This window comes from Bubalus bubalis, chromosome 5 (assembly GCF_019923935.1).
Source record: "Bubalus bubalis isolate 160015118507 breed Murrah chromosome 5, NDDB_SH_1, whole genome shotgun sequence".
In the NCBI taxonomy this organism is placed as follows: Eukaryota; Metazoa; Chordata; class Mammalia; order Artiodactyla; family Bovidae; genus Bubalus; species Bubalus bubalis.
Window position 1 is genome coordinate 113,654,166 of NC_059161.1, and position 143,529 is coordinate 113,797,694.

Below are 143,529 nucleotides of genomic sequence, written 5' to 3' on the forward strand. Positions count from 1 at the left end.
TTCACTAATCACAGTAGCCAACACACAGAACCACAAAATCTCCACTGATAGCTCAAAACTTAAACAAGTCGTGATACCTATACTCCATGGACTGTCATTCAACCACAAAAAATAGTGCCACTGAAATTGTGCAACTATGCCACTACTGGACACAAGGGTGGACCTTGGAGGATCATACCCTAAGTGAAAGCAGCCGGACAAAGGAGGAATATTGCAGACGATAAACCTCCTCAGCAAATAAAAAAAGGATGAAAAACTAATTTACAATGCAAAAGGAGCCTCTGAGAATTCAAATACTAACAAAGAATTCAAAAAAGAAATAAGACAACAGAGGGCCAGGATAAACTAGGAGGTTGGAACTAAATACATAGAAAGCCCTTACTCCAAGATATGCACCAAAATCTGTACCTGTAATAAATTATCCACAAGGATTATCTCCTTCCTTCCTTTCACGTTCACAGACACAAAAATATCTGTATTTCTGATAGATACTCACAAGAATCTGATGCCCAGCACAGGAAACTTTTCTCTAAGTTCGACAATATTCTCGAAGGGAGAAGAACCCACAAAGGAACAGATATGCTGTATGCATATGTCAAAACGGAATCAAGTGGCTGTATACTGATGGCAAGCACAAAACCACAACCAACTCTATTCAAAAAGAGCAATGGCTTGAGAGGAAAGGGAAGGAAAGCACTATCCATTCCTGATTTGGGCTGCTACCTCATCACTGAGGAGGCTTGGTTCCCATGGCTGAACTGGGCTGGGGTCATGACACCAGGGAGGGTGCCCTTAACGTGGATCCCGAGTACCCCTGCACTGCCTGGTTTGCTCTGTCTGGGACCACAGTCCCTAGTGCACTCAAAGGATGCTGGCATACCCTCTGACCTCGAGGACCTTGGAAAACTCACCAATCGCCAGGGGTCCTGGTGCTGGGGTCCCCAATTCAATCCTCCTTCCTGAGAGTGCAGCCTCCTAGGTCCCTCATTGGGGTTACGGCCCAGGCTGGAAGGGGAGAAGCTTTAAGAACAACAACTAGTGAGACACAAGCCCTTGAGTGTTTGCTGGGGCGCATTCCTCTCTAATTCCTAGCCCAGGACACTAACTTTCCATAGGCTCTGGTTGCAGGAGGACCACAGTTGGCCATGAGGTAGTACTGCCGCCTTGTGGAAATTTCCTGTAACTACACCTTGAACACACCTGTGCTTACTGACCCCCTTCAATTCACAGTGCCTGTGGGCTTAATTGACAGCTGTCCTCAGGAAATGTGCTGGGGCCTCTGTGGCAGAAATAAATTACAAACACAACCTACTTCAAGAAGCCAACTGCCGCAGGTAAATTTCCTCAAGTCCTTTATGGACAGAAAAAAGGGAGGAAAAAACACCAGCCACAGGACCGGATGTTCAGCATCTCTAATTTTTAAAGGAGGAATGACAATCAGAATGACAACAGGAAATCAAATCCCACCATTTAGAATGGACATCCTCACAGGTCCACCAACTGTCAATATGGGAGAGAGTCAAGAGATGCTTGAATCCCACGACACATTGGTTGGAAATGGACATTGCCAACAACCCCTAGAAAAGACAGCCTCCCCCATGCCAGAAGAAAAAGAACCTTTCAAGAGAGCTAAGCCTGGGATCAACATACCCACACCTGGGCCTACAGCCTGAGAAAACCATCCTTCAAAAAGACACTCACCCCCCACATTCCCTGCAGCCCTATTTACAGTACCCGAGGCAGGGTCCTAAGAAAATGTTTACCAAAAGGTTCAAGCGTCAAGAAAATGTGGTACCTATACACAATGCCTTTTACTCAGCCATGAAAAGTCACCACGGAAATTATGAAATGATGTCCATGGTTGTTACAGGATGGTCCTTGGAGGATCACAAACTAACTAAAGTCAACCAGAGACAGGAAGGCAAAAGAATACTATATCCTTTACAGGCAAAAATTTTACAAGTATACAAAAGAACTAATTTAAAACACACACACACACACAAATCTTAGAATTCAAGCACAAGCAATCCCCCCAAGCCTCAGGGATAAATTCGGTGGTGAAGACAAACAAATACAGAGGAATCTGTATCTGTAATAGATAATCCACAAGGATTATTTTTTTCCTTTCTTTCTTCCTTCCAAATATACAGAGAAATCTGTATCTCTAACACAGACACAAAAATCTCTGTCATAGAAAATTCACAAGGATTATCTCCTTCATCCCACAAATACAAAAAGAACCTGTATCTCTAATAGATAAACCAGAAGGACTTGATTTTAGGCAGAGGGATATTTGTTCAACCTTCTACAATAACCTCTATTGCAAAGAATCCCCCAAACAAGAGAGATGTTGTATGTACATGTCATAATTGAATCAGGCCACACTGTATACACTGAAAAGAAACACACAGCTGGGGATTGCTGCTGCTCCTGCTGCTAAGTCGCTTCAGTCTGTCCGACTCTGCGCGACCCCATAGACGGCAGCCCACCAGGCTCCCCCGTCCCTGGGATTCTCCAGGCAAGAACACTGGAGTGGGTTGCCATTTCCTTCTCCAATGCATGAAAGTGAAAAGTGAAAGTGAAGTCGCTCAGTCGTGTCCGACTCTTAGCCACCAGCGACCCCATGGACTGCAGCCCACCAGGCTCCTCCATCCATGGGATTTTCTAGGCAAAAGTACTGGAGTGGGGTGCCATTGCCTTCTCCGAACTGGGGATTAAAGAAAAGTAAAAGAAAGAAAAGTGTCAGTCACTCAGTTATGTCCAGCTGTTTGTGACCCCATGGGCTATATATAGCCTACCAGGATCCTCTGTCCGTGGGATTTACAGGGCATGAATACTGGAGTGGGTTGCCTTCCGTTTTCCAGGGGATCTTCCCGACTCAGGGGTTGAGCCCAGGGCTTCTGCACTGGCAGGCAGATTCTTTACCACGTGAGCCATATGCCTAATTCCCAGTCCAGGAAGCTGACATTCCTATGGCTCTGGTTACAGGAGGACCAGAGTTGGGCATGAGGAAGTGCTGCCGCCTTGTGGACATTTCCCGTAACTACAACTTGAATGCACGTGAGCTTACTGACACCTTCGATTCACAGTGCCTATGAGAAGGAAACGGCAACCCACTCCAGTATTCTTGCCTGGAGAATCCCATGGACAGAGGAGCTTGGCAGGCTACAGTCCATGGGATCGCACGAGTCGGACACGACTTAGCAACTAAACCACCACATGAGGCTGTTAATTGACAGCTGCCCTGGAGAAATGTCCTGGTGCCAATATGGCCGCAATAAATTCCAAACACAACCTACTTTCTAAAACTGAAAAAGACACATGTACTCCAGTGTTCACTGCAGCACTGTACAATAGCTAGGGCATGGAAGCAACCTAGATGTCCATCCGCAGATGAATGGATAAGGCAGTTGTGGTACCTATACACAATGCAGTATTACTCAACTATAAAATAGAAGGCGTTTGAGTCAGTTCTAATGAGGTGGATGAAACTGGAGCCTATTATATAGACTGAAATAAATCAGAAAGAGAAACACCAGTACACTATATTATTAATGCATATACAGAATTTTTAAAAATATAAACAGGACACTACTGCTACTGCTAAGTCGCTTCAGGCGTGTCCGACTCTGTGCGACCCCACAGATGGCAGCCCACCAGGCTCCCCCGTCCCTGGGATTCTCCAGGCAAGAACACTGGAGCGGGTTGCCATTTCCTTCTCCAATGCATGAAAGTGAAAAGTGAAAGTGAAGTCGCTCAGTCATGTCTGACCCTCAGCAACCCCATGGACTGCAGCCTTCCAGGCTCCTCCGTCCATAGGATTTTCCAGGCAAGAGTACTGGAGTGGGGTGCCATTGCCTTGACATAAAATGCAGCAAGTTCTTCATGTATCCACCTCTTAGAATAATGAAAAATAAACCACAAATCAGAAGATGGGACCTCATTAACCACAAAACCATTTGAGTTCCAAAGGAAACCCTAAATGAGAGACAAGCACAGCACTCAGAATAGGAAGAAAGATTTGCAAAGGAAATTGCCCACAAGGGATTCATCTCCAAAACATACAAATAGCTCGTGACTCAATATCAAAAATAAATACATCCCCAAAACAAAATGGGCCAAAGATTGAAATGGATACTTCTCTAAGGAAGGTCTACAGCACTTAGGCACGTGAAAAGATGCTCAGCATCACTAATTATTAGAAAGACAAATTAGACAAAGACAAAATCAAATGAGTCCAATAGGCTGAGCACTCGCATTGGTCAGATGGCCATCTCAAAACATCTTGAAGAATAAATTCAAGGACTTCCCTGGTGCAGTGATTAAGAATCTGCTTGCAAATGCAAGAGTCACAGGTTCAATCCCTGGTCTGGGAAGATTCCACATCCATGGGACAACCAAGCCCATGTGCCACAACTATGGAGCCCTTGAACCACAGCTACGAGCCCTCACGCCAGAACCACTGAAGCCTGGCACTCTAGAGCCTGCGTTCTGCAACCAGAAGCCACCGCAATGAGAAGCCTTCACAGTGAAACTAGAGAGCAGCCTCTGCTCACCGCAGATAAAGCCTGCACTCAGCAAGCAAGACCCAGTGCAACCGAAGATAAATTAATAAATAAAATTATTTAAAAAGAATAAATGTGGAGACGAGGAGAACCCTCCTGCACTGTTGGTCACAATCCACATATGAACATCCAGCAGGGAGAACAGTATGGAGGTTCATTTTAGAATTACCATAGAAATACTTTAGGAGTCAGCAATCCCATACCTGGGTGTAAACCTGAAGAAAATCAAATATTTAAAAGACACAGGAACCCCTGCAATCTGAGCCCCACAAGGTACAAAGCCAAGTCTGAGAAGCAAGCTAACTGTAGAAATCACAGTTGGTACACAGTGGGGCACATGTACACAATGCATTATTTCTCAACCATAAAGAAGCAGGAAATACTGCCAAGTCCAGCTGCAGGAAAGACACTTGTGATGATCATTCCAAGGGAAGTAAGGGGGACAGGGACAGACATGTGTCATATGATATCACTTCTAGGTGTAATCGAAAAACGGATTCAAATGAACTTCATTACAAAGGAGAAACAGATTCACAGACTTAGAAAAGAAACTTGCAGTTACCAAAAACGAAATGTGGAGGGTGTGCAGGGAGTAAATAGCTGGTTCAGAACAATAATACACCTTATGAACACCTTATACACCTTAGAACAGGAGCTGCTGCTGCTGTTTAGTCACTCAGTCCTGTCTGACTCTCTGCAACCCCATGGACTATAGCCGGTCAGGCTCCTCTGCCATGGGATTTCCCAGGCAAGACTATTAGAGTGGGGTGCCATTTCCTACTCCAGGGGATCCTCCCAACCAAGGGCTTGAACTCGTATCTCCTGCTAGTCTCCTGCATTGCAGGCGGATTTTTACCACTGAGCTAGCAGGGAAGCCATAAAACAGATGCTGAAGGGCTCCTAGTAGTCACATGTCCAACAGGGCTTTAAATGACACCTGCCCTCAAGAAATGTCCAAGGGGAAATCATCGCAAAAGAATTCCAAACATGGCCAAGTTTCAAGAAGCCAGTTTCAAGAGGTAAATTGTATTCACAAGGTGTAAAATAATAAAAGCACATGGAAGGATACTCCATCAATAATTATTAAATCAGTGCCAATCAAAGCTCCAATAAGGTATCACTTCACACTGGTCACAATGGCCATCATCAAAAAGACCTACAAAGACTAAGTACCGCAGAGGATGTACAGAAGAGGGGATCCTCCTACGATCTTGGTGGGAACGCAAATGGTGAAGCCACTGTGGAAAACAGTACGGAGGTTCCTTGAAACACTGAACACAGAGGTAACATATGATCCTGTGATCCCACTCCTCAGCTCAGGTCCAGAGAAAGTCATCATTCAAAATGGCACACACACCTTGATTTTCAGGGCATCACTATTTACAATAGTCAAGACACAGAATCCACCGAAACGTCCACGGACAGAAAAATGAAGACTGCGGGGTACATCTGCACCCTGGAATACTACTCAGCCATAGAACAGAAAATAATCATGTTGGCAGCATCATGGATGAACCAAAAATTACCATTCTATATGAGGTAAGTTAAATACCCTAAGATATCACATATAGATGGAATCTATAAATTAATACCAATAAACTAATGTACAAAAAAGAAAGAGACTCACAGCCTGAGAAAACCAGATTATGATTATATTATCAAAAGAAAGTCTGAAGGGAGGGATGAATTAAGAGTTTGGGATGAAAATATACACACTAATACATATCAAGTTGACAATGAAAAAGGACCTGAATAGAACAGGGACTAGAACTGAATCGAATAGAACAGGGAACTCTCCTGAACAAACAGAACAAAAAGCAGAAGACTGGATCTATATCTATGCATAACTGAATCAAATTCATGTACGCCTAAAACTAAACATCAGAAATCAAACTTTACTCCAATATAAAATAATCTAATTACAAATTAAATTACCTGGGCTCGGTCTAGGGGAAACCAAACAGTGGTGACCCCTGTGAACTGGATCTGTGATGTGCTGTGATATCAGCATGGCCCACGCGAAGCTGCCTGACCTCATGTGAATGTGACAAGACGAAGAGAAGAAAAGGGACCACAGGTCAATCGGGGCAACACCCTCAGTTCAGAGGATGGGAATCTCAGAGGGGACGAGACACACTGCAGGTAAAGAGCAGATGGGGGTCTCCAGGTACAGGATCCTGACCGTGCGGGTGGGGTGAACCCACACAATCCCCAGGACTGAACTGGGGCCCCACGTCCTCAGTTTCCAAGTCGACACCTCCTCCCCAGTCCCTGCACCTGGGGCCCCCGACCCTCAGTTAGGACACCAGGTCTCTGCTGGTTGGACCCCTAAGGCAGAAACGAGGGGGTTCCCGTAAACTCCTGGGACTGTAGAAAGAAGGGTAGGGTCGGTCTCCTCTCCCCACACTTTTTGAGAGAAGTCCTCCCCCTTCCCCTTTGTTCTGTGTGATAATAACTGTTTTTACAGCTGTCATGATCATGTTGAGCACACTACCTTGGTTTTGGAAGGCTCGGTCCTTTCTCGTGCCACCTAAATGCTGAGAAAACACACCAGATGCAGGGCAGGAAGACGAGAGGCAGGTCTGGCGTCTTCTGAGCAGGGCTGGTCAGCCGGAAGGAGATAGCAGCAGCAACCTCACCTGATCCCATTGGCTTTTTCCTGATCCATGTGCCCTGCAATCAACTCACCAAGTAAACCTGCCCCCTGTCCCACCACGCGCATGCTGGTAAATGGAGTAATTACCAGGTAGCCCACCTGAGGCATCTCCAGGAGGCCCAGGGAGGGGGAGCCTCACAGGGGTGAAGAGGCACACAGGCACATATAAAGTAAATACCATGAAGTATTCATTCCTAAACAACGGGAGCTCTCACGTGTTCTTCCCTCTCAGCTTTGTGTGTGGGGTCTCCCCGCACACGATCCTGACCATGCAGAGGGGGTGAGACTCACACAGTCCCCAGACCCCCCACCTGAGGTCATACGTCCCCTCGGTCAGGACACCATGGCTGTGGTCAGCAGGCCCCCAGTGTGTAAACCAGCCAGGTCCCTGGGGCCTCCTGGGACCCTAGAAAGAAGTGAAGGGTCCTCTCCTCTCCCCACAGTGGTCCCTGAGAAGTCAGGCCCCTCCTGTCTTCACTTTGGTTCTGTGTGATTTTTTGCTGGTTTGAAAGCCCGTGCTAGAGTTGAACATACTACCTTGGTTCTGGCAGGCTCTGTCTTTCCTGTCCTGCTGAGATAATGAGGAAACAGGAGAGCTGGGCTGAAGGACGGGGAGCAGCCCTGTTCTCTTCTGAGGAGAATCGACCAGAAGGAGATCACAGAGGCAACCTCACCTGCCGCCCGTTGACTTCTTGCCCGATCCTGGAATCAGTTCAGCAGGTGAACCTGCCTCCCTACTCAACCTGAATGTACTGGAAAATTGGAATGATTACCAGGTAGCCCACCTGAGGCGCCTCCATGCCCCAGGGAGGGGGAAGCAAGCAGGGGGAGAGACTCAAAGCCCACCGCAGCCCCAACCCCAGGAGGGCCATGGAGCCCCCCAGAGAAGAGCACGCTACCCAGAGAAGCCACCTCAGCTCCAGACCCCAGACATCTGAGCGCTGACATTCAGACGCAGGCGCAGAGTTTTCCAGGACAGAGGCAGGCCAGGTCCTACCCATGTCTCCAGTACTAGCGCACAGAACAGGGTCAGGTCTAAATGTTCTCATTGTAGAAAGCACATGGTCACATCTAAACATAATCAGCAGTAGACAGGACTTTTTTTGTCCAGTCACTCTATTTTCATATATGAAGTAAAGGAAATGCTATCATTTTCATATATGAAATATGCACCACTATTTTCATACATGAAACATAGAAAATTCTCCCATTTCCATATATGAAATGTGCTACTCTTTCATATATTAAATATAGAAAATTCTACCACTTTAATATATGCAATATGGACCTCAGTTTTCATATATGAAATATAAAAGGTTCAACCACTTTCATATATGAAATATGCTACTCTCATTTCATATATAAAATACAGAAAATTTTACCACTTCACAGCAAACTGTGGGAAATTCTTAAAGAGATGGGAATATCAGACCACTTTACCTGCCTCCTGAGAAATCTGTATGCAGGTCGGGAAGCAAAAGTTAGAACTGGACATGTAACAACAGACGAGTTCCAAGTCGAGCAAGGAGTCGTCAAGGCTGTATATTGTCACCCTGCTTATTTAACTTATATGCAGAGTACATCATGCGAAATGCTGGGCTGGATGAAGCACAAGCTGAAATCAAGATTGCCGGGAGAAATATCAATAACCTCAAATATGCTGATGACACCACCCTTATGGCAGAAAGTGAAGAGGAACTCAAAAGCCTCTTGATGAAAATGAAAGAGGAGGGTGAAAAAGTTGGTTTAAAACTCAACATTCAGAAAACTAAGATCATGGCATCAGGTCCCATCACTTCATGGCAAATAGATGGGGAGACAATGGAAACAGTGAGAGACTTTATTTTTCTGGGCTCCAAAATCACTGCAGTTGGTGACTGCAGCCATGAAATTAAAATATGCTTGCTCCTTGGTAGAAAGCTATGACCAACCTAGATGGCATATTAAAAAGCAGAGACATTACTTTGCCAACAAAGGTCCATCTAGTTAAAGCTATGGTTTTTCCAGTAGTCATGTGTGGATGTGAGAGTTGAATTAAAAAGAAAGCTGAGTGCCAAAGAATTGATGCTTTTGAACTGTGGTGTTGGAGAAGGCTGTTGAGAGTCCCTTGGACTGCAAGGACATCCAACCAGTCCATCCTAAAGGAAATCAGTCCTGAATATTCATTGGAAGGACTGATGCTGAAACTGAAACTCCAAAACCTTCGTCACCTGATGTGAAGAACTGGCTCATTTGAAAAGACCGTGATGCTGGGAAAGATTGAAGGCAGAGGAGAAGGGGGCCACAGAGGATGAGATGGTCGGATGTCACCTACTCGATGGACATAAGTTTGAACGAGCTCCCAGAGTTGCTGATGGACAGGGAAGCCTGGCGTACTGCAGTCCATGGGGTCACAAAGAGTCAGACGTGACTGATCGACTGCACTGAACTGATATATGAAATAAGGACCTCAGTTTTCATGTATGAAATGTAGAAAATTTCCTTTTCAGAGATGAAATATGCATATATAGAAAGTATTAATATAAAGCCATTTTCAGCAACATGCACTTAGAGATGATCCCACTAAGAGAAGTCAGAAAGACAATGACAAATATTATATGATTTGATATATATGTGGAATCTAATATATGATGCAAATGAATTTATCTATGAAACAGAAACGGACTCACTGGTATAGAGAACTAATGGTTGCCAGTGTGGAGAGGGAGGTGGAACGAGCAAGACGGGGGTAGGAAAAGAAGAGATACATACCATTATCTGTAAAATAAATAAGCTGCAAGGATATAGTGTATGGCAGAGAGAAATATAGCCATTATTTTGTGGTACCTTTAAATAGAGTTTATTTCATAAAAATATTGAATCACTGTGTTGTACACCCAAAACAAATATAGGAATGTAAATCAACTGTGCTGCTACTGCTGCTAAGTCGCTTCAGTCGTGTCCGACTCTGTGCGACCCCATAGACGGCAGCCCACCAGGCTCCGCCGTCCCTGGGATTCTCCAGGCAAGAACACTGGAGTGGGTTGCCATTTCCTTCTCCAATGCATGAAAGTGAAAAGTGAAAGTGAAGTCTCTCAGTCGTGTCCTACTCTTCGCGACCCCATGGACTGACTTCAGTTTAAAAATATAGTTGATGTCCAAGAGATCTTCTCAACCCAGGGATCAAACCCAGGTCTCCTGCATTGCAGGCAGATTCTTTACCAGTTGAGCCATAAGGGAAGTCCTGATGGTTAGCTACAGACACAAAAAATAATCAATAAAAAAGTAAAATAAAACAGAAAATTTCAAAAATAGAAGATTTCATCAAGAAATTACTTTCAATGAGATTTTAAATAATCATATAAAGTAGTTTTACTCTGAAATTGTTTCACAAAGAAGTAGTCAAGTCAAGCCAGTTAACTACAGAATAAATACTTTTTTGAAAGTTCAGTTGCTTTTGTCAATGTTCTGTGACAAAACACTTTAACATTATTTTTGATGGCTACATATTGATTTCAGTTCACAGTGCCCTGAAATAAAAGTCACTTAGTAGTCTTCTAGTTTCAAATTAAGGCTTTTGTATGAATTAAGATGTAAGACAGTATACTTGAGTTCGAAGAGTTAAGTCTTTAAAAGCGTTACTCAAAAGGCACAGTGATTTTCATTATGGTCCATGGACTGGTATTTGCAAATCTACTAAACGAGACACTCGGGAACTGCAATCTGACAATTTGAGTTAATAGTCCTCCAGGTGCTTCTGAAGTACTGAAGCACACTGCAGTTTGAGAACTATGGCCTCAGAAGTCCTGGTGAAACACATTTTACCAAGCCCATGTAGTAAAAACTTATTGTTATAAGTTACAGTAAAATTTTGATTATTTTGTATAAAGAACAATAGCAAAGGAGTTCACTCTACAAATGTATATACCTTTTCATATATGAAATGTCTATTTTCACATATGAAATATAGAAATGTCTATTTTCATATATGAAATATGCACCAATATTTTAATATGTGAAATATAGAAACTTCTATTTCCATTAATGAGACATGCATGTACATATTCATAAGCGAAGTAAGGAAAATTCTATGTTCATATGTGAAATATGCACTGATATTTTAATATGTGAAGAGAGTCCTACTTTTATATATGAAATATGCATGATTCAAATGTGATTTCTAGAAATTTCCATTTTCATATATGAAATATGCACCAATATTTTCATATATGAAATATAGAAAAGATTAAAATGCCATTTTCAGCAACATGAACCTAGAGATTATCATATTAAGTGAAGTCACAAAGATAAATACCATGTGATATCACTTATATGTTGAATCTAAAATATGACACAAAAGAACTTATCTATGAGACAGAAACAGACTATAGAGAACCAATGATTACCAGTGGGGAGAGGGAGGTGGGGGACAAGATAGAAGTAAGGGTTGAGAGATACAAACCACGATGTGTAAAGTGAGTAAGCTACAAGGATACAGTATACAGCACAGGGAAATATAGCCTTGATTTTGTAGTACCTTGCTGGAGAGGGTGTGGAGAAAAGGGACCCTCTTACACTGTTGGTGGGAATGCAAACTAGTACAGCCACTATGGAGAACAGTGTGGAGATCCCTTAAAAAACTGGAAATAGAACTGCCATACGACCCAGCAATCCCACTGCTGGGCATACACACTGAGGAAACCAGAATTGAAAGAGACACGTGTACCCCAGTGTTCATCGCAGCACTGTTTATAATAGCCAGGACATGGAAGCAACCTAGATGTCCATCAGCAGATGAATGGATAATGGAGTATTACTCAGCCATTAAAAAGAATACATTTGAATCAGTTCTAATGAGGTGGATGAAACTGGAGCCTATTATACAGAGTGAAGTAAGCCAGAAAGAAAAACACCAATATAGTATACTAACGCATATATATGGAATTTAGAAAGATGGTAACGATAACCCTGTATGCGAGACAGCAAAAGAGACACAGATGTATAGAACAGTCTTTTGGACTCTGTGGGAGAGGGCGAGGGTGGGATGATTTGAGAGAATGGCATTGAAACATGTATAATATCATATATGAAACGAATCACTGGTCCAGGTTCGATGCATGATACAGGATGCTCGGGGCTGGTGCACTGGGATGACCCAGAGGGATGGTATGGGGAGGGAGGAGGGAGAGGGGTTCAGGATGGGGAACACGTATATACCCATGGCGGATTCGTGTTGATGTATGGCAAAACCAATAAAATATTATAAAGTAATTAACCTCCAATTAAAATAAATTTATATTTTAAAAAAGTACTGCTGAGGAAAAAAATAAAATAAAAATATAATTTTCCATAAAAATATTGAATCACAGTCTTGTGCACCCAAAACAAATACAGTAATGTAAGTCAGCTGTACTTCAATTTTAAAAAATAGATGATGGCTAGCTGCAAACACAAAAAATAATCAAAAAGAGCTAAAAAATAAAAAATGGGAAAATTTTTTAATTAGAAGATAATAAGGATTCCATTAAGAAACGAATTTTGATGAGATTTTAAAAAATCACATATAGCAGTCTTACTCTTAATTTTTGCTTCACAAAGAACTAGCCAAGTCAACCCAATTAACTACAGAAAGAACATGGTTTTTTGAAAGTGGCTTCTGTCCGCATTCTCTGACAAAACACCTTATATAACATCATTTTTGATGCCTATATAGTGATTTCAGGTCGCAGTGCTTTAAAATAGAAATCACTTAGCAATCTTTGAGTTTCAAATTAAGATTTTTGTATGCATTAAGATGTGAGACAGTATACTTGAGTTAGAAGAGTTACTTTAAGTCTTTAAAAGCATTACTCAAAAGGCGTAATTATTTTTATTATGGTCCCCAGACTAATATTTGCTAATCTATCAGATCACAAGCTCTGGAACTACATCTGACAATTGGAGTTAACAAGCCCTCCAGGTGAATCTGAAGCACTGTAGCACACTGATATTTGAGAGCTATTGCCCTAGAAGTCCAGGTAAAACTCACATTTTACCTAGCTCAAGCTGTAAGACTTAGTATCATTTTAAGTTACAGTAAAGTTTTTATTCTTTTGGTTAAAGAACGATAGCAAACGAGTTCACTCTACAAATGTTCAGTTCAGTCAGTTCAGTCTCTCAGTCGTGTCTGACTCTTTTTGACCCCATGAACTGCAGCGTGCCAGGCCTCCCTGTCCATCACCAACTTCCAGAGTCCACCCAAACCCATGTCCATCGAGTCAGTGATGCCATCCAACCAGCTCATCCTCTGTCGTCACCTTCTCCTGCCCTCAATATTTCCTAGCATCAGGGTCTTTTCAAATGAGTCAGCTCTTCGCATCAGGTGACCAAAGTATTGGAGTTTCAGCTTCAACATTAGTCCTTCCAATGAACACCCAGGACTGATCTCCTTTAGGATGGACTGGTTGGATCTCCTTGCAGTCCAAGGGACTCTCAAGAGTCTTCTCCAACATCACAGTTCAAAAGCATCAATTCTTCGGTGCTCAGCTTTCTATAGTCCAACTCTTACATCCATATGTGACCACTGGAAAAACCATAGCCTTGACTAGATGGACCTTTGTTGACAAAGTAATGTCTCTGCTTTTTAATATGGTGTCTAGATTGGTCATAACTTTCCTTTCAAGGAGTAAGCATCTTTTAATTTCATGGCTGCAATCACCATCTGCAGTGATTTTGGAGCTACAAATGTATATACCTATATTTTCATACATAAAGTATAGAAAATTCTATTTTAATATATGAAATATGCAATGATATTTTCATATGTGAAATATGGAAACTTCTATTTTCATTAGTGAAATATGCACTTATATATTCATAAGTGAAGTACAGAAAATTCTATTTTCATATAAGAAATAGGTACCTATGTTTTCATACATGAAATATTAAAAATTCTACTTTCATACATGAAATATGCACCTATAAGTTCATATGTGAAATATAGACTTGGTTTTGATCTCTTGGTCAGGAAGATTCCTTGGAGAAGGGAATGGCTACCCACTCCAGTATTCATGCCTAGAGAATTCCATGGACAGAGAAGCCTGGTGGACTACACTTGATCCTTGTAAGGAAAGCTATGACCACCCTGGACAGCATTTAGAAAGCAGAGACATCACTTTGCCAGCAAAGGTCCATTTAGACAAAGCTATGGTATTTCTAGTGTTCATGTACAGATCCGAGAGTTGGAGCATAAAGAAGGCTGAGCGTCAAAGAACTGATGCTTTCAAGTTGTGGTGCTGAAGACTCTTGCAAGTCCCTTGGACTCCAAGGAGATCAAACCAGTCAATCCTAAAGGAAGTCAACCCTGAACATTCCTCTGAAGGTCTGATGCTGAAGCTCCAATATTTTGGCCACCTGATGTAAAGAGCTGACACTGAAAAAGACCCTGATGGTGGGAAAATTGAGGGCAAGAGGAAAAGTGGGAGGCAGAGGAAGAGATGGTTAGATAGCATCACCGACACAATGGACATGAATTTGAGCAAACTCCAGGAGATAGTAAAAGATAGGGAAACCTGATATGCTGTGGTCCATGTGATAACAGAGTCGGACACAGCTTAGCAACTGAAGAACAGCAATACACATATAGAAATCTATATCTGTAATATTAATATAAATCACAAAACTTATCTGCTTCCTTTTCTTCCTTCCACATATACAAAAAATCTGTATCTCTAATAGATACTCCACAAGGACCTGATGTTCAGCACAGAGTACTTTGTTCAACTTTCTGCAATAACGTCTTTAGCAAAAGAATCCAAAAAAGAACAGATATGCTGCATGTATATATCATAACTGAATCAAAGTAGCTGTACCTTGACCACCAGCCCAAAACTGGAAATCGACTATACTCCAACATAGCATGGGCATGAGGTTAAAGAAAAGGAATAAAAAAGCAATGCCTAGTTTATTCACTCCAGCCTCCCTGACTTTTGACTTCTATCACATCCCTGGAGCCTGAGCAGCTTGGGTCTCTAGTCTGGACTGGGTAGAGTTCAGGCCGCTGGGTCAAGACAACCAAAATTTTAATAGAGAAGTATACCCATGTGATTTTGGCCCCACAAGGTACCAAGAAGCAAGAAAGGCAAGCAAGCTAATTATAAAAGCACAGATGGATGGATACAGAAGGTGGGGTATATTTACACAATGCAACATACCTCAACCATAAAAAGTAGGATATAATGCAAAGTCCAATCACAGAAAAAGTAGACATGATCATTCTAAGTGAAGTGAGGGAGACAGGGAGATAAAGTAGCACATGATACCCCTTCATAGGTGTAATCTAAAAATGGATACAAATGAACTTCTTTCAAAAGGAGACATAGACTCAAAGACTTAGAAAAGAAACTTCGGTCACCAAGAATGTAAGATGTGGGGCAAGGAGAAATGAGCTGCTTCAGACTAACATATGCACATAACTATTTATAAAATAAGACAACAGGACCCATTGCATAACACAAGGAATCTTACATAACACTCTGTAATCTCTTGTATGGAAAAAGAACCTAAAAAAAAAACAAAACACATGTATACATCTATGTGGAAGTGAACCAGTTACAGTAAATTGAAAAGGAAAAAAAAAAAAACAAGATTGCAATTCACCTATATATATTAGTTCAAATAATAGATTAAAAACAGAAAAAGAAGAAAATGCTGACTCTGTTCCCCTCAGGCCATAGTGAGCTGGGCGGGCATCACATCCCTGGAGCCTGATTGGCTTGGGTCCCGTGGTTGGAGTGTCTTGGGACTGAGTGAGCCTGGAGCATGCAACAAGTGTCTCCACAATGGACCTGGAGTGCCTGTTACCCTCAGCAGAGCCCTGAACCTCTGACATAGGCGGGATAAATTAAGAGTCTGGAATTAACGTATACACATTTGTTCCTTCATTGGTTCATTCAATTGTTCAGATGTGTCCAATTTTTGTGACCCCCATGAACTGCAGCACACCAGGCTTCCCTGTACTTCACTGTCTCCCACAGTTTGTTCAAACTCACGCCCATGGAATTGGTGATGCCATCCAACCTTCTCATCCTCTGTCATCTCCTTCTCCTGCCTTCAATTTTTACCAGCATCAGGGTTTTTTCCCAATGAGTTGGCTCTTTGCATCAGGTGGCCAAAGTATTGGAGCTTCAGCTTCAGCATCAGCCCTTCCAGTGAATATTCAGAGTTGATTTCTTTTAAGATTGACTCATTTGATCTCATTGCTGTCCAAGGGACTTTCAAGAGTCTTCTCCAGTACCACAATTCACAAGCATCAATTCTTCAGCACTCAGCCCTCTTTATGGTCCAGCTCTCCCATCTGTATATATATCACCACATATATCATGTGAAGTGAAGTCACTCAATTGTGTCCGACTCTTTGTGACCCCATGGACTGTAGCCTACCAGGCTCCTCTGTCCATGGGATTTTCCAGGCAAGAGTGCTGGAGTGGGTTGCCATTTCCTTCTCCAGGGGAACTTCCTGACTCAGGGATCGAACCCGGGTCTCCCGCATTGCAGGCAGACGCTTTACCCTCTGAGCCACCAGGGAACTGAACATATATCATATAGGTGATCAAAAGTACGTACTGAATAGCACAGGGAAGTTTATTGAACACTGTAATCATCTAATGAGAAAAAGGACTGGAGAGAGTTTAGATAAACATCTATATATAAATTAATCGAGTTTCTCTACACCTGAAACAAACATCAGAGATCCACTACATTCAATACGAAATAACAAGGAAATTACAGATTCTTTACTCTTGGAGCAACCATGGAAGCCCATGGAAATTACAGAGGAAAAAAAAAAGAAGATTGTGGCATGGAGAAGTGCTGCCACCTTGTGGCCATTTCCTGTAACAACACCAAGAAAAGCTGTGCTGCTGAGCATTTTAATTATTCACAAGGATCCAGGGCAGTAAGTAAAAACTGCCCTCCAGAAATGTCCTAAAAGGGTGGACATCAAAAAAGAATTTAAAATGAGGCAGGTGTTTAAAGAAGCCAATTTTAAGAGGTAGCTTTAACTCACACACTTTTAAAACATTACATGGGAGAAGGAAATGGCAACCCACTCCAGTATTCTTGCCTGGAGAATCCCATGGACACAGAAGCCTGGCAGGTTACAGTCTATGGGGTCGTAAGGGTCAGACACGACTGAGCGACTAAACACATGTATGTATGGTTGAGTCCCTTCACTGTTCACCTGAAACTATCACATTAGTAGGCTATACTGCAATACGCAATAAAGAGTTTAAAAAAGTTTTTTTAAATCATGTGAAAGATGTCAACATCACTAAATATTAGAGAGCTGCAAATCCAAACTACAATGAGGTATCACATCACATCAGTCAGAATGGCCATTGCCAAACACTCTACAGCCAGTACTGGAGAGGGGTTGGAGACAGAGAACCCTCCTCCAGCAATACCTGGGGTGTAAATTGGTAACAGCCACTATGGACGACACTGTGAAGATTATTTCAACCATTAAAACAACAATGATGTTAGCATACTCCCTAACCTCATGTAGAAATAAATTCCAAATAGTATAAATAAAGAAATGAAAGGATGGGTACAATGAAATTCTTGAGAAAATATGAAGAGGACACAATTTGAAAAAATATGCACCACGTTCTTTGTGGATCCACATTTTAGAATGAAGTGTGTGCTCAGTCACTCAGTTGTGTCCAACACTTCATAGCCCCATGGACTGTAGCCAGCCAGGCTCTTCTGTCCATAGAATTTTCCAGGCAAGAATACTGGAGTAGGTATCCATGCCCTTCTTCTTTTTTTTTTTTTTTTTCTCTTGGAAATTTTTGCTATTTTATTTTATTTTTTTTTTAATTTTATTTTAAACTTTACATAACTGTATTAGTTTTGCCAAATATCAAAATGAATCCACCACAGGTATACATGCCCTTCTCAAAGGATCTTCCAGACCCTGGGATTGAACCACGTCTGTTGAGTCTCCTGCAAAGGCAGGTGGATCCTTTACCACTTGTAACACCTGCGAAGCCCTTTTAGAATAGTGAATAATGAACCGCTATTCAGAAACCTGACCAAATTAACCTTCAAAGTATTTGCATACCAAAGGAAATTCTAAACAAAAGATAAGGACAACCCTCAGAATCCAAAAAAAAAAAAAAAAAAAAATTCCAACTGGACCTACCCACAAGGAATACATCTCCAAAACATATAAACAGCCCTTGCAACTCAATATCAAAAGTACATACAACCCATGAAAAAAATGGGCTAAAGATCAAAATGGATATTTCTCCAAGGATGGCCTGTGGATTGCAGCTGGCCCATGAAAAGATGCTCAGAATCATGAATTACTGTTGTTGATCAGTCGCTAAGTCATGTTCGACTCTTTGTTACCCCAGGTACTGCAAAATGCCAGGCTCCTCTTTCCTCCACTATCTCCCGGAATTTACTTATATTCATGCCCATTGAGTCAGTTATGCTACATAACCATCTTATCCTCTGCTGCCCACTTCTCCTTTTGCTTTCAACCTTTCCCAGCATCAGCATCTTTCCACTGAGTCAGCTCTTTGCATCAGGTGGCCAAAGTATTAGAGCTTCAGCATCAATCCTTCCAATGAATATCCGGGATTGATTTCCTTTAGGATTGACTGATTTGATCTCCTTGCTGTCCAAGGGACTCTCTAGAGTCTTCTCCAACACCCAAATTGGAAAGCATCAATTCTTTGGTGCTCAGACTTCTTTATGATTTACTCTCACATCCATTCATGACAGCTGAATGGATTGGTCCAAATCATAGCTTGGAGTGCAGACCTTTATCAGCAAAAATGATGTCTCTGCTTTTTAATATGCAGTCTAGGTTTGTCATAGCTTTCCTTCCAAGGAGCAAGTGACTTTGAATTTCATGGCTATACTCACTATGCAGTGATTTTTTAACCACCCCCCCAAATCATGAATTATCAGAAAAAGGCAAATCAAAAGTCCAATGAGGTAAGCCCTCACATTTTCCAGAATGGCCATCTCAAAACATCTTAAAGAATAAATGCTAGAGAGGGCGTGGAGAGAAGGGAAGCCTCCTGCTCTGCTGTTTGCAATGTACATAGGTACATCCATAGGCAGAACAGCATGGGAGTTCATTAAAAAAGAACATAGAAGTTATTTACTTTAGGACTCAGCAATCCCAAGGCTGGGCAGAAATCCAGAGAAAATAAAAAATTGAAAAGACAAGCACAGCCCTGCAATCTCAGCTCCACTAGGTGCAATAGCCAAGAGAAGGAAGAAAGCTAAATGGACCAGGACATGTGAATGGATTCAGAAGGTGGGGTACTATACACAGTGAAATAGTTCTCAGTCATAAAGAAATAGGCTATAATGCCAAATCCATCCACAGAAGTAAACATGATCATTTCAGCTGAAGTAAGGGACACAGAGAGACATGTATCATATAATATCACATCGAGGTGTCATCTAAAGATGGATACAAATGAGCTTCTTTCAAAAACAGACACAGCCTCACAGACTTAGAAAAGGGACTTCCGGTTGCCAAGAAAGTAACATGTGGGGCAGGGAGAAATGAGCTGCTTCAGCCCATATGCACACTATTGTTTATAAAATAAGTCACCAGGACCCACTGTGTAACACAAGGAAACATACCGAACACTCTGTCATCACCTATATGGAAAAGAACCCCCCCAAAACATGTGTACATGTCTGTGGAAATGAACCAGTTGCAGTATTTGAAAAGGGGAGGGGGTGGGAAACAAGATTGGAATTCACCTATATACTCCAGTTCAAATGGAAGGATAAAAACAGAAAAAATGAAAAAAAAAATGCTGACTCTCTTGCCCTCAGGCCATAGTGACCTGAGCTGGTGTCACATACCTGGAGCCAGACTGGCTTCATCTCAAGGCTGGAGTGTCCTGGGGCTGAGGGAGCTGGGAGCATGGGGCAGGTAGTGTTTCTCCACAAAGAACATGGAGTGCCTCTTGCCCACTGCAGAGCCCCCAACATAGAGATACAGGAGGGAGAAATTAAGAGTTTTGTATTAACATATACCATTTATATATATATATGAAATTTATAATCAAAATACATACTTAATAGCTCAGGGATGTTTATGAACATACTGTAATTATCTATATGTGAAAAAGGACCCAAAAGAGAATAAACACCTATGTATAACTGAATCGAGTCCCCATACACCTGAAACAAACACAACATCCGAAATCAACTATATTACAATATAAAATTACAAGGAAATTATGGGGGCGGGAAGGGGGGGGGGCCAAGGAGACGTGCTGCCCCCTTGTGGCCATTTTCTGTAACAACACCAAGAAAAGCTTTGGGTTGAAAGTGAAAAACGCTTGCCCTAGAGAAATTTCCTGAAGGTAGTAATTGAAAAGGAATTCAGAACAAGACATTAGTTCAAGAAGCCAATTTCAAGTGGTAAGTTTAACTCACACCCTTTAAAAAAAAATCACATGAAAGATGTCAACATTACTAACTGCTAGAGAAATGAAAATTCTAAACTACAGTGAGGTATCACATCACGCCAGTCAGAATGGCCATTGTCAAATGCTCTATACACAATAAGTGCTGGAGAGGATGTGGAGACAAAGGGAACCCTCCTTCACTGATGCTTGGAATATAAATTGGTAAAAGACACTATGCAAGACACTGTGAAGATTCCTTCAGCCATAAAAATGACAATGAGATTAGATTACTCCCCAACATTATGCTGCTAAGCTGCTTCAGTCATGTCCAACTCTGTGCAACCCCATAGACGGCAGCCCACCAGGCTCCTCCATCCCTGGGATTCTCCAGGCAAGAATACTGGAGTGGGTTGCCATTTCCCTCTCCAATGCATGCATGCATGCTAAATTGCTTCAGTCGTGTCCGACTCTGTGCGACCCCGTGGACAGCAGCCCACCAGGCTCCCCTGACCACGGGATTCCCCAGGCAAGAACACTGGAGTGTGTTGTCATTTCCTTCTCCTCCTTAACACTATACACAAAAATAAACTCCAGATTGTATAAATATCTAAATGTAAGGATAGGTACTATGAAATTCTTGAGAAAAATATAACCAGGGCATGATTTAACATAAATTGCAGGAATTTTTTGTGGAGCCACTTTTTAAAATAATGAAAAATAAACCACAAATCAGAAACCGGAATGAATTAACCTTCAAAGCATTTGCATAGCAATGAAATCCATAAACAAAAGACATGGAAAAGGATCAGGATAGGAAAAATATAACCCATTACACATACCCACAAGGAATACAGCTCCAAGACATATAAACAGCTCTTGCAACTCAGTATCAAAAATACATACAACCCAAGAAATAATGGGCCAAAGATTGAAATGGATATTTCTCTGAGGAAGGCCTACAGAGTGCAACTGGCACATGAAAAGATGCTCAGCATCACAAATTATTAGAAAAAGGCAAATCAGAAGTCCAGTGAGGTGAGTTCTTACACAGATCAGAATGGCCTCTCAAAACATCTTAAACAATACATGCTGGAGAGGGTGTGGAGACAGGGACCCTCCCTGCACTGCTGTTTGCAATGTACACAGGTACATCCAGTAGGGAGAAGAGTATGTAGGTTCATTAAAAAATAAAATAGAAGCACCTCAGGAACCAGCAATCCCACGCCAGGCCATAAATTCAGACAGAATGAAAAGTTGAAAACATGTGGGTATCCCTGTTATCTTGGGCCCACGAGATACCACAGCCAATACAGGAAGCAAGCTGATTGTAGTGTGACAGATGATGGGTACAGATGATGCCATACACGATGCAATAACTCTCAACCACAAAGAAGGAGGAAATAATGCCAAGTCCAGCCACAGAAATTAAAGTAGACATGAGCTTTCCAAGTGAAGTAAGGGAGACAGGGAGATACAAGTATCATATGATATCACTTCTAGGTAAAAACAGATACAAATGAACTTCTTTTCCAAAGAAACACAGCCTCACAGACTAATAATAGAAAAGGAACTTCAGGTCACCCGAAAAGTCAAACGTGGGGCAGGGAGACGTGAGCTGCTTCAGACTAACATATGCACATTACTATTAAAAAAGTCACCAGACCCAGTATGTAACACAGAGAAACATACACAACATTCTGTAATAATCTATAGGAAAAAGAACCCCTCCAAAAAACATGTGTACATCTATGTGGAAGTGAACTAGTTGCAATAGCTAGAAAAGGAAGAAAACAAAAATACCAACAAGGTTGTAATTCACCTGTATATTCCAGTTCAAATGATAGGATAAAAGCAGAAAAAAAAGAAAAAAGAATTCTGACTCTCAAAAAAATAATTCCAGTTCAAATGATAGGATAAAAGCAGAAAAAAAGAAAAAATAATTCTGACTCTCAGGCCATAGTGACCTGGGCTAGTGTCACATCCCTGGAGCCAGATTGGCTTGTGTCCTAAGGCTGGAGTGTCCTGGGACTGAGGGAGCTCGGAGCACGGGGCACGCAGTGTGCCTCCAAAATGGACTGGGAATGTCTCTTCCCCTCTGCAGAGACCCCAGCCTAGAAATACAGGTGGGGAAATTAAGAGTTTGGAATTAACATACGCCATTTATATGTATCAAGATCCAAAAGGACCTTGAAAAGCAGAGGGAAATTTATTGAACACTCTGTAATCACCTTATGTGAAAAAGGATCCAAATGAATAAACATCTCAGTATGTATAACTGGATCAAGTTCCTGTACACCTGAAACAAACAACATCAGAAATCAACTATATTCCAATATAAAATTACCAGGAAAGTACAGAATTTAAAAACCAGAAAAGTGTGGCATGGAGAGGGTCGCCACCTTGTGGCCATCTTCTGTGACAGGACCAGGGAGCGCTGTGCTGCTGGGCACGTACTACTCACAGGATCCAGGGGCCTAACGTGAAAAACACCTGCCTCAGAAAAGTTCTACGAGTTGTCATCAAAAAACAATTCAAAACAAGGCAGCCATTCAACAAGCCAACTTCAAGAGGTAAGTTTAATTCACACCCTTTTTAAAAAAAGTCACATGAAAGATGTCAACATCACTAAATATTAGAAAAATGCAAATTTTAAACTACAATGAGGTATCGCATCACACTGGTCTGCGTGGTCATCGTCAAACACTCTGCAAACAAACGGCGCTGGAGAGGGTGTGGAGACAAAGGGAAGCCTCCTCTGCTGCTGCTCATGATGTAAATTGGCAGCAGTCACTATGAGGATACCATGAGGGTTCCTTCAACCATGAGAATGAGGTGAGAATACTCCCGAACACCATACACAAAGATAAACTCCCAATAGTATAAATATCCAAATGTAAGGACGGGTAAACTCCAAATGGTATAAATATCTAAATGTAAGAACGAGTGCTATGAAAATTTTGAAAAAATATAAACAGGACACGATTTGACATAATCTGCAGCAAGTTCTTTGTGGAGCTACCATTTAGAATAATTAAAAGTAAACCATAAATCAGAAACTGGACTGAACTAACCTTAAAAGCATTTGCATAGCAAGGAAAACTCCACAGAAAATAAAAGGATATCATTCAGAGTAGGAAAAAATGTTTCCAATCGGAAACACCCACAAGGAACTTATCTCCAAAACGTAAATAAAGAGCTTGTGCAACTCGATATCAAAAATACATACAATCCAAGAAAATAATGGGCCAAAGATCATAATGGATATTTTTCCAAAGAAGACCTACAGATTGCAGTTGGCACATGAAAAGATGCTCAGCATCACAAATTATTAGAAAAAGGCAAATTAAATGTTCAATGATGTAAGCACTCATATTTGTTGGAATGGCCATCTGAAAACATCTTAAAGAATACATACTAAAGAGGCTATGGAGAGAAGGGAACTCTCCTGCACTGTTGTTTGCAACGTGCATAGGAATATCTAGTAGGGAGAACAGCATGTAGGTTCATTAAAAAATAACTTAGAAGTAATTTGCTGCTGCTGCTGCTGCTAAGTCGCTTCAGTCTTAGGACTGAGCAATCCCATGCCTGGGAATAAATCCAGAGAAAAGAAAAAACTGAAAATACATTCCTACCTCTGCTATCTCGGCTCCACGAGATACAAAAGCCAAGACAAGGAAGCAAGCTGTACCAGGACAGATGAATGGATACATAAGGTGGAGTACATATACACAATGAGTATTTCTCAACCATAAAGAAGTAGGAAATAATGCCAAGTCCAGCCACAGAAAGTAGACATGATCATTTCCAGTGGTGTAAGGGAGACAGAGAGAGACAAGTATCATATGATATCACTTCTGCTGCTGCTGCTGCTAAGTCGCTTCAGTCATGTCCAACTCTGTGCGACCCCATAGATGGCAGCCCACCAGGCTCCCCCATCCTTGGGATTCTCCAGGCAAGAACACTGGAGTGGGTTGCCATTTCCTTCTCCAGTGCATGAAAGTGAAAAGTGAAAGTGAAGTCGCTCAGTCGTGTCCGACTCTTAGCCACCCCATGGACTGCAGCCTCCCAGGCTCCTCCGTCCATGGGATTTTCCAGGCAAGAGTACTGGAGTAGGGTGCCATCGTCTTCTCCTAGGTGTAGCCTAAAGATGGATAGAAGTGAACTTCTCTCCCAGAGAGACACGGTCTCACAGACTTAGAAAAGAACTTCCAGTCACTAATAAAGTAAGATGTGGGCAGAGAGAAGTGAGGTTAGTCTGAAGACTAACATACGCACTCTATAATTTATGAAATAAGTCACCAGGACCCACTGTGTAACACAAAGAAACTTACACAATACAGGCTAATAACCTATACAGAATAAGACCCCCCTCTAAAAACAAAAACAAAAACATGTATACATGTATGTGGAAATGAACCAGCTGCACTAGACTGAAAAGGAAAACAAAAGATGCCAACAAGATAGTAATTCACCTATATACTCCAGTTCTATGATAGGATAAAAAAAGGAAAAACAAAACAAAACAAAACAGGCTGATTCTCTTCCCCTCAGGCCACAGTGACCAGGGCTGGCGTCACGTCCCTGAAGCCAGATTGGCTTGGGTCCCAAGGGTGGAGTGTCCCGGGGCTGAGGGAGCTGGGTGTAAAGAACCTGAAGTGCCTGTTGCCCCCTGCAGAGCCCCCAACCTAAAGATAGAGGTGGGAGAAATTAAGAGCTTGGAATTAACGTATACACATGATTCCTGGGTCGGGAAGATCCGCTGGAGAAGGGATAGGCTGCCCACTCCAGTATTCTTGGGCTTCCTTTGTGGCTCAGCTGGTAAAGAATCTGCCTGCAATGTGGGAGACCTGGGTTCTGATCCCTGGGTTGGAAAGATCCCCTGAAGAAGGGAAAGGCTACCCACTCCAGTATCCTGGCCTGGAGAATTGCATGGACTGTATAGTCCATGGGGTCACAAAGAGTCGGACACGACTGAGCAACTTTCACTTTCACATTAATATATATCAAATAGATGATCCAACTACTGAAAAGCAGAGGGAAGTTTATCAAACACACTGTAATCTCCTATATATGAAAAACAACCAGAAAGAGAATAGATTAATGCCTATGTACAGCTGACTCAAGTTCCTGTACACTGAAACAAACATCAGAAACTGACTCTATTCCAATGCAAAATAACGAGGAATTTACAGAAAAACAAAAAACTAAGTGTGGCATGAAGAAGTGCTGCCACCATGTGGCCATTTTCTGTAACAACAACATTTAGCTCTGTGCTCAGTTCAGTTCAGTTCAGTCGCTCAGTTGTGTCCGACTCTTTGCGATCCCATGAATCGCAGCACGCCAGGCCTCCCTGTCCATCACCAACTCCCGAAGTTCACTCAGACTCACGTCCATCGAGTCAGTGATGCCATCCAGCCATCTCATCCTCTGTCGTCCCCTTCTCCTCCTGCCTCCAATCCCTCCCAGCATCAGAGTCTTTTCCAATGAGTCAACTCTTCACATGAGGTGGCCAAAGTACTGGAGTTTCAGCTTTAGCATCAGTCCTTCCAAAGAAATCCCAGGGCTGATCTCCTTCAGAATGGAGCGGTTGGATCTCCTTGCAGTCCAAGGGACTCACAAGAGTCTTCTCCAACACCACAGTTCAAAAGCATCAATTCTTCGGCGATCAGCTTTCTTCCGAGTCCAGCTCTCACATCCATACATGACCATTGGAAAAACCATAGCCTTGACTAGACGGACCTTTGTTGGAAAAGTAATGTCTCTGCTTTTGAATATGCTATCTAGGTTGGTCATAACTTTCCTTCCAAGGAATAAGCGTCTTTTAATTTCATGGCTGCAATTACTATCTGCAGTGATTTTGGAGCCCCAAAAAATAAAGTCTGACACTGTTTCCACTGTTTCCCCATCTATTTCCCATGAAGTTATGGGACCAGATGCCATGATCTTCGTTTTCTGAATTTCGAGCTTTAAGCCAACTTTTTCACTCTCCTCTTCCACTCTCATCAAGAGGCTTTTTTGTTCCTCTTCACTTTCTGCCATAAGGGTGGTGTCATCTGCATATCTGAGGTTATTGATATTTTTCCCAGCAATCTTGATTCCAGCTTGTGCTTCTTCCAGCCCAGTGTTTCTCATGATGTACTCTGCATAAAAGTTAAATAAGCAGGGTGACAATGTACAGCCTTGACGTACTCCTTTTCCTATTTGGAACCAGTCTGTTGTTCCATGTCCAGTTCTAACTGTTGCTTCCTGACCTGCATACAGGTTTCTCAAGAGGCAGGTCAGGTGGTCTGGTATTCCCATCTCTTTCAGAATTTTCCACAGTTTATTGTGATCCACACAGTCAAAGGCTTTGGCATAGTCAATAAAGCAGAAATAGATGTTTCTCTGGAACTCTCTTGCTTTTTCCATGATCCAGCGGATGTTGGCAATTTGATCTCTGGTTCTTCTGCCTTTTCTAAAACCAGCTTGAACATCAGGAAGTTCACGGTTCACGTATTGCTGAAGCCTGGCTTGGAAAATTTTGAGCATTACTTTACTAGCGTGTGAGATGAGTGCAATTGTGCGGTAGTTTGAGCATTCTTTGGCATTACCTTTCTTTGGGATTGGACATCACATGGACATCACCAGATGGTCAACACTGAAATCAGATTGATTATATCCTTTGCAGCCAAAGATGGAGAAGCTCTATACAGTCAACAAAAACAAGACTGGGAGCTGACTGTGGCTCAGATCATGAACTCCTTATTGCCAAATTCAGACTTAAATTGAAGAAAGTAGGGAAAACCACTAGACCATTCAGGTATGACCTAAATCAAATCCCTTATGATTATACAGTGGAAGTGAGAAATAGATTTAAGGGATTAGATTTGATAGATAGAGTGCCTGATGATCTATGGACGGAGGTTTGTGACATTATACAGGAGACAGGGATCAAGACCATCCCCATGGAAAAGAAATGCAAAAAAGAAAAATGGCTGTCTGAGGAGGCCTTACAAATAGCTGTGAAAAGAAGAGAAGCAAAAAGCATAGGAGAAAAGGAAAGATATAAGCATCTGAATGCAGAGTTCCAAAGAATAGCAAGGAGAGATAAGAAAGCCTTCCTCAGCGACCATGCAAAGAAATAGAAGGAAAAAACAGAATGGGAAAGACTAGAGATCTCTTCAAGAAAATTAGAGATACCAAGGGAACATTTCATGCAAAGATGGGCTTGATAAAGGACAGAAATGGTATGGACCTAACAGAAGCAGAAGATATTAAGAACAGGTGGCAGGAATACACAGAAGAACTGTACAAAAAAGAGCTTCATGACCCAGATAATCACAATGGTGTGATCATTGATCTAGAGCCAGACATCCTGGAATGTGAAGTCAAGTGGGCCTTAGAAAGCATCACTGCGAACAAAGCTCGTGGAGGTGATGGAATTCCAGTTGAGCTATTTCAAATCCTGAAAGATGATGCTGTGAAAGTGCTGCACTCAATATGCCAGCAAATTTGGAAAACTCAGCAGTGGCCACAGGACTGGAAAAGGTCAGTTTTCATCCCAATCCCAAAGAAAGGCAATGCCAAAGAATGCTCAAACCACTGCACAAGCTCTGTGTTGCAGGGCATTTAATATTCACAAGGATTCAAGATCTGTAAGAAAAAACAAATACCCTCAAGGAATGTCTTAGGGGTTGTCATTGAAAAAGGATTAGGAACAAGGCATGTGTTAATGAAGCCAATTTCAAGATATAAGTTTAACTCACACCTTTTAAAAAAAATCACAAGAAAAGATGTCAACATCGCTAAATAATAGCGAAAGGCAAAGCTAAACTACAGTGAAGTATCACTTCACACTGGTCAGGATGGCCATTGTCAAACACTCGAACAATAAGTGCTGGAGGCAAGGGAACCCTCCTACTGGTGCTTGGGTTGTAAATTGGTAGCATTCACTGTGGAGGATATTGTGAAGATTCCTTTGACCATGAGAATGAAATTAGAAAACTCCTTAACACCATACACAAAAATAAAGTCCAAATTGATTAAATATCTAAATGTCAGGATGGCTACTGTGAATTTCTTGAGAAAAATATAAACAGGACCCAATTTGACATAAATGCAGCAAGTTCTTTGTGGATTCTCCTTGATGGATGAAAGCTTAGAGTGTTCCGCCAGATTCGTGGTCTCTGAAGGATAAGGTTTAACTCAGGGACCAAAGACAGTCTCAGTCACTCAGAGCTTTGTGTAGTAGAATTTGTATTAAAGTGATAATGGCAGAAAAAATCTTCTGACATAGACATCAGAAGGGGGTAGATTACCGCTTTGTTAGTTTTAAGCAGGGCATTATATACTTTTCTGTTAGCTGTTGAGAATAGAAGAAAAAAAAAAAACCTCATGGCTGTGAAAATTTTTCCCACACCCTTTCCTGTAACATACATCCTGGTATGACATCAGCACGAGATTCAGTTCAGTCGCTTAGTCTTATCCAACTCTTTGCGACCCCATGAATCGCAGCACGCCAGGCCTCCCTGTCCATCACCAACTCCTGGGGTTCACTCAGAGTCAGTGATGCCATCCAGCCATCTCATCCTCTGTCGTCCCCTTCTCCTCCTGCCCCCAATCCCGCCCAGCATCAGAGTCTTTTCCAACGAGTCAACTCTTCTCATGAGGTGGCCAAAGTACTGGAGTTTCAGCTTTAGCATCATTCCTTCCAAAGAAATCCCAGGGCTGATCTGAGAAGTACCAAAGGACCCAGCAATCCCATTTTTGGGCATAGATCCAGAGAAAACCATAATTTGAAAAGACAGGTGCATCCCAATGTTCATGGCAGCGCTATGAACAATAGCCAAGGCATGGAAGCAACCTAAGTGGATAAGGACATGTGAATCGGCAAACAAGACTGGGTACTCACACACAGAGCAGTATCACTGAGCCACTAAAAGGGTGACATCATGCCATGTCCAGCAACAAGGAAGGAAGTAGAGAGGATCATAATAAGTGAAGTGAGACAAAGAAAGACAAGTATCATATGATATGACTTAGAGGTGAATTCTGAAAATGGATATATAGGAACTTCTTTCCAAACAGAAATGGCCTCACAACATAGCAAAGCAATCTCATGGTTACTGAAGGGGAAAGGTGATGGGCAGTGAGAAATGAGCAGGTGGAGATGAACATACAAACATAATCAACAAGGACCCCTAATCAACACTGCGTAATAAACTATATGGGAAGGGAACCCAAAAAAGGACATGTCCACATCTATGCAAAGGGAATCATGTTGCTGTACAAAACACACCCTATGACATTATAAGTCACCTAATTCACAAATACAAATTACGAAAAGAGAATGTTGACTCTGTTCCCCTCAGGCCTTGGTGCCCTGGGCTGCTGGCACATCCCTGAAGCCTGGGCAGGCTTGGTTCCCAAGGATAGACTGTCATGGGGCTGACAGAGCTGGGGAGGATGTACCAGCCAATAAGCCCTGCCCCATGGACCTGGCGTGCCTGCTCCCCTCTGCAGGGGCCCACAACCTCCAGATCCAGGGGGTCCTCCTGCAGTGAAATCATGCCTACTGCACCCGAAGGATGTGGAGCCTCTGGGCTGGAAGAGATTTGAAAAGCCCCGAGGGCTCCATGTCTCATGGTGTTGGGGTTCCCACCTCCAGCCTCCTTCCTTGGGGTTCTCCCACCTATGGATGAAACCACCCTCCACAGAGTGGGTGTTAAAGGAATTGGGGTTTGTCCAGGGGATGGGGGAAGGAAGAATGAATGGGACACAGGCCTTGGGTGTTTCTCCTGGCACTTTCCACTCTTACAATCTAGGAACTGGACTTTCCCTAAGGCTACGGTTCCCCCAGTAATCAAAGTTGGGCATAAAGACATGCTGCCCTGTGCCCATTTCCACAGCAACTTTGAAACCAATGCTGATGGGCACTTAATATTCACAAGGCCTGCGGGGCTGTAAGTAAAACACACCTGCCCTCAAGAACTGTCCTAGGGGAGGTCTTCAGAAAAATATTCAAAACAGGGCAGGTGTTCAAAAAGCCAATTTGAATAAGTATGTTAATTCACATTGTTTATAAAAACATCACCATGTAAAGATATCAACGTCACTAAATGTGAGAGAATGTGAGAGAAACATAAATCAAAACTTGAGTGAGGTATCACCTCACACCGTCAGAATGGCCATAGGCAGAAACTCTACAAACAACAAATGCTGGAGAGGGTGTAGAGAAAATGAACCTTCCTGCACTGATGCTGTAAATGGAAACTGAGAATAGCCACTGTGGAGGACATCGGGCAGCTTTCTTAGCAATGAAAATGAGTGGAGTTAGAATACTTCCTAACACCATACTCAAAAAGAAACTCCAAATAGATTAAAGATCTAAATGAAAGGACAGCTACTATGAAACTCTTGAGGAAAAAAGCAGAACATGCTTTGACATAAAATCCGGCATTTGTGATCCACCTCTTAGATTCATGAAAAGTAAAACAAATGTAAACAAATGGGACCTAATAAACATTAAAAGCATTTGCACAGCAAAGGAAACCATCATTGAAAGAAAAAGACAACCCTCAGAATGGAAAGTATTTTTGCAACCAAAGACACTCATAGGGAATTTATCTCTAACACATACAAAACACTCCTACAGCTCCACAGCAAAACAAAACAAAACAAAAAAACACCTAATAAAAAATTGTCCAGATATCTAAATGCACATTTTCCCAAAGAAGTCATAGAGATGGCCATAAAGCACATGAAAAGATGCTCAGCATCACTACTTCTGAGAGAAAGGCAAATCAGATATCCAATGAGGTATCACCTCACATTGATCAGAATGACCATCTCAGAAAACCTACAGGTATAAATTCTAAAGAGGGTGTGGAGAGAAGTGAACCCTCCTACACTGTTGGTGGGAATGTAAACTGGTACACCTACTAGGGAGAACATTATGGAAGTTAAAGAAAAATAATAGAGGTACCACCTGACGCAGCAATTTCATACCTGGGGTAGATCCAGAGAAAACCAAAATTTATAAACAACACCTGCACCCAAAGATCATGGCACCATTGGGTACAATAGCCAAGACGTGGGAGCAACTTAGGTATTCATGGATGGATGAATGGATACATAAGATGGGGTCTATACACACAGTCAATATTACTCAGACATTAAGAAGGATGAAATAATGCCATTTCTAGTTACAGGGAAGAAACTAGAGGTGATCATACTAAGTGAAGTGAGACAGGGAATGACAGGTGTCATATGATACCACTTCTGGTGGAATCTAAAAATAGATAAGAATGAACTTCATTATAAAGAGAAACAGATTCACAGACTTAGGAAAGAAACTTAGGGTTACCCAAAAATAAATACAGTAGCGGGCAGAGAGTAATTAGCTGGTTCCCATCAACATATACACCTTAAAACAGGTGCTGCTGCTGTTAGTCACTCAGTTGTGTCTGACTCTTGGCCTCCCATGCGCTGTGGCCCCACCAGGCTCCTCTGTCCATGGAATTTCCCAGGCAAGAATACTGGAGTGAGTTGCCATTTCCGTCTCCGGGTGATCTTCCCAACCCAAGGATCAAACCCGCATCTCCTGCAAGTCTCTTGCAATGAAAGCAGTTTCTTTACCACTGAGCCAGCAGGGAAGCCACAAAACAGATGCTGAAGGGCTCCTAATAGTCACTAGTCCAACAGGGCTTTAAATGACACCTGCCCTCAAGAAATGTCCCTAAGTAAATCTCAAAAAAGAATTCCAACAGGGCCAAGTTTCAAGAGGTAAATTGCACTCACAAGGTGAAAAAGAATAAAAGCACATGGAAACATGGAAAGACACTCCACATCAATAATTATTAAATCAACATCAATCAAAACTACAATAAGGTATCACCTCACACTGGTCACAATGACCATCATCAAAAAAATCTACAAAGAATAAATACTGCAGAGGATGTACAGAAAAGGGAATCCCCCTACAATCTTGGTGGGAATGCAAAAGGTGAAGCCACAATGGAAAACAGCACAGAGGTTCCTTGAAACGCTAAACATAGAGATAGCATATGATCCTGCAATCCTGTTCCTGGGCTTAGATACAGAGAAAATCACCATTCAGAACGACATGTGCACCTCGATTTTTAGGGCAGCACTATTTACAATAGCCAAGACATAGAATCCACCAATATGTCCACTGATAGAAAAATGAAGACTAAGTGGTACATCTGTACACTGGAATACTGCGCGTGTGTGCTCAGTGACTTCAGTCGTGTCCGACTCTTTGCAGCCCTATGGGTTGCTGCCCACCAGGCTCCTCGGTCCATGGGATTCTCCAGGCAAGAATACTGAAGTGGGTTGCCATGCCCTCCTCCAGGATCTTCCTGACCCAGGGATAGAACCCACGTCTCCTTCATTGTAGGCGGATTCTTACTGATAAGCCACAAGAGAAGCCCCACACTGAAATACTACTCAGCCATAAAACAAAACAAAATAATGATACTGGCAGCACCATTGATGGACTGAGACATTTTCATGCTAAGTGAATTAAGTCAGAGAGAAAAAGACAAATATCCCAAGATATCACATGCTGGTGGAATCTATAAAGTCATACCAATGAATTAATTTACAAAAGAGACTCACAGCCTGAGAAAACCAAATTATGATAATCAAAAGAAAGTTAGAAGGGAGGAATAAATTAAGAGTTCAGGATGAAAAATGCACACTAATATATATCAAATTGATAATGAAAAAGGACCTACTGAATAGAACAGGGAGCTCCATGGGAAAAAAAACTGTAGCATCCTATATAAGGAAAAAAACAGAAGAATAGACATACTTCTATGTATACCTGAATCAAGCTCACATACACCTAAAACAAACAAAACATTGGAATTGGAAATCAACTCTACTCCAATATAAAATAACAATAAATTATAAATTAAATTACATGAACTCAGTCTAGCAGAAACCAGACCATGGCAACCCTATGAATTAGGTATGTGATACGCTATGATATGACTGTCACATCACCAAAGGTTTTCACTCAGCAGAACACAGAGCAGCAACTCACTCAAAAGTGCCTGACCTCAAATGAATGTGACAAGATGACAAGAAGGAAAAGGACCATGGGTTAATCAGGGCAACATCCTCAATTCAGACACTGGGAATCTCAGAGGAGACAAGACACACTGCAGGTAGAGAGCAGACGTGGGGTCTCCAGGTATAGGATCCTGACCCATGCAGCTGGGATGAGACCCGCACAAACCCCAGACCTGGCACCTGGGGCACAAGTCCACAGTCTCCAAGGTGACACCTCCTCCCCAGGCCCTGCACCTGGGGTGGCATGACCCTTGGACAGGACACCAGTTTCCGCTGGTTGGGTCCTTAAGGTAGAAATGAGTGAGTTGCGGTAACCTCCTGGGATGGTAGAAAGAAGTGCAGGGTCGGTGCCCTCTCCCCACACTTTTCCAGAGAAGTCCTCCTCTTTTCCCTCTGGTTCTGTGTGATATTAACTGCTTTTATAGCTGTCATGATAATGTTGAACACACTATTTAGTTCTGGCAAGCTTGGTCCTTTCTTGTCCCACTGAAATGCTGAGAAAATACAACATATGCAAGGCAGGAAGACTAGGGGCAGGTCTGGTTTCTCTTGAGTAGAAATAGTCAATCTGATGAAGAACACAGCAGCAACCTCACCTGCTGCCCGTTGACTTCTTCCCCGATCCATGTGCCCTGCAATCAGTTCATCAGGTGAACCTGCCTCCCTACTCAATGTGAAGGTGCTAGAAAATTGGAATAATTACCAGGTAGCCCACCCGAGGAGTCTCCATGAGCCCCAGGGAGGGTGAACCTAGCAGGGGGAGAGACCTCAGAGCCCACTGCAGCCCTGACCCCGGGAGGGCCACGGAACCCCCTCAGAGAAGAGCACGTTGCCCAGAGAAGCCACCTCAGCTCCAGACCCCAGACATCTGAGCACTGACATTCAGATGCAGGCGAGGAGTTTTCCAGGACAGAGGCCAGGCCAGGTCCTACCCAGGTCTCCAGTCCTAGCGCACAGAACAGGGTCAGGTGTAAATGTTCTCATTGTAGAAAGCACATGGTCTCATCTACACATCATCAGTGTATACAGGACATAGGGGTGTAAATCCACCATGTAGACTGAACTTGGTCAGGTTTTAACTAGCTTAAAGCTGCTTTCCCAGGAGGCACAGGTCACACACTAGCAGAATCACTCATTGTTGGCGGGGGTTCACCCTCATGTGGGAAATAGGATGTACATTTCTTGAAGAAGAAATCGTCACTGGGCTCCACACTTCACCTACACCAGGGAACTGAAAGAATCCGTGTCATTGCAACAGGTAAAAGAAAAATGTCACCAATTTCTCTGACCATGTGATGGTCAGGATCCAGGGGACAGCCAGGAACATCTTACAGTGCAACCCAGTGTCCTGTAAAGACAGGATGTGGCCTGATTCCAGAATTCCAGGCTTCCAGCAGGAGGCAACCACACTGGAAGCCTTCTGGAAAAGGATATTCTTTATCAGAATAAAAATATATTGTTGAAATTACAAGTATACTAGCTGTCATTTGCAAACCTAAAATGTTCTTAAAAGCTTGCCACCCTGATCTTTGTGGTTCCCATTGGTTCCTTGGTATTCAGATTTTCCAGGTAGAAGCAAGCCATCATTTCAAATTAAGTTTCTTCTATTTATATTATTTCTTATCAATGAAAAGTCACACTTAAAAAAAAAGAAAGAAAATTCCTAGAAACAATTAGTGATTCAAAGAGTCCATAAGCTGTGTATACTTTATCTTCTAACAGTTTCATTTTTCTCCCTGAAGAAACCTGAAAAAATAGGCCCTCTGATTTTTTGCTTCTCTATTCAAACTGAGATAAAATGAAACATAGTCATATCAACAGGTAAGAGTTTCTGAGGTTTGAGATGTCATACCAGGGTAACAGTGCCTGGAGAAAAGGGAATGCTCCTACGCTGTTGGTAGACAAGCCACATCCTAAAATAAAGCTTAAAATAAAGCTTTTGGGTGCAACGTGATTCCTTTAGGATCTGTTATGGGCTGAACTATGTCCCGCTGCAACCCAAATTCTTATCTTGAAGCCCTCACCCTCAGCACTTCAAAATGTGACAATACGTGGAGATAGGGTCTGTAAAGAGGTAAGTTAAAATGAGGCCAATCTGACTAGTGTTCTTAAGAAAACAGGAGGTTAGAACACAAGGGATGATGTGTGTGTAGAGGAAATATCATGCAAAGACACAGTAAGAAGGTGGTCATATACAAGCCAAGGAGAAGCCTCAGAAGAAAACAACTCTGCCAACATCTTGGTCTTGAACAGCTACCCTCCACAACTGTGAGAAAAAAAAATTTCTGTTGTTGAAGCCACTTAGCCTGATGCTGTTATGGCATCCTAACGAATGGACACAGGTTCTGTTTACACTTTGCCATTGTTTTTCCTTTCTGCTCCCAGACTTGATCATGTCAAGTTTCCTATCTTCCAGCTCACTGACTCTCTTGCCTGCTCAAACATGCTGTTTATCCACTCCAGTGAATTTTTCATTTCAGTTACTTACTTTTCAGGTCCAGAATTTCTTTTTGATTTCTTTTTATAATTTCTCTTTGTTTATACTTTGTTGCTCATATAAATTCTCCTGATTTCCTTTCCATGTCTTCCCTTAGCTCTGAGCATATGTAAGACAAATGATATTAGTCTTTGTCTAGTAAGTCCAATATCTGGGCCTTCTCTGGGATAGTTTCTATTCACTCATTTTGCTCCATTGAATGAGCCACATTCTCCTGTTTCTTTTGTATGCTGTGACTTTTTTGTTGAAAACTAAACATCTGTTATGAAACAGTTCCTATGGAAATCAAATTCTCCCTACCCTGGGTTTGCTGTGTGTACTCAAAATTATTGTTGTGGGCTGGAGGGGTCCATTTGTCTTGAGTTCCAAACATTTTTCTCAAACATTATTTCCTTTTGAGGATGATCACTGAGGTTTCTTTACCTCATCTTCAAATTAAGAACCCCTTGACTGCCAAGAGCTGAAATAAAAATGAGGGGAGAGGAAGAGAGGAAGGAGCTCCCTCTCCCAAGTCTTTGCAAACTGGCTCTGCAAAGAAGGACGTTTCTCCTCCTTCCCCCTTCAGCTAGGCTTGCTCTGAGCACAGGCATCAGAGTGAGATCCAGCGTGGTTGCTTTCACCCTAGTATCCCTGTCTCACCACAGCTCCTCTCCTCAGCCTCAGGTGTTCTGTTGTAGATAGACCTCCACCAGTATCTTTTTCAGGCAATTGAGGCTTTGTCATCCCCCTGTCAGAGAAGGCACTGGCAACCCACTCCAGTACTCTTGCCTGGAAACTCCCATGGACGGAGGAGCCTGGTAGGCTGCAGTCCGTGGGGTCGCTAAGAGTCGGACATGACTGAGCGACTTCTCTTTCACTTTTCACTTTCCTGCATTGGAGAAGGAAATGGCAACCCACTCCAGTGTTCTTGCCTGGAGAATCCCAGGGATGGAGGAGCCTGATGGGCTGCCGTCTATGGGGTCGCACAGAGTCGGACACGACTGAAGCGACTTAGCAGCAGTAGCAGCAGCAGCATCCCCCTGCAGCACTCACAGCAGTGCCTGCTGCCTTTCCCACCCACATCCCAAGTCATGGAGACTAAGACAAGCACCTGATGTCCATCCTTCACTATCCCCAAGCAGCTAAGAACAATGGACATGATCATCTACAAACAGAATTTGCTCTGCTCCCTCCACTTTGGTGGGAGGAGGAGAAGGGGGTGGAGTGTCAAGGGTTGAGTACACGTGTTATGAAGCTTTCCTACCATTTTGAATATCTTTTTTCTTGATTGGGCATTTACTTGGTTACTATGAACTTTTGACTATTTCCAGGACTACAAAGCCAGTTTAGCTCCTGTTTGCTTCTCCAATGTTTCTGTCAGGGAACAAGGGCCTGGAGTTTCCTATTCTACCTCTTTCTGATGTCATTCCAAATGAGCACTGCTGCTCTTTTTTTTTTATTATTTCATCCATTCTTATGTATCTTTGCAGCTCCAATTCCCTACCATCATACCTGAGATGCAAGGCTTTTTGAAATGTTACTGACTGCCAGTGAAGAAGAGACATGATTTCAACACAATGTGATAAATATCATGAAAGAAGCCTGCAGAGCATGACAAAGCTGGCTAGAGCGCCAGGATCCAAGCTGAGAACTGTCCCACTCACTGTCTTTGCTCTTTTGGTGTCATTTCTGGGAAATGTACATTGGGAAACTGGCAGGTTTGGGTTCCATGATTTCCCAGGATTCATTGCTTTAAGTGGGACTGACAATGTGTTTTCAACCCAGAAGAACCATGTGATCTGTCCAGGACAGAGGACTGATGAGTCTTGGGCTTAAAAGTTTCATTTTCAAATCTCTTCCATATGCTAAAGCTATGAGCTAACAAGAAATCTGGACACTATTTTTAATATTCCTACTAAGTCTCAGTGTGATTTTGTAGCCCTCACTTTTTCCTACTGTAAAATATTATCAGAATATTTCACCAATTGTTATTACTGTTTAGTCACTAAATCATGTCTGACTCTTTTGCAACCCCATGGACTATGCCCACCAGGCTCCTCTGTCCATGGGATTTCCTGGACAAGAATACTGGAGTGGGGTGCCATTTCCTTCTCCAAGGGATCTTCTTGACCCAGGGATTGAATCTGACTCTCCTGCTGGCAGGCAGATTTTTACTTCTGAGCCACCTGGAAAGCCCATTTCACCAATAATTGATGATAAACACTTAGAAGAGGAGTCATTTATTATCATTGTTATCATTTTATTTTCTTTATAGGGACCAACATCCTTCTAGTGGCCCAAGAACATTAAGTTTCCAATTTAATGGCTCTAACCCTGAGATCAGAAATTATATTAACCCTGGATACCATGAATGGAATAGTATGAATGAGAATCCCAAGAAAATCCAATGTCTGAGCAAGGAGGATGTGAGGCAGGCTAAAAAAGAAAAGGGAAGGAAAGAAGGGGAGCAAGAGGAACTGAAAAGGAGAGGCCTGAGAGGCAGCAAAAAAAAGAAAACATCAAAGTGATGATTCCTGACTTTACACCAAATGCAGAAATTCTAAACTTTTGAGCATCAACATATGCTCGCACTCAGCTGGCAAAGGCTGTTGGTCTTCTGGCTCAGTGGTGTTTAAACCCAACTGGAGGTCAGATCAGTTCTGAAGATGCACACACGGAGTCCACTCCTGGGTGGCCTGTCTCTGAAAGTGAGCAGAGATGACAAAGGATTTATGAAACCCTACAGAATGGCATTTCCAACTACGTTAAGGAGAAAACCTGACCTCAAAGTGGTCTGTTCTCCAGCTGATAATAATTACAAAAATATATCAGCTTGGTGCTGAGCCAAGGCTAAAACCCAGGAGGGAAATCTGTTTTTCCCCCTTTCTTCTTTCTTTTCCTGTAAATAACACCCAAAAGGCTCTGATTTTATTTTTACAAGCAAAAACCACCACCACTTGGCTCACTGTGAGAGTCAATATGTGCTTTCTGCCTGGAGGTAGCTCGTACTAACCTACCAGCCACGCCGCCCACACAGCAAGGCGGGAGGGCCAGGGTAGGAGCTGAGGGCACAGGCCAGCATCACGGGCCTGTCTTCCTGTTCTTGTCCTCTGTGACCCTCTTCATATTATTCTAGGAACAGCAGTGGTCATTCCATTCTCCACAGGGCCTAATTGCTCGAAAAATATTTAATTCATATCTCCAGAGGCATCATGCTTTGAAGTGGCTTATTACAATGGCATTCTTTCTTATTTTGAAACCAAGTGCATCAGAGGTGGCACAGGCCAGGGCTGGGGACAGAGGTGAGGGTGACTCTGACCCCTTCCTCAGTTCACCCTTCAAGACGGTGATGGTGAGTGGTGTCTCCAGGCTATGGAGCAGCAGCAAGGCACTGGCCTTCGCAGAGGATGAAGCTTGTCCTGAGACTCCAAGTCCAGCACTCTTTCCACCTCACTGTATTTCTACAGTTTCTTCTTGTCCCCACGACTCTGTCAAAGAATTTTTAAAATGTGGCTGGTTTTATATGTGGTGCACATGTGACAGGAAATGTGGCAGATGATGGAAAAGTCTCAGAATTCTTCCTCTACAATCTAACCACTTATTTCCCTGATGCTAAAGCACACTAAAATGGTCCCCTAAAGGCAAGGCTATTCCATGATGTGTCAGGGCCAGGCTCCATGGTGCCGACCACAGCCTGTTACTAGAGCACCACAGGCACCCACCCCTTCTCTGTAAGGCTGACAAGGTATAAGCAGCAGGACTTGGGAGGAAGAGACAAAGCCAAGACTCAGGTGACACTTGGTCACGCCCGGCCATGAGCAGTGGTGTCTGGCACAGGTCTTCCCGTAGGGAGAACTGACCAAGGCTGACTGCACTGAGCCATCTCCACCACATGTCTCAGACCACGTGGCAGTGCCCTTGCTGAATCTGGGTGCTGAGTCAGGGAGTCAAGGTGCTACTGTGAGGGAGGGGGACAACTGGGATCCCACCTGGAGAATTCAGACAGGCCCCCAGCCAGGAGGTCTGCACTCAGACACAGACGACAGAGTCCTACACACAGGGATCTGCGGGGCCCGAGAGCCCGGCCTTAGCCGGAAGCCGACAGACAGATGGTGGTGGGGCGGGCACAGAGGCATTTCACTGCACGAGTCACCGCTTGGACACCCTCCTTTGCCCCTTGGGTGGGGCACCAGCTCAGCAGATGCACAGTAGGAGCCAGAGGGCCAGGTCAGTGTCTAGTCCCAGTGTCATCTGGTTAGGAGACTGAGCTCCGGAAGGACAAGGACCCCACCCCTGCAGACAGTGGTCTGCAAGGGAAAACGGGTGCTCTTCCTAAGAGACTGTGGTGGGCGGCAGTGAGGCTGCCAGATGGAGAATGCATGTCAGGGTCAGCAGGGGGAGGAGTGAGGCCTGGACACGCACCAGCAGCAAGCGTGGGGTCAGGGCTGCTTGTGGCTCGATCATTCTGCTGAGAAGGAGAACTGAACCACTGGGGTTTTTCTCAGAACGGGACTAACACCTAGCCTGATGAGGAAAGAGCCAAGCAGGAGGGGTGGGAAGGCCAGGGTGCTGCCGGGGTTTCACCCTGTGTGTTGGCTCCAGCACCTTCTGAACACACTGCCCCGTCCCAGATCCCATCAGGGGCACCATGCACCTCACCATGCACCCAGCTGGTTCACATCTACATCTGTGTTTATGTCCAAGAGGTACGGCCCCTGGACTTGACAGGCTTCCTGGTTCCGGGAGAGGGTGCCAGCCACATGGGGGCCAGTGGGCAAGGGGAGTCGGGGCCACACAGGCCCAAGTCCCTGCCAGGCTACCCCTCAGGGCAAATCCCAATGCCCACACTTGAACCAGCATCACTCCCCACACAGGACTCAGAGCATTCTGAGGTTAATCTCATCAGTAGAAAGAAACAGCTGTACCTGGAATCCAAAACAAATACCTTAAAGGCAGTTTTGCTGACTTAGAAAGGCCTCACAGGATGTTTAAGTGGATTTAGCACAGCTCAGGACTCAGAGATCTAGGACTAAGAGATGGAGTCTCATGGGATGCAGAGCCCCCTGCTGACCCCCGGGGAGACAGCAAATCAACAGAAAACTAGAACACATGCAGAATGTTCAACCAGAGGCAGTAATCCAGTGCTGCAGGCAAAGGGGCCTTCAGGAAGAGCCGGCCTCAGAAGTAAAGCAACCAAGGAAGGAGAGGTCCCCAGTCTGAACCAGGACAGTGTCCGCCTGAGCCTAGGGGCCTGGAACGCGTGAGAAAGAGGCAGAGACACAGCCCTGAAGGGTGATGAGCCTCACCTGACCACTGGCCAGCCCTGCAGTGAGGCCTCCCCAGCACCCCAAAGCAGCCTCTCACTAAGCTGGATGGTAGGCCTTCCTGGAGACTCTCGGCTTTATCCTCTGCCGCACTCTCTGTTCCCTGGCCTCCCTCCCTTACCTATGCAACCCCCACTAAGCTCAGGCCCTCAAGTCCCCACCTCCACCCACTCCCCCCACCATGGACGCATGGCCTCAGGGGAGGTGTAGGAGGTGGAGGTATCCAGCAACCCTTGGCCTCCTCTGCTTCCTCACAAGGCTTGAGTCTCCTGCTCCAGCATCTGGAGGCACACAGGACTCACCCCTGGCACAATCTGACATGAAACTGCTCTAGAGAAGGACATGGGGACCTACATTTTTTATAATCCCCCCTGTCCCTGGGTGCCCATTGTCAATGAAGGGCAGTGGTGCCCCCAGCCCCTGCAGCTGCTGGTGACCACTCTCCCACAGCTGCACTCCCACCCGCGTCCTCTCTGGGGCAGGCCTTGGCACTGGGGGCGCCTCCTGCCCCTTCTGGTGCCAGCCCTTCTGGCCACACGCCCCTTCCAGGACCACTTTGACAAGGCTGGCAACCTACCAGGTCTTTGAATCTTCAGTGGTTCCCCTCGGCTTCTGAAGAGCTTACCTGTCCTTGCGGTGGTCTTTTCCAAAAGCTGAGCTCTGCAGTCACACTTGGGACCGGTGTCTCAGTCCACCACTGAGCGTCTAAGTATCGTGGGCCAGTTGGTTAACCTTGTAAAACCTCGGTTGCTTAGATCAAATGGGGGTTCTAAACTCTCCTTCCCTGGCATTTGTGAAGATTAATTTAGTACCTGCACCAGCTGTCACCAAACCAAACTAGGGTCTGCTGGGGTAGGAGTGGGGGAATCAATCAGGCCACACTGGGAGCTCAACTCGGTACTCTGTGACAACCTAGAGGGGTGGGGGAGGGGTTCAAGAGGGATGGGACATAGGTATACTTGTGGTTGATTCATGTTGCTGTATTGCAGAAACCAACACAACACTGTAAAGCAATTATTCTCCAATTAAAAAAAAAAGCCAACCTATTGATGCCAGGGTGTTGGAAAGAAAAGTTCAGCATTTATTATAGGACCTGGCCAGAAGTTCAGGCAGCTTGTGCTTAAAGGACTCAGAGGCCCCAAAGGCTTTTTTTTTTTTTTTTCTGATTTTTTTTTAATTGAAGGATAATTTCTTTACAGAATTTAGTTGTTTTCTGCCAAATGTTCCCCAAAGGCTTTTAGTTCAGTCGCTCAGTCATTTCTGGCTCTTTGTGACCCCATGGACTGCAGCACGCCAGGCTTCCCTGTCCATTGCCAACTCCCAGAGGTTACTCAAACTCATGTCTGTGGAGTTGGCGATGGCATCCAACCTTCTCGTCCTCTATCGTCCCCTTCTCCTCCTGCCTTCAATCTTTCCCAGCATCAGGGTCTTTTTAAATGAGTCAGTTCTTCACATCAGGTGGCCAAAGTATTGGAGTTTCAGCTTTAGCATCAGTCCTTCCAATGAATATTCTGGACTGATTTCCTTTAGGATGGACTGGTTGGATCTCCTTGCTGTCCAAGGGACTCGCAAGTCTTCTCCAACACCACAATCCAAAAGCATCAATTCTTCGGCGCCCAGCTTTCTTTATAGTCCAACTCTTACATTCATACATGACTACTGGAAAAGCCATAGCTTTGACTAGATGCCCCTGTGCTGGCAAAGTAATCTCTCTGCTTTTTAATATGCTGTCTAGATTGGTCATAACTTTTCTTCCAGGGAACAAGCGTCTTTTAATTTCATGGCTGCAGTCACCATCTGCAGTGATTTTGGAACCCCCCAAAATAAAGTTATATGTAGAGTACATCATGAGAAACGCTGGGCTGGAGGAAGCACAAGCGGGAATCAAGATTGCCAGGAGAAATATCAATAACCTCAGATATGCAGATGACACCACCCTTATGGCAGAAAGTGAAGAGGAACTTTCATCACTCTTGATGAAAGTGAAAGAGAAGAGTGAAAAAGATGGCTTAAAGCTCAACTTTCAGAAAACTAAGATCATAGCATCTGGTCCCATCACTTCATGGGAAATAGATGAGGAAACAGTGGAAACAGTGTCAGACTTTATTTTTTTGGGCTCCAAAATCACAGCAGGTGGTGATTGCAGCCATGAAGTTAAAAGATGCTTACTCCTTGGAAGGAAAGTTATGACCAACCTAGATAGCATATTCAAAAGCAGAGACATTACTTTGACAACAAAGGTCAGTCTAGTCAAGGCTATGGTTTTTCCAGTGGTCATGTATGGATGTGAGAGTTGGACTGTGAAGAAAGCTGAGCACCAAAGAATTGATGCTTTTGAACTGTGGTGTTGGAGAAGACTCTTGAGAGTCCCTTGGACTGCAAGGAGATCCAACCAGTCCATCCTAAAGGAAATGAGTCCTGAATATTCATTGGAAGGACTGATGCTGAAGCTGAAACTCCAATACTTTGGCCACCTCATGTGAAGAGTTGACTCATTGGAAAAGACCCTAATGCTGGGAAGCATTGGGGGCAGGAGGAAAAGGGGATGACAGAGGATGAGATGGCTGGATGGCATCATTGACTTGACGGACGGGAGTTGGTGATGGACAGAGAGGCCTGGCATGCTGCAATTAACGGGGTCGCAAACAGTCAGACACGACTGAGAGACTGAACAGAACTGAACTGAAAATAAATTCTGTCACTGTTTCCATTGTTTCCCCATCAATTTGCCATGAAATGATGGGACCAGATGCCATGATCTTAGTTTTCTGAATGTTGGGTTATAAGCCAACTTTTTCACTTTTTTCACTGCTCTCCACCAAATATTCCCCAAAGGCTTTTAGGGACATTTTAAAGACCAGGTGATGGAAGGGGGTCAAGAGGTGTGTGGAACCAGGTTGCAGACATTCTTCTGACTGTTGAAGTAATCAGGAACCAATATCCTCAACCTGGTTCCAACCCATCCAGGTGCTTGTGAGCCGTATACAGTTAACTTCTTCCACTTGGTGGGGGTTTCAGTCTCTGCAAAACAGCTCAAAGGACATGGCTCAGAATATTATCTGTAGCACCTGAGGAGGAGCTCAAGTCCTTGACTTTGTTTAATGGCTAAACTGTGATTTTGTTTTGGTTGACTTTCTGCATTTTTCCACCTCATTGCATTTATCCTTTGACTAAAGTTTTCTACGGAGGAAAGGCAGGCAGAGGGTATGGGGCAGGGGTGCGTTCTGGGGAGGCCCTGTAGGGTCCTGCTGTTACACTAACTGCTAAATAAATGCTAACGGCTCACCCTTCACTGGCGAGCTCAGTGCTGTTACTGTTGTGTTGGTTTCTAAGCAGACAATGCTTTGTTTTCTCCCTAGACCCCTTCAGTCACAGTGCAGGGGGCGCATGGAGCCTGGCTGTCCGGCGGGCATGGTGACAGAGGTAGTGGGGACGAGGTGAGGGCATCCTGGGGCACTGGCATCCACTCTCAGGTGGAGCCAGGTGGAGGGGCGAGCCCTCTGAGCACAAGTGGATTTGGACACAGATGCCTTTGGTGATGAGGGGGCCCCACCAGCACATAGCAGTCATGGCTCTGTGTCCTCAGCACTCACCTTGTGCTGACTGAGCACCAAGTGAGGACTTAACCCAAATGATCTCATTTAAACCCTGAAACTCCCCTGAGGGAGGTGCCTGTCTCCCTCCCAGAGACAAAGATTCTCAGAGTAGCTTACACAGCTACTGGGATGAAAAGCCCAAGTCGGACCACGGTGGGAGGGTGAGTGGCAGTGAATGGAGCGGGCAGCGGGCAGGGCAGCATCTTCAGGGGACAGGGGAGGGATGGCAGAGAGAGGGTGGGATTCGGAGGCTCTGAGTTGTGGGGGGTGGGGGGGTGGGGCTCAGGCACAACAGGTGGCTGGGGAGGAGCGGAGGCTATGAACCCGCTGGTGCTTGGAAGGCGGTCAGGGCAGCCATCGGGTCCTACAGGGGAGCTCGAGGAGGGAGGCCAGGCTCTGGCACCGCCATGGGCCTGGTGGACACGCAGCTGGACATGCACCCAACGTTGCTCAGCTTCTCTACTTGAAGGCCTTTGCTAACCTGCAAACCATTCTCCTGACCCAGGGACCAGCAGTAATACATCCGGAGAGGACAGGAAGTCAGAAGCCAGTCCCTCCAGACTAGGACACATGCCCCAGGGAAGCAGGATGGCATCGAAAGCCCCAGACCAGGGGAACAAAGTAGTCCCTGGTGGTTCCCAGAGCTGTTCCCTCCTGGGGGGTCCCGCCCGAGGTCCCATTCCTCATATTTCCAGGCCCTCAAAGGCTTTCCAACCCACACAGGTACTTCCCTGCAAGGGAATGCAACATCTCCCACAAGAGGCAAGTGCCACAGGGCCCCTGTGATGTTCAGTGCCCAGAGCTGGAAAAGAAAACCAAACTGTCTGTTAAGTTCTCAGAGGGTGTGTGGCCACCCGCCCACACTTTAAATGCTCACCCATGGCAAGGGGCTATTATGAATAAAACTGCTGTATCCATTTGTGTGCAGACTTTTGTATGAATATCAGTTTCCTTTGCTCTGGGACAAATGGCCAAGAGCACAAAATCTTGTTGTATGTTGTGGCATGGGGAGAAACTAGCTGTTTTCCAGAGTTGGGCTGGACCAAAAATTCATTGTAGGAAAGTTTTCTTTCTAAAGTTTTGTTTTTAGACTTAGTGGGGGTACCGCGGACCACTCTGTATTACCTGTGAAACTTCCTGTGAATCTATCATTATTCCAACAATAAACTGGAGAACATGTCTCTATTTCTAAAATGATGATCCTCAAATCAGTATGGCATTTGGAATCTGGGTATGCAAGAAAGTGATGTAACAGTTTCAAAAGTGTTGATATTTACACCAGCATAGCAGACAGATTCTTTACCGTTTGAGCCACCAGGGAAGCCCATACACCAGAAATCACATACCTAATAACTAAACTTACTTAACGATTTTTACTTAAGGCCTCCTGAATTCTTTCAGTGAACATGTCAGGTAAAACATCAGCTGCTGTAACTGCATTTGTGACCACAGGGTATAAAGGGGATGCTTGTGTGGTCATGGATAATCTGCAGTGCATGTCACTCAGCAGTCCTGTCTGAGGTCTGGCTTTCAGACTCTCGAACCATAGCATCAGGGAGTCTGCTCTGCTACCCGGCTGAAAGTTAGTGAAGACAGAAAGTCAGTCAGCATGACATCAAGATTTCCTCTTTACCAAATGTAGCATTTTTTATCTTGGGAGATTCCTACAACTGAATATGACAGGAGGGCCCTGTCTTTGTATTCCCACTGTTTTTCATTTTTCCCACATCCTCACCATCATCACTATTTAAAAATATTGCTTATCCCGGTACAACATATACAACATAAAATTTACCATTTTAACCACCCTTACATGTATAACCCCAGTGGCAATACATTCACATGTGCAATCAATACCACCATCCATGTCCACAACTTGTTCATTGTCCCACTTTGTCCCCAGCAAGCAGCAGCTCCTACTTCTCCAGAACCTGGCCCCAGGCAACCTCCAGGCCACTGTCTCTGGATCTGCCTACTCGAGGGACCTCACTAAGTGGGACCCTACAATATTTGTTCTTCTGTGTCTGAATTATTTCTTGCGGGGGGGGCGGGTGCGGTTTCCAAGGTACATCCATGTAACAAGAAGCATCATTCCACTTTTAAGGCTGAAGGATATTCCACTGCACATGTACAATCATCTCTTGGTGATGAACCAATGTCTTGGTGAACCGGGGCATTGGTTCCAGGACACCCCTCAGGAGCAAAATCCATGGGTGCTTAAGTCCCTCATATACAGTGGCCTAGTGTTTGCATATAACCCACACCACCTCTCAAGTACTTTAAATCATCTCTAGGTTACTTATAATGCCTAACATAGTGTCTGTGCTATGTAAAAAGTTGCTGAGGCTGTGATCGCTGGTGCTCAGAAGATGGTCACGGGAGCCGGAGCAGGGAGGTCAGGCTCCGGCACTGCTGTGGGATCTGCAGCTGGACAAACACCCGCTTATGCTCCACCCGCCCCAGCTTCTCTAAGACATCTTCTCTAAGACATCTGCTGTGGGGGAGATAGAAGACCTGAAACAAAGCTTGGGTCCCTTTTCCCTAAGGGAAAAGATTTGGTTGTATTCTTCTCATTCTGTCTATTAAATGACTACTGATAAAAGCCCTGTGCTAAAAGCACTCGGAGGCTGTACTCCCTGTACTCCCAGCTTCTCTCCCTGAAGGCCTCTGCCAACCTTCTGCCAACCATTCCCCTCGCCAGGGACCATCACATTCAGCTCGGAAATCAGCTACATGGTCTCACCCGGGCCAATGCTTCCCCTCACAGGCCAGTCCCTTCCAACCCAGTCCAGAGGTCGTGCCACCAGGCCTGCTAGAAGCCCAACTGACTGCCTCTCCCTGGAAGCTGCCACTGTGAGCAGTTCCTTATAGTCAGCACATAGCTTCCTATGTCTGATGTCAAAATCCTGACTATATTTTGTTATTTGTAAATTTCAAACTTTTTAAAGATTCTTCAAATGCATAAAGGTTAAGCATGAGTACAGTCTCCGAGTACTTTTAGCACAGGGCTTTTATCAGTAGTCATTTAACAGACAGAATGTCTGAGAAGAATACAACCAAATCTTTTCCCTTAGGGAAAAGGGACCCAAGCTTTGTTTCAGGTCTTCTATCTCCCCCACAGCAGATGTCTTAGCATAGACTGCAGTCCCTGCTTAGAGAAAAATCTGTGCTTTTTACCAGAGCAACGGGAGCACTGCTTTACGTCTAATCCACTTAGGGCTATCCCTGCGGTGGAGGGGGCCTTAGGTTCCTCTGTACCACCAGTCTCCTTAAAACACTGGCAGGTGTGTGCTCTGTCCAAGAATGAGTAGAAAGAAACTGGGCTGGCTCAGATTTCATCCCAGTTCTGCAGGAACAAAAGCACAGGGTTTCTGTTTGTGTGTGCCACACGTGGAGTGGTGGTAGGATGAGACAGTGGATGCTGTCCTGACCCCCGGCTTCCCGTGTGTGAGTGGACATGTGTGCACATGTCTGCACGGCACACTCTGCATGTATGCACAGCGGGGTCAGAGGGTGGCCCCTGGGGGAACGCCCTCACCTCCGTCCAGCATTTTGAACCCAGGGTGTGCCTGACCCGAAGCAGGAAGGAGGGAAATGAAGAGGCTGAGCTGCTGCCTTTTTTTTTTAGAAGCTTTTATAAATGAGGTTTAACAAACACCAACGTGCAGGTGTGTTAGTAGCACAAGTCTGTGGCACCAGGCGCAGCCGCAGCCACACCAAGGCCACGGTGGCAGGTGCACCTCCAGGCTCCTGCCTTGTTTACACCTTAAAATCTCCCGAGACTCCTTTTCTGTCTGCATGTCTGCAGTGACGGGCAGCGACCTTCCAGACCCACACTCACTCCCCTCTCCTCTGTCAGAGCCAGGGCACGGGGCAGCGGGGTGGAGGTTTTAGGGTCCAAGAAAGCCACCCCGTCACCAGAGCTGCCCTCGGGACAGAGAGTGCCTCCCTCTCCACCGAGAGGAGTTGAGAAGGAAGGATCCTCTCAGGTCTGCGCTTTCAAGTCACAAACTCAGAGAAGACGCTACCCCAGCAAGATGAGAGGCTGCCTTCCGCTGCTGCCAGTTCTCATGGCAGAGTGTCCACACCACTTAGAAAAGAAAGGTCAACACAGTCTTGAGTGTTCAATTAAAAAACCCAAAGTATAAAAAATTATGGCCCTGAACGTTTAACCCCACGATGACTATGTTCTTCTACATGAAAACCATCCGGTGACAGATGAGCTGGAGCAACCTTCTGCGAAGCTCCTGCTCCAAAAGGCTTCATGTTGGGAGTGAATGCAGCGGTGTGTCTGAGGCTGGGAACGCCTGCTTGCAAGGAACAAAGGCCTCTGGATGGTGTTCCTGACGCCCCTCGAAGCAGGCGGCGGGTCGGGTGGACAAAGACTTCATCACCATCAGGAAACTGTCTTGGACCCAGGCTCATGCTTTGCCCACCATCAGTCGGGCCATCGCCTGGCTACCCTTCCTGCCATCATCAGAGGCTGGCCTCACGACCCCGAACAACAGCCTCCTGGGAGGTGAGTCGGAACCTGCGCTGTCTTCATGGCAGAGGGACAGCGGGGGTCGCTGTCTTGAAACAAATGTAAATGTGGTTGACAGGTTTGATTTCAAAACTGCCTTTGGCCCTGGACCATCCCATGAACTGCATAAGTAGTGTGTGTGTGTGAAAGTCACTCAGTCATGTCCAACTTTTTGCGACCCCATGGACCATACAGTCCATGGGATTTTCCAGGCCAGAATACTGGAGTGGGTAGCCTTTCCCTTCTCCAGGGGATCTTCCCAACCCAGGGATTGAACCCAGGTCTCCCACACTGCAGGCAGATTCTTCACCAGCTGAGGCACAAGAGAAGCCCGCATGAGTAAGTAGAAGGAATTTAAAGGCCTGACACAGGGCTGCTGTTTCCTGAGCCATGCACAGCCACAGAGCTTGGGCCCCAGGAAGCCAGGCTGGGGGGACCACACGGAGGACCCACCCTTGGACCCCAGCCTTCCAGCCCCCTTGGCGCTATCCTGGGTGGACCTACATGGCAGGTGAACGGCACTGTCAGAGCTGTTCTGCCCATGGCCCGTGTCGCGGCATCAGGTGGATGAGGGCAGGAGGGCTGGCCTGGAGACTCAGGAGCCAACGCCACTCCGAACAGGCGTGCGGCTGGCGCACCTGTGTCTCAGGGCCTGGGGTAGAGGTGGGGGTAGGCCCAGGGAAGGTCACCCAGGAGCCCTGCGTCTCTTGTGCACAGACACAAATAGACCGTGAGGTTACTCAGCTGGAGTTTTCTCAAAGGTTTCCTAAGCCACCAGTGGTGTTTCCAATTGAACAGGAGCAGTTTGGGCTCCTAGTTTAAGTTGAACTTTGAAAAAAAAAAAAGATACAGTATTTAACGGCGTACGACAACTTATTTACAATTTAAATAGAAATTTTCAATAATCAAAATACATTTTTAGCAAAAATTTAGACTGTAAAATTTTATAAAATAAACACCCATAGAAAAGCAGAACATCATGTCAGTACCATTTCAGATTCAGCACAAGATGAAGGCTCTCCAGTGCTGGGACCCTCTGTGGATGAGCAGGGTTCCCACAGCTAAGAAGATCCCCCCTTCTAACAAGCTGTTTACTGTCCTGATTTGGGCTGCTGTTATAAAATGCTGACCCAAAAAGAATCCCTCAGATGGACACCAGGACTATCTTGGCAAAGCCTGGGGATGAAGTGGCCCTGGGGCCCCCGTGAAGCCCCGTCACTGCAGCCAAGGCTCGGGTCATGACCCTGGCTGCCAGCCCTGGACGCTCATGCTGGTGTGGCCCCACCACGGGACAGGTCACCATGCCTCCTGAGCCCAGGCTGCCCACCTGGAGGCTGGCAGACCCCATGGGGTTGGCTCCGCGAACCCGGCCACTTCCTCGCCTTGTGGTGACTTGCCCATCTCCAGGAAAACTCTTTTATTCGTGTAGCTTGTTAAAAAGTAAGAAAGGAGTAGCGGTCAACTTTGGCCAAAACAAAAGCTTTTGTGCGCGTGTCTAGCCCCATCTGGTGCCCCTGCGGGGCTGCTCCTGGCAGGGTCCCCCGTGGAGGTGTCTGTGTGTGCACACAGCCGCGCCACCATCTAGATCACGAACGAGGACTTGTGCCTGAAGTCACCCTGAAAGGCCAACATAGCAGGTTAGAGGGTGGCCAGCAGGTGGGAAAGGAGCCTGACACCACTTCCCTCGATGTGCTCTTGGATGGGAATGGCTACAAGGCCTGCGGACCGAATGCCCCACGAGCACACCGCCGGGGGCACGCTGAGGGGCTCGTGTGCTGGACATAACTCAAATCTCTCTCCTAGGGACCCACCTGGTTTTCGGGGGGATGCCATCTTCCCTGTGGAGACACCGTCTCCAGGCTCCCTTACCTCCTCATCTGTCCTGATGTAGTTAACTCCATCTGGCTTCCCTGGGTTCTTGTAGCTGAAACAGAGCAGAGGAGCTGGGTGACACCTGACAGGCCATAGCAATGCTCAGGGCACGCTGTTCACACAGGACAGGCTCACCTTTCCCCGCTCCGGTCGTGGCTCATGAAGTAGCCACGTCTATAGGCACAGCAGATGCCCCCTGTGATGAGGGCCAGGACGGTCAGCACGACTAGGACCCCCCCGATGATGCCGCCAATGTTGAGGTCATCTGGAGAAGGCGAGGAGTGAGCAGATGCTGTCCCCCCCAATACCGCCCCCAGCCTGGAGCAGCTCTGCCCACAGGCTGTGACACCACCCGCGGCAGCACAGACGCCACAGCCACGGAGCATGGCCTGCACCATGGGGAGTAACAAGCCTCTGGGGCACATCCTAGAGCTTTCTTACTGAGACACAGTTCCCCTACAGATCAGAACTAGGAGCCAGAGTCCTAAGGAAGAAAATCCCCTAAATTTCGAGGGCTTTTCTTTGCTGATTATTTAGCTTCATGTAGTCGTTAAAAGGGCAAATAGGAGCTAAGAACGTGGCCTTGCAGCCACCAGCCGTCCCTCAAGGAGATCCTCAGCTGCACTCTCGAGCTTCAGTGTGGGGCCTGAGGCTGCACCCTTTGTGCAGATGAAAGCACAGTGGAAACCACGCAGGGGTGTATTGACCAACGCTGTCCAGGCTGGGAGCTGCTGCAGTTCTCCCTTGTCTGGTAGAGGGTTCTTGAACGTGAGCACATGGTTAAAGATGCATTTGAATTCTGATTTCATAACGTCAGTTTCCAAGCTCCGTCTCTCGGGTCAGGAACTCTGGGGCACAGCCCAGGAATCTTCTTCCTGCCCAAGAGCAGCTCCCCAAATCTGGCAGCAGCTGGGGAGTCCCCTGGAGACCAGTTCCACGGGGTCCCTGTGGGGACCTGGGGTGGGCCCTGGACCTGCCCACCTCCACTGAGCCCCGACAGCCCAGAGGAAGAATCACCCCAACAGCATAAATTACTGGGGTGAGCCCTAGTTTCTGCTTACTGCAAAAAGGTGAGACCAGGTAAATTCCTAGAGACCTTACACAACCTTACGTTTCCATGATTCTATCAGTTACCAAAGAAATGGAGTTCAGGATACTTCAGTGAAAGCTGTGGGTTGAGCAGAGAACCCGTGGGTCAGTCTTTCAGAGGGTCCTCCCACCAGACCCGGCAGACTCCAGGGAGCCCGTGCGCACTGCAGAGGGCAGCTGGTGCTGAGCTGAGGGCACCAGTGAGCGTGACCGGCCCGCCAGCCCCCGGGTCGAGGCTCAACAGACACTCACACACTTCCATGTCCTGCTCCTCGCAGCGCGCCGAGCCCGCGTCGTTGGATGCGATGCAGTAGTACTGGCCTGAGTCCTCCTTGTGGACGGCGCTGAACACCTGCCAGGCGTCAGGAGTGAAGGGAGACCCAGTGCCGTCCCACCTCCCCACCAGGGGCTGTCCCCAAACACGACAATGTGGCTCAGTCTTGCCCACGACACCATGAGCAGCCCAAACACACCAACGATGTTGCAATGTCATCGTGTGGCCAGTGAGCAAGGCCCACTGCCTCCCGACTCTGCTCCAGATGGCGCTGGGCAGGCTGCCCTGCACTCCCCTTGGCTACTGTCCCCTCAGCTCTGCCTGCCCTCCGGCACCCACTTACAGGCTTTCCTGTCTATAAAGGGCAGGGTTGGGGGGAAGTGGTGGTTCCTGATATTAGGGTCTGTAGCTCTGGTCTCCTGTCTGCTCACAGGTGCTCTGCCCACAGCACAGACGCCCATACCGCACCTCTTCCCAGAGCTCTTACCAGAGTGCCCGTCTCAGGGTTTAAGACGAAAGAGGAGTTTCGAAAGCGGGGGTTGGCCCTGGAGTCTGTGGGCAGTGGCACGTCGTTGCGGTACCAGCTGTAGTGCGGCCGCGGGAAGCCCTCACCCTCCTGGCAGGACAGGGTGGCCGCCTTGCCCACAGGCACGGCCCTTGGCACCCTGCACACCGGGGCCACCGGCTTCACTGTGGGAGGAGAGTGGGCGGGGGTGAGAACCAGCAGCAAGGCCTGTTTTTACCCGAGCCCACTGAGAAAGCTGCTCCACAGCAGGAATCCCAGCCCCCGTGAAGACCCCTAGCCTTTCCAGTGCCTCCGGCTTGTGAGGGGCGAGGCAGAAGCTCCACTTCCCTCCCCACCCCCGACCTGTAGCTCTCAAAAGCCCTCCCTGCCTAGCCCCTGTGGGTCCTGCCACACCCACAGGGACGTGGCTCTGGAAGAAAAGGAAGCTGGTCTTTTCCACCAGCAGAGGCCGAGCCTAGGGCAAGGGGCCTCTGCCCCGCATGCACCCCCACCTTGCACGGTCAACTCGATGACAATCTCGTCGATCTCCTTGCGGTCGTTCCGAGCAACCACCTCGCAGCGGTAAAGGGCCGAGTCTTTCCTCGTCACGTTCCAGATCTTCAGAGACGTCTTCCCCAGCAGCTCTGCACGGTCAGTCAGGTCTCCTGTGGAGAGGAGAGGCACTGAGGGACTCCCTACAGATGCCTGGCTCCCCCTAAGGCTTCCCCGTTAAAGGAGAAAACTAGTCACCCGGCACTAAAAGACAAGGAGCATTCCACAGACAGTGCTGCGACCACAGGGTACCCCCGTGCAAGAGCGACCTGGACCCCGACCTCGCAGCCCACACCATACACAACACACCTTACTGCACGAGCTACACTCAAACCCTTAGGAAGAAAGAGATGTGAACCACATGACCTTGGACTAGATAGTGATCTCTCAGATATGACGCCAAAAGCACAAGCCCTGCACAACCCCTAACACACACAGTTACATTGTTCCAAATTGGGAAAGGAGTATGTCAAGGCTGTATATCGTCACCCTGCTTATTTAACTTATATGCAGAGTACGTCATGAAGCTCCCTGTGCTTCCATGTCTTTGTGCCTCACGTGCTCCTGGCCCAGCACCCCCTGCAAAGAGTCAGACACAACTCTGCACCCCCGCCTTGCTCTCCTGCGAGGGGTTATCGGCATCCAGGTATATGCAGCGGTCACTGCTGTCCCGCTGCTGCTGAAGTCACTGAACTTGTAAGTCATGGCTCACGAGAGGGAGGTGGCCTCAGAGAATGTTCACTAGATACCTCAAAGAGATGGCTGCACGGAAACTAAAGTCCTCCTGAGGAGGTGATATTTACTGAAGCATAGAGGCAGCTACAGGGAGGCTCCACCCCTATCCTCACCACTTCTGCAGGCTCGAATTCGCCATAGGAAAACAGACAGAAAACCAATTCCGGCTCCAGATGTAGGTCCACGCAGAGCCAAGTCTTGGCCGCAAGTGCACGCCAGGGCCTTCTGTACAAAGAGGAGGACCACAGGATCATACCCTGAATCTTGTTGTCGAAAAACACATAGGTGGTTTGTTCATCTTGGATCTTCTTCCATTCAATCCTGGGGTCATTTGTCTGTGAATCCGTAATGATACAAGATAGTTCCACACCTAATGAGAAAGGGGTTAAAAAAAAGAGAGAGAGAACTCTCTGTGAATGTGGAACAATTTCAGGTTCACCTGTATACCCAGACCCTACAAGCTATGTCTATTTAGGTCTGTTGTGTAGATTAAAAATCCAGCTAGCGCCAGACTCTGAGAGAATTTAATTTTAGCCAGAAAAACAATGAAGCTGATTAGCAAAGAGAGTGCATGTCCCCCTCATCCTGTGCTTCTATGTTAGAATGCTCTTGGCCATGTAAATGCAGACGCGCCAGGGACCAGGTGGTGGCCAGCAGGGAGCCTGCTGAGTTGCCGAGAGCCGCCGAAGCCTTGCTGCGCTGACACGCATGCACACCGGGGGTGCCGACGGGCCTCTTGGGCACTCACGTCCGTGTGCCTGTCCTGTGTCAGCCGCCAGACCACCGAGTAATGCCCCTTTGCCTCAAGCCTCCCTTGTACTTACTTTCAAATTCCTGAACCACTGGGGTTCGGTTGCTGGATTTGAGATTCACAGCCCCGATCAAGCAGCCTGAGAGGAGAAAGAAAAGCCAAGTCAGAGACGCTGCGGCTCTGAAACGGCAGAGAGCCTGCATCTGAGGCCAGATTTTCCTTCATGGAGGCTGCAGTCACTAGCCACAGGGGACAGAAGACATCCTATTCCACAACCAAGTCTCTTAAGATATGGCAGGGTGATGGCTTTCTCTCAGTCTGACCTTCGCCAGAAGGAACCGGGAGAAAAGAGGAGAGTTTCCAGAGTGAGCTCTCTTTCTTCGCCCCAGAATAAAGACGCTAGAGCTCTCAGGACCTTCCCTCTAAGTATGTATTTGTGAGGGACTGTAAGAGAAGAGCTACACATCGATAAACTGGATGACCCAAAGGAAATGGACAAATTCTTAAAGCCATACAACTTTCTAAGACTGAATCATGAAGAAAGAAAATCCAAATAGACCCATCACTAGTAAGGAGATTGAAACTGTAACCAAAACCTCCCCTAACACAAAAGTCCAGGACCAGACAGCTTCCCTGGTAAATCCTAACAAACATTCAGTGATTTGATACCTGTCTTTCTCAAACTACGCCAAAATGGAAGAGGAGGGAAGACTTCCTAACTGATTTGTCAAGGCCAATATCACCCCGATACCAAAACCAGACAAAGGTGACACACAAAAAGAATATTACAGGCCGATATCTCTGAGGAACATAGATGCAAAAAACCTCAGCAAAATATGAGCAAACTGAATATAACAATACACTGAAGAGATCATACACCACAAACAAGTGGGATTTATCCAGGCATGCAAAAATGGTTCTATTCAATGTTAGATATGACTGAGCAATTCCTCCACTCCTGGATATTTATCAGAAGAAAACAAAACATTAACTATAAAAGATACATGCACACCAATGTTCACTGCAGCATTATCTACAGTAGTGAAGATATGGAAACAAACTAGGTGGCCATCAGTGGAAACACAGATAAACGGTGTGTGTGGCGGGGTGGGGGTGGGGGGTAATGTGAATGTATAAATCCGAGTGGGATGGAATATTACACCGCTATACAAAGGATGAAATCTTGCCATTTGCAACAACATGGATGAAACTTGAGTTGTTATTCCAAGTGAAATGTCAGATGGAGAAAGACAAGTACCGTGTGATTTCAGTCACCGGTGAAATAGGAAAGCAAGCAAAGGAAATGAGAAAATAAATGAACAAACCAAAGGATAAGAGATCAAGAAGAGAGAGTAACGGTTACAGAGCGGGTGGGGACGGGTATAGGGGTGAGCAGTACAGTGACAGATGGAAACTAAACTTTTGGTGGTGAGCAGCTGTAGTGGAAGTATAGTGCTGTATGAAGCTTGTATAATGTTATAAATCAATGTTATCGCAATAAAAAATTTTAAAAAAATTTTATCTTGCTTGGAGTCACTGTTAATCTTTCTATCATCTCCGAGATCCACATAGGCCTTCCTGCCATTCCTCCCTCTGGCCTGGCACCTTCCCAGTAGGATGGCATGGACATTCTGGGTACAGTTACCAGCCACACAAAGGTTCACTTCGCTGGATTTGCTGTTTATCTAACCTGTGGTTCCCAACATTAAAGGCTTTCTCCAGTCTTGAGTAAAATAAGAAAAATAACAACATGGTGATTTTCATGAAGTTTAGTTGAGTGAAGCTAATGGATGAAATCAAAATATGCTATTTGCATGGTGATCCAGAGATCAAATTGCCAACATCCACTGGATCATGGAAAAAGCAAGAGAGTTCAAGAAAAACATCTATTTCTGCTTTATTGACTATGCCAAAGCCTTTGACTGTATGGATCACAATAAACTGTGGAAAATTCTTAAAGAGATGGGAATACCAGACCACCTGATCTGCCTCTTGAGAAATCTGTATGCAGGTCAGGAAGCAACAGTTAGAACTGGACATGGAACAACAGACTGGTTCCAAATAGGAAAAGGAGTACGTCAAGGCTGTATATTGTCACCCTGTTTATTTAACTTATATGCAGAGTACATCATGAGAAACGCTGGGCTGGAAGAAGCACAAGCTGGCATCAAGATTGCTGGGAGAAATATCAATAACCTCAGATATGCAGATGACACCACCCTTATGGCAGAAAGTGAAGAGGAACTAAAAAGCCTCTTGATGAAAGTGAAAGTGGAGAGTGAAAAAGTTGGCTTAAAGCTCAACATTCAGAAAACGAAGATCATGGCATCTGGTCCCATAACTTCATGGGAAATAGATGGGGAAACAGTGGAAACAGTGTCAGACTTTATTTTTCTGGGCTCCAAAATCACTGCAGATGGTAACTGCAGCCAAGAAATTAAAAGACACTTATTCCTTGGAAGGAAAGTTATGACCAACCTAGATAGCATATTCAAAAGCAGAGACATTACTTTGACAACAAAGGTTCATCTAGTCAAGGCTATGGTTTTTCCTGTGGTCATGTATGGATGTGAGAGTTGGACTGTGAAGAAGGCTGAGCACCGAAGAATTGATGCTTTTGAACTGTGGTGTTGGAGAAGACACTTGAGAGTCCCTTGGACTGCAAGGAGATCCAACCAGTCCATTCTGAAGGAGATCAGCCCTGGGATTTCTTTGGAAGGAATGATGCTAAAGCTGAAACTCCAGTACTTTGGACTCCTCATGTGAAGAGTTGACTCATTGGAAAAGACTCTGATGCTGGGAGGGATTGGGGGCAAGAGGAGAAGGGGACGACAGAGGATGAGATGGCTGGATGGCATCACTGACTCGATGGACATGAGTCTGAGTGAACTTCGGGAGTTGGTGATGGACAGGGAGGCCTGGCGTGCTGCAATTCATGGGGTCACAAAGAGTCGGACACGACTGAGCGACTGATCTGATCTGATCTGATGGTGATCCCTTTCAAAACTAGCTCCTGACTCTCCATGAGTTTAAACAATGTTGTAATCGGTTATCATGGTCTCAGAATGTTTTAGCCGATTTTCTTGGGTGAAAAGATTAAGTAGGTACACTGACCACCTATGAAGAGTCCTTTGGCTGCTTGGCCTCTAGGAAAATCTGCCATCCCCAGAGAAGGCCTTCCTGGGCCTCAGCTGACAACACAGGTAAGAATACGTGAAGACTTGTGCTCTGAGCTCCAGGTCACAACCATCCATTCAATAAGCCAGAGAGATGGTGGGGCGGGCACGGAGGTGTTTCACTGCACGAGTCACCGCTTGGACACCCTCCTTTGCCCCTTGGGTGGGGCGCCAGCTCAGCAGATGCACAGTAGGAGCCAGAGGGCCAGGTCAGTGTCTAGTCCCAGTATCATCTGGTTAGGAGACTGAGCTCTGGAAGGATAAGACCCCACCCCTGCAGACAGTGGTCTGCAAGGGAAAACGAGTGCTCTTCCTAAGAGACTGTGGTGGGCGGCGGTGAGGCTGCCAGATGGAGAATGCATGTCAGGGTCAGCAGGAGGAGGAGTGAGGCCCGGACACGCACCAGCAGCCAGCGTGGGGTCGGGGCTGCTTGTGGCTCGACCATTCTCCTGCTGAGAAGGAAAACTGAACCACTGGGGTTTTTCTCAGAACAGAACTGACACCCAGCCTGCTGAGGAAAGAGCCAAGCAGGAGGGGTGGGAAGGCCAGAGTGCTGCAGGGGTTTCACCCTGTGGGTTGGCTCCAGCACCTTTTGAAAGTACTGCCCCCTCCCTGGTCCCGTCGGGGGCGGGGTGACCATGCGCCCAGCTGGTTCACATCTATGAGCACAGAACCAAAACCAGAAGCCAGGAGTTTCAATGCGCAGTCCCTACTTCACTGCTCAAACAGTCCCTTATTATAGAGAGAGCAGCAACAGCAGGTGAGAAGAGGATCTGGGGCTGAAGGAAGCCTGATTCAGACCCTGAAGTCCCGCTCACATTCCTCTGTTCTGCAGGACCTTCCTTAGCCGAGAGGCCAGGGAAACAGCCTTGAGGAAGCCTCTGGAAGGCATGGCAATGGTGTCTCATCTCCAGCAGCTCCCTCCTCCTTCCGGGAAGCCGGGACACTGAATCTGGGAAGCAGAGGAGCGGGCAGGTGGGGAGGAGGCTTCGCTGGGTCCTGCAGCCTCCTGCCCCTGTTCCCTACCACCCAGACGCCTGCGTCGCTCTCCTGGTCTGGAACAATGCCACAACTCTGAGTAGCAAGTACATATTTGTACTTTGTTTTGTGAGACCCCCAGGCTTGGGGGTCTGATGCCAGGCAGGCTGTGGGGGGATTACTTTGGGGCCCCATTTAAAAGCCCATGTCCCACTCCACCTCCTTGGCCCGAGAGGACATACCCTGAATTCTAACTCAGCAGGCTGGGAAGGGCCCGGGTCTGTGTCTCTCCAAGCCCCTCATGTCAAGTCAGGGCCACCCCAAGTGCAGAGCCCAGTCCCCAGAAGCACAGGCCTGCTGCTGGGTATAAGGACTCGGCTTGCTCCCCCTTTGCTTTCTCAAGAATCACTGGCTACCAAGTGCTTCTGGATCCCCAGGCCGAAGGACCTGATAACAATAAAAAACAGTCATAGGAAAGTAGACTGTGAGCTGGAACAGCTGCTGAGGTAAGGCCATCTCGGCCGCAGGCAGCCAACTCCGCAGAGGGTGCCCTGCTCTGGTCACTTGCCCCGGAGCCCACACCGGTGCCAGTGTCCTGAGGCAGTCTGAAACAGAGGGAAAATGAAACCCCAAAGGCACCACCCAACCCACAACCATACACATCAGGTGGCGAAGTGCAAACTGCCCGTCTTCTCCTCCCGTGGAAACAAAACCAATATGAACAGCAAGACAGGCCTGCTGGCTCCTGGGCCAGGCGGGGGCCTTTCTTTTGCCTTCTCAGTGCCTGCAACCATCTTAACTGCAGAGACAGCTCTCAATGAAAAATCACACTGATCTGGGTTTACATTCATTACTGTAAACTGAGAGGGGAAAGCGACTCTGTTAGAAAATGTTTCCACTAAAGCCGGATGCTTGGCTCACTCGGGACTCGCCTGCCTGCGTGTGTCTGTAAAGAGTTATATTTAGCTGCTGACATTCCGTCCAGTCCAGCGAGCGGGCCTGGGGCCGCGCGGGCGCACAGAGGCTCCACTGCGAGCCGCCTCGCAGGTTCCAAGACTCCGGGCTAAATATAAACAGCAGCGCAGGCCCTCCAGTGAGAAGGCTGCACATCCGCCCTTGGAGACCACGCCTGCGTGCTGGTGAGCAGGGCCTATCCCTGGAAGAAGGCCTCCCATCATAGCACGTTTTCAACATTGCTTTGGTTCCTTAAGCAAGTTTTACGGAATTTAAGAGCAGGGGGAGAAGGTCCATGTCAGTGATATTTTCCAGACACACTGTAGAGGGTTCTGATGAGAACATAGGCAGCTGAAGCTCTGGTTAAAGCTGGCCTGTTGTTACTCTGGCTCAACTAAATGGTTATCCAAAGAGACCCTTACAAATCAAGTATGAAGAGAACCAACCAAGCATCATGGAGTTCCAAATAAATCTGACTGTGATGGTCCAAGTGTCAACTTGAGAGTGTTTGTGTGTGTGTGTGCTAAGTTGCTTCAGTTGTGTCTGACTCTTTGCGACCCTATGAACTACAGCCCCCAAGGTTCCTCTGTCCATGGGATTCTCCAGCCAAGAATACTGGAGTGGGTTGCCATTCCCTTCTCCAGGGGATCTTCCCAACCCAGGGACAGAACCTGTATTCCTTAAGTCTCCTGCATTGGGAGGCGGGTTCTTTACCAATAGTGCCACCTGTGATTAGTGTTCAATTGTGGACTTTAACTGCACTGTCCTCTTTAATGTGTGTGGGGGGTGGGGGTGGGGTGTGGGCAGCGCTCATCCAGTCAGTCAGGAGGCACCAACAAATCAAAAATGCCCGTCTCCCAGGCAGGAGGGCACCCTCAACCCTCCTGGTCTCCAGCCTACAGACCTTCCCTGCAGAGTTTCAACTCACCAGCCTCCATAATTATACGAGACAGTTCTTAACAGTAAATCTCTGTATGTGTATAGAACATACATATGTAAAGGAAATGCATTCTGTTCTAGACACACACACACACACACACACACACACACACACACACACACAACCTGTTTGCTGCATTTCTCTGGGGGACCCTGACTTACACCCTGGACACAGAGCATCTTGTCTTGAATCTCAGATTTATTGGGAACAGCACATGTACCCCAGTGACTCTAGACAGAGCCTCAGCACTATCACATCCTGCTCCAGGGCTCCGCTAAGCAGCAAGACGTCAGTGAGGCGCTGCTGACGCCAATTCAGATTGCTATTTCCTTTAACTCATCTCCAGGCCAACGCCATAGAAGATTCCTGACCACAGCTCCCACTAACCAGGCCAGGTCACAGCAGATGAAGTCTATCAAGCGGTAACCTGGACAGTGTCTGAAAAGCTAATGCCCTGGAGGGAGCCCTCCCCTCACCCTCCCTTCTCAGGCAGAGGTGTTCACACAGTCCAGGGAGCCCTTCCAGGGTCACAGTGGAAGGAGTCCCATCACTAAAGGAAGCTGAGGGGGGCAACCTGGCAAGGGGGAGGAGGAATGGCTGGGTCCAATATGTCCTTCAGCATCAAACCACCCGGTAAACCGGAGCCTGGGGGGTCAGCCTAGAAGGGCAGAGGAAGGGGGGCACAGCCAGGGTCGGGGTGGAGGTGCTGGGGTAGGGAGGAGGGGTCTGTGCACACTGGTTTTAATGCCGCTGGACCTGAGGTGGAAGAACGCATTCTATTTCTTCTCTAACACCAGTGTATGAAAACCATTTCCTACTGATGGCATCTGAGACATACATATAATAAACAAATTATTATGAAGCAATTTGATTTTTCTTATATTAACAAAGAGTGAAACATTCAATCTACTTATACTTTAAGTTCAGACCAGATTATACATTCAATAAATACAGCCAATGCAAAAAAAATAAATATTTTTAATTTTACATTAAAGCTAGCTGTAAGGAGACAGAAACAGGGCAGTATGAGAGAAAAATCTAGAGTTTAGAGACAGGGGCACAGTCAGGACAAAATATATAAAGTTTACTATATAAAGGCACATAAAAATAGAAAAAGGGAGAAAGTGCAAAACTATAAAAAAAAAAAAGTAGATAGAAGAGGAAATGGAATACAGATCGGAATACAGATCAATAGTCGGCATGAGAGATTGCTGAAACATCTGCAGGGGTGGCCTCGGTCTGATTTTTTTAACTGGTCTTCACCTGCTCCACTAGGAACAGGAAAATCAGACATGCCTGTCTAGAGAGGAAATTCTTCCCTGGGAAGTCACATCAAAGACACTATCATTCTGGGACAAAAATCGAGTAAAGCCATGGTCATCTTCACTTGTTTTGCTAACAATTTCAATCTAACAAAACAAGGACTCCAGCCCTGGCTGACTTGCAGAGTATTTCATGTCAAAAGCTGCTCTGAAGGAACGACTTTAGCATTACGTGTTTTATTTTAGTTAAAAAAAAAAAAAATACACTATAAGGACCCATGAAATCATTTATTCTAATAAATAACTTCACTTTTAAAAAAGAGTGAGGGGCTGCCTGACAGACATAACAGGGTGTGGTGCTGTGATGGTGCGTCTGCGGCCAAGTGTTCACCAAACCCTTCAGAACCGTACACCACAAAGAGTGAACTTTGTAGTTCATAAACACTGAAAAGTACAGGGACTTCCCTGGTTGCTCCAGTGGTTAAGAATCCACCTTGCGATGCCTGGGGCACGGGTTTGATCATGAGATCCCATGTGCCACAGAACTAGGCCCATGCGCTCCAAATGGAGAGCCCACGCGCTGCAATCAAAGAGCGGCGTGACACGGTGAAGACCCGGCGTGCCGCAGCTCAGACCCAATGCAGGCAAACATATACACACATACATACACACATATCATACAAGATGTCCTGGGAAGCAGGATGGAATGCAGACTCTGACGAATGAAACTAACTGTATTACGAGTGAAATAACCTCACTTAAGCGGGAGGGGAAGAAAGGAATTGACAGAAATAACTTTGGGAAATATGTTCTGACTGGATATAACAAGGCTACTAAGAGAAGAACGTTGCACAAACACTGCACTCGAGTTGATAAAGTTACGTCTTACGGCAGTATAGGTGAGCGACTCTGAAATACTTTACACATATACCTGGGTTGAGCAAATAAAAACTGTAAGGGCCACCATCAATAATGAGAGCCAAATTCCTCACTGTCAGAAAAAAAAAAAAAGAAGTTATGAATATGCAAGGAGGAAGCCAGAAATAGCTCTGTAGCGCTAGATCAGTCAGAGGCACTAATACAAACTAATGTTTATTTCATATACGCAAGAACAGAAATAAATACAAATGTGTGTGCATACATGGTTCACTATAAACACACACACTTCCTAGCCCTGTCCTCCAAGAGCCTAGAAGTCCTGACACCTCCATAACAAAGAACACACTCAGTACTCAGATCCTGATTTCTAAATACCATTCCCCGGTGAAGGGAACTAGAACTCCTTGGAGAAATGGCTAATTCTGAGGCTGGGGTGGGAAAAATATTACAAGATAAGCCTGGAACATCTTGTAGTGCCAGAAAGTGAGGAAGTGTTAAAACAAACAAACAAAAACATCAAAGGACCAGAAGCCAAATTGAAAGAGCTTCCAAAGACTAAAGCTGGAAGATCTGAGCACAAAAAATAAATGACAGACTGTGTTACAACACAAAGAATAAAATAAATATCCATGAGTCCATATGATATGCATATGCTAATGAATACGCAAATGGATGGGACAGAGAGAACTTTCTTTATGGAAGAATCCCAATTAATAATGTAGAATGAATGAGGGAAACAGAAAACCATCTTTAGAATAACAGAGTAATAGCTGCTTCCGGCAAGATCCATTGATGGTTGCCAAAATTAGTGGGAAAACTTTAAGGAGAAACAGAACATTTGGACAGTTTCAGAATATCTGATCCCCCAAATATTTAATAGCTATTGTGGTGGTTTTACATATGAACACAGATTATCTAATATTCTGCCCTGCAGAAGGTGAAGTCTAACACCCCTCTCCTTGAGGTAGGCTGAATGAACCTCAAACAGTGTTAAGGAGAAATAGTAACTTCACAGGGTAGAAACCCAGAAGCCATCACCTAAACCCAGAGATCCAGGGAGCATTATCAATGACATGTCATGGTGATATTATAAGAAGGGTGCTATACCTCTGTGGTATTCGCTCAGCCACTCTCTTAAAATCTATAACACAAGTCTAATCATTAGAAGACATCAGAAAAACTCTGAGGAACATTCTACAAAATATCCAACTGCTACTCTTTTTTTTTTTTTAATTTTAAAAAGTGATTACAGGTTTTTCTATTACATCCTAGTTTAGGGCTTCCCTGATAGCTCAGCTGGTAAAGAATCTGCCAGCAGTGCAGGAGACTCCGGTTTGATTCCTGGGTCAGGAAGATCCTCTGGAGAAGGGATAGGCTACCCACTCCAGTATTCTCGGGCTCCCCTTGTGGCTCAGCTGGTAAAGATCGGCCTGCAATGTGGGAGACATGGGTTCGAGCCCTGGGTTGGGAAGATCCCCTGGAGAAGGGAAAGGCTACCCAGTCCAGTATTCTGGCCTGGAGAATTCCATGGACTGTATAATTCATGGGGTGCAAAGAGTTGGACATAACTGAGTGACTTTCACTTTTGTTGATACAGAGTTCTATTATTTTTCTGTTGACCAATCATGATACAGTGGTATTAAGTGAGTAATAGTTATATAATCACAATAAGTAAAAGATGTTTATCAGTTTTCACAATCAATGGCCAGACAAAAAATAAAAGATAATTACAACTGCAAGCCATAATGGGAATATGACTAACTTAACAATACAAAATAATTACATACAATTGAGGGAGGGGGCTCAAGCAGAGTGATGTGGTAAGTGGAAGTGTATAAATGCACATGTTTTCATCTACCCAGCCAGTCTATGTCTTTTGGTTGGTGCATTTAATCTATTTACATTTAATGTAATAAACGATATGTATGATCCCATTACCATTTTCTTATTTGTTTAGGGTTTATTTTCTGTAGGTCTTTTCCTTCTCTTGGGTTTCCTGCTTAGAGAAGTTACTTTAGCATTTGTTGTAAAGTTGGTTTGGTGGTGCTGGATTCTCTTAACTTTTGCTTGTCTGGAAAGCTTTTGAGTGCTCCATCAAATCTGAAGGAGAGTCTTGCTGGGTAGAGTATTCTTGGTTGAAGGTTCTTCCCTTTCATCACTTTAAATCTTGCCATTCCCTTCTGGCTTGTAGAGTTTCTGTTGAGAAATCAGCTAATAGCCTGATAGGAGTTACCTTGTATGTTATTTGTCATTTTTTCCTTGTTGCTTTTTAAATATTTTATCTTTTTAAATTTTTGTCAGTTTGATTACCATGTGTCTCAGTGTGTTCCTCCTTGGGTTTATCCTTCTTAGGACTCTTGGTGCTTCCTAGACTTAGTTGACTATTTCCTTTCCCATGTTTGAAAAATTTTCAGCGATTATCTCTTCAAATATTTTCTCAGGTCCATTCTCTCTTCTCCTTCTGGGACACTTAAAATGTGAATGTTGGTACATTTAATGTTGTCCCAGAGGTCTTTTAGGCTGTTTTTATTTCTTTTCATTCTTTTTTCTACATTCTGTTCTGTGACAGTGACTTACACCATTCTGTCCTCCAGGTCATTTATCCGTTCTTCTGCCTCAGTTATTCCGCTATTGATTCCTTCTAGTGTATTATTCATCTCAGTTTGTTCTTTAGTTCTTCTAGGTCTCTGGTAAACAATTCTTGCATCTTCTCAATCTTTGCCTCCATTCTTTTCCTGAGATCCTGAATTGTCTTCAGTATCATTATTCTGAATTCTTTTTCTGGAAGGTTGCCTATCTCCACTTAATTTAGTTGATTTTCTGGGGCTGTATCTTGTTCCTTCATCTGGGACATACCTTTCTGCTTTTTCATTGTGATTAACTTTCTGTAATATGGCTGTTGTTTTAGCTGCTGTGAGACTGTGCTTCTTCTGTCTGCCCTCTGATGGATGAGGCGAAGAGGCTTGTGTAAGCTTCTTGATGGGAGGAACTGGCATGGGAAAAACTGGGTCTTGCTCTGGTGGGCGGGGCCTTGCTCAATAAAGCTTTAATCCAATTATCTGCTGATGTGTGGGTTTGCACTCCATCCCTTGTAGTTGTTTGGCCTGAGGCGACACAGGTCTGGGGTCTGTGATCACTTTTTAAAATCCAGATGCATATCAGAATTACCTTAAAATATTTTGAAGAATAAAAATGCTCAGGTATTGCTTTTTTCCTCTGGAGCTCATCAGATTTCTAATGAGCAATCATGTTTAAAAACAACTAGACTATATGACGATCTTTTATCTAGTTTGTTTCACTTTTTCTATTTCATGTTCAGTGTTCCTATTTCATTTAGTTTATGTTCTCCAATTTCTCCATCTCTTCATTTTTTTTTGGTATTCTTTCTCAATTTTTATCAAGTATAGTATAAAAGCTTTTGTGTATATATATATATAAATACATATACATATTTTAGAAAATGTATGAATTTTTGCATAACTAAAAAAATTATATTTTGATTCTGCTTGTTTGACTTAGTATGAATAGAATGCTAGATTTCTAATTTAAAAATATATATTCAATAAGCAACAAAGGTTTACTGTATGGCACAGGGAACTATAGTCAATATCTTGTAATAACCTGTGATGGAAAATAATTTCAAAAATAATATATGTGTATTTTTTTATATATGTGTATTTTTTTATATATGTGTATGTGTATAACTCAATCACCCTGCTGTGCACCTGAAACACTGCAAGTCAATTATACTTCAATAAAATACACATATTTTTTTAAATCACAAATTAAAAGCAAACTGTATACAAAATAGACAACGACGACCTACTGCATAGCACATGGAATTACACTCAATATTTTATAATAAGCTGCAAGGGAAAAGAATCTGAAAACAAATAGATATATATGTATAACTGAATCACTGTGCTGCACACGTGAAACTAACATTATAAACCAACTATATTAACTTTTTTAAAATAAATTACATGGCATATATACACACTCTTTAAATACATTTGATTTTTGTCAAAAATAATTTGTAAAATGAAAAAAATAAAGCAAACTGGAGCTTGGGAAAAAAGCGTTGTTCTCATTCCAGATAAACAATAAAGCAGGAATCTCTGTGTTCTTTTGAAATAATTCATCTCAATGGAGAAGGTTGTCATTTTTCGCTTTTGTAGACCCACAAATTCAGAGAAGGAAATGGCAACCCACTCCAGTATTCTTGCCTGGAGAATCCCGTGGATGGAGGGGCCTGGTGAGCTGCTGTCTATGGGGTCGCACAGAGTCGGACACGACTGAATCGACTTAGCATGCATGCATGCATTGGAGAAGGAAATGGCAACCCACTCTAGTATTCTTGACTGGAGAATCCCATGGACAGAAGAGCCTGATGGGCTGCCATCTATGGGGTTGCACAGAGTCAGGCTTAGCAGCAGGAGCAGACCCACAAATTACCACGACACCCACACACCCGATTTCCCTCTGTTGTAACGCAGGTCCAGTGTGGTCCCTGAGCCAAGCCACAGGGCGACAGGGGCCCAGCCTCTCCTCCCTCAAACCTCCTTATCACATGGCTGTGATTTCAGAACCCAAGAGGACAATAGGTCTCTAGAAACAGAAACATTGTTTGTACGTGACAGGGCCCATCTCATGTGGCAAAATTTAACAGGGGAGAGCAATTTAAAACGAGCTGTACACTCTGGATTAGAAATGATGTGCAGGTTCCAAGTCAAACTACAGCCACAATCTAAACAAGAACGTGGTGTGTATACATGACACGAAGTACACCTCTTCACACAGATACACAGGCTGTGCACCATCTCACACACATGCACGCCGACGTCCCCAGGAGCACTCCTGCGTGCTGAGTGCTGGGCGCCCCGGAGGCAGGGCTGTGCTGACCCTCCCTCCCCTGACAGAGAGGCCACTGGGGAAGAGGGTCAGCCATGGCCCCAGACATGTGCTCTCGCCCAGGCTTGTGACTTGCTGAGTCCCAAGGGCTATTCTTCATTTTCTCCCTACTTTCCCGGGACCTGCCCCTAGCTAGCGCTCCCACGGTCACCCCGGCTCCCCATCTCAGGACGTGGGATTCCTGTGGACACAAAGGCCTGTATACTCACATGACATTCTCCTGAACTCATCCATTCTTCATATTTATTCATCTAAAAAGATGCTTATTTTTAATGTAAACACACAGATTTATATTGGCAGCTTCTTCACTTAAAGATATGCTGGAATTTCCACTGAAACTTCTTATTATTCAAAGTTTGCTAGCGCAGGCGTATGAATATCCCCAGGCAAAAGAGGTCTAATCTTCTCTACAAACATCGTGGAACCACTTTTTAAATACAAGAAAGTCAGATAATTTCTTCTTCTTTACTCTTGAAACTTAAAACTAGACTTCTGGGTTTTTTTTTTTTAAGAAAAAATCAGGACACCAAACTGTACTTTAGATGAAATGTCTTTCCTATATAGAGAAAATAAATGTAAAAACTTGCTGTCTCATCAAAATAAGCCATCAAGGAAGCTTCAATATGAGAAAGTTCCTCTAAATTAGGATTGTAGCCTAAAGAACCAGAAGATTAATGAAATTCTAGGACTCACAGGGAACAAAGCCGAGAACGGTACCGTTTACATCTGCACAGGATTTTATAACGTACAGGCCACTTGCACACACAGTCTCGGCTGAAATCTGGAAAATCCCTGAAAAGTGGATATTATCTCCTCTCCACAGATAGAGGGCTCAGATATACTGCTGATGTTGTTCAGTCACTAAGATATACCAGCAGACAGGTATAGCTTCAAAACTGAATATATCAGAGATCAAAGTGCAAACCAGGTCTTCTGACTCGCAATTATTTTAAAATAAGTTAAGAAACACAAGGATTTCCCTGATGGTCCAGTGGCTAGGACTCCGCACTCCCAATGCAGGGGTCCTAGGTTCCATCCCTGATCAGGGAACTAGATCCCATACGCTACAACTGAGAGCTCGCAGGCCACAGCTAAAAGATGTCATAACAAAGATCCTCCAAGCCAGAACGAAGACCCAGCACAGCCATATAAATACATAATATTAAAAGGGGAGGAAAGGAGGCCATGGTTTCTCATCTGTCCGGGCTGTTATATGTTTGAACAGAAATCTCTGTCAGCCCCTATCAAATGGCCAGTGAAGCCCCTGCCTCTTTCCCCCCAAAAAAAACTAAGGACAGACACTCATCTCCGTGCTGCGCCAGCGCAAGGCCACCCGACGTAAGGAGAACAGCAGAGGGGAAGAGGAGGACACTCTTACCTGATTGCTGCTAAGGCGGCTAAGCTCTGCAAATCTGAGGATACTGCTAGGATGAAACTCGGGGTTTGAAAGGGGCCTCTCTGTAATAGTGGAGTCCAAAAGCCTAAGCCTGATGAGGTTCACTTTCGATTTGCCTCTGAATAATTGAGGATCAAACACACTGCAGTAACATAGTTATGGCTTCCCTGGTGGCTCAGTGTTAAAGAACCTGTCTGCCAATGCAGAAGATGCGGGTTCATCTCTTGGTCAGGAAGACCCCCTGGAGAAAGGCATGGCTACTCCCTCCAGTATTCTTGCCTGGGAAATTCCATGGACAGAGGAACTTGGCGGGCTACAGTCCAAGGAGTCACAAAGAGTAGGACAGGTCTTAGCAACTAAACAACAACATGGTAATAGTATCAGCAGCAGCAGCAACAGTTAGCACTGACAGTAAATCTCTACAACCGAATGCTGAGAGCTTATCATTATGCCTAACCTCTGCTAAGCACTTATGCAATTACTCTAGTAATTGTAATTTTACTATATTAATTGGTATAATTTTTGTTACCACTCATGCAGACACTTTGATAGGAGCACGATACATAGTCACTGGGCTGCAAAACAAACCCACAAAGTTATATGTTTTTCTACTATTTTATGGATAAGGATGTTGACTTGGACAGGTCGTAGAGTAGAGCTGAGATTCAAGCTTCATTCTAGCTTATGTTCTTCCTGCTGAACATGAATTCAGAAAGCAAGAGATTGCTCTAGGCTAGAGAGCTAAGAAAGGCTTTATAGAGAAGTATGCTGAGCTGGATACTAGGGAATGAACAGGACTGAACAGGAAGAGGGTGACCTGCTTTGGGGTGGATGGGCCGTGATGATAAAGGGCAACACAGCACATACGGTGACTCAGAAGCCGGTGGTGAAATGCCTTACAGAGCCCAGGACCATGTTCCAGATGGCACAATTCCCTGATAAAACTGAATTAAGTAAGTACACTGTAAGGATCAATTCTTCTCTTGATGACATAACCGTAATCTTATAAAAGAAAAGGAAAACGCCACGTTTCTCTAGACTCCCAACTCCTCAATGGAGAGGGCGGGTGTGGACACCCAAGTGCCTCAACCTCATCACCCCAAGCCCAAACCCCGTGAGTCCCCACAAAGGTGGTGTTCCCCACTGGAGCCCAGGGCTACAGAGCCCAGCCCCCACAGAGGTGGGGCAGGCAGGAAGACCAGGACAGGGCGTCCCAAGTCGAAGCCTCCAAGTGCCGGTTAAAGCATCTTCCTCAAGGGTTCATGAGAGGCAGAGTCAAAACTGAGCCACTCATGAGGACAGAAGCACCAAATCCTAACAGGTTTTATTTACCCCGCGTTACTCTGCACGTACAAAGTGTACCTGATGAGAACAGCACAGAAAGCAAAATCTGTGAGCCGAAGGGAAAACAACACACATATAAACACAGTCCTGGGGAAAGCTGCCAGCCTGAGGGCGCTGCGGGCGCTGGGGGTAGGGGCTAGCCACACGGCCACCAGGAAGGTGTGTGTTCTGGCTTCTGAGAAGGCCGGATCCCTCAGCCGATGTCATGAGATGTCCTTTAGGCCTCTTCCCTCGTCCCCACTGCCTATGGTAGACAGACGGACAAGGACACTGAGGGAAATGGAAGGGCGGGCCCAGTGAGGGTTTCACTGTTTTTCCTATGGCCTCATCCTGCACACCTCCCGGAGCTCTGCTAACATGGTGAAGCGCTGCAGAAACCACAGACTGAAGTGTCCCTACAGCCATCTAAATCAAGTCTTCCCTCTGACCTAACCACCGAGTGAGGTAAACTGGCAACGCATGGAGATCATGACCACATGTTTCACAACAACAGTCACCATCTGTAACACGGCCTAACAGAAAATTTGGGCTGGAACAGAGTTAAGGGGAAGAAGAAACAATAAAATAACCCTCCTGGATGTATGCTGGTCCCAAAGCCCGCATACAGTCGTCATCGACTCAGAACACAGGCCCTGTGCCCTTAAGCAGGCCGCTCCACCTGAGGGGACCTTCTGGGGTTTGTAACCCACCCCCCAAGACAGCATATAAAATGTCCATATATATACATGAAAGTACCATGTGGAGGGAAGAGCCCTGAGTTCCACCACCTCTACAGTGTTCACGACTCTGCAACATAAACGACTCTAAAACAGCACCCGGTGAATTAAAGACATGAACACTTGTTCTTACTGAACTGCTGCTTCAGAGATTCATGGCGAAGGGGTTCCACCAGCAGTGGACTTGAAAGCGAGACTGAATGTGGTCAGAGTGAAAACTCCACAATCTGATGCGAGATATCAAACAGTAATCGCCAGCCCAACCAAACAGTGGTCCACTGTTTTCTTCCTGGTAAACAAACATAGGAACTCTCAAAATACTAGATCTAGTAGTAAGTAAGGTCACAGCAGATTAAAAAACAAAAAAACCCCAAAAAACCTGAGGTTCTGAAAGACGAATTGTCCTAATCTCTTAGAGTAGAAGAGGGCTTGAAACCAAGGTTGTGTGTGTGTACCAAGTCACTTCAGCCATGTCGACTCTTTGCGACCCCATGACTGTAGCCCGCCAGACTCCTCTGTCCATGGGATTCTCCAGGTAAGAATACCAGAGTGGGTTGCCATACCTTCCTCCAGGGAACCTTCCTGACCCAGGGATCGAACTGGTGTCTTTTGAATCCTGCACTGGTTTCCTGGCTCTAAAAGCTTCTAAACTTTCAGAAGATGAAGACATTACTATGAATTAGGCTTTCAAAACTTTCACTTACATTTGTAATTAACAAACTAATTCAACGAATCCGTGAACAGAAATGTGAATGTGTTGGTGGGAGGGGAAGAGGAATGCTGCTTAAATTACTTTCAAGTGACTTGGATTAAAACCAATATAATTAATATTTCCCCAAGGTCCCCAAATGAATCACATGCAAAGCTGGGAAGCGGGTCCAGAATGCCTGACACCCACACGGGCTCCCTCCTCCACCCAGAAAAGGATCTGGGAGGCAGTACACAGCATAGCCTGGGGTGGGCTATCCCTCTTGCCTCATCCAGCAAGAATCTGAAAATCTGGGAAGCTCCTTCCCTGTGGAGAGGGGAGAGCTCCTCCACCAAACACTTGTCTAGTGTGGAACAGCAGTAGTTCTCTAAGTTTCAAGTTGCTGGGTCTCGAATCGTTGATGCTCACTGCTCTTCAGATACACCCACCCGCGGACGGGACGACAGCTGTGCAGTAGAGCGCGTCTACAGGACATTTCAGCCCATCCTGCGCGGCACGAATGCTCAGCAAGGCTCCTTCAGCCCCTTCCCCTAACCCATCAGAACCTCCGTGGGGGCATATGTACTCCCTCCCCCCCAAAAGCCAGTATTTTAACTTCATCTTATACTTGAGAAATGGAAACAGAAGCATTACCTTCATAATATAAAAGTTTAGGATGGTGTGTGACTTACGTTTTTCAGGAGGAGGCCAGGCTTCCTGTTTACAGCAGTGGTTTAACTACACTCCAGTGAGACCTCGTGCAGACAAACTGTAGTTTTTACTGTACCTCTGGGCTCATGGGAAACAAGTAAACAAGTTCAGCTGTAGGCTGAACCCAAGAAGTAATAGGATGGGTGGGCCGCGACCCTGAGGGTCATCATGGAGACTGTGCAGCTGGGCCAACAGGAAGGCAGAGCTGAACCTGAAGTTTCCAGACAATGCCAGGGACCCTGAAAGCCATCCCAGACGACTGCCGCCCAGCACGAGCACATTCTCTCACAAAACGCATCCCAGAGCTGCAGAGATTGCGATCAACCAGACATCAGTTTACAAGGAAAGATAAACAAGCCACAACGAGTAACGGTCACGAGAAACAACAAGCATCAGGTTTAGACTCCAGAGAACTTCAGATATTTGAAGTCTCACATGTAGAATATAAAACAGCTTTGTGTGAAATGTTTAAAAATAAAAAAATGAAAAATGAGCAAGCAAAATAAACTAGATTATGAAAAGAACCAGGTAAATTTTTTGAAATGAATATAATGGGTTAAAAAAAAGCCACTTCATACACTGGTTAAACAGATTATAGACATGGTTGGCAAGAGAAACAGTTGTAAAACAAAATTTAATAAATAACCCAGAGCAGCAACAAGAAAGAAGAACATGAAATTATGACAGAAAGGTTAACAGTCTGGGAAGATGAAAGACTGAATATATCCAATCGGAGTTCTAAAAGGAAAGAATTAAGAAAATAGAAGCTAGGCAGTGTTTGAATTGACCCTCCCTGAGAATTCTCCAGAAAGATATAAACTCACAGATACACAACTTATAACAAATTAACAAGGAGAATAATTAAAAAGAAATGCCTCCTAGACACAGGTAGTAACATTGCAGCATGCCAAAGAAAAGATGAGATCCCTAAAGCAGGTGGAGGAAGACAGGCTGATGACCTGAGAGCAGTTTCACAACAGGAGTAAAGGAAGCCAGACAGCATCAGTATCAGGGAGCCCAGGCTCTGGGTCAAAGCAGCTGTCAACCTAAATTTATGCACCCAATAAATCCATATCTCAAGAACAAAGGAAAAATACATTTTCAGATATGAACAAAACTGAATTCAAGAGACTTCCGCTAAGGGGAATGGGCATGAACTACTCTGGAAGCTTCCTAACTGACTCTCCCTCTCCAGCCTTCTTGAGTGCAGTATCAGGCCAACACACCTAAAAATATTCGATCAGATCACTTCCTGCTCCAAACTGCCATAGGAATTTCTAGAACCTACATGACAAGGTCCACATTTTTCAGCCCAGCATTGAAAGCGTTTTTCAGTCTCACAGTCTAGTTACTCTGTGACATTCCCTTCCATTGGTGATCTGGCGCCTTGACTTACCAGCTATGACTGGGGCCAGGTGACCAACCTGCCCAAGTGTCAGGTTCAGCACCTGCAAAGTGAGGCCTATAGGGACTGACCCCTGAGATGGACTAAGACTCCCGTGAGGTGGCGCGGTCAGCGGTGCCTGGCGCAGCCTGCTAATAACTGGCAGCTGTCCTTAGTTATCATCATGATAACTCACTGGTCTCAGAATACAACACATACATTCCCAACGCCTCTGCTCGTGGCATTTCCTCCACTTTCCTGGCCCCAAACTCCTCCACTCCCGCAAATCTGCACTAAGTCAAGCAAATTACCCCAAAAGGTGCTGTTCTTGAAATGTCCCTCTACCAGGTCAGCCCAGAGTTAAGAGCTCTCACTTCTGTACATGTAAAACACTTACCCGAAGGGCTGGTCTGTTTGTTAACCACCTAAACCATGTACTGCTTCTGGTATGGGCAAACGCTTATGTTAGATGTCCCTGTTTTGCTGATGTGAAAATGCAAGATTGTGAAATAATTATGGATTGGCTGATTAAGCTCCAGCACCCTTGTAGAGATGCTCTAGACGAGAATCAAGGGACCAAATTTTAAAAAAGAAAGAAAGAAAGAAAAGGCAGTTGTCTTAGGTTGTGTGGCATTATTTGTAATCCTCCAGACAGCTGTACTTCATTCTAAAAGACGTCAAAAGTTTCCCTTAGAGAAAGACATCCAAGGAGGAAGTCGTGGCAGGCAGGAAGACGTGATAAGGGAGCTTCAGCTTTCGGCTGACTTCAGGAAACATCTTTCGGAGTCAGTTTCCCAAGGAAGTCAACTTGACCTGGTATTCCTATCACCCAAGACAAAGAAAACTGGCCCCCCAGGGGCTGCCCGACTGGCACAGAGGAAGGGATCCTCTAAACACGGGCTTGTGCCGAACAGGCAGACCAAAGCGGCTACTTGGATGATTTCACTTGTTTGTTCAAAAACGGAGACGCAGGTATTCTCATCAGCGCACTCTCAGTCTTCCCACCAAGCAATTGCTGAGGACACCACAGCTGGCGCCCCGACCCAGAAGCGGTGACAGCAAGTCTCTCAGATGAGTCACAAAGGATGCCTGATCAAACCGAGCTCCAAGGCTGCCCTCCTCCTCGCTCTGCAGCTGGCATGAACTCCGGAGCCAGAAGGAGCCACAATCACAGGCCAACACATTAAACTGTTTTCCCATTTTAAAAGAAAATCCTTACCAACTGTCAAACTTAAAAGCCCGCTATGTTATTGGAGGACCCCCCAAATGAAATTTTTTCCATTATATATAAAAAAATTCCTTATAAAATAACAGCCAGGTAAATAAGGGAAAAGTAGAAAACAATCAGCCATAAGACCTGCCAAAGAAAAACAGAACCCCCATCAACATTTTGATTATCTTTCAGTTTTGATTATCTTTTCAGTTCCTCTAAACATCCCCCCAAGATGTTTTGTGTTGTTGCAATCATAAGGTATATGACTGTGTCACTTAAATGACTTCACAAGCATTTCTGCGTGTTTTCCTTCTGAACATCATATAACCGCATAGAGTGGGTGACAGAAGATATTTAAAGTAAACCAAGTCGAGAAATACCATCCTCATTCTTCCACAAAAACTACTGAGGTAAAAACCAAGAATCTCCAAAAGTTTCTGGGGTCACGAGAGAGATACATAAAAAATGCTTGGATGCATTGGAAGTGTTTAAGAAATGTTAACTGACTTTTAAGTGACAAAGACAATAATTACTATAGCCATCCCTGGAAAGATACAAAAGAAATTCAATTCAACCTCTGTTCCCAATGAATTTTTAAGAACTTTGAGAAGATAAATTGCATTTATACCCAACACCAAAAGCACAACGTAATTTGGTGGGCAGTCATCCTGGCTTAAGGAGCCTTATTCCTGTCTGCGCCCCTAGCTCAAAGGACGTATTACAGACACACAGTCAATGTCTGTTGTACAGACTACAAGCTCTGCTGTTTAGAAACAGGAAGGATCACTGTGAGCTGAGTGAAGCTGGGCAAAGCAGACAACACACACATGGCAGGGCTTGATGTGGGCAATATTCTACAGAAAGAAAGCTGAATCACAGAAGCCTTGGGATACTCTGAAAATGAAAGATGGTATAAGAAAAAGAATGGACTTCCTCGTAGTTCAGTCTGTAAAGAATCTGCCTGCAATGCAGGAGACCCGGGTTCAATTCGGGGGTTGGGAAGATCCCCTAAAGAAGGAAATGGCAATCCACTCCAGTATTCTTACCTGGAGAATCCCATGGACAGGGAAGCCTGGCAGGCTACAGTCCATGGGGTCGCAAGAGTTGGACATGACTTAGCGACTAAAACCTCTACCAATCTATTAACAAGTTTTATGTTTCTACATAACTAGCTTTGAAATCTCAGCTGTTCATATTAACTACTCATAGGAATATAATACATAACACATAGTTGTTGTTTTGTCCCTAAATTGTGTCCAACCCTTTTGCGATCCCATGGATTGCAGCCTGCTGGAGTCCTCTGTCCATGGGATTTCCCAGGCAAGAATACTGGAGTGGGTTGTCATTTCCTTCTCCAGGGGATCTTCCAGACCCAGGGATTCTTTAACCCCTGAGCCACCAGGGAAACCCTGCAACACATAGTAAATACTCCTTAAAGACAAACACCAACACAAAGTACAACAGCATTCCTAGACATCAGAAACAAAGGTCAGTTCTCAGAAGGCTTTCTGTGTGTCAGGACATGTTGGAAAGATGCAGTAAATTAAGGCTTTAGAACTCCATATAGAGAACCACAGTGGATACTGTCCTTGCTAAACTGGGTGTAAAAGAATGTGCTTACCAAAACTTTCTTTCAGGAATGCTTTAGAATCCACTGAAGCTATCTGTATATATTATGAGGATCCAGAAAGTAGATACAAGAGATGTGAAATCTGCGCTCAGCCCTAACAGCATCACATTCACCACCTGATCACAAACACGTTTTGAGAAGGGTCCAACTTCACGACGAGGGTATCATTCAGCAGACTCCATACCTCCTGACTTCATCCACACACAAACTTCTCTTTGTTTTACCACACTTGTGCTTGTGAAAAAATGCAAAGAATTTGTGGGGAAGGAATTTGCTAATATTACATCTCTAACAGCTGCTGGCTCGATGGTACTAAATCCACAGCCTCTATAGTCACATTATATGGCCATCTCAAAAAGTGGGTGTTAAGATACATCAGGTTTCTTTCAAAAGAAATGATTTAAGCCTACCCTGTGAGGCTGCTTAAGAGAAAGTTTCCCAGAGCTTGGGGTGGCATGTGTGATCTGTCTGTCTAGATGTAACACTGCAATTACTTATGATTAAGTATCTCTAATAGCTTCCCACTCAGTTTCCCCAGACTGAAGCACTCAGAACAAATGCCTTCAACAGGCCCTCTGGGAATGAACAGCTGGTCTGAAGCAGTGCATGCTTCAGGGCAGGTGGTCCTTGTTTTTCTGAACACACATATGCACACACATGTCTGATAACAATTATACCAGATACAATTAATTCAAGAGACTGAAGACAACATGCAAGAAGAGGTCATTTTAAAATGTTTCAGAAGTCCAAACAAATGCAAATGGAAAATTTAGAACTTATTTCAAAAATTTCCTGAAATCATGATTTTCAGATTTTGCTAAACTTTAACAAATTGTCTTACCCCAGGAATACAAACTGTAACTCTCTTACCTCTAATGAAGCATCTCTCTAAGACATTAGAAGATTTGGAAATCCAATGGCAATTACCACATAATCATTCAAAAAAGACATGTGGCATAACATTTGCAAAGAGGAGTTGCACCTGTCACCAACTCAACAAAAGAATACTTTATCTGCAAACCGCACAGCATTGAACATTATAAAATTTGGTTAAAATGATCCATAACAAGAACTCCACTGTCAAATGGAACAATTTAAGTAACAACAACAACAACAAAAAAGGATTAACACAAATGGTTGATGATTTCCAAACTGACACGCGAGGGATGTCACCCTGAGCAAGTTACTAAATCTCTCTGTACTCAAAATGATACGAACAACCTCTTAAGAGTTGTTATCAATGTAAAATGAATACATATTAAATTTTTATAACAGAGGTTGGCAAAGGGTAACTAATAAAGAATGTATTATATCAGGAACCAGATTTTTTAAATGAGATCACTCAAAAATAATAGCAATTAAGAAGAGTAATCATAAAAATAAAAGAGATGCAGCTGTGATGCCCTGTGAACGAATAATTTTCAAGGTGTTACTGTATAGTTACAGCATAAACAAAATAACAGAAAAGAGCTCCCTATTAAAATGACAGCCACATCCCTTCAGAGCATATTAATACATCCTACCACTTCTACTCTTTGTCATTCATCCTACTATGCAAAATCTGATTAGTCCTCCTATGCTCCACAGGTCAATTCCAATCTTTAACATCAAGGAAATCACAAACGTGCGTTTCCAGGAAACCAAAATAAGAAGTTAGTAAAAATAAGTTTACTGGGATTTCCCTGGTGGTCCAGTGGTTAAGGGTCCTCACTCCCAATGCAGAGGGTACAGGTTCCATTCCTGGTCTGGGGACTAAGATTCCCCCATGAGGCATGGCTCGGCCAGAAAAAAATTTTTTTGTTTAATTAAAATAAAAAAAAAAAAAAACGAAGCTGATGTGAAGGCCTTAGCATCCACTAGTTTTACTAACAAACCAACTTGAAACTCATTCCTGAACTAAATTGCCAAATGTTTCTGCAGTAAAAACTGCAAACTTTCATGTGAACAGATCTTTTCAACAATGGCGAGTTGTTCCAGTCTGTGAATAGGACAGTGTCCGTGTGACCAACAAAGCGGGGAGGGGACATTCCTGACACCCTTGTCCCCTGGCTAGCCTTTGATCATTCATCTCTCCCAAACACACGTTTATGGAACCCGCTTTCAGGCGCAGTATAGGGACACGTATTCCCTGAACTCAGCCCTCACCACAGAGTCCTGCTCCCCGGCTTCTTCCGGGACCCTCACTGTTCTCCCCACCCCTGAGGACCACTCCCCTCACTGAGCCTTCAACACAGGAGGCTTTGTTTTCCTAGTGCGCCCACCTCACCCCCAACAGTCACTTGGGGCCTTGATGTGTACACTCTGAAAACACCATGGGATGACGATGGCAAGTAAGCAGACAAGAAAGTGACCCGGAGAACTGGGAAGTCCTGCGGATGTCCCAGGCAAGCCGGCGCGGCGCCCGGGACCGGGTCTGCGTGTCCCCTGCTCCTCAGTATGCTTTCCGGACACTGCGTTGAGGACTACGTGGGACCGCGGTCTCGAGAGCCCAGCGCACGCCCACAGCCCCCAGCGTGTGGTCCCGCCGTTCCGCTGCCCAGGGCCTCCAGCCGGGGCGGGGGTCGGGGGACAGACCAACGACCGGCCCGGGCGGCCCCCGCGCCACTCCTGGGCGGGAGGGAGGCAGGGCTCGGGGCCGGCGGGACAAAGGGGGCCGGGGACCAGTCGGCTTTGTTCGCAAAGGGACCGAGGTCGGGGCCACGGGACCCGGCCCGGACCCCGCACCCCGGGACGCCCTACACCCAAACCTCCAGATCAGATCTGGACTCCCGACTCCGGGGCCCCGGGCCCCCGGGACTCCCCTACACTCCCGACCTCCACACCTTCCGATCGCTTCCCCGATCCGTCGCGCCTATCCCAACCCCAGACCCGCACCCCCAGCCCAGGACCCGCATCCCTGGGACCCGGAATCTCCAGGACCGCTCCCCGCTCAGCCCAAACGCCGGGACCCCCGCATCCCTGACCCCGAACCTGAGCCGGACCCCCTCACCCCCGAGACCCTTCCCTGACGCTCTCGGCAGCCCTGAGCCCCGGGCCCCCGCGCCACCAGACCCGCTCCCCGCGCCTGGTTCCCTCGGGCCGCGTCTGGCGGAGGCCTGCGGACTCACCCCGCACGAGCAACAGCAGCAGGACCAGCGAGGGCCTTCGCCTCAGCGCCATGTCGAGCGCAGCTGAGGGGCCGCGGGCCCGCTCCCCGCGCACGCGCCCTGCCCGCGGTCCTGCGCCCGCCCCGGTCACCATAGCGACCACGGCGGCGAGCCGTCGCCATGGTGCATGGGACGCCCGAGTCTGGTTGCTATGGAGGCAGGGATGCTCTGGACCGGGCCCCTGGTGCGAAGAATTTGGTGCGAAGAGGTGAAGGAGCGCGTTCAAGAGTGGGCGGGTTAATTCCCACATTTATAAAACGAATCCGTCACTACAGATCTGGAAAGGAATGCTCCATTAAAATTTGAGAAATGAAGTTCTTCTTATTTCACAAATAAGACTGGAGCCCAGTTGTCCTAGAAGCATTTTTGCCTGTGCCTTTTTTGGAAAGAAAAGTTAAAGTCGTGTCCACTCTTTGTGACCTTTCCTCCTCTGTCCATGGACTTCTCCAGGCATTCCCCTCTCCAGGGGATCTTCCTGACACAGGGATCGAATCCAGGTCTCCTTCATGCAAGCAGATTCTTTGCCATATGAGCCCCTTGGGGCCTGATTCTAAATGTGATGAGAGGGGAAAGTGCTGAAATGTATATAAAACACAAGGAAGACATGCATTATATAGTATATAAAAGTGATATATTTCTAATATAAAAGTTTGTTAGATCAAAAGCATGGCGGTATATTTATTGATCTGTTAGTTCAATAAGCATGACAGTTTATTGCGCAGAAAAGCAAGATAATTCTTTGCTCTTATTTCTGAATATTGAGAAATGGTAAGGTTAGGGAGAAAAAACAGAGAAGAATTTTATAAGGACAAGCACACAAGATGAAGAGAAGGATTATATGTACTGGAAATTGACCCAAGGATGCAGGAGATGTTGGGTGTCATTTAATACTGTGGGAAATAATTGAAATAACTTATTTTACATTCAACATAGTACATCTCTAATGCTCCAGGAAACAACAAACTCAAAACAAAATTCTTAGTATGGTTATTAGTAAAATAATGCAGAGTTTCCAACAACTAATATGTTTTTAAATGTTTAACTTAGGAACGTCACTTTTCACACAGTCATCCTAGTTTTTAAAGTATTAATATTTTAGTATTTTAGTTTTTACAAAGTAGAACAATGTGTCTATAAGTATGCATATACATATATAATTTACATATGTACTAAATTATGGATGTCAAGAAACATGAAATAGATTGAAGTTGTTGTCAAGGATATGCTTCAGCTGCCATCACTATGTGATTTTCTTTATAAGTCTTTGTGCACACTTTTGTTAAGTGTGAATTAATTATATTCCTTCAAATCCCATAAAGACAAAATAAAAATTTAAAAATAACTCAATCACCCAACTCAATCACCTGTTATGATTCTATTGTCTTTCCTTTCCTAAATCTTCTTTCTGCTCCAGATCACCATGTTCTAAAATCACAAGTAAAAATTATTTTATAGTGGCAGCCTCTGTCCCATAAATAAACTCAACAGAGAAATTTAAAAGAGTAAAATTCTACTTAGGCCCACTAACTTTTTTCCTTCTGCTCTCTCTCTGTTCTGCCATTCCCTTTAGTCCTAATTATACACTCAGGCGTATTTGCCATTTTGGTGACCTAGGAACTATGAAAAAGTATCTGATTGTGAAAACAGCAGTTTTCAGAATCAATGCTTCTTCTCTACTGCTGAATTTCCTTTGTTTTCACTGTGAAATTGTTCTGTCTGTTAAACAGTCTTAGGGAATCTTTGGAAACTCACAACAAGATCAGAGAAAGGCTCAATGAATATTCTACATGGAGCAGAGATTCCTATGAGAGTGAATGCAGGTCCTCATTGTAAAACATTGATTTTCCTCTACAGATGGAGTCTGCATGTCGGGACCAGTGGCTGAGATAGAATCCTGAAATGGAGACTAACTAGTGACATGGTAGGATGCACCTGGCTGTCAAATGATCTCCTCCGATGATTTCACTGTTCTTGGGAGAGTTCTGACCCTGTGCAGAAGGGTGTCAGAGCTCTGGAAGCATTCACTGAATAGGACTGTGGAGTCTATGCTTCTATCACCACATTTTCCAACTGACTTGTTTCTAATGGTGGCTTACTAAGGAGAGACACAAGTCTTAAAAGAGCTAGGGAGGGGCTTCTCTGGTGGTCCAGTGGTTAAGAATCTACCTGACAATATACCTGGACACAGGTTTGATCACTGGTCCAGGAAGACCCCACATGCCATGAGGCAACTGGACCCATGTACCACAACTACTGAATCTGTGCACCCTAGAGCCTGTGCTCCGCAACAAGAGAAGTCACTGCAATGAGAAGCCTGTGCAATGCAACTAGAGAAAGCCTTCACATAGCAGCAAAGGCCTAACGAAGCCCAAAATAAAAACAAATAAATAACTTTTTTAAAAAAGAGCTCAGGGAATGAAATATATTTGTGCTAAATTTGAACAACAGCCTTTGCAATACTTTTCAAACCAACACAAAGTGCAAATCAAATAGTAAATGGGGAGTGGAATTTTCCTTCAAGACTTGAAACCAAGCAGGATGCAATGGGGTTTCCTCAGGTACAAAAGCCTTTCCATGTCCCCCGTTTCTTGTCAGTTGTGTTGACTGGGGGGGAAAAAAAAGCACAACTTTAAAGTTCAGAGTTAGGTTTCATTTGTGGACTTGCTCAGGGCTTAAGCCTGGGAGGCAGCCTCTGATGGCTCTGAGGGACCTTTCCAAAAAGGGCAGGGAGGAGCCAGGGCAGATATTTCTGGCAGGCCATTTCTGCAACAAAGACCAGATAGTCAGAACATCAGGAGATTACTATTAATTAAAGAAAAGCAAGATACCTCAAGTTAATGAATTTTGGGCTTTTCTATATATGGGAAGAGTCCCGACTTACTGAAATCATTTCTTTGATATGTCTCTTAACTATCTAGGGCCAGTATCCTGTTTTTCTCCCTCCTGAATCCCCTCAAAATGGGGGAGGCTGCATCGGCTAAAGGCTTGATGGCCGAAACATCCTTTGTTTACTGATATGGCAGGGAAATTCTTCATCCAGAGCAGGAAAAAGGCTTCAGCCTTCTAGACCTTCCCTGAATTCCAAAAGGCACGTTCAAACAGTTCCTAACTAGGAAAGAGAGAGGATGCAGAAACAAAGGAGGAGGAGTTAAGAAACAATAGTACCTCGATAAAGCAGGGCCCTGGTTCCTCCTTACGGGTAGTGCACAACATACCTTTGAGTCCTTCAGCAAGAACCAGGGCCCTTGCCCAGGTAGAGGATGGTAATTTCAGGCTGAGCACAAGGTTCCTGGGCATCACCCTGTTATCTCCCCACCAACCAAATAGAAGGAAGTCATACACACTGCAGGGCTCACTCTGAACTTTGCTTTTAAAAACTCTTCCTGCAAAATGATCGGGGAGCATAGGGTTTTTTAGAGCATAAACCCCTTGTCTCCTTGTGTGTCCCTGCAATAAACCTTTCTCTGTTCCAAACTTCAATGTTCTAGTTGGATTGGTCTCACTGTGAGTCAAGCATGTGAACTTACGTTAAAATACAGATTCACCTTCAAACAGACTGGAGATGCTGGAAGCAGCATGTCCAAGGGAGGAACATGGGCTCTGGCATCTGATGGACAATGATTCAAAACCTTGGATTTTGTAAACCTGGGAAAGTTGCTTCCCTAAGTCATGGATCCTTGTCTATAAAATAGGGATAACAATATCCACCTCAAATGGTCACTTTGAAGATCATGTGAGAAAAGATTTTGAGCATACTAGGTGCTCATGTATGGACAGATAAGAGAGTTGGACCATAAAGAAGGCTGAGCACCAAATAATTGATGCTTTCGAATTGTGGTGCTGGAGAAGACTCTTGAGAATCCCTTGGACTGCAGGGAAATCAAACCAGTCAATTCTAAAGAAAATCAACCCTGAATATTCATTGGAAGGACTGATGCTGAAGCTGAAGCTCCAATTCTTTGGCCACCTGATGCGAAGAAATGACTCATTAGAAAAGACCGGGAAGCCTGGAAAGATTGAAGGCAGGAGGAGAAGGGGATGACAGAGGATGAGATGGTTGGATGGTATCACCAACTTGATGGACATGAGTTTGAGCAAACTCCAGGAGTTGGTGATGGACAGGGAAGCCTGACATGCTACAGTCCGTGGGGTCGCAAAGAGTCGGACACGACTAAGCGACTGAACTGAACTGAATCAGATGTCAACATCATCCACCTTGATCCAACCCGTCAGGGATCTGAGTGCGTGTGGGCAGCACACAGTTAACTTCTCCCACCTGGCTGGGGTTCCAGTAGCTGTAAAACACCTTCCCCTTGAGAAGGAAATAGGACCTGACCTAAGGCTGCACTACTGTTCCGTGACTTCTCCTCCCTCCTCTCTGCATCTCCTCCCTTCTCTATTAGCAACTGTTTGAACCTGCCCATTAGAAATGAGGGAAGGTTCCTGGAAGCTGATTGAAGCTATTTTCTGCAAACAAGAGAGTGGAGGACACAGAAAGGCTTTTGTGCCCCAGAGCCCCACAGTGTCCAGCTCGGTTTCAGTGTGACTGAATTCTGAAAAAGTAACAGTAACTGGCTCCAGATCCCCTCTCTTCAAGCCCTACCCTCTTGCAATATTTCCAATTCTGTTTTCTCACATTTTATCTTAACTATCATCTTCTCTTTCTCGTCAATGTCTTTCCTTAGTTTTATTTGAGTAGGAGGACACCTCCCCATAATCTCAGGAAACAGTATGTAGACTGAAAAAAACAAAAAAAAGCATACAACCTAAAAGTTGCAAATTGTGGTGGTGGTTTGTTTTTTTTTTTTCAGGAGGGTGGGATTTACTGAGGATACAACCAGGGAAACAGCCTCTCATAGTCTGAGGGACTGCTTCAGAGAGCTAAGGGGAATCAGGATGTATAAAAGTTTTTACTGAAAATAATCACATGTAATCAAATGTCAAGAGATGAGTGCTTATCTCACACATACACATACACACACACAAGCTGGACATCTCAAATTAATGACTTTGGTGCTTTTCTATTTGTGGGACGATGCAAGAGTCTGGGCTCACCGAAATCATTCCTTTGATATGCACCTTAAAAATCTAGGGCCTGAGAACCGTTTTCCTCTCTCCTCTCAGGGCTCACTGCCGGTGGGCTGCACTGGCTGATGGCTTGCTGGTGGGCAACGTTCTCTGTTTATTGAAATGACAGACAACGTTTTTTTTGTCAGCAAGTAGCAGACATTTCCTCTAATAATGTAAACAGATAGGGTAGGTGGTCCCTGGAGAAAGAAATCCAGGCATTTTTGTTGTTATTGTTCAGTCACTGTCGTGTCCAACTCTGCAAGCCCATGAACGACAGCACGCCTGGCTCCCCCGTCCTTCACTATCTTCCAGAGTTTGCTCAAACTCATGTTCATTGAGACGGTGATGCCATCCGGCCATCTCTTCCTCCGGCCATCTCGCCCCCTTCTCTAGACATAAAAGAAGCCGTGTTTGGCTTGAGCCTTTCTGTAATCTAATCTTGGCCACAGCGCCTGCCCTTGAACAGGTCTCAGTAATCAATGCTCTTAAGGGAACAGATAGAATGCAGAAACAAAGGAGAAGGAGCCAAGAAATAACAGCAGAGAGGACTTTCCCAGCGGCCCAGTGGCTAAAACTTCACCCTCCAATACACGAGGAGTGGGTTGGATCCCTGGTCAGAGAACTAGGTCCCACATGCCTCGCAACCAAACACCAAAACATAAAATACAAACAATATTGTAACAAATTCAAGAAAAACTTTAAAAATGGTCCACATCAAAAAAAAAAATCTTAAAAAAAAAATTCTACGAAAAGTAAAACAAACAAAAACTCAACAGTTTAGCGACAAAACAGAGTTCCAGTCCCTCTTCAAGGGAAATACGTAACCATCTCACACAGCCTCTGAGTTCTGCATGAACTCAGGCGCCCACCAGGGAGAACAACAGAGTTATGACACGGACTCTCGTGGCTGCCATCAACTCAAGCTTGGACTCTGCTGACTCCTGCCCCAATTCTATGCTGAGTTCACCTCTGCTCAAGCCCCTTCATGAAGATGCATATAACCTTCAGTGCAAAACTTCCCTAATTTTGCTCTTCGGGGAGGAGCTGCTTAGGGAAAGATCCCCCGTGTTCTCCTTACTTCCTGAAAGTAATACATCCTTCCTCCTCCCACTCTCTGGCTTGGTTGTATCTTTTGGTTCCACACCCACCTAGAGGCAAACACAGTTTTGGAGGCTAACAATCAGACATGCTGCTTGTGTTGGATTAAGAAGCAAAGTTGTACACCTTGGTTTATTTGCACATTCGTGATGGCACCCCATTCCAAGTACTCTTGCCTGGAAAATCCCATGGGCGGAGGAGCCTGGTAGGCTGCAGTCCATGGGGTCGCTGAGGGTCGGACACGACTGAGCGACTTCACTTTCACTTTTCACTTTCATGCAGTGGAGAAGGAAATGGCAACCCACACCAGTGTTCTTGCCTGGAGAACCCCAGGGACGGAGGAGTCTGGGGGGCTGCCGTCTATGGGGTCGCAGAGTTGGACACGACTGAAGCAACTTAGCAGCAGCAGCTCCATTGTAGTGGTTCACTTGAAAAAGGTCATATGAATGTCCAAGTTTGGGCTTAAAGTAGCTTCCTAGAGAGAAACTTTGTAAGAAGCTATTTAGCAGGCCTTTCATGTTTCACCCAAAGGAGGCTGAGTGTCAGAAGCCAGAGTGTGTCAGCGTGGGGTGTGTGTTTAAGCAAAGGAATCACATGTGCCGTGGGTGAGAGAGGAAGCCTCTCCCCTCTGCCTGCGGTCAGCATCACCCAGGGCCTCTTTGTTCACTGGCGCACAGGGAGCCATGACACCACCACCACCACCAAGGACAAACTGTGACATGCCCACATGAAAGCCTGGCATGGGATTGGCTTCTCCCAGGATGAGGGCCTTAAGGATGACGGACGCCAGCTCCCGGTCAGGGCTCAGGGTGTCAGCCACAGCGCCTTCTCTGAGTAAGTGGAGAAGCAGGGCTTGGGCGAGAAGAGGGATGGGGCGCGGGAGGCTGATAAGCAACACTCCCCATCACCTCCCAGAAGGACACCTGCCGAGAAATAAAACAGATCAGCTCTTTCTTTCTCTTCCCTTGGCCTCAAAAATATTTCCACTCTCCAGGGGAAAGCAAGAAACTTTTCCTAGTCTATGTTTCGAGACTGGAGACATGTGTGATCTGAGTTAGGGCCACACCAGGGTGAGAAGACCAGGGCAGATGGGACCTGTTGCCTGGACGCTCCCTCCCAGAGACCTGTCCTGCTGCTGTGTTTACAGACTGGAGGTATTTTTATCTCAACCTTCTGAATGAGAGCTAGTTTTCTCTTCACTCGAGTTGTATTGCCAGTGTTCACTTCCTGGAGGCACTGGAGAGAGACCAGGGCCTCGTCATTGCTGCCGGGCACCTGTGTGCCTCGCACTCCCTCCCAGGCACACCCCTACCTACTCAGGGGTTTGGGAAAGGGGACTCAGCTCCCCCTGCCCTGTCATTCTCTAGAGTCTTTGTCCACAGGTGGGAGAAGGAAATGGCAACCCACTCCAGTATTCTTGCCTAGAGAATCCTATGGACAGAAGAGCCTGGTGGGCTGTTGTCCATAGGGTCGCACAGAGTTGGACATGACTGAAGCGACTTAGCAGCAGCAGCAGCTGTCCACAGGTTACAAATTCCAGGGGTCCATCTGTCTCCTGCCTTGGCTGCCTTGGCAGCCTCTTCCTCTCAAGTCCCTGTAGCCCGAGCTGCTCTCCCAGGTAGGCCTGGTGAACGTTCTCCACCAAACACACACAGTGCTCTCTGCGCGTGAAATCACGGCAAACCACCTCCACGCCACGGCCTCCAGCTGGAAGGCCACGGGTCAGTGCTGGCCTGGTGTCGCGTCTTCTGAGAGTCTGCGGCATGCTGCTTGCTTGATGGCCACATTAAGAGTGTTGAGGCACATCGATGTCACAATCATAACATATGCTACAGAATCACCTGTAAAGATTTTTCAGAATAAAATAATACCTGTGTGTTTGGAATGATTGAGGAACTCTTCCTGGAGATGTGAAAAGACCTGCATAACCTTTGATGATCACCTTCCATCATTTAACTATCCATCCAGTCCAGCAAACGTCACTCTCATACTGTGTTTGTCCCCGGAACTGAGCGAAGAACCAGAGATAATTTGGGCACAGTTTCCTTCTTCCAGGAGTCTGTAGTCCCGTAGGAGAAACAGAAGGAAAAATAATTGTGCCTTAGCCGTCTAGTAACTCACAGAATGAGTCAGTGTGGATCTCCACTGCTCCGCTGCATCACACAGGGAGATTTTGAATAAAATATAACATGAAAATTAACATGTACATTGAGCTTGAAATAAAGAAATCCTCAAGTGACAGAAAAAGGTAGGAATTTAAAGCCAAAATAGTAAGTCTGCAAACTGGAGCCAATGCACAGCGAACAGGAGGAGGGTATGCAAAGCCAGGGCAGTAGCTCATGACCCACGAGGACGCGGACAGGTCTAGGACCCGTCTGAAGCAGGACTCTGGACCTGAAATTCTGGCTCTAACATGGGGAGGACAGCTAGGAAAAATCTCCATCCATCATTTTCTGCCGTAGGCTCTGGGAAAGGGAAAAAAAAAAAATGTTTCCTGTGAAAAACTCAAATTTCCAGGTGTGGAGTGTGAACTTTCACTATTTCTCAGGGTGTGGGAATCCCCAAGCCCCCAAATTAATGTACAAACTGTTCTCACACTGGGGAAACCTGTGGGCAATCAGTTGAAGCAAACCCACAGCTGTTCCTAGTGTGTCCTGAGAGCACAAAGGCCCCCACGAAGGGAACAACCCCACAAAGATGCAAACCATAAGTTACAAGTCCTGGGAGGAGATGGCCCGCCTCACACAGAAGCAGCATGTGACCAGCAGAGGAATTAGCCTTGAACCCTGAGATAATGAAATCATCCAAAAGGGACAATAAAATAAGTTGCCTTACAAAATGCACAGAGGTAAGAGGGCTAGAAAACACAGAGACACACAAGGGCACTGGAAAGATGAGGCAGACAAGAAAGAGCTACATAAGTAGTTAGTAGGGGCTTCCGAGGTGGCTCAGTGGTAAAGATTCCCCCTGCAACTCAGGAGACCTAAGAAACCTGGGTTCGATCCCTGGGTTGGGAAGATCCCCTGGAGGAGGGAATGGCTACCCACTCCAGTAGTCTTGCCTAGACAGAGGAGCCTGGAGCTACTGTCCATGGGGTTGCAAAGAGTCAGACACGACTGAAGCGACTTAGCACGCATGCACTTGCATAGTTAGTAGGAACGAAACCTTTAGGAGGGAAAAAAAAAAAAAAAGAACTCCATGGAATTGACTGAGGACTTCCCTGGTGGTCCAGTGGCTAAGACCCTGCACTCCCAATGCAAGAGGCCTGGGTTCCACCCTTGATCTGGGAACTAGGTTCCACTTGCCACAGCTGAGAGTTCACACGCCATAGCTAAATATCCCACATGCCAAACCGAAGACCCAGGCAGCCAAATAAATAAAATATAATTTTAAAAAATTGACTGAAAGAAAATTAATGAAGTGAGAGATCTTAGGAGATTATGCAGGATCAGACACAGAGAGGTAAAGATATGAAATTTTGAAAAAGATGTTAAGACTTGTAACAGAGGATAAGAACTGTAGAGGAATAAAATAAGAACAAGTAAAAAAGCAGTGAGGAGACAATGACTCAGAAAGGCCCAGAATGGATGAAAGACACAGATCTTTAGTTTGAGGAGGTATCCTGTGTGAGTGCCCAGGAGAGAGAAATGTCTCCTTTCGTTTAGTCGCCCAGCCTGACAGGCCATCTCTAGACATAACATGGTGAAGTATCAGAACCCAAAACTAGAAGAAACATCCCACGGTTAGTTACACTGAAAAGACAGGACATCTACAAGGGAACAACAGCAGTAAGAGAGGCTGGAACAAAAGAAAATAACTGCTCCAAAGAGCTGAGGAAATGACAGAACAGTCCAGGACTCCATCTCCCGCTAAACGAGGGCTCAGGAGTAAGGGTAAAAACAGGTGACAGCTGATCAGCTGTTAATGTGTTGAAAGAAATACTCGAGGATCTAAAAGAAAAGGAGAGAACGATCCAGAAGGAAGCCATGGGGTGAAAGAGCAAAGAGGAGCAAAAACATTGGTGAGCAGGTAGGCGATCTGCAGGTAAGCACTGGCTCTAAAAACAGATGATGATAATGATAACCTAGTGCGTGAGTTTTTTAAAAATAAACCTAAAATACTAGGCACTAGTAACATTAAAACCTATGGTTAGAAGAAACTTAGAGCATAGGGAGAACAGCAAATGTTTAAATTAAATTTAGACTTTTGGAATTAAGAGCGTGGAGTTGGAATATTCAGGGTGCTCCTTAAAAGAAAAGAAGTGCATGGCTTCCAGATCAGTTGATCAGGTGAAGGAGTCCCTGCAAAGAACCTTGGGTGCCAGAGCTTCCTAATGCATCCGGAAGGAGATGAGGTTAGGAAGGCTTTCTAACAGGGGAGTGAGTCCTACCTTTACCCTCCCCACCACCCTGGGCAGAATTAACCACTTACTCCCGTGTTCCAAAGCATCTTGGCGGTATCTCTGGGCAGGGGATTCTCTAGGCAAGCATACTGGAGTGAGTTGCCATTTCCTCCTCTAGGGAATCTCTCTGACCCAGGGATCGAAACTGAGTCTTCTGTGTCTCTCGCATTGCAGGCAGATTCTTTACCCACTGAGCCATAGCTTATCATTATTTACATAGGTGTGAATGGTATGCAATTGTCTTTCTTCTGGACTGTAAACTCCGAAAGGGAAGAAACATTTCAGTCTGATGCCAGGTGCTTTCTGTGAGTAGTAGGGGGTGCCGGCTCCGTCCTCCCCCTCTTCGGTTCCTCCCTCCGGTGGTGGCTGCCTGGAGCCTCCAGGCCACTCTCCACCTGCTCAGGGAACCCAGTGCCTGGGAGTCAGCCCGTCCCCGGTGGGGAGGGGCTTCTGTTGCAGGAGAATGAAGCCTGCCCCTTCTGGCTTCCTGGCTTTTGCTCCAGGGTCCACTAAGGCTGGGGGTGGGGCTTTGCCTGAAAGGCACACTTTCCCTCCCTTCCCTGACTGCTCACCATCCTCTGACTATCCCAGGGAGCACACTCCTCCACACAAATCCTCATCACCCCAGGGTCTGATTCCTACTCACCTGGGAGGAGGCTGGGGTCCTCCGTTATCCTGGCTCTGCCCCAGCCAAGGTCAGAAGTTCAAATCTTTCCAGCTCTTTTCTTTTGTCCCCTCCCCACCCTCCTCTTCCCATCCCCCTCCTCTTTCCCTTCCTCTAGGAGCAGATGAGCCACCATCTTCCAGGGCTGGTCTGGGCTGGGCGCAAGGACCCCAGAGTCATCCACCGAGTCGTCAGTCCTGGGTTAAATCCTCTCAGTTCCCTGGGTTTGTTTTCCTAGTTCTTTCATGAGACTAACTGGGTCTTCGGTCTTCGGTTCTGTGATTATCTATATAAAACAACAGGCAGGAATGACTTTTGGAAGAAGGAAAAGCAAAGGGCACATGTACAGAGGATGGGTATTCTGTGCAGGGAGGTAGAAAGTTTTCCAGCCTCCTCCTCCTCCTCCTCCCCCCCCCCTTGGCTGGAAGCCCTGGTGTGTGAATGCCGGGGCCTGGCTGAGGAGGGCCGCCGGTCCCTCTGCAGGGCTGGGAGCACTAATAGCAAGCGGGAGGATTAGCCATATGCCACTTAATTCCTGTTAATCAGGATTGAGAAGAGCTTGTGCTTGTAAGTAACAGCTGAGCTGCCATAGCGGTGCTCAGGCTCCCCACCCCCACATTCTCAAAACCCTCCCCCCTTCCCACCCCTCTCCTTCCTGCCCCGCCCTGGGTTGGTCCTCCTCCGGCCCCTCTCAGCTTCCATCCCCTCCCTCCTCATCTGAGATTTCAACACGGTCTTTGTTTCCAAAGTCTCGACGACGGGCTTCTTGTCCCCAGCCGCTGCTCCCACCTCTGTGGTTTGGTCCTTGCCTCCTCTCGCGGGTCCTTCCCTCCTCTCGTGGGTCTTTCCCTTTTATGAACACCCACAGCTTCAGCTCCACGCTAGTGTAACTTTTGTTCTTGTATCAACAAACTCCCTGACCGTTGGCTGACCTGCGAAGGCAAAGTTCAAAGGCAACCATTCCTGGCTCCTGTGGGCACAGGCGCGTCTCCCTCTGTGGGCACAGGCGCGTCTCCCTCATCCCTGACCTCACAGAAGATTCCAAACTCCGACTCCCTCTCCTCAGAGCTGAGGACAGACCGTCCTGTTTCTGCTCCACGTCCAGGTCCAGCTCCCTGTGCTGAGCTCCGAGCCAGCCTGTGTGAGATGGAAACAAATCTCCCACCCAAGGTCAAAGGGTGTGCAGCTCACCTTGGGTGGGGGTCAGCATCACCCTGTGTCTGCTGTCTCAGGGTGTGTGCGTGTGTGAGTGTGCGTGTCCACGTGTGCGTTCACGTGCACACACACTGGCCACGCATCTACCTTCCCACGAAGAGCGATGCCTGTGAGATAATGTGCACGAACTCCGTGAGGAGCCCCGTGTGAGAAGCGTGTGGGGGTGATGTGTGTGTGTGGGGGGGACTCGGGGCTGGCAGGAGGACGGACCTGTGTGCACAGATGTGTGTCTGAGCTGTGTTTTGCAGAAAGCTGTTGAGAGGGGGGTCTGGAAAATGACATTTGTAGAAATGCATATTTAACCACAGAAACAAACTGAGGTGGGCGAAGCGTGGACTTTGGGAAGGCTTGGTTCTGGATGAAAAACAAGAGAGGAAGCTTATTAGACGCATCCAAACCCTCACAGGATAGCCCCTTCAAATGTCCGATCTGCGGCAGCAGCAGATATCCAGGGTTTGGCGTTTGTTTCCAAGAAGCTTATCAGGCTAAGAAAAAAGGCATCTTTGACCTTGCCCCACCCCCACTCTCAAACTCCAAGGACACACACACATCCCTCCTCCAGCACACCGCACACCCCGCCCCGCACGCTGTTCTCCCACTGAGCAAGATCCAATCGCGTGGTCCTAGATGGCTGACAAAGGAGAGGAGGGGGCTGAGAGCAGCCCAGGTCTGGTTCTCCCCGGCCAACCCGCCGTGGCGGCCTCGGGACAGCCGCCCCGCCGCCTCCCGGACAGCAGGTGTCAGCCGCTAGCGGACCAGCCGGGCGCCAGGCTCATGGCGCCACCTCGTGGCCGCTCTCACCATCACAGCCCTAACGCCACAGTGGGGGCTTCCAACCCAGGCCCACTGTTCACAGGGAGTTCTGGGGACCCACATGCACGCGGCACAGAACCAAACAGGGTTAACCCTGAAACCCACGGGTCCGCAATCTGGATGGGGTGAGGAAGAGGCTCTGGGCCAGCTGGGAGAATTCCAGGTATTTCAGGCTGGACTGCACTGGGCTAGTCCTTCATCCAGGCCTCGAGATGACGTTTGTCCCCTGTTTAAGAGCATTTCCATACCCATCTAAAAATGCAGGACTAAGAACAGGGCAGCCTGCATTGACAGCCTGGGGTCTACCAGCCAGGAGCGGGGAGTGCCCCTCTGGCAGGGGAGAGGTCAGTGGGCCATGGGGAGGGGCCCAAAGCCTGGGAGGGGGCACCTCCCAGCCTCGGGCCTGTGGAAGGAGTGCTGAAGTTGAACTCAGATTGCTTTTCTACTAATTCAGTGACACCGAGAGAATTCCTTAGCCCCTCTGGTCCTCGCCTTAAATTCTGAACCACCTGTTACAAGGCTTCCCTCGATTTGTGTTCAAGCCACACCCACCACCATCCGGTCGTCTTTCGTACTGCCAGTCACTGCTATTCTTGTCCCCCAGACATCACTGGCTCTTAAACTTTGCTGGTGTCAGGTTGGCTTGCAATGTGCCCCACCTCGTCTGTACCTCTAAATTCCATCCACCCCCACCGTGAACCCAAATTCCATTCCTTCCCTGGAGCTTTTTCTGGTCTTCCCACCTGCACATCCCTCCTTTTGTCCTCTCCTGGGCCCGCCCTGGGCCTCACTGACCTTTCCCTTGGGTGATGCCTCACACATGCCTCCTTTCATCTTATGTCCCCTGCCAGGTGACCAGCTCCAGTGGTGGACATGATCCTGACTCGTCTTCACGAAGCCTGCCTGGCCCTGCTCTGGCCACACTATGTGCCAAGCAGACCCTTAGTGAATGAAACAGGATGTCCCTCTTTTGCCCATGTCAGCTTAGATGTCATTTCTCCCAGTAAGTTTCCGTGAACCCACCCCCCATCCCACCCCGCATCTGCTGCTTCTGGAACCTGCCTTCTCCCCCCACGTCCCTACTTAGTGTTTGGCCGCAGCTGCCTCCTGGCCTGTCTCACCGATGTGGTGATGAGCTCCTTGAGCAAGGACTGGTCTTCAGGTCTCCGTTGCCTGGACTATTCATGGCACATGGCAGGAGCCTGGTAACGACTGGTGATGGAAAAGATGGATCCAGCTGGGGATGGGTGGTGGTTGTTGCTTGCTCATCTGTGGCCCCATGGGCTGCAGCATGGGTGGGTAACTCTCTGTAAACGAGGAGGGCAGGGAAGGGGAAGGGTGGTCTTGAAGACCCCTTTACAAGCTAATATGAACTTCTTGGAAGGAGAGTTGTCCCGGCTACTTGAGAAACCACACAGCCAACTTGGTGGGGTTCGGAGGTGGCCGTCCCTTGAATGGACGTTATTGGCTTCCGTGGGCATCTGGCCTCCTACTCCACGGGGAATTTCATGTTCCCTGGGCTCAGCCTGGCCCAGAACTTGGCAAGATCTCTGGGGCGTTCGTTTTGTCACCAGCCCCGGTGGGAGGGTGGACTGGTGGGTGGGAACCGTTTTGGGAAAGAGTGTTGGGGAGTGTTTGTGTGTGTGATGAGTCAGGGCCAGGGAGCTAGTGAGGAGCCCTAATCTCTGCCCCCTCTCTGTGGGGGGGAGTTCTCACCCCTTGGAGGGGGTGGAGGGCCACCAACTGTCTTTGGAAAGTTTTCTTAGTCATAGCTTCTACCAAGTCAGCTGGCGCTTATGTAACGGGGCCTCTGTTCTACAGACAACGGGGTCCGATGGGCCGGAATGGATGGTGCCCACCTTCCCCCTAGTGGCTCCAGTCCTTCCTACTTGCCGGCCAGGCAGCGGCGCCCTGAGGAAATAGCACTGGGACATCTGTTCCCACTGGAAAGGGCTCTAGGTCTCTTCACAGGCCCCATGGGGAGGCCTTCCTTTCCTTCCTGTTAGTCCAGCACCAGGCGGGGCTGGGGGAAGAAAGCCGCACCCCCGCCCCCCCCTCCCCCCGCCTGCCCCGCCCCACAGGGTGCCCTCTGACTCTGTGTCTGCCCAGGCCCCAGGTGAGGTCACAGCCAGCTCCCAGGCTGCTGTCTTATCGCCTCAGTCTCCAGGCTGAGGGATACAGATTTGAGTTTCCTGTCTCTGACACCAGAGCCCATTTGCTTATCACAACACAGTCCTGTCAGGGGCCCAGATAAGGCCTGAAGCGATTGTGTAAACAGAGTGGGGAGGGTTGGGTGCTGGTGGCTTGGCCCAGGGAGGGACGCGGGCCCTGGACCCTGGGAGAAAGCAGTGCTCGGGGACCCTGGGGGTGCTGGGGGAGTCAAGGGCCTTGCACTGGCCTCTGTGGGGGCAGCTGGGGGCCCCGGGAGGGCCCAGGGTTGCTGTCCATTACTCCCTACTGGAGGAAAGTGGTCTTTCTTGTGCCTCAGGTGCGGGGGTTGGATGCTCTGGAAAAGGTGGGCAAGTGAGGAGGGGTGTTTTTTGGAGGCGACTCCCCAGGAGAGGAAGGGACAGGGGACAGGGGATGGGGAGCTGAGGATGACTGTTCTAACTGTGAGATTGGCCACTCTCGCCCTGTGGCCTATGCGGGGGCCAGATATGCTGTGGACAAGAGACTTGGGGGGTGGGGAGAGCTGGGGAGGAAAGCTGGGGGTGGCAGGGAGCATGGTGGGGGAGAGCTGGTTGGGGGTTTGCAGGAGCCTCATTGCTACCTCCGGCCCCTTCCTCCATGCGAGGAAATTTCACAGGAGCCAGAGCCGGCTTTGAGCCCAGGCGGCAAAGCCAGAGGAAAGACCTCGAGGGGTCCTGAGATGAGCGGGACCCGCTGAGAAAAAGCCAGGTAGGGATCAGAGAAGGAGGCCGTGAGAAGGACAGGGGTTCCCACGCTGTTCTGAGCCAGGCCGACAGACCCAGGTGGAGACGGACACTCCCCAGAGGAGAAGACACCATCCTCTCTTCTGCCTGGGTGCCTAGTGGTGAGAGACACACAACAGAACTTTCTGGGTCCTGTTGAGCAAAAGCTGGGGAGATCCGGGAGGGGAGGCAGGGATAGGAGAGGTGGAGAAGGAGGAAGAAGGACAGAAGTGCCCACCAAACAGCAGGGCCAGGATCTGTTCCACCGTCACACAGAGTCCCCAGGCCCTCCTGCCTTCTCTGCAGCTCAGGGACATAATCCAACAGGCTAGATAGGGTTTGGGGGAAGCAGGCAGGAGCCGGGACCCTGGCCCTCAGTGCTCATGCAGGCATCCCTGGCTGGAAGCCATTGTGTGGTTCGTCTCCTCCAGCAAGTCTTCCTTCCTGGGATGCAGCTGTCCCTGCCCTCCTTCTGGACCTCAGAGAATCTCCACCGCCCTGCAAAGGGCGGGGGGCGGGGGGGGGGGGGGCGGTGAGCGGGGCAGGGTGCACAGAGCAGAGGTCCCGTCTGCACGTTAGAAGCTGAGCCTGGCTGAACCCCTGGCTCTCCCTGTCACCCCGGCCCTGATGTGTGTTTCCTTCTTCAGAGGCGGGGCTCACCTGGGGGTGTGGGCGAGGCCCCTGGGATAACGGTGCTGGAGCATCTGGTTCTGAGTCTTCCCACGGAGTCAGTTCTGGTTTTCAGGCACCACCACGACCTCACACGTCTGATTCTGTTTGTCCGAGACAGAGACAGCATGTTCCAGCGATGCTGGCCTCCTCCTTCCTGTACCATGAACAGCCTCTGCTCAGCCCCATTTTCTTGCCCATAAACGTCCTCCCACCTCCTGCACAACAAGCACGTGGCACCCGCACGGCCTCGTGGAGTGCCGCCTCCTCCCCAAAGCCTTCCCTGAGGTTCTAACCCACTCACATCTCTTCCTCCTCTGACTTCCGGTGCTTCCAGCCAGTGCCTGGAAATTTTAACTTCGAAATCATAGGCTGGTAGGATTTGTGAGCTGGAAGAACCCTGACAAATGACCCCTGTCTGTTGCTCTTCATCAGGATGGTAGAGAAGTAACAAGACATTGACAAGCAACCTCTGGCTCTCCCCACGGGCATCACGAATTAACCACAGCCTCAGAAAATCCTTCTCAATACAGTGTTCCAGGCAGAAGTGCTACCGCCGTCCTTAACCCGGACAGTCAGGGGTCATTTCATATGCAGCGTGGATGAGGAAACTGCTTCAGGCCCCAGGCGCATGGGCTGGAGCTCTGGTCTGGTCCTTACCCAGTGCTCCTTGGACCAACTGGGCCTCTGTTGGTCTCCTGCTTGTCCTCTGCCCTCCGGATGAAGTGACATCTTAAACTGCTCTGGCACTCTGGTCAGGACTCTACCCGCTCACCTGCTGATGGGGAGGCCACCTGGGGTTTCTTCTCATGTCCTGTAACTTGTCTTCAGAGCCTGTGCAAAGGGGCAGGGAAATGGGCTAAAGGAGGCTCAGTCTGCATGCTGATCAAGCCCACCTAGGCTCCGTGTCCGCCCTCTGTCTCTAGCAGGCATGGGCTCCGGTCCCTGGGAAACTGCAGAGGGCACTGGCCTCCAGGCCCAGAGCTCTCCTCCTCTTCTGTCTGCGGAGGGGCTCTGTCTCCATCCATTCAAGGGGCTCTAGGGAGAAGGGGAAGAAATCAGATGCCCACTTCTCTGGCCCCGGGGTATGGAGGGGAAAGGGTCTCTGTCCTGGGGGAGGAGTCAGGACACTGGTGTGGAAGGGATACTGCTGACGTCCAGGTTGCTGGAGGGACTTTCGTCCCAACTAGGACTCCTGGAGGCTAAATAGTCTTTCCCCGCCCAGTCCTACAAACTAGAAGCTTCAGCACCCCCTGGCCCCAGTGGGCCCTCCCTCCCAGTCCCGGCCAGTTCTCTAGGTCCCTCCCTGGCCTCCCCACCACCCCAGGCTACCCTCAAAGCACCTTGCTGATCTGCAGGTCCGCAGGCCCCTAACTGAGCTCTGTGATCATGATGCAACTTTGCTGGAATTTTCTCTCTAGAACTTAGATTTCCTTATGTCATCCTCTGCTTCAGCTCATCATCATCTCATTGTCTTCAAGAGGAAGGTGAGCTCCTGGCCCGGAATTCCCAGCCTCTGTAGAATTTGCCTCTCAAACTGCATGCTCGCTGCACAGGGGCGTCCTGTGCTCTGTACAGTGTTAGCGACATTCCTGTCTCAATCAGCTAGAGGCCAGTCTCCCCCTCCCCGGCAGGTTTCACCAACCAAAATGTGTCTGGACACTGCAAGACGTCCCTTGGTGCACAATTGATTGAGAACCGTCTTTGCCAACAGATCAGGCTGGTAATAATGACTAATAAGTTAGTGTGTGTTTCACCCTTCCCCAGAATTAATCTTCAGAACCTCCCTGTGGGGCGGCCCTATTAACATCCCCATTTTATAGATGCATAGAAGGCACCCGCTTGGAAGGGATTCAGATCTTTCAAGAAAGCCGAAGATTTTCCCTTCTGTGTGGGGTGAGAAGAGAGGAAGATAATCCAAAACGTCTCCTCCTGGAGGCCAGGCTGCTGAGCCAGAATTAAGGCAGGATTTGAACCCAGGGCGCCTGCTGGAAGGCCTTCACCAAAAGCGACTCTAGCCTCTGTGCAGGGCTGGGAGAGGGGTTTCCCAAGGCAGAACAATGAGGAGCCCCCTACCCCTCCTGTCCCTCTCTTTCTTGGCCCGCTCGGCCAGGCCCACAAGACTGGGCACAAGCTGACCCAGGACATCTAGACCACTGTTGGGTTGGGGAGGGGGCTCTATGGTGGCGGGTGGGCTGGGTTGCGTGAGTCTCTGGAGAAGCCCAGCTTTTTCTCCCTATTGACAGGACAGAGGAAGGGCAGAGGAAGGCCTTCCTGAGAAGACATCAGTGTTTGGGGTGAGGCTGTCTGGGCAGAGAAGAGAGAAGATGCGGGGACCAGGGCCACACCCAAGACAGGGGCCCAGGACTGTGCCCGTGGCCACATGTTCATGTGAATGTGCCCGCTGGTGGGTGTGAGGGGCTGCGGCCTGGGAGGGGGCAGAGGTCAAGGTGAAAATGCAGAGTTGCACCCCAGCCCCATCAGACTTCCTGCAGTGGAGCGGGAGGGGGTGGTGGTGCACAGGGGTGGAAGGTCAGGGACCTCTCTGGCCTGCGCACACTTGTTCCTATGCACGCACCAGAGCTGGGTGGCTGCTGTGCACCCACGGACTCCCATGGGCACTGTCTCTGCACCCCCAGGGGTGCCCTCTTGGCCCAGTCTTCTCACACGGGCACACACAGCTTTCACTGCCCCCAAATTCCTCCATTTCTGAAAAAGACAAGGGGAGAAAAGGGCCAGGATACAAGAAGAGATAAAAATAGCTGAAAATAAGCTCTTTGGATCAGAAAGCTCCCTTTTTCAGTGAGTCACCAGTTTTCCAGACTGAGCACACACACGCACACACACACACATTCCACACAAAACACAAGCACGCAATCCCGCCTTTAAGTTGTGCAGGAATCCTCACACAGACCCTCCGTCTCATGCTCTGTCCTCAGAGGTAAAATCACTCCCAAGGGGGGGTTCCTGTGGGCTTTGGGAAGCTTGGCGGGCAAAGCCCCACCCTGACCCCTGCCCTCGTCCTGTGCTCAGCTTCTTCTGACTCCCCTGCATTTCCTGGTCCTCCCTGCAATGGGGCGCCCTGAACGGGTGGTCAGGTAGGAGCCTCCAAAGCTGGAGCGGGCAGACAGCCCCCCACCCAGGTCCCTGGAACTGGCCCACCGGGCAGAGGAGCCGGCTGGGACTGGGCAGGGTTTGCGAGTGGCTCTGGTAACTGCATCATTGGCTCTGCTGGGGGACCGTGGCATGGCCTCCACAAGGCGAGGCCAGCAGACCTAGTGGACGTGGGGCTGGGTGTGTGCGGCCTCCTGCTGACGAGAGAGGTCTCCCCCGCTCAGCTGCTGTCAGCTGGGCAGGACAGCCTTCCTTCCTGGGTTCCTCCAGGCTCCTCAGGTGCAGACGGTGGCCTGCATGGACAGCAGCCCACCTTCCAGAACTCCCTGCCTCTGCCATTGTTTCTCTCCCCCTGCCCACCCCCACCTGCCTTCCCTTCCTCTCTCTCTCTCTTCCCTGAAGTCCTTCCCTCCATCCTCTCTCCACCTCCACCCCCGTGTGTGAAGCCCAAAGCAGCTTCATTCCAGGCACTGAAAGGAATCCAGTCCTGAGTGGCCCCTCCCGCCTCTCCCCAGGGGCATGACCCCTCCTCCCTCTGAGCTTCTGGGGTCCCAGGACTTGGCTGGGCATCATGTCCCCGGGCCTTTTCAGGTGGCAGCCAGAGAGGATTTACCCGAAAATTCAGAGCAAATCTGAGGAAACAGCTCTGAGCCTCGTGATGTGCGCTGTGTCAAGGATGAGCCTGTAGAGGCCAGGGCTGGGTCCCCAACGCTGGTCTCCTGGGGGCAGCTCTGGGATCCTGTGTCCTCCTCCCCAGACCTTGGTGCCCTACCTGGCTCGGACTTCGCTGTGCTTGGGTAGGATCTGCATTTGGGCTGCTGGCTCTGTGGGTTTGGTGAATTTTGTCTCTGGGCTTTTGTTTCTTCGACTGTCAAAGAAAATACCACCACCACCACCTGCATCATCAGGTCCTTTTATGCCTCTGGTGCCTCAAATAGTGAAGCAGGCACCTGGCAAGCACATAAGTGCCAGGTCAGCTGGCTGGGCCTTTCCACGCCTCCTTCCCCTCAAGAAGCATGCCCCAAGGAACCCAACCCTTCCCTTCAGGAGTTGCTGGGGCATCAGAGTCAAGATGCAGGACCTGAGTTTCCTGTCTCCCTTGGGGGTCTCCCATCTCTCCCTGGGGGGTGTCTCCCATCTCCCCTTATGGGGGGCTCCCATTCACCTTTGGGGGGTCTCCTCTCCCCTTGAACAGTCTCCCCTTGAGGGGGGTCTCCCATCTGCTCTGGGGGTCTCCTGTCTCCCCCTGAGGGGTCTTGCATCCCCTCTTGGGGAGATCTCCTGTCTCCCCTTGGGGGGTCTCCCATCTCCCCCTGGGGTGGTCTCCCATCTCTTCTTGGAGGGGTCTCCCATCTCCCTTGGGGGTCTCCTATCTGTCCTTGGGGAGCCTCCCCTTGGGAGGGTCTCCCATCTCTTCTTGGGGGTTCTCCCATCTCCCCTTATGGGGGTCTCCCATCCCCCTTTGGGGGGTCTCCTGTCTCCCCTTGAGTCTCCCCTGGGGGGGTCTCCCATCTCCTCTGGGGGTCTCCTGTCTCCCCTTGAGGGGGTTTACCATCCCCCTTTGGGGAGGTCTCCTGTCTCGCCTCGGGGGTCTCCCCTGGGGTGTCTCCCATTTCTCCTGGGTTGTACCGCTTTGCGCAGGATGATTCTTGCCCACTTCTGTCCCCTCCTGCCTGTACGTCCCCTTCACAGCTCTGGCCCAGCCTGAGCTGGACACCGCCAGACAGGAAGCTATTTTTAGCCCCAGAGAGAAACAGCAGCTGTGCAGCCAGGGCGCAGAGCTTGGCTCTCCAATGGAGGGTCCAGACCCCAGGCAAGCCTGAGGAAGGTGGTTACAGGGGGCCTGGGACCCCAGCTCTGTCTTCCCTCCTTGGAACGCAGCTCATGCCTCACCCCCTACCATGAACTGCTCTCTGGCCCCCTCCCCCAGTGTCTTAATCCCCAGGGGGCTTAGCGGCTGAGCTGCAGAGGCTGCAAAGTGGGACAGGGAAGGTAGAGAGGCTGGGGGCTGCAGCCAGTGTTCTGAGGCTGGGCAGGGCATGCTGGTCCTCGCCGCACTCGGAAGTCTTCTCTCTACAGCTTAGCACTTAGATGCCTGAGGTCTGGGCTCCGAGATACTCTGGGCATAGCTGCCCTGCTGCAGGAAGCTCTCCCCTCCTGTCTGCAGGAGCAAGCCCCCCACCCCCACCCCCCGCCCCGCCAAAGATCTTGGGCAGTAGAGGTATGCTTCACAAAATGTGTCAGGAGGTCTGCATTTGCCTTGATCTCCCCAAGGTGATCGGTACTTCACAGGAGACAAAAAGGGTCCTGAAAAATCAGCACTGAATCATAAAATAATTCTTGCAATTCCTGAGTCACAGCCTCCGTATGACTGTGATTCTTGTCATGGTTGCAGTTCAGGTAGTGGTGGGCAGATCAAGACATTAATCACATTTCATCTACTCAGGCACCCACCCAGGCTCTGAGCATCCCTTCCAGAGTGAACAAGAGGGCCAGAAACTTACCCTGGAGGAACTTAGATCCTGCAGCTTTGAAGTTCTTTCACACTGAAAAAAAAATACACGCATAAACCCAGGGAACAGGAGCCCAACCCCTCTCTGTCTGTAAATGCTGCAAAGACGCTTAGCAACTGGTTGCGAAGATCTGATTTCTCTGGAGTCCGGATTCCTGATGCTTTTAGCCAACGACTCTCAACCTTTCACGTCCTGCAGCTCTTTGTAAATCGATTAAAGCTGTGAGCCTCTCTCCAGAAAAATGTCCAGAGCACAGACACTCAGATGTCTGCCTACGATCTGAAGGGCTCACAAAGCCCAGGAAGCTGACGCAAGGACCTTGTGCTCACAGGGCCCCGTTTGAAGAGCGGGAGGCAGCTGCGTGGCGGGCGCTGATGGCCCCACCGCAGCGTTTCCCAGCGAGAGGCATGCGGTTGAATTTTAATCACAGTGCAGATTAGGGCCCAGACTGTCTAGCCTTCAGAAACATTTCTAAGTTCTACCAGTTTCTAAGTTCTATAGTTAGTAGTTAAGAATCTGCTTGCCAATGCAGGGGGCACAGGTTCAATTCCTGGTCTGGGAAGCTCCCACATGCTGCGGGGCAACCAAGCCTCTGTGCCACAGCTACTGAAGCCCGCATGCCCTAGAACCTGTCCGCAGCAAGAGAAGCCACCGCAGTGAGAAGCCCATGCACCGCAACAAGAGAGTAGCTCCTGCTTGTCACAACTAGAGAAAGCCCACATGCAGCATCAGAGACCCAGCACAGCCAAAAATAAATACATTAATAACAAAGAAAACCCATTTGTAAGAACTTCTAACACCTTATAGATCTTGGTGGTGGCCTAATGAATTCTATGACCTTGGCCAAGCCCCACTTTCTTTGGGGTCTCAGGTTTCTCATTTGTGGAATGAGGGGGCTGGGCTCTGAAATGGAGCTGAGGGTCCTTCCAGCTTGGATATGTCTAGAATATCTGTTGTGACCCCTAGAGGTCCATCCTTCACAGAGGGAATGGGGAGCAAGGGCCCTCAGGTGGGGGGCTGGGACCTGGGCCAGAACCTAAGCCCTGGGGAGGAGACTTGGGCGGCTGGTGGGAACTGTGCTCTCAGCCACCCCGACCCCCTCAGGCCCCGCAGGCTGGCCACCCCCCACCCCGCCCCCACCTCCTGCATGAGTCACTCTTCTGCCCCTGCTCTGCTGCTGGTATTAGGATTTATCGCCAGTCCCCTCTGCTCTGGGCCTGAGGCTGAGGCCACCTGGTCTGACAGTTCCCTGGGGCTGATCCATGCATCCCCAACTGATGGAGGAGGAGTGGTCTTCTCCGTGGTAATGGGGCAGCCTCCTGGGCAGCCAGCCCCCTGCAGGGAGGAGGTTCTAGCCTTCAGCCTGGGGCACCTGCTGGGGAAGTCAGGAGGGCAGGGCAGTCCAACTGCTCCAAGGCCCTGAGGGGGTGCAGCTCTGGGCTGCCCCAGGCACAGGCAGGTCCTGGCACCACCCTGACCTTTGAATTCCTGGCCCAATGGAGCTCAGGGGATCCAGGTGCTGAGTGACAAGATCTGCAAACTCCAGTCCCTCCTTCCGAATCCACACCACCTTTTCCTTCCTCTTCCCTGGCCTCCTCAGCACTCCTGGCTGGAATTTAAATGTCATCAGCTCTGACCAACCTGAGGTCCTCTGCTCAGGTCTTCTGCAGAGGTGGGGGATGAGTGGGGGTGCTGCTCAGGGCTCAGATTCACTCACCTTTTCAGCTTTTCATCCTGGGAGGAAAACCCCCTGAGGTCCATGGGATTCGAGAACAGAGGTGCCTGACTCAGCATCTTAGTGGCAGCCCAGGAAGTGCCCTGGCCCAGGTGAGCTACATTCCTTTACACACTTGCTCCCCGGCACTCACACACAGGTACATGTGTGCACACCAATGCATAGGCGTTAACAGAGGACACTTATGTGAACCATCTGCACAACTTCCTCCTCACCAAATACTGGCCCTGTTCACATCACGCAGGGAGAAGTCCCTCCCTCCTCGTGACGTGCATCTTCCAGACTCGAGTTTGCTGCAGGTAGAGGATGAGGTGCACGCTGCACAGTGACCTCCAGCTCTCATGCTCACCGTTCCCAGCTCACCTTGAAAACATGCCATGACATGTGTGCTCACACCATCCCCACCCCCAGTCCCCTCTGTCCCAAGCCCCGGGTAGGGTAACAATCCACCCACTACTGACCCCTGTTTCCTCAAGCAGCATCCCTGGGTCACAGGTCTTCCCTAGCATCTTCCTGCTGAGTCTCTTCCCGTGGAGCTGAGGACGAGAAGCAGTGAATATGGGGAAGGAGGCTGGGAGCCTGGGCTCTCTGCTCAGCCCAGCTCATAATAAGTTCCATTGCTCATTTATCTCTGGGCAACCTCATGTGCCTTGTGAGGCCATCAATAAACAGACTCTTAAATCCAGTCTCACTTTCCTCATCCATAAAGTGGATTAAAACATTGCTTTATCTCCATCAATCATGGCAATGTTACAGGAACCAAACCTGATATGCGAGGAAGCAGCCTGGCAAGTGTGACACGCGTGACCCATGGGTGGTCCCACAAGTGAAGTCCATTCCGAGATCCGGCCAAGCATGTTCCCAACGTGAGTGTGTCCCAGAGCTGGTCTTGTCCAGGGCCCCTGGTCCTGGGCTCAGTGAACAAAGCAGAAATTTCATTTCTAGTCATCCTTCCTTCCTGCTGGTTTCACTCTCGTCTTCACTCTTGTCTGCCACAGACAGGTCCTGGCTTTGGAGCCAAGGGCTTAGAAGGGCCAGGAGGGCCTGGCATGGAGCCCAGCATCTGTCCTGGCACGTGGGTTGCTGTGGTCCTGGCTCTGAGGCTACTGAGGGCTTGTGCCTGGGAGAGCTCCTCTCAGCCCCTGGGTCCTGGGGCCATGCCAAGCAGCTGAGTCCAGAACAAGAGGCCCTGTGGTGTGAGGAGTCCTGCCCACTGGGCTGGGCTGCTGTTGCCTCTGTGCCACTCCAGCTCCGTGGCCCCAAGGCAGCCCCCGACAGCACCTCGACCTCTGAGCCTGGTGTGGGAAGGCCAGATTCTGCCCAGCCTGCCTCGGGGCCCTGTGCCATGGTGGCTGGTACAGGCAGGGGTAGTGAGAGGAGGTGGGCAGGGTGCTGGGGCTGATGTCAGCTTTGAGAGAAGGCCAGCAACTGGCCTTGAGCAGGTTTTTGTCCCCAGGAGCGCGTGAGCAGTGACGGGGCCACCCTGTGGGGGTGCTGTCTGGCCCTAGGGCTCAGAACAGTCCCAGATTCAGCTCAGAGTCTTTATTCCTTTAGCTCGGCACTGCAATCCCAGGGTAGTGCCTGGCTTGCTGCTGGCCTCCCGCAGCACTATTTAGAGAAGAAATTCCACTGGGACACCTGGTACTTTGCAGAGCAGACGAACATTTCTGGACTTGCTGTGGGGAGAGGCAGGCTGAGGCTGGGGTGCCAGGAAACAGGCTCTCCTAGGTGGATGCAGATGTAATGGACAAGGGCCCCAGGTAAGCCTTCTGCTGGGGTGGGTGAGTGGGACCCTCCTGCCTGCCTTTTTCTGCAGGGAGGCTGGCCTGGAGGCCTGGCTGGAGCTGGGCAGACAGGGCCCAAAGCTGAGCCGGTCTGGGGGTGGAGCCTGTCAAGTCGCAGAGCTCCAGCCTGGCTCCGCCCCTCCCTTCCCAGGGCTTAAAGGGATGACATCACCAGGCTGAGGGCTCTGACCTGGATGGGCTGGGCTTGTGGAAGCTGGCTCCACAGGGCTCCAGGACTTCCTGGGGTGGCCAGGCCTGCTTCTCCGCTACTCATCTGAATCTCCCCTCAGCCCCGGGATTTCTGCTCTGGGGTCCTAGAGCTGGCAACTTGCTTTTCAGATGTCCAAGTCTGGGGCTCGGGTCTTCCACCAGAGACCATGCCTGGGGCAGGTGGTCAGGCGCTTCTCCCTGACCTGGCCCCCACGGGCTGCTCAATAGTTCTGAGGGGGAGTCAACCCCTGGTTCGAGCCGGGCAGCAGTCAGCCGCAGCAAACCTACCATCCCCTTGCCGCGGGTCCATGCCACTCTCTCCGCCCCCTTCTCCCCCACCAACTGGGTGCTGGTGGTGCCTGCTTGTGGAGCATATGTTTGGCTGGCTGCTGCGTGTCTGCTGTTTATCCGTCTCTTCCCACTTAACTTCTGTTCCCGCCTGGCCCATCTGGCTCCCTGGTACCTGTCTTTCTCACGGGCGCCTCCATGCGACACTGCATTCCTGCCCCGCAGTCCTCCTCCACCACTTCTCTCCTGGGGCCTGGCTCTCATCCAGTCTGGGCCACCACCGGAGCCCTTGACCTTGGATCTAGGGGCAGTGAGCGGCGTCGGAGTCCCTGCAGTGTTCTGGCCACCCTTGGGGAGGGAGGTTGAAATGGGTGATAGAGGGTAGCATGTGAGGGGCCTGGGACTTGGTGGGGCAGGGTCTGGGGCTGGGGGGAATCCTGCTTCACTGGGTCCTTCTGAGCTTCCTTCCCATCAGGGGGCTTTGTTGGGGTAGGGCCATGGAGACACTGCCCTCTGCCTGCAGCAGCTGTAAGAGAGTGACCTGTGAGTAGCAGTAGAGAGAATGAGGTCAGGGAGGCCCCAGGATTCTTTTGACCAAGAACCTGGAGTGCACCCTGGTTCTCCCTGTGGAGGGGGACTGTGGCAATCTGGTGGTCTGGGCAAGAGGCCAGGGAGAAGCTGCAGGATGCTTCCAGTGGGCACGAGGTAGGTGGGTTAGGGTTGGCCTCCCCTCAACCACCAGATCCGTCCCACTCTAGCCAATGGCCCAATCACTGCCCCCTCCCCCCACCTCCCACCTGCTTCCACACCCCAGCACACACAGCATCTCCCGGGTAAGATGCAGTGGCTTCCCGCTTCCCCAGGACTCACACATGAGGGGCTGGTGGAGCCTGGAGGAGGATGGAAAGGAAGATCAGGGCGGGGACTGGGGCTGCTCCTGCTGGTGGAGGCCGCGCTGGGCCCGAGTCAACAAGGATCTTCCACATGCTCCCTGGAAGCGACTGCTTCCCTCGGAAGCCGCAGGGCTTGGCGGCCAGGCCTCGCCGCGTGCCGCTCCATCTGCCCGCTCCGCCGGCTTCTGGCCCACTCCCTTGGCCTCTAATCTTCTTCCTTCCTCCTGAGCCTCCTTTCTCCTGCCTCGCTTCCCATCTCTGTCCGGCCAGGTCCGTCCATGCCACAGTCCCAGGCCTTCGTCCCCTCGGCCTTCATCCATCCAGCTTCCTCTTGCGCCTCTGCTGTTTCTCGTGTTCAGATTCTGTCTCTCATACATATTCAGCGGCTCCTTGAAAATCCACCTGGATCATTCTCGGTGCTAGAAGCCTAGATCCGCTTCAGGAATAAAGAATAAAGCTTCTCACCCTGTGAATCTGCGTCCCTATCTCTGGACACGGGCCGGGATCAGCCACCTGGCCAGTGTTGGTGAAGCCGTACGCTTTTCCACATAGACGCACTTACTCCCTCAGTGCCTCCTCTTCCGACCTGGGACCAGCAGGACAATGAGGTCCAGAGACACACAGCCCCGTGCCTCGGGGGCAGCCCCCTGCCCTGGAGGGATTTGAAGATTTTAGTCCTGGAAATGTATGCTCTGAGCGTCTGAACCTTTGTGATCTACAGCCCGTTCACACGTGCCCTGTTACCCCTTCCAGCTCTTGTAGGAGCTTCAGAAACGAAGGAAGTTTCTGGCACCAGCAGTCCTGGACAAATAGCTGGCATCAGATGGGCTCAGGTTCCAGCCCTTGGCCGTGGCTGGTGAACAGAAAGATCCAGACAGACGTGGCGGAGTGGTGGTTACGGGAGGAGGGGGTGTGACACGGAGCCACGCCCCACCCTCCTGGGGAGGGTGGGAGGCTGAGCAGGAGGAGGAGGGGGAGGCAGACCCAGCCAGGCCACTGCACAGGAGGTGGGAACGGGTTCGCGGTTCCCCAGCCCCGTTGTTCCTGGCTCCTTTCTCTGCCTTTTTTTATCATCTGGCCTTGTGACTCCTTTTCTGCTTGATTCTTCTGCCCCTGCCCGTCTTTCCCCGCATCCCTGGGGTCTGCCACTAACCTCTGCTCCCTTTCTCTTCCATCTTCCCTATTCCTCACCTCTCTTTGCCCCCTGACTGCCTCCACATCAGCTCCCCAGCATCTGTCTCTCAGCAAGTATCAGCAGTGTAGCCTCAAAGTGGCTGGACAGCCCAGGGACTGGTACCTCACATCCCTTCCCCAGAGTTCCTGACTCCGGTCTAAACTCCCAGGCTGAACCCCGTGTACCCTTCGTTTTTGAACCCCTGGGGCCTGTCCACTCAACCCCCACATGACATGCACCCAGTCACGTGGACTCACCTCGAGGCTCGTGGTGGGGCCTTGGGCAGACAGAACTGCTCTTCTCTGGGGACGGCTCCCGAAACCTGCCCCCTCCAGATCCTCCCCCAGTCTCAATTAGCCAAAGACGGTGGTTACACCCGAAGCCTACCTCTAACTTTTCCTCCACAAGCATGTGATTCTTCAGTTTTCAGAGTGACTGCTAGGCCAGTGTCCTAACTTCCCTTATCGTTTCTTTCACTTCTGTCCTGAAAAGAAGAACAAGTCTAACAAACCATTCAAAACCCACACTGTATGCCACCAAAGAGACTCCATCAGGTAGGGGGGTCACCTGTGCCCCTGGCTCCTTTCATCAGCACCCCTTCCATGCTGACCCCCAGCTGCTTTGGGAGGTAGAGTCAGAGCTGAGGCTCGGGAGCTCCGGGCCCCCTGTCCTGGGGCTACAGGTGATGTCAGTTTTAGGAGAACCATGAGCTGGGGCCCCTCCAACTCCCCAGGGCAGTTTCCGAGGCAGCAGCTGGTGCCGTGAGAGCTGAGTCCAGTTGAGTGGTCTGGGACACTCATACGCCCCTCTGAGCTCAGGTCCTTGTCTGTGAGGAAGGAGCAGTAAAATCCTGCGCTATGGCTTTGTTGAGAAGATTAAATGCAGAAGCAGGAGTGCAAGCGCTAGGTACGTGTACAGAGTTCCAGAGAAGCGGATATGGAGCATCGAGGCATCAGGTTTGCCGGGGAGATTGGCAGCAGGCAGCCCCTGGCCTCGGAGAGGTCTCAGAGAGGCCCCACGGGTGCCGTGGGGCCTCGGGAGAGGCTGGCAACCTCACTGCCTCCACCACCTCCATCTGCATCCTGTTGTCTGCCTGGACAGGCATGGCCAGCATGTCACGGTCTTCAAACCCTTTGCCCTTGGTGCCAGAGATGTGGGAACTAGGTCAACCCACTCAAGTTCGAAGGTGAGGCCCCGGCAGGAGAGCGGCCTGATTTCCTGCCTTGATGAGACGGCAGGAGGCAGGTATGGAAAACATGATCTGGCTATAAAATTAACGTGGGTAAGGGATGCAGCAGAGGCACCGAGAAACCCTTGGTCCTTCCGAGTTCTGTGCCGTGTTCATGTGAAACCGCAAGTCCTCAGGACAGCACGTTGTCTTGGGTTCCATGGCTTCACCGAGCCTTGCAGACACATCCACTTAGCAGGGGTTACTTGACTGGGTGGTCTTCCCTGGTAGTTCAGCGGTAAAGAATCTGCCTGCAATGCAGGAGATATGGGTTTGATCCCTGGTTGGGAAGATCCCCTAGGAGGAGGGCACGGCAACCCACTCCAGTACTCTTTCCTGGAGAATCCCATGGACAGAGGAGCCCGGTGGGCTACAGTTCATAGGGTCACAGAGAGTTAGACATGATTGAAGTGACTGAGCACTCATACACGCACTTGATGGGGTGATTGGGAAAGAGCAGGAACAAAGAGAGGGAAATAAAGGCGGGGAGAGTCAAGCTGTTTTTAAAACCCATTGTGTGGAAGGGCCCAGCTCCTGGCTTTTGTGCTGATTGAGGCATGGTTTAAATTCGACTTCCGCTCGAAAGAAACCACAGCACCAACAAAATGACTGTCTCGCATGTTCTGTATGTTGGCAGGTCTGGGTAGGACAGAGGCCCCTGGCTGCTGGAGGTGGAGGTATCGCCAGGCTGGAACGTGGGGAGGAACTGCAGAGCTCACAGGACAGCGCAGAAGGTTAGGAAGGGCCAGATAGTCCAGTGGCTACAGGAGGGGAAACCGAGGCCCAGACGCTCAAGATCACCCAGCCTGTTGGTGGCAGAAGTGGGCAGAGCACAGAGGTCTTCTGACCCCCAATCTTGAGCTTCCCAGGACTGCAAACTGCCCCTAAGAAATGATTCCAAAAGGAGTCACGGCGCCAGAGATGGCTGAGCTTGGTCTGCTTTTGTCATTTGGAGGGTGTCCACCATAGAGAGAGGGGAAACTGAGGGCACCCCATGAGCCTGGCGTGGCCTGCAGACATGACGGCTTCCCCAGGAGGCAGAAAAATGGGGGAAATTTGGGGAGGCACGGGCTGCAGCTTTGGGTCACCCTGTCCCCAGGCTTCCCTGATGACCCTCCTTTGTGCTCAGGCCTGGTGAGGACCCCAGGCTGCCCGCCTGCTGGGGTTGGAGGAAGGGACAGAGCCAACGAGCCTCGCTCTGGCTTCTGCTGGTTGGCTGTGACTCCTGGTCTGCCTGGATGGAGCTGGAGGGTAATAAGAACAGGAAGAGAAAGGAAAGCAGCTGGAGGATGCAGGATGCCCTTCTGCTGTGCAGTGGAGGGGCCTGAGGAGGAAGGAGGCATGTGGGCCCCCAGCCAAGAGGCTCAATTAGGGTTCCCTGGCATCCACAGGCCCGAGGAACAGCCAGTGCCTGAGGGAGGTCAGAAACCGACAGATTTGGAGCCAGTTGAATCTGGGCTGAAGACCTGCTGCTCTGCGTCAAATTGCCAACCTCCATGAGTTCTGAGCAGAGCAGGCAATGGCACCCCACTCCAGTACGCTTGCCTGGAAAATCCCATGGACGGAGGAGCCTGGTAGGCTGCAGTCCATGGGGTTGCGTAGAGTTGGACACGACTGAGCGACTTCACTTTCACGCATTGGAGAAGGAAATGGAAACCTACTCCAGTGTTCTTGCCTTGAGAATCCCAGGGATGGCAGAGCCGGTGGGCTGCCGTCTATGGGGTCGCATAGAGTCGGACACGACTGAAGCGACTTAGCAGCAGCAGCAGCATGAGCTCTGAGCGTCACTCCACGGTATAGGCGACCCTGCCGACCTTAAAGACTTAGAGTGAAGATTCAACAATGAAGCTCCAGCCCAGCTCCTAGGGCAGAAGCCAGCACGATGGCTGTGGTCCTGGGTTCCTGGGGTGCCTGTGGGCTGGCTCCCGCCATCCACCTGCTCCTGGAGTTCACACACTCAGACCAAGAGGAGAACGAGGAAAAGATGCAGGGTCTCCCACAGTGATGGAAGCCAGCGGCTGAGCCCGAAGTCCACACTGGGTCTGGACTTCCCCAATCCACCCTACTTAATCGATGGGTTCACAAGCTTGGCCAGAGCAATGCCATCCTTTGCAGGGACAACATGAGGGGAGACAGAGGGGGAGAAGGTACCGGGCATGTGTTGGAGAACCAGGTTATGGACGTCTGTGTGTACGCCGCTGTCAGGATCTGCTACAGATCCGACTTTGAGAAACTGGAGCCCGGTTACTTGAAGGAGATCCCTGAGGAGGTGAGGTTCTTCTCAGACTTTCTGGAGAAGAGGCCTTGGCTTGCAGGGGCCAAGCTCACCTAGCTGGACTCCCTGGATTATGACATCCTTGATGGGCACCGCCATGTTTGAGCCCAAGTGCCTGGATGAATCCCAAACCTGGAAGACTGCCTTTCCCATGTTGAGGGCCTGAGGATCTCTGCCCCTGAAGCCCAGTCGCTTCTGCCCAGGCCCTCTGTTTCTGGAGACTGCCCTGTGGGGCAGCAGGTGGGGCCTCCTAACCAGATGGAGTGAGGAGCCGGTGCCCTCAAGAGCAGCTGGACCTCCCTGCCCCCAGAACCACCTGTCCTTTCCTTTCTCCTTCTGGCCACTCTAGATGCCTTCACAGCCCCCTTGTCTCCCTCCCAGCTCCCTTCCCATCCTTCCTTTAAAGCCTCAGCTCCTGTTTTTCTTCAACAAATTTCCTCCCCCACCCCCATGTTCTTCCTCCTGCACTAAAGCTCAACCAGACCGTCCTTCCTTTCCGTGGTTGCTTCTGCCCTGAGGAGTCCACCAGACCCCCGTCCCAAAGAGCTCTGCCCTGAAGACCTGACTTGGCTGGTGTGGGGGCCCTGCTTTCCTGTGTGGTTCCTGCGTGCCCTATCTGGTCCCCAGTAAAGACTTAATCATACCAATAACAACTAAAAGACTCTAGTACGTGTGCTAGAATCTGAACGTAGCAGGCGCTTCTCATGGCTCACTCCTTTCCTCCCACAAACCCAGCTGGCCCCACCACTTCGCTTGGGGCTCCAAGGTTCTGAAAGCAGAGAAGGCAACGTCCTCTAGACACTCAGGCTGTCCTGGCAGCGGAGGGTCCACTGATCCCAGACCAGGGTCTTCTTCCTATGGAGTTTCCCAGAGTCACTGCCAGGCACCGCCAGGCTCCAGAGCCCTGGACAAAGATTCTCGGATGCCTGTCTTTAGACATAGATACAAAGCGATCAGCATACTAGATCCCAGGATTCAAGAGAGATGGAACTGCTGGTCTAAAGCCATACATCATCAATGCACAGTGAGGGGGGACTTTGGCCACGTGGGCTCTGAACCCCAGAGCTGGCTAGGAGGGGCTTGTCCTTGTCTGGAGAGCCCTCAGATCCTCTGCCACTCTGCAGGCACATCAGTAAGAGATGCATTTGCAGGCAGACAGACGCCAGTTCAAATCTCAGCTGTATTCCTTTCCAGCTGCATGACAACAGGTTTGACCTCTCTAAGGTCTGCTCCCTTGTGTGAAAAGGAGGATGCCAGTTCATTCGGAAGGCTGCCTGGAAGAACAGCTTGAGAGAGACACAACGTTTAACCACCACCCAGTGGAGGTGACTTGATGGTGCTTCAGACCAGTGACCGGTGGTCCTGACACTGCACTGTTCTGCTCCTTTCTGTTCTGTCTTGAAGCTCTTCTGCTTCTTTGCTTCACTTGAATTAGATCCAGTGCCATCAAGTCCTGATCTTTGACCCCTCCCATCAGCCTGACCCTCCATGGTCCCCACATCTTCAGAATAGCCCTGCTGGAAGTGACCCATCCCATCTGACCCTGGCTCACCTGGGATCAGCAGGTAGGTCTCCCTCCCAGGATGACTCCTTGAGCCAGGAGCCAGGAGCCAGTGTTCCCCAGCAGGAGGGGCCAGGGCCCCAGGAAGAGGAATGGTTCTGGGTTTGGGCCTCCATTTGGGAGCTGGCTCAGGCCCATCACTCGCCACTCAGCCTCCCGAGGAGCCTGCCGTGAGGAACGTGCGACTAGCCCTAGACCCTCAGTGCCCTGGTCCACTCCTGGCAGATCCGTCCACACCTCATTTAGCCACTTAGGGAGGAGAAAGAGCAAGGGGAGCTGGAGAAATCTGTCCAGGCCCTGATGAATAGTTTCCCAAGCCTGCTGTTGCCATGGCAGCCAGCTGGGAACACCGTTTCCAGGGCCCGAGGCGCTAAGACCTGCACGGGGGGCTGCCCTGCTGGGCTGCTGCCCACTCGCCTACCCCCACCCGGCCTCCTGGCTCCTTGGCAACTGCTGTCACCATTGCCATCGCAACCATGGCTGCAGCTTCTGCACTGGCGGCTGGAGTGGGGGAGGGGGCAGTGTCCAGGGATGTTCTAGGAGGAGGCGGGGAGTATGTGCCTGGCAGAGTCGAGGTACTTATGAGGTAGGAAGGGAAAACCTGGGCCACTTTGCCTCAGTGGCCACAGGCTCCTTCCTGACTATAGACTCCTAAGGATGTGTTGGTGTATCTTGGTGTATGTGGGTTTTTCTGGAGAAAGAGTTTAGAGTTTTTATCCAACTCTCAAAGAAGACCAAGGTCCCCAGTGAGTAAGAGCCACAGTCATGGACACTTTTGCTTTCAGAGTCAGAATCATCTCAGAGACTGGTTGATCCCCAGGCTTCGGAGATAAGCACAGGGGAAAGGTGGAGGCAGGAGGCGTGCTACTCAGGGACCCCTCAGGGGTGCCCCCTGGGGTCCTTTGGGAACAGGGGCTGGCGTCTCCCTCCTGACCACCTTAGATGGTCCATCCTTCTCATCTGCCCTGGCTTGCAGCTCTGCCCCAAAGTCAGCCGTGCAAACCATCTGTGTTTCCTGTGCCCAGCCCCTGAGTCCCGTGTCCTACACACCCTCTACAGTGTTCCAGCAATCTGCACACTGACCAGCCGGGAAGTTCACTCACCACTGCCATTTAGAGATGAGAACTTTGAAACAACAGATAAAGTGAGCCATCTGCCAAGTCGATGCAGTGGGTTTCCCTGTCCCCGAGGAGCAGGAGTCACAGGGCACTGTATTTTCTCAGGGGACACTGTGCAATCACCACTGTTGGCTACATGCAGATCAAAGGAAGTGACCTCGGGACATTCCTGTAGACTGACCTCTGCTACAGAGAATTGCCCACGCCCGCAGGTCAGGTACCCCTGGGTACTCTGGGTGGTACACTTGGGCGGGCAGATGGCACAGTATCTCTGGCTACCAGGTGCCTGGGTCAGCAGTCTAGGTGAGGGATCTTGAAGGTTCCACAGAGGGAGCAGAAAAGACCAGCTGCCCCACACACTGGCATGTGGAGGGTGGGCAGGTGTTCACGAGGGGCCCGAGAGGGAGGTGAGAGGCTTGGAACACCCCCAGGCCACGTGGGCTGTTGGCATCCTAGCAGAGGGTGACAGGGACGCTGTGTTCGTCACTGCTGTGCAGAAACACAAGGTACCATCCGATCCGCAAGTGGGAGTGGGGGGCTCCGTCATCTGCAGGCTTCTGTGGGAGCAATCTCTCAGCCCCTCTTCTTGCCCCAGAGGCGCAGTGCCGAGAGCAGATGGTGAGGGGGAGGAGGGTGGGTCCCGATTCCTGAGTCACTTGTCTGCCGGGCTTCCTTTTGGGGGCGCTGGCAAGTACAACACGCTCCATCATCACGGACAAATTGGTGGCCGGATGGCAGGGAGGCGAGGGTCAGACAAAGGAGGTGACGCTGGGAGTGCCTCACACCCAGTCAGGAGCCGTAATCGGAGGTGATTAAGCTGTGGAGGAGAAAGCCAGGGAGTCATCGCTGACTCAGGGATGAGGCTGCTGCTGTGTTCTCGCCTCACCTGCCCGCTCACTTGCAGGCTGGAGTGGGGAGGCTGGTTGAAAAGGTGAGTGATTCAGAGGCACTTTAAAAAGCAGCGCTTCTTAAGCTGACGAGCTTCTGAGACTGAATCAGACTTTTTTTTTTCTTTAATTTTCCAATGTGAGGAGGTTGGAGTCTTTTCTGAGAACTAGGGACAGAGCCCAGGGTGGACACAGCTGGGGGCCTGGACAGGCGAAGCAGCCATGTGCCCCCCAGCTCTGAGTGGTGGTGTGTTTGAGAGAGGCTGCAGACTGGCTAGTTAAGGGCTTGGGATGTGAGCCCAGTTTGGACTCACTAGTTCTGGGCAGTGACCACCCCCTCCAACTCCACGGCAACCCCAGGTCTGTTTTCTCATCCATAAGAAGAGACTAGAATTCCTGGGTACCAGACTGGGAGGGGAGGGGGCAGGGCAGCACCGGTGCTGCCCTAAACGAACAAGCAATAACTTCTCTTCAGTTTCTCTCTCCTATTCTGAAGAGAAGTAAGATATCCTGATTTACATCACACGCTGTGGTCACAACAGAACAGTAAGATGCGTAACTCAGTGATGCAAATTACCCTCAAATACAATAAACATTTACTGAAAGACGCTGCTTTATTGTTGGCGACCCCCTCTGGGAAGGTGCTAAAGGTGCACAAATCTGGTTGGTGGGCGTCCGAGGAGACTGAGATGGAGCTCCTTGTGTTTTGGGTTCAGAGTCTCAAAGACCAGAAGTCGGAAAACTAAGCTTTCGGAAGGGCTGAATATAGAATAATCAAGACCCTAAACCTTGGAGGATTCGTCAAATGCCCCATGTCGGGCTGGGTGACACCAAACATGTGCCTTGAGAGTGAGTCTAATTCTCTTCCAATTTTTCTTTATCCCAAAGGAGAAGGAAGAGTCTTTGACCAGCAAGAGCAGCCAGCTTGCAAAGACGGGATGGCTGACATGAGGTGCAAACAAGCAAGTCAGGGAGGTCACTTGGTTGACCTCCAGGATGCATTGCCCAGAGCCCGCAGGGTGATTCCAGCTGTGCAGGGCACCCGTGCCCAGAGCCCCTGTGAGCCTGGCAGCTGACAACATGCACCCAAGGGGCCAGGGCTCGGCTGGGGCTCACCCGGAGACACTCCCTCCATCCTGCTGTCCACGGGCTCCCTCCTGCCTGATACCACTCCCACCACCTGACCATTCTGGGCTCTGCCAAGAGCCGCCTGTTCAGCCGGTGTGAGCTGCTCACACATAGCTTTCCTGCTGTTTCCCGGGGTTTATCATGACCTTGGGAAGAGTCAAAGCCATTTTCTCCTTGGCAGGAATGGGCTTTGGGCTTGTCTGAATTCTAGCCACAGATGCATCCAGAATGTTCCCACAGCCACAAGAGCTCCACAGTCAGGGTCACTTAACCATCAAATTGGGAGCCAGGTAACCAAGATCTCGGTTGGTTCCTGCACCCACTGGTGGGAGGGGCCTGACAACCCATGAAGCGTCCTTTTCTGCTCCCAAAGCCCCGCTCCTTATACATGCCCGGCCTCCACCAGCCACACAGACAACTCTCCTAGGAAGTTCCCTTCCCACTTGCCATGCATGGGCTGCAGCCTCTTGCCACTGAAAGCATGGACCACAGCCATCAGCACATAGATTGAGCTGTTAACACAGGAACAACAGAGTGAAAAGGGAGGGGGCTTACAGAGCTGAGGTGGGCTTTTCTGGGGGAAGGTGGTTTCTGAGATGAGGGGTCAACCAGCTGCTTCTGCCACCTTGCCAAGGAGAAGGGGAGAGTCCGTATAAGGGGGTCATCACAATGCTTGGCCCTTCCCCCATAGGGGCAGAGGAAGGGGCAGCAAGCAGGGCTGGCATGTCTCTGCACCCCCACTGTCAGTCCCAGGCCATCACCCCGACACGTCCTGCTTGCTGAAGGATTTCCCTGTCCAGTCTCTACTTTCCATACTGGGTCTTGATTCTCCTTTGAATCTCGGCCACAAGCAGACCTTTGCTGCGTCTGTGACCACAAGGTATTTAAGATGCAATGTTAGTTTCCCCCACCCCGGTGGAGGGGCGGGAAGCAGGTGGCAGGGCTGGATTGGAGCCCAGGATGATGCTTGGTGGGAAGCTGGAGGGGCAGGTAGACTCAGATTACACACTTGGGAGTCCAGACGAGGGAGCTGATGCCTCGTGAGATGAAACAGTTTGTTTACCGAGAGCTTGTGCTCATTGATGGGAGAGCAAGACTACGCTCAGGTCAGTGGACACCCGAGCCTCCCTGCAGCTGTGGGGCCTATCCCACCCAGCAGTGGCTCAGGTGATGACGGGTGGCACAGCTCTGGGAGCAGAGGGGCTCCCCTGTGTAACCTCAACCCCTTCTAGATGTCTCTGCCTTGCATCAGGGGTTACACGCGTCCTGGGGGCACACATGGGAGGAATGACCTTTTAGAGGTGTTATGCCTGGATAAACCTACAGACCCTACGGGAATCAAAGCTCTGAGTGGAGTCCTGCAGTGTCTGCTGCAGCCTCCATGCCTCCCCTGCCTCCTGAATGTCTCCTGCTTCCAGGGGGCTCATGGCTTTCCTAGTGACACTGGGATTCGTGGTTGTCACCACTCCTGCAGCTGACCCTGTGTGCTCCCTCCTCCTACTTCTCTCCATGTGCTGCTCTGTGAACAGCTGTTCCTGCCTGGGGAGGAACACCCAGATCTGCAGACCAGGCTCCTGCTGGTGACGTGAGTGCCGCTGCACACACGGCCACACACACTCGACATCATCTCTTGCACACTTGCCACATGCTGGATGGCCGAGTGCACATCACATGTGATAGGATCTCTGCCCCAAGCAGTGGTCAGGTGAGTGAGGAAGCTGCCTAGTCAATCGGTGGCTTCGTGGCAGCACGATGTGACCCATGTTTGGCCATGACAGGCCCAGGCCAAAGGAGTTTCAAAACAAAACAGACGGATGGTTACATCAACCTGGGAAGCAGGAGGTTCCCAGAGAGGGTGGGGCTTGGCTGGATCCCTGGAGGATGCCTGGGGGGTCAACCAGGGGAAGGGCGTTCAGGAAGGGAAAACGCAAACGGGACATATACCAGACAGGTGTCCAGCTGCTGGAATCCACTGGAAATCTCTCCACTTCTCACCTGGAGCAGGCTATCATGGTGGGAAGGGCTCCCCGGCAAGAAAGTCAGACACAGGTGTGGACCAGGGCAAGTCACTGACCTACACCTCACGGAACACGAGAGGACTAGATAAGACGGTCTCTCAAGTCCTTTCCAGCCCCAGAGCTGCCTTCTCCCCCTAGACCACTCTAGAAACCCCAGACAGAGCAAATAAGGTTCACCGACACTAAGACCTCCTCCCAGGAAGGCAGGTGAGGATGGAGCAATAGCGCTGCAGGGGAAGAAGGGGGCTCACCTTTTTGGTCGGGCAGGCCCCCTCCTCCTGTGGACAGGAGGATGTTGGGGCAAGAAACTTACATCTGATGGACATGCTAGTGGGAGCTTTTCTGTCACGATGTTCCACTCCAGTGCCTTCACTTCTATTATTACACCAGTGATTTATTCCAAAAACATAAACCGAGCAACTGGCTCCCTAGGGAGAGGTTCCCCCCCCCTCCCCTGTGAGCCGCCTCCCCAGCCTACTGTATCTGCTGTTCTTGGTTCAAGCCCATTCGTGGGGTGGGTGGGGGTGACAGCAGGGCTGGGCAGGGGGGCTATGTCTCAGAGTCCTCCCGGACACTGGACGTTAATGGCTCCGACCAGTGGTGCTGCCTGCCCGGTGCTGCTCTAATGCATTTGAAACCTGGGTGAATGTCATTCTTGGAGCTGTGGGTTCCTCACCTCTGAAACATGGAGGAAAATTCTGAGAAGACAGTTTCCCTTTTAGGAACCTGGGGACAAGCAAAGACTTGAGTTCCAGCCGGGTGCTCTCTCCCCTAGTGGCTGGTGCTCCCCGTCCCAGGAGGGTGGACACAGCTCTGGGTTGTGCCCCTTCTCCAGGGGCCATTGTGGGCATCCCCATTAGCACCGCTCCAGTACTGCGGGGCTGGCAGGAGAGATGCTGTCACAGAAGGCAGGGTCTGGGACCACCTGCTGTGTCCTTGAGACAAAAACCCTGGAGTTTAAAACACCCTCCCAATAATCCATTGTGCTTGGCTTCTGGCTGAGATGGAAACTGGTGAAGGTCGTGTGGGGGCTGGGCTGGGCAGACGTGTCACCGAGGCATGCTGGGTAATCGCTCCCTCCTCAGGACCCAGGAGACGTTCTGCCTGCACAGTGCCGTCATTTGTCACTTGGCATATGTGGACGTATATTTTAGTGATTTTATGAAACACAGCCCGTCTGTATTTCAAGTCTTTCAAGGGAAAGAGCAAAGTGACACATAGTAAGTTTTCAATAATTAACTGATTTTCTTATTGCAGATGATTATAACCCCAGTTTCAGAGTTCATGAGTTTATTAAAGAATTGGAATTTTGAACTGTCAGAACATAGGAGTCTTAGCATCCTAGGCCAATTTCCTTATAGACCTACATACACAGCATAAGTTATAGTATCTCTCATTAAAATCCTCCAGGAGAGCTTCCTTGGTGGTCCAGTGGTTAAGAATCCACGTTGCAATGCAGGGGACACAATTTTGGTCCCTGGTTCTGGGAATATCCCACACGCCCTGGGTGGCTAAGATCGTGTGCTGTGAATACCGAAGCCCACATGCAGCAGCTACTAAAAACTGTGTGCCTAGTGCCTGTGCTCCACGACAAGAGAAACCACCAAAACATAACTAGACAGAAGCCTGCACTAGAGAAGAGCCCATGCAGCAACGAAGATCCAGTCCAGCCAAAAATAAATAAATAATATAAATTGTATATAAAAAAAATCGCCGGGGGAAAGGGCAGCAGGTGCCATGTCGGGCTGTGAAGGTGGCAGGAAGAAGCCCCTGAAGCAGCCCAAGAAGCAAGGCAAGGAGATGGATGAGGAAGATAAGGCATTCAAGCAGAAACAGAAGGAGCTGAAGAAACTTGAGGAGCTAAAAATGAAGGTTGGGGAAAGGCCCCCTGGCCACAGGTGGAATTAAGAAATCTGGCAGAAAAATAAGCTGTTCTGTGGACCTAAGACAGTGATGACCCTTAGTTCCATTCCTCTGCAAACACCGGCATTCCCTGCCATAACAGCCTTTGCACCCTCTAGCTAGGATGAAGTCTTGTCTTGGAACTTATTGTACATTTAAGAATACATTTTTGTAAAAAAAAAAAAACAAAAATCATACACTGGCTCATTTGTCTTCATTTCTTCTCAGCCATTTCTACCTTAGCTATGAGATCCATATAAACCCAGTCCAGAATCCTGCCAAAGTGTATTCTTAAGTCTATGTTCTGTTCTGATTTCTGTACCACCTGAAATTAAACCAACTCATTGGAAAAAAAAAAAAAAAATCCTCCTAAAGGTGTGTATGGCTGGAAGGCTGACATCTCTTATCACTTGGCTCTTTTTGTTCCTTGCCCAGGGCCAGTCGGCAGTGACACAATTGAGTTGGAACATTGACCCCAGGCTCCTTTTCTTTCTACCATGTTGTCACTCTTCTTGGTGTGCGGGCCGAGGCAGTGGCTTCTGGATGGTTCTGTGAACTCAGCTATGCATCAGGAGGCTGAGGCTACGGGGGACAAGACGGCCTTGCCAAGTTCAAATGAGCAAAGAAGAATGTGTAGACTTTCTAACAACAAGAGCAGCAGGTCATCCAGATTCTGGAGGGGGAGGGTCACACCAAGTCCCCCGCACCCCACATGATGCCATGTCTCCTTCCACCAGGAGAGGAACGTGGTCATGACCATGCCCCGTGGACTGCAGCATGCCAGACTTTCCTGTCCTTTACCATCTCCAGGAGTTTGCTCAAACTCATGTCCATTGAGTGGATGATGCCATCCAACCATCTCGTCCTCTGTCGTCCCCTTTTCCTCTTGCCTTCATTCTTTCCCAGCATCAGGGTCTTTTCCAATGAGTCGGCTCTTCGCATCAGGTGGCCAAAGTATTGGAGCTTCCACTTCAGAATCAGTCCTTCCAATGAATATTCAGGATTGATTTTCTTGAGGGTTGACTGACTGGATCTCCTTGCAGTCCAAGGGACTCTCAGGAGTCTTTTCCAGCACCATAGTTTGAGAGCTTCAAGTCTTCGGCACTCAGCCTTCTTTATGGTCCAACTCTCACATCTATCTGTACACGACTACTGGAAAAACCATAGCTTTGACTTTTACAGAACTTTAGACATCCTAATAGAGGCGGAAGAGGTCTAAATGATTTTCACCTTGACTCCTTCTTTACAAGGAGAAGAATCTGAAATCCAGAGGTGACATAGGGCTTCCTCAATTTCTTCCCCCTACCCCAACTCACCTGTAGTTCACCTGCCCTTACCTGTAGGTGTAATGGCTTTAAAGCCACCTCTCCTCTTCCTGAACTTCTTATACGAGAAAGTGTTTTTAAGCTCATACAGAAGATGATCCAGACACCTCTAAATCTCTAAGACAGGACACGCCATCCTAATATCAGTAAAGACTTTCCATCTCACTTTCATTTGTTTGCTGCTATATTTCCTAAACTTTTTCAGTAAATAGAGAGAAAAGGGATCCCATCCTTATGTATTAAAAAAAAAAGTGAAGGATACTAAAAAATTCTTTTTGGCTGCACTGGGTCTTCATTGCTGCTCACAGGCTTTCTCTAGTTATGGTGAGTGGGGTCTACTCCCTTGTGGTACATGGACTTCTCATCGTGAAGGCTTATCTTGTTGTGGGGCACTTTCTCTAGGGTATGCGGGCTTCAGTAGTTGTGGCACATGGGCTTAGTAGCCCCGGCATGTAGAATCTTCCCAGACCAGGGATTGAACATGTGCCCCCTGCATTGGCAGGCAGATTCTTAACCACTGGCCCACCAGGGAAGCCCCTTATGTATTTTTCCATGGGTGTCAAATAGACAGATCTGCCCTCCCAGTGGCCTTGCTGAGGCCTCTTGTTGAGGTTAACACATGAGAGCTTCCTTGCTCATAAGCTATCTAGCCGCTTAACCACCTAAAGTCAAATGAAGGTGGTTCGTTAGTCCCTTGGAGAACTGACTCTGCCTAATGACAAAAAGGTAATATCTTTAAAAGCTTTCTCTTTTATTTCCTGCCAAAGTTCATGTTGATTTATAGGCTAGATCCAGCCTGGGCTTCTGGCACCCAAGCTTGTCAAAGAGGAAAACTGGCATAAGATCATCGGGACTTCCTGATGGTCCAGTTGTTAACACTCCTTGCTCCCAGTCCAGGGGACCCAGGCTCAATCCCTGGTCAGGGAACTAGATCCCACATGTTACAACTAAGAGCCCACATGCTGCAACTAAAAATCCTGTGTGCCACAACCCTCTGCAGCAAAACAAAAACCAAAAAAAACCCACAGAGACCCTCGTAGGTGGAATTATGGAATAAAGATGCAGTGGGTGAGTCTCGGGAGAGCTCCCCAGTTTTGTACCATGTAGTTCTCAAGATGTAGCCATGAGCATCTTGAACAGCATCTGAGAAACTGCTAAGATGCCAAGCTAAAAATACGACAGAGCAGCACAATCAAGGAGAAACACAGAGCTGGGCATGACTCCCCTGGAAGGTGTGAGACTCAAGCAGGGGCCAGCCTGCCACACACACCTCAGGCTCTTGTTGAGGGGACTGCCCTGGGACTCAGCCTGATGGAGAGTGAAGGGACAAATGCTTCTGGCTTTAGACCCTTTTATTGTTGAATCAGGTAGTTGTCATGCACATGAGTGTCTCACGAGCACCCACCATGTGCCTAGAACTGAAAGTGGAGACCACGCCACTCCTTGAGGACATGAACTCTGAAACCTGTTGTCGCTCTTGGTGACAAGTGTAACTTGGCTTTTGTGGCTTCTAGCTCTCTGCATCCCAGTTTCAGGATCTACTTCTTCTAACACTTAATCATGTGTCCCTGACGAATATTTTCTCTAGTCTGCTTCTACGAACAGTCTGTTCCTGATTATTGGGAACATTTTACCATCCGCGCAGCGGCCTCCCCTCCCCCCACCACTGCCAGGGGCTCCATCAGCAGTTTCATGGTCTCTGGGCCGCAGGACCCACTTCCCTCAACCTTTTTGCTGGAGCTATGGCCAAATCTCATAGGCCCCCACTCAAGTTGCTCTTAACTTGAGGAGTGAGGGGTGGAGGGGGAGGACAGATGAGTAGGGGGCAGTCTTGCTCCCCATATTTTAAAATGACAATTGTTATTTGAGACAAAGCCTTGTCTTTGAGGAATCAGTAGTCTAAAGATAGATGTCCTGCTATGGGCAACCATCCACAGGACACAAAGAGCAAACTTTAAAAAAGTAACAGGAGGCATTAGCATTTATATCTTGCACAGATCAAGGTAAGCATGTTTGCACTCTGATATAATTTGGTTACTCTGTCCCTGGCTGTTCCAGCAGGAAACGCTTCCTCCCTCATATCCTAAATTATTTTTGAAGACTATTCCTTTTAGAGGACAGAGGTGCAGAGCCATGCCCCCTTCTGGCTCTAGCATCTTGCTGCTGACTTGTCATTTGTGAGATGGATGGAGCAAGAGGTCATGAGGTGACTCAAGAGAGCGTGAATGCTATTGATGAACTTTCAGCAGGTTTTCAAAAATGTGAAATACCTGTTTTCACTTGTCCAGCCTTGACCCATTTGTTTAACTTTCCTTGTGAATGCTGTGTGGAAATACCCCAGCCACACAGGATGCATGGCCTTACAAGTGGACACTTGAGTTTACCTTGGAGATAGGTAGCTTTTGCTTTGCCTAGAAACTCTGAAAGGCTTCAAGTTTTGTGGATGGAGAAATAGTAAGTTCCTTAGGGGCTGGAACCCAGGGCACTGAAGCAGCTCTGCTTTTCCTGGAGCCAAGATCCCCAAGATCCCCTGTGGGCTCCTTGGCACAGAGGGAGGCAGTGAGCAGGTGAGGAAGGTTGTAGTCGGCTCCCACCAAGCATCCTCCCTGAAGTGTTGCTCTTTGGGAAATTTCTATTAGTACCAGAGCACCTTGAACAGTAGTCGGATTGATAACAGAGCCCTGTAAAGTCCCTGCACACCAGCCCAGCCACGGCAGCCTCAGCGAGAAAACAGGTGTGCGCTTGGGGCTCTGCTGCAGGGTGTTACTCGAGAGAGGAGGACTCAGTGGCTAAGCCCCTCCCAAGGAGTCTACAGTGACTGTGGGGGGAGGCTGGGGGGCTTCTCCGGGCAACTAAGACGGGTCTGTGAGCTGTCCTTGTGCTGAGCCAAGGGCTCAGGGAAACTGTTTTCTCTGCATCTCCACTCTTCCTCTGGCAGGTCCCCTGTTTGCATAATGTGATCTTGGCCAGATTTGCCGTATCCTGGCGGGGATCCCGACACCTACCTCGTCTTCCTTGGGCCCTCAAGGACGTTGGAGCCAGGGGAGATGCTCACGCAAGGGGGTGCAAAGTCAGAGGTCTCTGCAGCCTTGTCCTGTCAAATGGCATCAACCCATGGTCCCAGCTGCCCTTCCTCCTCACAGTTAGCCTTTCATGCCCCTGATTCTCCCTCAAGGGACAAAGCATCTGAGCGTATGGGCCCTGACTTCATTACTCACCAGGGTAAAGTGCTGGTGACTCAGACAGTAAAGAATCTGCCTGCAACGCAGGAGGCCTCAGGTTCGATCCCTGGGTTGGGAAGATCCCCTGGAGGAGGGCATGGCAACATAGTCCAGTATTGTTGCCTGGAGAATTCCATGGACAGAGGGCCCTGGTGTGCTACAGTCCAGGAATGCGGTGGTGAAGAGTTGGACACGACTGAGTGACTAACATTTAGAGTTTCAGGGTAAAGGGGGTCAGTCAGAACCTAGATCTCTGGGCTCAGATTCACTGCCCCGCGGAGCTGGGGGCCCAGGCTCACGGCTGATCTCTGTGGTGGCTGGACAGAGAGTGATGCACTGCTGGGCAGCTTCTCCTCACCTTGGGAGGCCAGCTTTGTCACTGTCGTTCCTGCCAACCCCTGGGTGCCCACTTGGAAACTGCAGAGGAACCGAGGCCTGTGCTTGGAGCCAGCTGCCACGCCAGGAGGATGTGGAGCAACCCCAGGCAGAGGTCTCCCTGGGACAAGCTCCGGCCAGAAACCTGGGGAACTTTGCCAGGGTGACTGAGCCACTTGGAGGTGGGTCCTCCAGCCCCAGTCAAGCCTGCCGTGACACCGCCCGGGCTGACACCTGCCTGCAGCCTCATGAGATACCCTGAGCAGGGACCTTCCAGCAGAGCCACTGTCTGCTTCTTCCTTGGTTCCACAAACTGTGTGGAACTATATATGCTTATTGTTTCAGTCTCTGGAACATGTTCCAAACACTCTGGGACTGATCCCGTCAACCCTTCCTCCAGACACCCCAGGACTGACCTCATCAATTTGTGTTTCAGACACAAGGACTGACCTCATCAAACCATTCCCTGACATCCAGTAATTACCTCATACCTTTTTCCAGATACACCAGGAAACAGCCTCTTCAAGAGGTGTTACAGACACCCCAGTATTGACCTCATCATGCCTTTTTCCAGACACCCCATGATAGACCTCATCAAGCCTTTCTCTAGACACCCCAGGACTAACCTCCTCAATGGGTGTTCCATACAACCCAAGACTTTCCTCCTTAAGTGTGAAAAGACACCCCAGGATTGACCTCATCAAGCCTTCTCCAGACACCTCAGGACTGACTTCATCAAGTCTCCAGATGCTACAGGAATGACCTCAACAATCTGTGTTTCAGACACAAGGACTGACCTCATCAAGCCATTTCCTAACACCCCAGGAGTGACCTCATCAAGCCTTTTTCCAGACACCCAGGAATGACCTCATCAAGCCTTATTACAGACACCTGAGGACTGATCTCATAACGTCTTTTCCCAGAAAACTTGTGAATGACCTCACCGAACCTTTTTCCAAGCTCCCCTGGACTGACCTTATCAAGGAGTAATCCAGACACTCCAGGACGGACCTTCTCAAGGTCTTTTCTTGAAACCCCAGGACCTATGTTGTAGGTCCCCAGCTGCAAACTCTCACTCCTCTCAGTAGTTGATTTCCTCGCCTCCCATGAGAAAGGACAAGACCATCTAAGAAAGAAGAAATAAGACTGCTACCAAGCAGGGTCTTTGGACTCTTTAATCAATAGGAATTGATCAGAAGGCAGAGGACTGAATTCAGGGAAGGTTTAATAAAGCAGGGGCCTCTGCTGCAGCAGAGAGAAAACAAGTAACAGGTGTCCTTGCTGTTCCTTGAGGTGGTGAGCTGCCCCCTTAATTAGGGTGGAGTTCAGGGTTGTTCCAGGGGTCATGATGGCATGAGGATTAGGTGGTCTGCCTGCCCCCTTGTTGGTACCGTGTGCAGGGATCAGGCACAGAACCCTGCTTTCACCCCTGGCACCTCAGAAGAGGCAGCTGGGTTTTGGCTCTCTGTATCTTGTTGAGAATTTGCCCCGACTGTGTATGCAGTTATTTTTAGTCCCTTATAGTTTTTTTGTATCTGTTGCTTGGGAAGAAGTTTGTCCAGGTGCAAACACTTCACAAAGGGCCCAGGTCCCAGCTTGTCTTAAAACCAGAATTTATCCCATGGCAAATGTGCTGCTTATATAGCTGCATTTAAACTTGATGGCGACCTTGTGAGAGGCAAGCTGTTATCATCCCCGTTTACAGGCTTCCCTGGTGGCTCATATGGTAAAGAATCTGCCTGCAATGCTGGAGACTGGGGTTCAGTCCCTAGGTTGGGAAGATCCCCTGGAGAAAGGAATGGCAACCCACCCTAGTATTCTTGCCTGGAGAATCCTGTGAACAGAGGACCCTGGCTGGTTACAGTCCACGGGGTTGTGAAGAGTCGGGTACGACTGAGGGAGATGAGAACAGGGTCCATTATCTTAAGCAACGTGCCAGGCTCACAAAACAAGGACATGTAAGACCATCACTGAGAGCAGTGTTGCCTGCTTCCAGGCCTTCTGTTACCAAACACAAATCCTGTGTCCAACAGGTCCCAAGGATGTGCAGCGTCAGCAGCAGAGACCAGAAAGGCTGTTAAAGGACCCACAGACCCTCAAACTTCTGGAAGGTGGACAGCAAAGTGGTTTTTTAAAGCCAGGAGAGGGAGCGATGGTACAGGGTTGTATCAGCTGTGCACAATTCTAACTGGCTTATGGCGAGGTTAGGGCTTCCCTCATAGCTCAGTTGGTAAAGAATCCACCTGCAATGCAAGAGCGGAGAAAGCAATGGCACCCCACTCCAGTACTCTTGCCTGGAAAATCCCATGGACAGAGGAGGCTGGTAGGCTGCAGTCCATGGGGTGGCTAAGAGTCGGACACGACTGAGCGACTTCACTTTCACTTTTCACTTTCATGCATTAGAGAAGGAAATGGCAATCCATTCCAGTGTTCTTGCCTGGAGAATCCCAGGGACAGGGGAGCCTGGTGGGCTGCCGTCCATGGGGTCGCACAGAGTCAGACATAACTGAAGAGACTTAGCAGCAGCAGCAACGTAAGAGAGCCCAATTCGATTCCTGGGTAGGGAAGATCTGCTGGAGAAGTGATTGGCTACCTACGTACTCCAGTATTCTTGGGCTTTCTTGGTGGCTCAGCTGGTAAAGAATCCGCCTGCGCTGCGGGAGATCTGGGTTTGATGCCGGGTTAGGAAGCTCCCTTGGAGAAGGGAAAAGGTGATCCACTCCAGTATTCTGGGCTGGAGAATTCCAGAGTTGGATATGACTGAGTGATTTTCACTTCACTATGATGAGGTTTTTGAGGTTACAGGGCAGTCACAGGTGTTAACATTATCAATCCTCAAGCTCTGGGAGGCCTGGGGGCTATGAACTCTTGGTTGTTAAGAAGTTCATTTCTTCCATTTGGTGGTGGTTTTAGCATCTGAAAAACAGCTCAGGAAAAGTGCAGCAGACGCTGTTATCTGAGTACCTCAGAGAGGAAATGAGGGGGGAGGGGTCTGTCCCAGGAAGCCCCATGGGGTCCTGCTTGGTTACATTCCTACTACTATCATTCACAGAATCCAAGATTGGGAAGTGACTTCGGAATTTCTAGAAGAGCTCCTCTAACAGACTTGAGGAAGTGGCCACTAAGAGGTCTTGAGACTGATAGAATAGCTCAGCCTTTGACAGTGTGACCAGATTGGTTTTGGACTTCCGGTGTGTTTTTCTTTTCACATCACCACTGGAGGATAAGATCTGCTGTGTTTGTCCCCCACAGCTCCTGGACGACTGCTCAGGGTTCATGAGGACTTGGAAGAGTGACAGAGTTTTAATCCACATCCTGAAGACCTCCTACTTTTAAAAATAAGCCTAAATATCAGACTATTGAGAATGGAGGAAGACAGCATTTTCATTTCCCGGCTGCCCTGTGTGCCGGTGAGAAGAAGGTGCACCTGGCTCTATGAGGGCCACCCCGCTGTTCCCGGAGGGGTGGCTGAGGATCAGCCAGGTAGCTCTGCAGGCATAGGAGATGCTCGGGAGGATCACAGCCAATTCTGAGGTCTTCTCTGATAATAACACCAGTTTAATTACAGTCCAGAGTGTAAATTCCAGTTTGCTTATATTTCTAGTATGTTTCATTTCAAATGTGACTTTCCAGCTCCTTCTCTCTCCTTTTTTTCTCTCCGTGCCATAAAATATTTGCATATTTGAATGTCAAATTCTCCAAGTGCTGGAAGCAACAGGCCCTGGTATGTTCTTGAGTTATTTTGTACAGCAGCATCTGTCTTGTTTCAGCAGCCACCAGAACTGAGAAATGACCCAAGAGCAGCCTGCCAGGAAGATGGAGGGTGGGATCCAAGTGGGAGGGGGGTCCCTCTGAAATGGAGCCCATCGGGACTGGGGCCCTGCTAGTCCAGGCAGCTTCAGAACAGAGGTTTCCCCAGCTTATTTTTATTTATTTATTCATTTTAAAAGAAAGGCAGATTACCAGAGGAAACAAATACTGAATGACGGCTACAGAATGTATCTTTGGAACTTGCTAGACTAATTACGGAAGCTCCAAAATCACTTTAAGAGCAACACATTTTGTTTTGCAATATACATTCTTGTTGCCAAGATTTTTGGGGGGGAATTTCAATCAGAGTCCATCTCAAACTGGATTGGTGATGCTGGAGAAGTGGCATTAGGAGGGAATACTCTCAATAGGACAGCACCTTTCAAGGAGTTTCCTGACTTTTTTCTGTATACACATGCAATATTTCCTGCCATATCCTTGGGCAAGAAATGTCACAGCTATCAGTGATTTCAGGCCTCCAAATGTGAATGAGGATTCCCAAAAGGTAACACAATGCCTGTGATCCAGCAGATGCCACCTGTCCTCCCTCCTGCTACCCCTCCCCCCCACACAGTGATTGTTAAGGAGCTGTGGTTGGGGGGTGATGCAAGAAGCAGCCATCTGCCACACCTTCCACTCCTTGTGGTGAACAAGGAATTAAGGATGTAAACAATTAAGAAACAGGATTTGGCCCCAGATAGTATTCTTGGGGTTCCCTGGTGGCTCAAATGGTAAAGAATCCACCTGCAATCCAGGAGACCTGGGTTCGATCCCTAGGTTGGGAAGGTCCCTTGCAGGAGGGCATGGCAACCCACTCCAGTATTCTTGCTGGAGACTCCCAAGGACAGAGGACACTGGTGGGGAGAGGAGACAGAGCTACAGTCCATGGGGTTGCAAAGAGTCGGACACGACTGAGTGACTAAGCACAGCACAGCTGAGGTACACGTGAAAGGAATGAATTCAGTGAGCACAGAGGGTTGCATCTTCCCATATATAGAAGAATGCTGAATTCCTTAGCTTGATATCTGGCTTTCTTTATTACTTAACAATAATATTTGATGTTCAAACTGCCTGCCCCCTTTGTTGCAAACTTGTATATAGCCTGGTTATATGTAACCATTCAATATCATGGTAATCCAAGTCTATGCCCCAACCACTAATGAAGTTGAATAGTTCTGTGAAGACCTACAAGACCTTCTAGAACTAACACACACAAAAAAACACTAACACCATCATAGGGGACTAGAATGCCAAAGTAGGGAGTCAAGAGGTACCTGGAGTAAGAGGCAAGTTTGGCCTTGGAGTACAAAATGAAGCAGGGCAAAGAATAACAGTTTTGCCAAGGGTCATAGCAAACACCCTCTTCCAACAACACAGGAGAGGACTCTAAACATGGACATCACCAGATGATCAATACCAAAATCAGATTGATTATATTCTTTGCGGCCAAAGAGGGAGAAGCTCTATAAAGTCAGCAAAAACAAGACCAGGAGCTGACTGTGGCTCCTATTGCAAAATCATGAACTCCTTATTTCAAAATTCAGACTTAAATTGAAGAAAGTACGGAAAACCACTAGGCCATTCAGGTATGACCTAAATCAAATCCCTTATGATTATACAGTGGAAGTGACAAATAGATCCAAGGGATTAGATCTGATAGACCTCCTGAAGAACTATGGGTGGAGGTTCATGACATTGTACAGGAGGTAGTGATCAAGACCATCCCCAAGAAAGAGAGATGCAAAAAGGCAAAATGGTTGTCTGAGGAGGCCTTACAAATAGCTGTGAAAAGAAGAGAAGCTAAAGGCAAAGGAGAAAAGGAAAGATATACCCATATGAATGCAGAGTTCCAAAGAATAGCAAGGAGAGATAAGAAAGCCTTCCTCAGTGATCAATACAAAGAAGTAGAGGAATGGGAAAAACTAGAGATCTCTTCAAGAAAATCAGAGATACCAAGGGAACATTTCATGCAAAGATGGCACAATAAAGGACAAAAATGGTATGGACCTACCAGAAGCAGAAGATATTAAGAAGAGGTGGCAAGAACACACAGAAGAACTATAATAAAAAAGATCTTCATTACCCAGATAATCATGATGGTGTGATCACTTACCTAAAGCCAGACATCCTGGAATGCACAGTCAAGTGGGCCTTAGGAAACATCACTAAGAACAAAGCTAGTGGAGGTGATGGAATTCCAGTTGAGCTATTTCAAATCCTAAAAGATGCTGCTGCTAAAGTGTTGCACTCAATATGCCAGCAAATTTGGAAAAGTCGACAGTGGCCACAGGACTGGAAAAGGTCAGTTTTAATTCCAATCCCAAAGAAAGGGAATGCCAAAGATTGCTCGAACTACCACACAATTGCATTCATCTCACATGCTAGCAAAGTAATGGTCAAAATTCTCCAAGCCAGGCTTCAACAGTACATGAAATGAGAACTTGCAAATGTTCAAACTGGATTTAGAAAAGGCAAAGGAACCAGAGATCAAACTGCCAACATTTGTTGGATCATTGAAAAAGCAAGACAATACCAGAAAAACATCTACTCTGCTTCACTGACTACGCCAAAGCTTTTGACTGTGTGGATCACAATAAACTGTAGAAAATTTTTCAAGAGATAGGAATACCAGACCATCTTTCCTGTCTCCTGAGACATCTGTATGCAGATCAAGAAGCAACAGTTAGAACCGGACAAGAAAGAACAGACTGGTTCCAAATTGGCAAAGGAGTACTTCAACGATGTATATTGTCATCCTGCTTATTTAGCTTCTATGCAGAGTACATCATGTGAAATGCTGGGCTGGATGAAACACAAGCTGGAAGCAGGATTACCGGGAGAAATATCAATAACCTCAGATATGCCAATGATACCACCCTTATGGCAGAAAGCGAAGAAAAACTAAAGAGCCTCTTGATGAAAGTGAAAGAGGAGAGTGAAGAAGTTGCCTTACAACTCAACATTCAAAAAACTAAGATCATGGCATTTGGTCCCATCACTTCATGTCAAATAGACGGGGAAACAATGGAAACAGCGAGAGACTTTATTTTTGAGGACTCCAAAATCACTGCAGATGGTGACTGCAGTCATGAAATTAAAAGACTCTTGCTCCTTGAAAGAAAAGCTATGACTAACCTAGACAGCATATTAGAAAGCAGAGACATTACTTTGCCAACAAAGGTCCATCTAGTCAAAGCTATGGTTTTTCCAGTAGTCATGTATGGATGTAAGAGTTGTACTATAAAGAAAGATGAGTATGGAAGAATTGATGCTTTTGAACAGTGGTGTTGGAGAAGACTCTTGAGAGTCCCTTTGACTGCAAGGAGATCAAACCAGTCCATCTTAAAGGAGATCAGTCCTGGGTGTTCGTTGGAAGGACTGATGTTGAAGCTGAAACTCCAATACTTTGGCCACCATGCAAAGAGCTGACTCATTGGAAAGATCTTGATGCTGGGAAAGATTGAAGACAGGAGAAGAAGAGGACAACAGAGGATGAGATGGCTGGATGGCATCACTGACTCGCCAGACTTGAGTTTGAGCAAGCTCCAGGAGTTGGTGATGGACAGGGAAGCCTGGGGTGCTGCAGTCCATGGGGTCACAAAGAGTCAGATATGAGCGACTGATAGCCTGACTCCCTCTCCTGACTCTTAGGAGCAGTTTTCTCAGAACTATTGAGATGCCATCTCTCAGGCTCGGCATCCTAAACATTCCCACCAAATAAAATAACTCTGCTTTCTGGGTGTGACTGTATTTTTAGCCGACATATAGAATGATGTCGGGAAAACTTTTGTACAGTACTTTCTCAGAGCTTTAAACAGCTTCCTTTTGAAATGATGCCTCTGTTTAAGCAATTAAAATAATAATTTCTTACATGTGCCAAGTGAAACCTGGTATCATGCTCACAGTGCCTCTAGGTTGTAGGCATCCTTTTTGTTGTTGTTTAGTTGCTAAGTCACATCTGACTCTTTGTGACCCTATGGACTGTAGCCAGGCTCCTTTGTCCATGGATTTCCCAGGTAAGAATACTGGAGTGGATAGCCATTTCCTTCTCCAGGGAATCTTTCCGACCCAGGGACTGAACCTACATCTCTAGCGTTGGCAGGTGGATTCTTTATCACTGAGTCACCTGGAAAGCCCAGGAAATCCTTGTTTCCACATCTACAGGTGAGAAAGTTGAGGCTCAGTGAAGATACTTTTCCAAGGACATACAACGGGAAATGGTGGAGATGACTTGGTTGGAGATTGTTTGTACTTACTGTGCTCATTGTATTACTGTTATTTGTAAAGAGACCATGACAGCAACATTTGCCCGTATAATATCCTGATGTTTGATGCTCAGACTGTGAATTTTCTAGAGATCTTCCTGATAATTTCCAGAAAATATGTTTTTCCCCTGAACATTTGATCAAGGAAATAGGACTCTGGCTTAAACACAGAAATGTGACTGCTTCGAAACCACACTTACTGGAAACATTTGTTTATTTAATGAAAATGTATTCAGCGCCTACTGTGGCAGTGACTGTGGTCGTCACTGGGAAATGATCCTGCGGAAGGAGAGCTGTTCCAGAAATTCAGCTTATACTAGGGAGTACCATGAGAAGGTCCAGATGGGCTGGACCTCTGTTCTCTCTCTCATCAGAGTCTTGTATCCTGACGGTAGATAATCTCAGAATCTAATAGGTGACCTAGTTCATCTAAGCATTCACTCATTCAGTTGTTCATGTAATTCATATGTATTTAGTATCTAGTATGTGCCAGGGGCATAAGTCAAGTACAGTTCCCGTTCTCATTGAATCTAGAGGCTGATGACAAATAGCAACATATAAACATGTAAAAACATAAATCATGACTTACAAGCCCTAGGGGTCAGGAACATCTATGAGGAATCCTTGAGCTTGGGGGCCGCTCTCTGTGGTTGTGGAGGTTAGTGAGGTGGTGCAAGGCAGCCAAATCCAGCCTGCTCTCCAGGCTGAGGGCCCGCAAGGCGAGCACCACTCAGGGCGGACACCTCTTCCTCATTCTCACAGTTGCCCATTGGTGTGGCAGGTGGCCCTGAGGAGGGGCCAGTAGGTGTGTGGCAGGGTGACAGGAGGGTGGCATGGATAGGTGTGAACGAGCTTGGAGCGGGGCCTCGTCAGCTTCACATGGCTTCAGGACTCAGTCTCAGGGTGCGAGAATCCATAGAAGCTTCAAGCAGGGTTTGTATTTTTGAAAGCAAACTCCATCTTTGGCTGTCTCACAGTGTGTGCAACCCTAGTCTCCCCACAACCTCTGGAAGTTGCTATTCCCTCATTTGGATAATAGGGCTTAACACTGTGTGTTTCAAGGCTTTTTAAAAAGCATTTAACAAAGGGAAACAGTCAAGTTCCCATGAATGCCTCGCTGGTGGGCTGTGCCCAGAGTGGTCATAAGGGCCAAGATTCAGGGCTTCTTCTGGTGCCCTTCTGAGAGGCTGCATTGTCCCGCTCCTCTTGTGGGCATGTGGAGGACTCCCATCTCACAGTGAGGACACCTGAGGCACAGAGTAGCTGAGTGCCCAGGCCACCCAGCGGGTCAGAGGAGGAACGTGAATCTGATGGCCTGGCTCTGAACGACAATGCTGGGGGTGTGGCTTGAGTTCTGCTGATCAGACTTCCCATTTGCCCTAAAGACTTGTGTTTCCTGTTTGGAGTAAGAACTATTCTGATTCAAAGGACATGGGAATTGACTAGGGGTGGGGGCAAGCCTTGGTCTGTGCATTAGCCCCTCCAACATCTGTCCCTCCATCAGAGCTGGAGACTTAGCAGAACTGTGGGAAGCACCGGACCCCACCATCCTCAACGCTGGTGTGTATGTCTGTGTGTGCGTGTGTGTTTTACACCCCTTCCTTTGCAGGCAGTCACCAGAGGATGTGACGTGGCTGAAAGCTCCTTTAGCTTGAGAAAACTACAGAAGATGAAGCTTTAAACAAGCTGACACCTCTGTTATATTTTAGTATCTGTGTGTACGAACAGGGCATTTGGAGACCTGCAGCGTTCTTGCTGACAGCTCTGTAGGTACAGTCTGTCCTGAAAGGTATTTCCTCTGGCTTCAGGCCTGGCTGGGAGGGATAAAGTGGAGCCCCTGGGGACGGGGACATCTGGGCCGCATCTCAGGTCACTGGAGCCTGTGGCTTTGCCCATCAGGACGTGGCTGTCACTTTCTCCTTGCCTGCCTGGGCCACTTTGGAGCCTGGTTCAAAGATAGGAGGAACAGACAGACAGGCTGGACCTGGTGCAGCTCAGGAGGGACCCGGAGCTCAGGTGGCTGAGTGGGGGTCAAGGGGTAATGTGGCCAAGGTGTCCTACATGATGAGTTGACTTACACAACCTTTAAAGTCAGTCACATCTCAGTAAAGCTGGAAAAATAAATCTCTTCTAAAAAAAAAAAAAAATGAGGGTAAGGACTACAGCAGTTAGAAAGACATAAATGGGTTGTAAAAGTAGGAGACATCTTAGATCCTTAGACCCAAGGTTCTGACCCAAGCCATTGAGCCCTCGTCCTGGTGCTCAGCTCCCTTGGGGAGGGGGCAGAAGGGAACCCCTGGCACATACCCAGAGAGGGGGCGACTGCCTTGCTGCTGCGTCTAAATGCAACCTGTCTCTGTCAGATCTGTCAGCAGAATGCCACCACCTTCTCAGGTACAGCCAGGAAGTAGGTCCCTGCAGTTCCCAGGGGGAGACTTGGAGGGGCTGGGCCTAGCTCTGTAAACAAGTGGGTGATTTTTCATTAATAAAATGGCTCAGGCCTCTGGTTTCTCACCCACCTCTGAATTCCTTACCCCAGTTCAGTTTCTAGACAAACTAGTCCTGCCCTGAAAGTTCCTTCCTTGAGCCCAAGACACAGACGGACACAGCCCTGCCTACCTGTCTCTCAGCTTGGGGGTGATGAGCAGGCCTGGGGGTGGCAGCTGGGTAGCAGAGAGCAGCCCTGCCTGACCAGGTGCTCGGGGGCCACCCTGCAGGGCTCAGCAAAAGCAAAGATCGGAGGCCCGGGTGAGGACCCTATTCCCCACTGCCAGGTGGTATCAAAAAATATGTCAAATATCCCCGATAAAAATGTATAGATCAAATGAAAACATGCAATATTTTGAAAGTTAGACTACAGTCTATATTGCAAATTATATTATATATTAGAGTGCATTGCTGTTGTGTGAGCTTTATCAGAAGATAATAAAACTCAGTTGAAGGAAAATGGGGCATTTATAGATGTGATATTATTTTTTTAAGATTTTTTTTTGATGTGGACCATTTTTAAAGTCTTTATTGAATTTGTTACAATATTGCTTCTGTTTCATATTTTGTTTTTTTTGGCTGTGAGGCATGTGGAATCTTAGCTTGTGATTCTGCATTGGAAGGAAAAGTCTTAACCACTGGACCCCCAAGGAAGTCCCCTGCTATTATTTTTAATGAACAGAAATCTCAAATCCTGAGGACACTTGGCAGTTCTCTCCCTAAGCAAGGCCATAGCCAGCTGTAGCAAAAGATGCCCTGTGAGGGAGCAGTGGCTGGTTTTCTGGTTTCCCTCTTGCTTTTCTCCACTTAACATTTCCAGAGTTCCCTCTGAATAATTTCAACCATGAATCAACCAATCGAAAGGAAACAGGTAATTGTTCCCACTGCTGCTGCCACTGGAGAGCAGACTGTGACAGGCAGTGACACCTGGCGACCCCCGCCTGCCTGGAGTGCTCCCTTCCCAGGAGACCCTCTCCAAGGGTGACCCGAGGCGAAATTTGGACACAAAAGCCTTTGTCTCAGCACCTCCTTCCTTTCTGGCACCCTATTCTGGCTCCCGGCTAGTGTTTGATCTGTTCTTACGATACAATGAGAGCTGGGTAATACTGCTGTTCCATGCCTCTAGGTTTTCATATTAATAATAACATCTGTATAATCAAAGCTATGGTTTTTCCAGTAGTCTTGTTAAGGATGTGAGAGTTGGACCATAAAGGAGAAGAACTGTGGTGCTAGAGTCCCTTGGACTGCAAGGAGATCAAACCAGTTAATCCTAAAGGATATCAACCCTGAATATTCATTGGAAAGACTGATGCTGAAACTGAAGCTCCAGTACTTTGGCCACCTGATGCGAAGAGCCGACTCATTGGAAAAGACCTTGATGCTAGGAAACAGTGAAGGCTGAAGGAGAAGGGCACAACAGAGGATGAGATGGTTGGATGGCATCATCAACTCAATCGACATGAGTTTGAGCAAACTCTGGGAGATGGTGAAGGACAGGGAAGCCTGGGGTGCTGCAGTCCATGGTGTCCAGAGTCAGACACGACTGAGCGGCTGAACAACAATAACATGTACATTTTTAACAAAAAACTTCCGGAGACTGCGTTGGACTACAGTCAGGTAACCAATACCTGGAGCCCCATCTGTGGGTGTCTGGCTGTGGAGTCGGCCGCTGTCTGCGTAGAAGATTGTTACATCTGTCCTGCTTTGCCGTCTATCTGTCCACACGCAGCCTAGAACTTGGCTTCCAGACATGCCATCTGTCAGGTTAGAGGTTTGCCAATGTGCCCCTGGGACTCAGCCAACCTGATGTGCAGGGGTCCAGTGAGGACCAGGTCAAAGGTCAGTTGGCACCCGGTCCTGGGTGGGTAGTCTGCTGGTCTGACCTGAGTGGGTTTGTGCAGAAGGTAGGCTGGGGTCCTGGAAACCTGAACTGGAGGAGGACTGAGGGAAACCAGGTCTAGACAGGACTGCTGCTGCTGCTAAGTCACTTCAGTCGTGTCTGACTCTGTGTGACCCCATAGACGGCAGCCCACCAGGCTCCCCCGTCCCTGGGATTCTCCAGGCAAGAACACTGGAGTGGGTTGCCATTTCCTTCTCCAATGCATGAAAGTGAAAAGTGAAAGTGAAGTCGCTCAGTCGTGTCCGACTCTTAGCGACCCCATGGACTGCAGCCTACCAGGCTCCTCTGTCCATGGGATTTTCCAGGCAAGAGTACTGGAGTGGGGTGCCATTGCCTTCTCCACTAGACAGTACAGGGCTGAGTAAAGTGCAGCCCACACTGTGCCCACTACTGGCCCTAGAGGGCAGCACTGGACTGGGGAGGTGAGGGGGGCCTGGGGCAGGTGAGGTCTGACATCTGGAGGCAGCTTGGGTCTGGAGGGCTCTGGGGGCAAAGCTGGTGGAGCAGAAGGAGATCGAGGGGTGTCTGCAGTCAAGCAGCTTGGAGGTGAAGGGGCTCCAGCACTCCTGTGGGCTGAGGCTAAAACCTGGCTATGTGAACACCTTAGTGAACATGTGGGTGCTAGGCCTTCACCCAGGACCCCTGGTCATGATTGCTTTTGCTGAACGAGAGCCAGAGCCTGTCCCTCCCTTCCCCCATGGGTGGGAGGCCTTATTCTACTTTGAATTGTACATGCCAAGCACAGCGTCTGGCTCATTATAAATTCCTAGTCTAGGTCTAATCAGTACTTACTGAGCTCCCACTGTGTTCTGGGAATATGGGGGAGACTGACATGACAATCCTGCCCCCACACAAGTGGGTGGACAGCGGTGAAGCATGACATGATGGACACGATGATTTCCGAGGGCTCTGGTGAGTAGAACAGAGAACTGGAGCACATCCAGGTGGAGGTGAAACGGAGTAAGACCCTATGGCCCTTTCCCCATGTCCTCTACCTGCCCTTTGCCATTAGTCAAAGAATAAGTTTAATCAGGGAAATGAGAACATATAAAAACAAAGGAAAGTAGTCAGAGGAGACCAAATAATAATAATGTAGCCATTAAACATAGTCAAGGACCTGTTGCTCATTCTCAAGGACTATAGATAATATTCTGAGCCATGTCCTGTGAGCTGTCTTATAGATACTGAAACACTAGGTGGAAGAATTTAACTACATGATGACCAGACTGTATCCATGACATAAGCTGCCACAATTCTGAAAATTGGTCTCAAAGAAATGGAAACAAACTGACCCTGGAACTGAAGCTTAACTGTACCTAAAATGACCAAGATGACTCTGGTCAGACCACCAGTCTGACCAGATGACTGTCAGCTGACTGTGCTGTTTTTCTGCATGTAGCCCCCTCACTTCTGTCTATAAAAGCTCTTGCCCTACTGGTTGCCAGTGGGCAGGGAGTGGGGCAGTCAGCCTTTGGACAGATGTCTGACGCCCCTCTCCCAGTTGCTGGCATCTGAAATAAAGCAAACTTTCCTCTCCACCAACCTGCCCTGTTTATTGGGTTTTGATCAGCAAGCAGCCATACCATACTTTTTTGGTGACAGAGGGACCACGTGGGATCTGGTGGTGATACATGAAGGACAAGAAAGAAGAGCCAGGCAACCATCTGGGGGTGGGGTGGAGTTGGGTGGGGTGGGGGAGGTGGCTCCAGGCACTGGAGGTAGCCAGGGCAAAATTCCTGGACAGCAGCAAGCTGGCCCAGTTTGAGAAGCAGAAAAGAGGCCAGTGTGGCTTTGGCGGAGCTGACGAGCTTGGAGAGGTTGGCGGGCAAGGATCCACCATGGCTCCTTCTTAAAGCAGTACTGTTGGCATTTGGGGTGAGGTGAGCTCGTTGTTAGATGGCATTGAGCATCTCCGGCCCTCTGTTAGTAGTGACTCATCTCCCAGGTCATTCTGACAACCGAAAATTCCCCAGTGCATTTCCACTGCCACACGCTGCCTATCAGGTAATGTAAGTGTGTTCGTCAGGGTTCTCAGAGAAACAGCACCAGCAGGATGTGTGTATGCTGCTGCTGCTGCTAAGTCGCTTCAGTCGTGTCCGACTCTGTGCGACCCCATAGACAGCAGCCCACCAGGCTCCCGCATCCCTGGGATTCTCCAGGCAAGAACACTGGAGTGGGTTGCCATTTCCTTCTCCAATGCATGAAGGCGAAAAGTGAAAGTGAAGTCGCTCAGTCGTGTCCGACCCTCAGCGACCCCATGGACTGCAGCCTACCAGGCTCTTCCGTCCATTGTATTTTCCAGGCAAGAGTACTGGAGTGGGGTGCCATTGCCTTCTCTGAGGATGTGTGTATAGGAGAATATTTATCATATGGAACTGGCTCATGCAATTATGGAGGTTGACAAGTCCCAAGATCTGCAGTCAGCCAGTTGGACCCAGGAGAGCTGATGGGTGTGAGGTCCAGTCTGAAGGCCAGCAGGTTCAAGGCCCAGGAAGAACTGATGTTTTAGTTTGAGTCCAAAGAGAGGAAAAGACCACTGTCCCAGCTCAAGGCTGTCAGGCAGGGGGAGATGCCTCAAACTTACGGGAGGATCATCCCTTTTGTTCTGCTCAGCTCTTCAACTGATTGTGACAGGGACAGAATGAAGAGACAGAGTTGGTGATTAATAGTTAATTGCACTAGGGGACTGTAAGTAGAAAAATATGGGAGACCCTGTGAAGTTAATGATTACTCGAGAAAGCAGATTTATTTAACCACAAAATCAAGCAGGCCTGCTTAACAACAAAACCATGCCACGAAAGCACGAGACATGCCCCCAAACAATAAAACAACGTGGCATGAGAGCCACATCCTGCCCAGTGGGCTCGGTAAATTAGTGATTCCTAGGACATGCTCTCTGCACACATGAAAAACAGTAAATTGTGAACCCAGATTGACCATGCAGGAACAAGATAACTCCCCTGCTTATGCTGGAGGAGGAGCTGATGATGGAAACATGACGTCTACTCAAGAAAGGCAAAGAAAGTCTTCTCTCCCTCCCCACTTCTCCTTTGATTATAAAACTGTAGCCTAGTAAAGTTCTTGGGGTGTGGCATTTCTCAATCACCCGCTTGTAAACCTCACAAGTGTCCTATTCTAATAAATCACTTCTTATCTACCACGTTGCCCTTGCTGAGTTCTTCTCTGTGCTGAGACATAAAAGACTGTGATACTGGAGCTCTTCGGAGCCCCCCTGAAATGACACCAATTGGTTTTAGTTGGCGACTGCGGCAAGACAGCGGTAAGATAAGAACGTCTGGGGACGGGTCCTAGCAGGGCTGTGGGATGCCGTGGGCCAGGAGTTCAGGGAGGAGACTCCACCGATGACAGCCCGTTTCAGTCAGGCTGATCAACACTGAATGCCTTGGAGCTCTGATCGGGTGCCTAGGACAGGCCAAGGGAACAAAGATATGAATGCGTAAAGACAGGAAATTGGAAGAACGTTGACAATTGGCATGAGTTGCTACAGAAAGCTGGTATGGAGATGAGGGGGATTTCCCTGGTGGCTCAGCAGTAAAGAATTCGCCAGCAATGCAGGAAATGCAGGAGACACAGGTTCCATCCCTGGGTCAGGAAGATCTCCTGGAGGAGGGTATGGCAACCCACTCCAGTGTTCTTGCCTGGAGAATCCCATGGACAGAGGAGCCTGGCGGGCTACAGTCCATGGGGTCAGAAAGAGTTGGACAGGACGGAAGCAAGTGAGCATGCACATGCATGGAGATGCGGAAGGGATCTTATTGCTGGTGCAGGAGACAAGCGAAATAGTATAGGAAAAGGAAGAATTTCACTGTCTGGTGACTTTGGCCAGGTTCAAGTCCTGGCTGCAGAGAAACGTAAAAAGGTTATAGAAAGGCTTTGCTGTGTGCATCCAACAGCAAGCCAGGGATAAAACAAGCTGCTGTAGAATGTTACAGGATTTCATAATCCACACTCTTTCACTCTGAGGTTTTCCTTCTATGCTCTACATCTGCTTCTGCTCTGTTTCTTTCCTTTTTAACTCCAGAAGATTTTTACTGCATTCACTAGAACAATTCATTCTCTCTTCTCAGTTTATTTGACAAGAAAACAGCTTAATTCTGAGACTTTTCTTCTATTCCTGATTAAAACTCAAAAGACTATGTGTTTCTCACAAGGCCTCTTGCCTTTCGAGATGGCCCACAGCTCTGACTATGAAATGTGTTTCTCTCTAAACAAATACTCCTCACTTGGTTTCTTGCTGATTTTTTTCTGTGATGAGACATCAAAAACCTAAACTTCATCAAGTCCTGAACCCAGGTGTGCAGTTTCAATTAAAAGACCCTGGGTTCAAGTCCTAATCTGGGTTTTATGGTTTCAGTCCTAAATTAAAAATATTAATCTGTAAATTAAACAGTCAGGGAAGTCCAAGACAGCTGCTTGGCTCTTCCTGGCTCCCCGATAAATCCCATTTTTTAATTTACTGCATTAAAGCTTTCTTGACTATAAAACTAATGCTCTCAGACAAAAAAGAATGGTTAAAAATGTGTTTTTCATTTGGAGTAGACTTTTATAGTTTTTAGTGACCAAGGCATCTTCTTTATTGGACAAAATATACAAGCCTATGTGACCAATTAACCAGACTTATTTGGCAAACAAATCAAACTTAATTTGGCTATATTTGGGAAAAGTGAGGGTAATTCAGTGAGAAAATTATTTATTAAATATGAAATTTTCATTTTGTTACTTGGGG

General features: G+C 48.1%; 1 protein-coding gene, 5 long non-coding RNA genes and 2 pseudogenes across 12 annotated transcripts in view; 4 read left to right on the top strand and 4 right to left on the bottom strand.

The window, feature by feature from the left end:
- Positions 1–8,542, bottom strand: part of LOC123333798 — an 11,928-nt gene extending 3,386 nt beyond the window's left edge. The window contains exons 1-3 of the long non-coding RNA XR_006551369.2: positions 7,759–8,542; positions 7,060–7,238; positions 912–1,020 (exon numbers count right to left, since the gene is read on the bottom strand). This is a non-coding gene — a long non-coding RNA (uncharacterized LOC123333798). The remainder of the gene's footprint in view (positions 1–911; positions 1,021–7,059; positions 7,239–7,758) is intronic.
- Positions 8,543–38,454: 29,912 nt separating this feature from the next.
- Positions 38,455–42,935, bottom strand: LOC123333799. The gene is made up of 3 exons (XR_006551370.2): positions 42,130–42,935; positions 39,194–39,668; positions 38,455–38,882 (listed from the first exon to the last, which is right to left on the bottom strand). It is a non-coding gene; the product is annotated as an uncharacterized LOC123333799 (long non-coding RNA).
- Positions 42,936–50,550: 7,615 nt separating this feature from the next.
- JAM3 (junctional adhesion molecule 3) lies at positions 50,551–80,837 on the bottom strand. Of its 2 annotated transcripts, XM_006043396.4 has the most exons (9): positions 80,690–80,837; positions 55,474–55,539; positions 54,906–55,019; positions 53,875–54,027; positions 53,345–53,547; positions 52,836–52,935; positions 51,630–51,759; positions 51,492–51,546; positions 50,551–51,239 (listed from the first exon to the last, which is right to left on the bottom strand). In XM_006043396.4, the coding sequence occupies exons 1-9, from the start codon at positions 80,820–80,822 to the stop codon at positions 51,204–51,206; spliced, it is 990 nt and encodes a 329-aa protein (XP_006043458.4). In that variant the 5' UTR covers positions 80,823–80,837; the 3' UTR covers positions 50,551–51,203. The 2 variants fall into 2 exon arrangements, with proteins under 2 accessions (XP_006043458.4, XP_006043459.4); XM_006043397.4 differs by lacking the exon at positions 51,630–51,759.
- Positions 80,838–87,184: 6,347 nt separating this feature from the next.
- On the bottom strand, positions 87,185–103,824 carry LOC102409316. 6 transcript variants are annotated; one of them, XR_003109611.3, is made up of 8 exons: positions 103,190–103,824; positions 100,150–100,280; positions 97,563–98,609; positions 92,991–97,400; positions 92,752–92,894; positions 91,328–92,248; positions 88,768–88,955; positions 87,185–87,819 (listed from the first exon to the last, which is right to left on the bottom strand). It is a non-coding gene; the product is annotated as an uncharacterized LOC102409316 (long non-coding RNA). The 6 variants fall into 6 exon arrangements; XR_006551373.2 differs by having other exon boundaries at positions 92,991–94,931; positions 95,112–97,400; positions 97,563–100,280; XR_006551375.2 differs by having other exon boundaries at positions 91,328–91,551; positions 91,945–92,248; positions 97,563–100,280.
- Positions 92,254–98,144, top strand: LOC123333800. Its single transcript, XR_006551376.2, has 3 exons — positions 92,254–92,529; positions 94,842–94,993; positions 98,007–98,144. It is a non-coding gene; the product is annotated as an uncharacterized LOC123333800 (long non-coding RNA).
- Positions 103,825–112,200: 8,376 nt separating the features above from the next.
- Positions 112,201–113,419, top strand: LOC123465770 (annotated as a pseudogene).
- A 7,733-nt stretch (positions 113,420–121,152) lies between these two features.
- On the top strand, positions 121,153–121,983 carry LOC123333592 (annotated as a pseudogene).
- A 4,121-nt stretch (positions 121,984–126,104) lies between these two features.
- LOC123333801 lies at positions 126,105–130,450 on the top strand. The gene is made up of 2 exons (XR_006551377.1): positions 126,105–128,431; positions 129,573–130,450. It is a non-coding gene; the product is annotated as an uncharacterized LOC123333801 (long non-coding RNA).
- Positions 130,451–143,529: the final 13,079 nt, after the last annotated feature.

Excerpts from the sequence above, each read along its gene's own strand:
- JAM3 (XM_006043396.4), bottom strand. The coding sequence starts at position 80,822 with ATGGTGACCGGGGCGGGCGCAGGACCGCGGGCAGGGCGCGTGCGCGGG. Across the intron at positions 51,760-52,835 it reads GGAGCAGGACATGGAAGTGT|ATGACCTCAACATTGGCGGC; the intron begins GTGAGTGTCTGT and ends CGCCTTCTCCAG. Across the intron at positions 51,240-51,491 it reads ACATCAGGACAGATGAGGAG|GGTGACTTCAGGCACAAGTC; the intron begins GTAAGGGAGCCT and ends TTGGCCTTTCAG.